Raw genomic sequence first — 130,975 nt, forward strand, 5'->3', positions numbered from 1 at the left:
TTTACTTATACCCGTGCATATGCACGAGTATATATTAATGGGCAAAACTTAGAGAAAGTACAATTAGATTCAACAATTGAAATCCAATTTTGCGTCATGTGTCCTAAATTATTTATTTTTAGAGAGAGTTTTATTTCTTAGTTTTGAAATCAAATGTGAAACCATATCATAAATATCCATCAAAGTGAGTTATTACACACAAAAACCAAAGAGTTTAGAATTAATGAACATAAAAAAATTGACAATTTACATTTTCTACCTAACAATATTCTTACAAGACTTTTTAAAAAGTTAAAAAATATATAAGAATAACTATTAATAATATTTAAATTATATATGTAAGAATTATATTATGCATCTTAATGTATATCTTTTAAATATATTCATGCATGTACATAGGTTACAAGCTAGTTTTATAAACATCCAAACCAAACCAAACCAAACCAAATACAATCAGGTTGAACATTTTTGGTTTTTTGTTAGGGGGGGCTTGATTGAGATGATTACCACATGTGCCTGTCCAGTCTGTTTTGCAGAGACGACAACTATGACACTAGGCAACGAAATAAAAACTCTGTGAGGACCACTTAATATTAAATGTCTAGATTCAGTTAACTAATCAATAATCATTAAAAAAAAAAAAAAAAATTAGTTTGTCTTGCATTGTTTAAGCTCGGACATCTTTTTTTAAAAATGGCTATTTCTTCAATTGGCTATGAAGAAAAGGAATATGATCACACAAGGGAAAACAATTCTTTAGAATTTAAGGTCGTTTAGCTGGCCATTGTGATCCAGATGATAGCACGAGTTGGTGATGCATGGCCTAAGAATCTCAAACTCGGTTTTGGGATGCACTCATTAAATTGCTACACGCCTGCTATTGATACAAAGGTTAACTCCCAGTACGTATTTGGATTAGGATTTTTTTTTTTCCTCCGTTAACTTATTAGATTATGTACAACTTTTTAAAACATGAGTTTTTTCAGTTGTATCAATGGCTATTACTATTGGCTTTCGGACATTTGGACTTTAAACATCTGACTCCAGTCTGCGATATATGATTTTTTTTTTTTCCAAGCACAGAAAAGGCTCTGCCTCCACCAATTACGTTTGTTTTAAATCGCTTTATGTTAAGATTAAAATGAACTATCTATCTTCAGTAAATAAGACAAATATTTTTTTTAGACTTCGATATGAAACTGATGATTTATGTTTACTTCCATTACTTTGAATTCCTCCTGCTTACAGGGTTTAATACGCATTATTCATCTAGCAGAGGTAAATGGTAAGATTCTCAAGCTCAAGCAAAGAACAATTCTGCTGATCATTGGTTAATTAGATGTACCAGAACAAGCATAGTAGGGAAAAAAATGCGAGCTACTCACCTGTTTCTTTCCACCATACTTCTTACACGTTGCAAAACACGAACAAACTCATAAAACAGTGAGAAGTCAAAACCTATGAGAGAGTCATCTTCTACAGCTATTTTAGAACTTGGGAAGTGAATGCATGGGTTCTGACAAATGACAAAGTCAAAACCGCCGAATTTTTTAATGAGATTCTCAATCTTGTTACTTGTTAGCTTCTGAATGTCTTCAATCTGCACCAACTCCCCAGTTTGTCCACTACTTTGCCACCACCTTCTGAGAATCATCCTCTTTGTTTCAGAGGTTTCTACAGACACAACACCTTTCAAAGGAATGCCAAGCTGGTTTAAAGTGATTTCTGCCCCACCAATTCCACTATATAATGACAACACTGTTAACCCTCCTGGGTACATTGACTTCAACACAGAGAGATGATAGCCCAACGTGTCTGTCTGGAGGCAGTATTTGAGTGATTGAAACCTATCTGTTAAACTATTCTCAGCAGCTTGAGTGTGATTCAATGGATAGCCTAGAATACGCTCTATATGTTCAGGTTCCATAGGAGCCAATTTATACTGGCCAACCCACACAAGATTTAATGTCCGGCAATGATGAAGGATATCTCTCTGCTGTTCAGATGAGAGCAGTCCTCGAGAATCAGTTAACATCCTTCCAAGCCTATCACAGAGCAGAGATGTTCCACTGGTTCCAGAACTGATGCAGTTTAACTGCTTCCTTGTATCCCATGATGGCCACCATTGCTTAGTATGTGGTATAGCGTCTTCGATGGTCATTGGAGGCTTTGGAAGGAGGTGCAGCCTATTTTCAGTAGGAAGATTGTGTACATAGCCTTCTTTTCTACTCAAGGCTGAGAAAAACTGGGTATTAACAAATTCAGGCTCAAGGGCATATAAGAACTGTGAAATTTTTGCCCAAGAGTCATGAGATATATTCACAACATTTGCATAACAGAAATATGGAGGTTTAGCTACCATTCTATCAAGACTCTTGGACGGATTTTCTCTGAATAGATTCGGCCTTCCGTATCTGGTGATTTTTGGGTCGACTTTTTCTTCAATCCACGTAGAGTCAACAAAAGAACTTGAGTCATCAATATTCTCCTGTTTCGGTCTTTTCCCCTTACTATTTCCCCCAATATTAATATTCCTAGACTGAGAAACAGAATCTGGACAGTCATCAAAAGACTCTTGTTTTGGCCTTTTTCCTTTAAAGGTTTGCTCAACATTGATATTTCTCGAATGAGATACAGCAGCACCGTTAATATTTCTCGAATGAGATACAGCACTACCGTTGATATTTCTCGAATGAGATACAGCACTGTTGATATTTCTCGCATGAGATACAGAACCATTCATATTTCTCGAATGAGAAACAGCATCGAAACTATAATCCTCTGTCTTCACTTTTACAGTTCCAAAAGCATATGAGGAATACTGCACCAAAAAGTTTTATAGTTAGTAAACGGTAAACCAACTAATAGATGAGAATACCATATATGACCATAATTTCATAGCATGCACAGAAAAAACCAAACGTATGATACACATCTCAACCTGTACAGAACTTTCAGGTATCACCAAAAATTTGAATGTGAGTAAGAATAACTGAACTGAGAGCTTAAAACACAGGAGACATGGTATGTGACCACTGAGAAGGAAACCCTAATCTGTGAGGTTATCCATGTCATAGACCTTATATTACCAGGAGTGCCATCTATGACATTAACATTAAGGTGGGCAACATGGTGTTCGAAATAGAGCTGCCAATTTGAATGAATAACCAAAATGTTTATAAACAATATTAAGCCACATAATAGGAACTATTGCTGGAGAACTACCAATATCAGGAAAAAGCTATAGGAAGCTAAATTCAGAAAACTTTTAAAAATTAATAACTTCATTGCGAGAATGAACTAAAACCTCAGATCCTCCAACACAGCTCTTAGAAATTTGATCTGCAAAAATGGAGTCAGCAAGTTCTGAAACTGGAATCTCTGAACCTGAAATACAGCACATAAGCAACAAGTCAGGGTTGGAAACAAGCTAAACATGTAGTGCCTAGCATTTTTTATTACTTAAAATAACTAAATCAGCACCAGTCAAAAGCTTGGATATTGTGCGGATTTGTGGAAAGTCTCATAGTTGTCAAAATGCGAATTGTATTGTGAATCGATACATTTCTTTTCTTTGTTTCTTTGTTTTTTATTTTTTTGGTATCGGGTAGTGTATCGTAAGATTCATAGACGCTTTATAAAAAAATTTAAAAGAATTATAGATAACATATATAAAATGTATATTCATTATAAATTGGGAACATGTTGAACTAATGACTAATTTAATCATCACTTATGTGATTATATTTAACAAAGCTATCTAAATAAACTACACTGAAATATATTTATAACAACATTCAAATTGGTCAAACTCAAAAGTAATAATACATGAGATATATGCCAAAATAATAATTTCTTTCTCATCATAATCATCATCTTGCCTAATCAACTTCATCCCCATAGTCCAAGTTAATGTTATCATTATTTTCATCGTATTGCAAAGTCATTTCTTTATTGACATCTTCGTCATCTCCAACATTTACCATCTCTTTTTATTCTCCTATCTCAATAACTTTTTCTTATTTTTCTGCATGCTTCTTCTTCGCATTCTAGTTTCTAGGAATTATAACAAAACTAACAAAAAACAATTATATTGTCATTTAATAGTTTATTCACAATAAAAAAGAAATTTGGAAAAGTGAAAGTGAAGTGTCAAGTGTGGTGATCCAAATTTTGTAAAAAAGAGAGAGGAGGTGAAAAAACTCATGGACATGTTATTAAATTTGGCTAAATCAAGTAGCCCAATAAATTTGTAAAAAAAAAAATTATAACTTGTTGGATTCAAGTTAAAGAACAAACTTTTAACCAAAAAAAAAAAAAAACAATTTAAACCTAAATGTCTATGTATCGTCTAACATGTGCTTTTTTTTTATATAGTTAAACGCTGAAGTGTACAATACATATGATACACATCTATGTACATATACATAAGTACAAAATTTCTGGAAGGGCAAAGAGTTTTATGAGTTATCAGACAAATCTCATCAGATACAGTAACTCATCCTGTACTTGCATGCAGTTCTATTCTAATTGGAAAGGCTGAGTGAGACACGTGTGATTTCAGTAAAGATATTTAAATGAGCACGAAGGTCCAAAGAGTACTTCCACAAAATTAAGACCTTGGCCCCCTACCGCCCAAAAAACAATAAGCTATCTTGTTCATCTTGGTTTATTATAGGGTTGAGCATTGTTTTGATAATATTCAAAATTATATAATTACTTACCGTACTTCTCAATTGCAGATGAAACTTCACTCTCAGAGAAACCCATTTCAAGCAAACGCAGTGTTTTCTCCATAGTCCCAAACAGGGTTTCATTATTAGCATGCTGAGAATCAAAAGGTTAGATTGTTAGGAATTGCTTGAATCATATATAACATGGACATTGGGTGATAAATCTCCAAAAATAACATGACAGGTAATTTCATATGCCAAAAAAGAAGAAAACAAATTGTGCCAAACTTGGCACAAAGATCTTCAAGAGATTCATTCATCTTACTCTCAAGGTAGTTTCAAACACTACACAAGTCTCTTGTTTATAATTGGTCACTTCATTTCTCAAAAAATGTCATAAAAGCTATGCTTATGTAACAGCCCTCTTAAAGGTGTGCCAAGCACAGAAGTAAATAAACTTATTTCATTTTTCTAGTTCGTGAAAATACTTCTTCATTAAGGCTGCGTTTGATTCGACTTCAAACGAATTCCGGAAATCAATTTCCGGAAAATGGAGCGTTTGGCTGTGACGGAAAACGTTATTTTCCGGAAATTGAATTCCGGTTGACCGAAATTTTCAGCCTTGACCACGGAAAATGAATTCTGTCTTTGTTTTCACTTCAAATGACTTCCGGAAAAAGAGAGAGAGAGAGAGAGAGAGAGAGAAAAGAGAGAGCCCAGTTCAGTGAGAGCCCAGATCAGAGAGAGAGAGGGACGATCGCGCCGACGAGCGGCGCGATCGACGATCGCGCCGCTCGTCCGACGATCGCACCGCGCCGACGAGCGGCGCGGTGCACGATCGCGATCGTCGATCGAGCGACGATCGCGATCGTCGATCGAGCGACGATCGCGATCGACGAGCACAGACGAGCGCGCTCGTCTCTCGTCGATCGACGATCGCGATCGACGAGCGCGCTCGTCCCTCGTCGATCGACGAGAGCGATCGACGAGCGCGTTCGTCGATCGCAATCGTCGATCGACGATCGCGATCGTTCGTCGATCGCGCTCGTCGATCGATCGCGATCGTTCGTCGATCGCGCTCGTCGATCGATCGCGATCGTCGATCGACGAGCGCCGCTCGTCGGACGCTCGTCGGACGAGCGTTTCGCCGGATTTGATGTATTTTCTGGGTTGTGGCTTGTGTGTTTTCTGGGTTTGTGTTTTCCTCCTTCTTTTCCAAACACTAGAAAATATTTTCCGGAAAATTTTTTGAAATACAACCAAACACACAAAAATATTTTCCTTTTCCGGAAATTAACATTTCCGGAAAATATGTATTTTCCAGAAAACGTTTTACGGCAACCAAACACAGCCTAAGCTGCATTTCAACCATAACAACATGGTATCATAGTAAGATGTGAGAGAAAAATGGTCTTTGTGACCCCCTATGAACATGTCAAAAAGAAAGGCAGTAAACTAGTGATAAATTCTAGGGAGTGTTACATATGCATGTTCCATGCTATTATTACTTTCCTATTGTATAACTTTTTAGAAGATCACATAAAGAAAATTTCAAGCAAACATTGACCACTCTAATATGGGTTGTACTTGCAGCATCCCAATCAAAACCAGAGAAGAAAAATTCGACGGATATCTAGTGAAATAACAGACCTGAGTTGAGGTCAACAAATTTCTTGTTCAACCCATCTTTGGAAATTGTCATCTAAGGGATAACTTCTTGCCAAAGAGCTTTAGCTCAAATGGTGCTTTCTCCCCTCACAAAAGTGGGTGGAGGATGAGGTTGTGGTTTCAAAACCCAATGGTTGTGTAACTTTTTTTTTTTTAATAGGTAGATAGTGGAGGAGAGAGAGGTGGGGTTCAAACCACAGACAAAGTGCACCACAAAGAATGTCATTACCATTGGGCTATCACTTGAATTTCTAACTTCATCCCCCTGAGTTGTATCATCTGCGTCCTTTTCAAGCTCTTCAGCTATTTGGGCAGCAGTTATGAAGTCCACTAATTCAGTTATTTGAGCATCTTCACCTGAGACATAAGATAATGAGATGAACAAACTGATTAATTCAGTTACCATTAGAGAATAAAGTTCTTCTATATTAGAAGAAGAGCAAAATTAAAGCCAAGATGGAGTCTCATAGCCCAAGTACTGCCAAGTGCCAATACTTCTTAAAGAAACTGTGTACCAACCAGATAAGTGTTGAAAACAAACACAAATCTGATATGACATGTCCCAAAGTTGAGTCAAATCTATTTATACTAGTAGTTTAACAGTTTTCTTCACAATTAAGCTGCAAAGAGACAAGCAGACACATGATTTCCATATCTCTACAGTGCTTCACCTTGACTCAAACATATCTCCTGGCTCCTGAAAGTGTCAGTATTTATAACCCAAAACCAGAGCCTGTTTAAATTCATTGGCTGATTTGGCTTAAAACACAAGCTGAGTAAAAATAACTTGTACCTAGAAAAAAGTGAGGCTTAAAAAGTAGTACCCAGCCAAATAAGGCAAGCCACACACACACTAAACCATATGTAATTTATCATACCTCCCACTTTTATAGCAAGATCTCTCTGCGGTTTCACACTAGTACATTGCAAAATAATTATAGGCCACAACAAGTAAATTTTTTAGGCTCATCTATGCAAAAAATAAGTCTCAATTGTAAACCAATCACACAGATGTATCTTAAAGTTTGAAACATTTATTAAAAAAATAATAATAATAAATATTAAAATTATAAAATAAAAAACCCAAAATGTATCCATCAACAGGTACAATACAATATGCTGACTCTAAATTTACTGTTTTGATATCAAAAGCAACTTCAAAATACAAGTCTCATTGTAACGCCAGTAACATGCACTCAAATGTGTATTTCTACCCCCCTACAGTAACAGTAACTTAAACAATCCCCCAACACCCCAACTGAGAGATTGAGAGTGAGATTTTAAAAATGAAGATTTCACACATTTATACCTTTTAAAAATGAAGATTTCACAAATTTATACCTACCAAGCTTATCGATTGCAAATGCAACTTCATTTATAGAGAAATTCATCATCAGTAAGGATGCTCTTTTGTCATCACCAAATCCATTATGTACATCAGGCTCCTGCCAGAGATTGAAGATTATGCCAAATAACATGCAGCAAAAAAGGAACAGAAAAAAGCATTGACCTCTTCCTCCCTCCCCACATCAAAAAGGAAAAATTATAATCCAAAGCCAACCACAGTATTCCCCAGGTTAGCAATCTAGGTTTCCAAGATAGTTCAATTGACTTTTTAAAATAAATCACATAAAAAAATTTGCAGTACCCCCTAATTTGAGTCCTTCAGGATTACATAACAAAGGAAAAAAAAAATGATCACACGAACCAGATGATAGCACTATGGCAGCAAGTAGGTTACCTCTTTTGGTTGAACAACTGTTGGAGTTGCAATTTCTGGGCTACAAGGTTCCTTGTCATCAAACAAGCTATCTAAAGAATCTGATGACTCAGAATTCGATTTTTGAAGATCCTGTTTCATTCCAAAAAAGGTCAACTATTGCCCATTAGAACTTCTGTAGCAAATATCAGAACAATTGCTCAACAGATGAGTGAAAAGTAAAGAGTAATTAAATTGGCTTCTAGACCTGTAAGATTTATCATAGTGAACTGAAATAATCAAATTGCTTGATTATTATTTGGTTGGGCCACTACGACACTAACACACACTTGGTCAATCACCAAATTACTGAAATCCACAAAGATTTTCTCCCCATCCTAGAAAAAAAGTTCAATATCTACTACTTTGTGAACTAGACATGTCAGCTTAACAAAATGGACTCATAAAAAAATTCATTATTTTATCCATAAAGGTGAAACAGGTTCTGTCGAAACACGAAACAGCAATAGAGCTGTTCATACCAATTTCAAAGCTCTCCTACCTATACACATAAAAACTAGAAAGTATAGTGTGCTTAAATATTAGAGAAAAATCAGCATTGGTAAAGAAATTATTTGTTTACTTACAGAATATGCAATGAGAGTTTCCAACAACAAATCAGCATTCTCTTCACCTAAATATTAGAGAAAAAAACTCGTGAATAAATATCTTGGTCAAGACATTGGTATATCATTACAATTTTGTAAACTCGAAACTTTTTTTTTTGATAGGTAATCAAAGATTTATTTCATAAAAAGGACATCATGTTCACGATGGTGAACACTTAGACCTTAAAACAAAACATATGATAAAAAACTATACATAGAAGGTGTCTTAAGGATGCTGGTGAAGCCATGGGGGCCCAAATTTTGATGTGCATTAGTGCAGCTTTACTCCTATCCTAGTATATTACATTGCCATTTTTCGCCCTACCAACACCTACCCACTTCCAAATAAGACAAAACATAACAAAGTTTACATTTACACATGACATACCCTTTTCCTCAATCACTTTGTCAACAAGAGAGGGTAAGAATCCCATTCCAATAAAGAATGACTTTATACTGCTTCCTGATGAACTTGCAACATTGTCCTGGAATAGTAAAAAAATAAGGAATGTTAAGGAGCAAATTACTCATGCGCTAAGTCTCTAAGTCCAACTCCCAAAGTTACTATATATTTGGGTTTTGAGAGGTTAAAAAAGCAAGGATGTGACAATTAATTCAGTTCAGAAGACTGAAAAAACTTGCTCAAGAAAAGGATAGTTGGAGTTATTAAAAAATAATTGGAGATACAACAAACACAAATCTCAAACAATTTTGCTACCATTAGATCAAATAAAAGGTGTAGAAATTCATCAACAATTTAAAAAGAAAAGGCCATACCCCAACATGCCTTGAGTACAAGGGTTCAGGTGGTAACTCAAAGTCCAAGATCTCTTCCTTTGGCACTATTGCTTTCTCAGCATTTGAATTCGAGGAATCCTATAGAATTCATGTGTGAATATACAAATGCATTCAACTATCCCTAAGGACAAAGATTATCACTAAAACTTAGACACATACCATGTCAAGATAAAACAAATGCAACAATTCTTATAAAGAATTGTTAGCAATCCACCAAAAATTGCACCAATTAAGCCTCTGACAAAATGTTTGCAAAATAATAAGCAACAAAATCAGCCTGCAAACAAAAGAAAACCAAAATCAATGTAAATATAAAATTTCAATTACTCTGAAAGCAGCAATTTCCATATCTTTTAGCCTATCATGTAATTTTCGCTTATGAATGTGAATTACTTCACTAATTTTGGTTATATAGGTTAAGGGCAAAACTTAAGTGCAATATATTAGGTTCCTCAGTTAAATTCAAACACATGGTTGCATTGACCAATAAAACACAAATTATGTTATCTTTTCCAATGACATTTGAATTCAATGCAGTTATGTGTTTGAAATTATTTGGGAAACTTAATTTACTACAGCTAAGGATTTGTACCTAAGTTTCACTCATAGGTTAATTGCACTATTATCCCCTTGATTATGGTGCAATTCTAATGTTCCCCTTAATCTTCAAAAGTGTTCAACATCCCCCCTTAACCATGGCTAATAAAAACTTTATCCCATGTTGTTATGATTTTCATCAAATTTAACAAGAAAAAAAAAAACAGAAAAAACTTCTGACAGACCAAACGGGCAGGCACAAAATGCTTATTACCTATAGTTAATGGGGAAATTCAGAGGACATTACAACTTCACCATTGTTAAGGGAGCAAAGTGCAATTTGACCTCCCTTTTTTTTTTCTATTTTTTAAGTAATGATATTTTACTCAAAAAAACTACTTCATGTCATAATAACCAGAAAAGAAGCACAAAGAATTGTAAAGAATAAATTATCAACAATTTACAAATAGCCTTGTATATCAACTGGCATCTCCTAGTGTTTTCAACAGAGAGGTTCGTGTTCAAATTCAAAAATAAAAAAAATAAAAAAAAAAATTGCCCTAAAATTAAGTTCTGTGCATAATTCATAGCTAAGAAACATTTCGATCATTTTTATGGGCAAGTACAAACTACTCTCAAGAAGAGAATTAACTACACTTAAATCTTCACCAAACGAAAGACTTGTTTCCTTCTATTTTTTCCCCTTTTCTTTCGTTTTCTCAGAAACCAAACAAAATTGAAAACGAAAGGAAGAAAATTTCGAATTCAATTGAAGGAAAATGGAAGCGAACGCGAACCCTATTTGGTTGATACCATGCATGCAGGAAATGAAAACCGAAACAAAATTGAAAGAGCGGGGTGAGAGTGCATGTGAGTGCGGTGGTCCGCGGCGTACCTGATCGGCGAGAGAGCGAAGCAACTGAAGAGGCAGAGAGGCAGCGCGTGGAGAACACACGCTGCCACAGTAGTCAGATAAGTGAAGGAGCTGAGTAATTCGGTTCAGTTCATTTCAGTTCTGACGCTTCCGAGTTCACTAACGCAAGAAGCAAAGTAAGAAGGAGAGAGTGTTGGGTACAGCGAGAGCGAGAGCTACGCGATCACTGGCGCGTAGGTCTGTTAAAGTGTTTACAGTGTCCAATGGAATCGATTCCTGACTGTGTTACTACTTAGTACGTACTACTTACTTAGAAATGACACTGCCCACGGGCCCCAGAGGTTTTCAACTTTGAATTTCCAGCACCAAATTCTAGCATGTATTATTGTGTTGGCCAATTTGTACGGGTAAGAATATATTGGAATGGGAGAAACGTGGATGCAATGTATTGGATGAGACGCGAAACGTCTAAACACGTGTTGTGTATGTGTCATCTCGTGTTTAGTGCTTTCATGCATTGGACTTGTAATTATTTTTATACATGCGTATGTGATGTGCCGTGTTTAGCATCATGGTTTTAAAAACTAGGTTTTTTTCTTTTTAAACCAATTTTGGCTAATTTTTTACTGTTTTAAGAGTTTTTACTAGACCAAATTAGTACCTAGTTCAACCGGCTAATTTGATCCAATTTGTAAAATTATGGTGTTTAGTGCTCTCTTGCATTCAACGTGACACAAACATGACACATATGTTTTGTTGTTTCACAGTAAATTTGGATCAATCAATTTAAACCTAAAAATTGTTTTTCCGTTAATCATAAAATCTTTTGTAAAATTTTGTAAAACATTTAACATTAAAAAACATGGTTTTTTTTTTTTTTTAATAGAAATACACAATGGCAATCATTCCATCTGGTGGTTGGGTCATTGGTCAGGTCGCCAAATAGTAGTTTTGACGACCAGACCACTAACACAAGCTGCCAGACTGCCAGCTCTAGTAGCTAAACAATCGATTTTGGTAGTTTGTGCTTCAAATATTTTACAAGTCATATTAAATACCTAAAAATATTTTACAACAAAACAAACAAAATATTAATTACAAATCTAACGTGTTTTTATTTTTAAACACAAAGTCACGTCTGTGAAGTCTAATGTACCGAAACACTAGACGCAACTCAAGTTATATTGAATAAATATATTATAAAAATATTGAAAAATAAAAAGTATTGTCCAGTTTTTCCTCTAGTGAACTTGAGAGATTTCTTTCAAGAATAATAGAATTAAAAAAATATATATTATATCTCTCACATTTATTTATTTATTCTTGAAATATAGATTGCTTTTGTGGAGACTATGGCCCAAAATAATGTATTGGGCCTTGGGCCTTGTCCGAGAACACTAACAAGTTCGAGGAGAGAAACATGACTTAGGTGATCTACTTTACAAGCCTCATCATTGGGAAACAAAGGGAAGAATGTCCGAGGAGGAACTTCTTATTGAAAACGGCAAACCCAGACCAAGTGTATATTCAAGCAGTTGAAGTATGCCCCCTGAACACGTGAAAGAGAAGAAAACTCAAAATATCTAAGGAAAGGCTGTCACTTCCACATTAAATACATTGCAACTGCTTTTCTAGCCGCATTAATGTGGAGAAGACCCTTGAACAGTGTTGCCTTGGCTGCCGCAACTCACAAAGGACTGAAAGGGGTGTCTGATGGGATGGGTGCTCAAGTGGAGGTCCAGATGATCAACAAGTGTAAGACCCAGATGATCAGAAAGAGCCTATATAATGTAAAGAAGCCCCCATGAAGTAGGGAGCGAGAAAGAAAATGGATAATACTGTAGCATGCAAAAGAACCCTAATGTGGTGATCTGTACTCGTAAATAAAATCCTAAGTCTCCTCGGACAGAGGTCTTTTGACCATAATAGTTTTTATTCTTGTCTATTTGTTCCTCAATTCCATGCAAGTCATTGCTCAACTCATCTAAACTTAGTTCTTTAACCTATACTCTACAAAATTAATTATATACATACATAAAAAAAAATGCATTGACTATTAAGTCATATAAATTTGTTACATTAATCAATAAATCACATTATTAAATTTAATTAAGAAACTATATTTAAAAAATTAATTAAAAACCCTAAATTACAATACCTAAACAACAGTATCTAAATTGGCATATCCATTTTTAAATTCTTCTTATTTTAAGAGGATAGTGAAGAAAAAAATGTAGTAAAAAATTTGTAACTCGACATTTTTTAATATTTTTAATATAAAAATCTAAAATTTATATTCTGTAAGGACTCAATTTGTAACGATCTCAAACCCGTATTGGATTCGAACGCTAAAGGCCCAAACAATAAATTTGTAGAGCGTGGATATAAAAGAACTAGATTAACTTCAAAAGAAAAACGATTAAACTTAACGTTTTTAGATGGATTAGCACAAATATTACGATTAATTTCTCCTTGAAACAAGCTAAGTTCTTTATTTCATAAGGTTTTCCTCTAAGCGTCACTTGTTTAGAAGTTCCGATCTTTCTCTCAATGCATTCTTCCATGTTATATACTGCCCTCTTGGTGTCATCTTCACCACACACGTGTAGGTTGGATTCGGGGGATCCCTTCCTGTCCCATCCAACACTTCCTGAAACCTTCAACCAGCAGCTATAAGGCTGCTTCATCACTGTTCAGGCATCACCTCCACATTAATGCGGCCAGAGAGTTGGTTGAGAGGCAATTAATGCGGAGGCAGCAGTTATTAAAGATATTTGTTTGATCTTTTCTTTCTTACCCTTGGTCCCATGTCCCACCTTTAGTGGTAATGTAGCTCTGAAATGTGTTTGTAATAATATGGTGTTCAAGTCATCCTCGGACACATATTGCCGAGAAGGATTTTGTCCTCGGACGAATACTGGACCCATCTCATGTGATATTTACTCCTCTTTTCATTTGGTTCCCCTAATAACCTTATATGGGCCTCCTCGGACGGTTTTACGTCCTCGGATGGGCCACAGGCCCAGTTAGCTCGGTTTTAATAATTATTGATTAATCGACCCCCACAATAGCCCCTCAAAATATTGCTTTTCGACTCCTCGGGAGAAAAGACTGATTTTGATGTCATAAGCCCATCTCCTTTTACGTTTTGGGTATGCTCTTGACGCTTCAACGACCCGAGCGAGGCAGCATTAAATTTTGGCGACGCCCCTGTCTCCCACATTCAACGGTAAGATGTAAACCGAACGGTAGGGGGTCTGTCTCGTTTTGCGAGTGGGAACTTTCCCACTTCTGCACGACTATAAAGGAATTCTTAAATCAATTCTCTTTCTTACCTTCAGTGATCACACAATTCTAGAGCTCATACACTGAACCTGTCTTTTCTTCCTTTTTGTCGTTTTACTGGGCATCTACAAATACTAAAATCTTGTCTGAGGACCCTCTTTAAACCTGTAAGTCTTCTCAAAACCTTTACAGCTTTCATCTTAAACTCGTTAATTTCTCTACTAAACCCTTTAGAAAAATGGGGAAAGAGGGTAAGTTTCGATGTCTAGTTGAGTCCGAGGAGGGTATGAGAAATTTCTGCGCTAAATACAGGATCCCCTCAATAGTGGGTGTGAGGTATGCAGCCCAGGGGGAATGGGCCGGTGCTAGAAGAACCGGGGAAGTGGTCATTCCCATAATTACCTTCATAGAAGGCGGGATGACCATCCCCATGGGTAAGATTACTAGGAACTATCTTAGGTTCTTTAGGTTATCCCCAACTCAGTGTGCCCCAAACATGTTTAGGGTCCTGGGAAGTATAAAAGTCTTGAATGAGAGAATGGACCTAAACCTGACCCATCACGACATGAATTGGGTGTACAACCTCCACCATTTAAAGGGGCAGGGATACTATCTCAAGTTGAGGTATCCCGCGGTGAGACTAATTCAATGCCTTCCCACTTCAAACAAGAACTTAAAGGAGAATTTCCTTATCTTTTATGGGGAATGGCATGATGGTCTGTCATGCCCCATGGAGGAAGGAGAACCAAGTGGGAATGCAGTCATAGATTCACAACGTTTGGTTTATATATACGTATTTTCCCCTTTCTTTTCTTTTTTTTTGTTTGTTTTGAGTCTTAGTATTCTTATCTCTAACGATGCTTCACTTCAATTCAATGATTCTGCAGATAAACGTTCCACCAAGCCCAGACTTAGCTTAGTCAACAAAGCAAGTTTGGACAGGGTATTGAAAGCCGAGACATACGTGAACGAAACTGACGGCCAACTCCGAGCAGCCCATTTAATCCTCGGATACACCCCCCTCTCGTTTGCTTTCCAAGCGCCGAAGTGCGTGATCAGAGCCCGTGATCCTTGGCTTCACCGTATTAGTGTTGCCTACAAGGGGTTCGTCGTTCCAGAAGGTATTCCACTTCCTAAGAACACCTCCCGCACTAAGCCTCTTTTTATGGCCGCCATCTCAACAGGAGCCTCTTCATCCCAGCCTGTCCTCAGGGAAGGGGAAGTAAAAGAGAAAGAGGAAGAAGAAGAAGAAGAAGTTGTAGAACTCTCAGATTCCTCGGACGACTTTGGAATTTTTGATCAACCTATACGCTCCAAGGAAGATCTTGATGAGATGGGAATACAAAGGAAGCCCCAAAGAAGTCTAATGGAGTTGATTGAGAATCAGCCTGGGAAGAATGCGCCGGGAAAACCAACGTAATCCCAGATTCTTTCTCTTCCCACCAGGTCTCCTCCTCCTACTCCTCATCAACCTCCCCAGCCGGTCAGAACTGATACTGCCGAGTTGAAAATGTGCAGGGAGCTGAAAGGGAAGAATGTAGTGGATGCTGGAAAGTCCCATCCGACCCGGGAGGAGGATGCCCAGCGAGCTACAAAGCAGCAGAAAACTAGCCACCCTGCTCAGCATGGCCAGGAGAGGTCTGACATTCAACCTCCTGAGCCACAAGCATGGTTGCCAGCACCTATGTACGGTAGGGAGCCACTACGAGATGATGCATCTATTAGGGACTTCAACGGTGGCGTTGGGTGTCACATAGCCTCGGCTATAGAGGAGGCTTTATTGCTCCTAAAGGACATGGCCGAAATAAAGAATGCAAGGAAGAATGACTCATCCTCAATAACAAAAGATATTTGGGAATGGTATAGTGCTAACTCTCTTCTTTTTCTTTTTGTGATCATTACTCATTGATGTACACTTTTTATTGACTATAGTGCTAATTTCTTCCTTTTAGGTTATCCAAAACACTTTTAAACTGAATGAGATGCTCAATAACTGCTACAGTCAGCTAGACGATGAAAGGAAGAAACAAGCGTCGGTTGTACAAGCTCTGACAATATTAGAGCAAGACTTGGCGACTGCGAAGAAGAAATTAGCCGCTGAGGAGCAAGCTCACAAAAGCGCTGACTCGGCCTTGGAAGGCTTCCAAAAGCAAGCCGAGGACCAGGGAAAGCGCTTGCGTGAAGCAAATGCAGAATTAAAGGCTGTCCGGAAGCAAGTTGCAGTCCTTAAGAAGCACTTGGAGGAAACCCAAAAATTGAGGGAGCAAGTTGAAAAGTCCAGGGAGGAAGCTGAGAGAGCAAAGGCCGAGACCGAACAGGCAACGAATGAGGCCGAACAGAAAGGCTACGAAATCGGGGTGGCTGAGACGGAGGAGACACTAAGGGTAGAGGTGTCGATGGTGTGCCGCATCTACTACGCCCAAACTTGGGATGAAGCCCTTAACCGAGCTGGGGTTGAGGCTTCATCCGAATTAAGGAAGGCAGAGAATGTGTTCTACTCAACAGCAATCCGCACCTCGGCTCCTCCATCCAATCAAGCTGAAGACACTCCCTTATCCACTAATCCTAATCAGGAGGTTTTGCCTCCAAGTCTTCCTCCTCCTGGCCAACCAGAACTAACTAAAGAGAATAATGCCCCTCCAGAAGCCTCCTTAGACAAGACTGCAGCAGCTTCTGAGGCAAAGGTGGCCTCTCAAAGCTTTCAACAGGATTTGGCTTCCACAGTCATGCCAACTGGGGGAGCTACTAAGGATAAAGAGGGAGTCACTACCTCGGAGGCAGATAAATCAGCCAACCAAGCTCCCAAGCTCCAAATTAAGTTGAAAAAATAGGACTTATTTTGTAATTTGATTAGGACTTTTGTAAGGATATTTATGTTTATTTGCTTATTGTTGTTGCTATTTTATCTTATTTTTGTACTTGTTCACTGTGTTATCTTAATTTGAATGGATTCATTTTGACTATCTTTCGTTTGCAAGAGAAAAAATAATTTATAAACATTAACAATTGGCAATTAAAAATGGGTGATAAACATTAATACTATGAGGTCTCAGGGAGACATTTTGGATACATATGTATTCCTTCTAATAAATTGAAACTTAAGGGAATGTTCAAAAGTTGGATAAAGTTGAGTCTAAAGTACTTCAGTTATACCTTGGATGATGTTCATAGGCTTAGTGGGGTTTATATCTTCAATGGGTAATTAAACATCCTATGATCTTAGGACGATATTTGAAAATTTGTTATCCTGGAATGTATAAGCCCAAGTGGCCCTAGCATTTTAACAACAAGAGGTTGTATTGGTTTCTAAGGAACCCACTTAGTGACCCAATAGATTTCAGAGGGTACTAATTCCTACCAAGTTTGTGGTCTGAGGACTTGACATATCTTAGTTTATATTTAATACTTCACAAGATGCCATTGGATATTAATTTCCACTAAGTTTGTGGTCCGATAACCTGACATAACTTAGTTTCTATTTAATACTTCAATAGATGTCATAGGGCATTAATTTCCACTAAGTTTGTGGTCTGAGGACCTGACATAACTTAGTTTCTGTTTAATACTTCAATAGATGTCATTAGACTTGGAAACACAAGATGCATGATCAGCATAAATTAAAGGAAAACACAAACTAGACTACTTTTATTAATAATAATACCTCTTGAGATTATTTACATTCCAAGGATGGAGTACAGCTTTTTCATCTAGGTCTTCCAGATAATAGGCTCCTATTCCGGCTACTGAAGTAATCCGATAAGGCCCTTCCCAATTAGACCCCAATTTTCCCTAAGCTGGATTCTTGGTGGTTCCCAGAACTTTCCTCAACACCAGATGTCCTACTGCTAACGGTCTCAGCTTTACATAAGTATCATAGCCTTACTTGAGTTTATACTGGTAGTAAGCCAATTGGACCATTGCATTCTCTCTTCGCTCTTCGATCAGGTCTAAACTTTTTTCCAACATCCCATCGTTATTGTCCGAGGAAAATGTACTAGTCCTTAACGTTGGGAATCTAGTTTCCAGAGAGATGATGGCCTCGGCTCCATAGGTCATGGAAAAAGGAGTCTCTCCTGTTGATCGTTGAGGCGTTGTTCAATAGGTCCAAAGAACATGTGGCAGTTCCTCCACCCATTTTCCTTTTGCGTCATCCAGCCTCTTCTTAAGTCCGCTGACTATTACCTTATTAACAACTTCAACTTGCCCATTCCCTTGAGGATAGGTCGGAGTGGAATATCTATTCTTTATACCTAAGTCTAAACAGTATTGCCTGAAGGCCTTACTATCAAATTGAAAGCCGTTATCCGAGACAAGAGTGAGCGGAGTTCCAAATCACGTGACAATATTCTTCCAGATAAATATCTTAACATCTACGTCTCTGATGTTAGCCAAAGGTTTAGCTTCAACCCATTTAGTGAAATAATCTGTGCCGACCAGTAGATACTTTTTGTTTCCTAAGGCTTTAGGAAAAGGGCCGACAATATCTAGCCCCCATTGAGCAAAAGGCTAAGGGCTGGACAGAGGGTTGAGAATTCCTCCAGGCTGGTGGATGTTTGGAGCGAACCTTTGACATTGGTCACATTTTCTAACATACTCTTGCGCTTCCTTCTGCATATTTGGCCACCAATATCCTTGAGTAATGACCCGGTGTGATAGGGACCTTCCCCCTATATGACTTTCACAAATGCCTTCATACAGCTCCTCTAGGAGTGACTCTGACATCTCGGGATGTACACAAAGTAGGTACGGCCCAGAAAAGGACCGTTTGTATAACTTTTTGTCTTCGGATAACCAAAACCGAGGAGCTTTCCTCCGTATTTTCTCAGCTTCTATTTTCGCTTCGGGCAAGATGTCCCTCTCGAGGAATTTCAATATGGGATCCATCCAGCTCAGCGCTAGACCGACTTGATGAACCTGAAAAACGTCCTTTTCTGGTAGGGTGGGGGTATACAAATCTTTTACGATTATCACTCGAGGAAAACTCCGTGTTGAAGAGGTGGCAAGGGTTGCCAGGGAATCGGCGTGGATATTCTCACCTTGGGGGATATGCGACAAGTCGAAAGACTCAAATTTCGTTTGCATACGCCTAACTTGACTCAAATACCCCTGCATTCTTGGATCTCGGGCTTTCAGTTCTCCTTTCCCTTGGCCGACTACCAATCTTGAATCCGAGAATAATTCTACTACCTTTCCACCCATTTTCTGGACCATACTTATTCCCATCAACAAAACTTCGTATTCTGCTTCGTTGTTAATAGCCAAGAATCCCAACCTCAAGGATTTCTCAATGATGATCTCTTCAGGGGATATCAAAACTAGCCCTACTCCTGCCCCCCGTTGGTTTACTGCTCCGTCCACATATACCCTCCAGGAGGAACCGCCTTGTGTGGATATCAGACCAACCGACTTTTCATCCATGTCACTTTGCTTCATGTTAGCTTCTTCTGGACACTCGGCGAACTCAGCTACCAGATCGACAAGGACTTGGCCTTTCATAGGGGTGCGAGGCATATACTTGATGTCGAAAGCACCTAGGATTGTGCCCCACTTAGCAATTCTCCCAGTGTAATCAGCACTTCTAAGTATGGACTTGAGAGGTAACTGGGTTAAGACAACCACAGTATGAGCCTGAAAGTAATGTGGAAGTTTGCGTGTTGCATGGACCACCGCCAAGATGGCCTTTTCCAATGATAAGTATCTCACCTTGGCTTCATGAAGAGACTTACTTACGTAATAAACTGGTCTTTGGACGCCGCTGTCCTCTTGTATTAAGACAAAACTAACTACATGAGGGGCAACTGCCAGATAAGCAAACAGCACCTCATCCACCTCAGGACTAGACATGATTGGCGGCCTGGATAGGTACTCTTTCAACTGCTGAAACGCCACAGCACACTCCTTGGTCCATTCAAATCCTTTCCACTTATACAGTAGAAGGAAAAAGGGACGACACCTCTTGACCGACCTGGAGATAAATCGGTTCAAAGTAACAGTCATTCCAGTCAGTTTCTGCACCTCTTTTGGATTCCGAGGTGCTTGTAAATCGTTGATGGCCTTAATCTGATCTGGGTTTACTTCAATTCCTCTATGAGTCACCATATACCCCAAGAACCTCCTGGAGCCTACACCAAAGGAACACTTTGAAGCATTCAGACGTAGCTTATGCTTTCTCAGTATTCCAAAAATGTTCGTAAGATCCTCTACATGCTCAAACACCACTTTACTCTTCACTACCATATCATCGATAAAGACTTCAATTTTTCTGCCCAGTTGCGGTTCGAACATTTTAGTCATCATCCGTTGATAGGTAGATCCTGCATTTTTCAAACCAAAGGGCATCACTTTATAATGATAATTTCCAGTAAGGGTGACAAATGCCATCTTCTCTTGATCATCCAACGCTAGCGGTATTTGGTGGTATCCTTAAAGGCATTCAAAAAACTCATCCGAGGATGACCAACGGTTGCATCCACCAACTGGTCTATCTTCGGCATGGGAAAAGGATCCTTGGGACAAGCTTTATCGAGGCCCGTGAAGTCTACACACACTCGCCACTTTCTTGTCTTCTTCTTTACCACCACCGTATTAACTAACCATTGAGGGTAAAAAACTTCTTTGATAGCCCCAGCCTGCTTAAGCTTGGCCACCTCACTTCTGACAGCTTCGGCGTGCTCTTTTGATGGTCGCCGAGGTGGCTGTCTTTTCGGAATAACAGAGGGATTCACGTTGAGTCGATGACAAATGAAGTTCGGATCTACACCCGGGGCTTCATATGGGCTCCATGCGAACACATTTACATTTTCTTTGAGGAATTCTAGCAATCGCTCCTTCTCTTGCAAAGGCAGCTTAGCCCCAACCTGGAAAAATCTTTCTGGATCATCAGCAACAATTACCCTCTCCAAATCTTCACACTTTACCTCGTCCGCTAATCCATCTAAGGGTAATGCTGGGGGTTTTAATTGCTATAATTCATTATCGGCTGTAGTTGAGGTCTCCGCCTCTGGCCGATGTTGTATAGCTGCTACTAGGCACTGTTGAGCTGCAACCTAGCTTCCTACTATCTCCAATACTTGGCCCCCAGATGGGTACTTCACTTTCTGATGTAGAGTAGATGAGACTGCTCCTAGGATATGAAGCCAAGTTCTGCCCATAATAGCCGTGTATGGAGAGAAAACATCTACAACAATAAAGTCCACCTCTACCACATCCATACCGGTTTGCACAGGTAGTCTGATCTGTCCTTTTGGAACGACCATCCTTCCATCAAAACTCACCAGAGGGGAACTGTAGGCTGCTAAGTCCTCAGGCTTCAATCCTAGCCCCTTATACAAATCTGGGTACATTATATTAACAACACTACCTTGATCAATCATTACCCTTTTTACATCGTACCCACCAATTCTCAGCGTGACCACCAGAGTATCATCATGGGGCTGTATGGTTCCAATCTTGTCCTCATCTGAAAAGCCCAAAATCAAGGGGATGTCCACCCTGGTTCTCTTTGACGCTTGGCAATGATCCTCAGCAAGAGGTCGGAATACCAACAGTACCCTGGAAAGACAAGATCCAGTCCTCCCTGGGGTAGCAAAAATAACGTTTATTGTGCCACGGGGGAATCTTGAAGAAGCGTCCCTACGCATCTCTGAGCCTACCTGGCCTACCTGGCCTACCCTACCACTGGAATGATGCAAGAGTTGCTTCAATTTCCCTTCTCGGACCAGCTGCTCCAAATGGTCCCATAAATTTCTGCAATCCTCCGTCGTGTGCCCATGATCCTGATGATAGTGGTAATAAAGGTTTGGATTGCGTCTCTTAGGCTCTTCTGCCATCTTGTTTGGCCATTTAAAAAATGGTTCATTCTTTATCTTCTCCAATACTTGCTGTACTGGCTCTTGAAACACTGTATTAACCACCTGGGTGTTAGCAGAACTTGATTGCCCAACGAAGTCTTTCCGAGGTCGGTTACTATTGTAACGGTCCGACCTGAAATCCCTCCTCTCCTGAGGGATTACCTTAGCCTTTCCTTTTCCCTGAAGTTGGTCTTCTTCTACTCTTCTGTACTTGTCAATCCTATCCATTAATTGGTGTACACTAGTAACAGGTTTACCAGTTAGAGATTTTCTTAAATCATGCTCGGTTGGAAGACCAGCCTTGAAAGTACTTATGGCCACATCATCGTGCTCTCCCTCTATTTCATTAAACATTTCCCAGTATCTATCTGAATAAGTTTTGAGAGTCTCGCCCTCTCGTATGGACATAGACAGTAAGAATCCCAAAGGCCAAGAAACCCTACTACAAGTGATAAATCGAGTGCCAAAAGCCCGAGTAAGCTTTTTGAAGGACTCAATAGAGTTGGCCCTTAAACCGTTAAACCATCTCATCGCCACCGGACCCAAACTTGATGGAAAGACCTTGCACATCAAGGCCTCATCCCTAGAGTAGATAGCCATCTTTTGGCTAAAATGGCTAACGTGTTCTACTGGGTCTGACCGGCCATCATATAGGGTGAATGTAAGCTGGTGGAATCGCCGAGGAAGAATCGCATCTTCTATATTCCTTGTGAAGGGTGATTTGGAGACTTGGCTTAACGCTTTGTTCATGGCGTTGTTCCTCAAACCCCTGCTAGGTGGGCTTTTATACCTATGTCGATGGTTGTGCTCCTCTTCATAGGAAAAAGTCTCACTAAGCGGAGTTCTGGATCTTCGCCTATAACTAGCTCCATCCGTCTCCTCGAATGATGGTTCGGAGCAAGGTGGGGAACGTTCCCGCCGGGCATGTTGCAACTCTCTTTTCAACTCGTCAATCTCACGTTGCAAATTCCTGTCATTTTTTGCATGGGAAACATGACTCTTCCCACGAGAGCGACTTTTGGTGGTATGAGTTGTGCGCACACTCCCCTCACGGCCTTCTCTCCATTCGGGACTCCGGTGCAAATTACCATGCTGGGAGCCTCTTGACTCTGTTTGGTGTAGGTTGGCATCTACCTGATGTGGTCCTGCTGCGTAGTGATGTGGACCTGCTTCCTCCATCATGAACGTTGAACCGAATTTCTTTTAATCCAAAACAAGCTCTTCCCACAAACGGCGCTAATTGTAAGGACTCAATTTGTAACGATCCCAAACCCGTATTGGGTTCGAATGCTAAAGGCCCAAACAATAAATTTGTAGAGCGTGGATATAAAAGAACTAGATTAACTTCAAAAGAAAAACAATTAAATTTAACGTTTTTAAATGGATTAGCACAAATATTACGATCAATTTCTCCTTGAAACAAGCTAAGTTCTTTATTTCATAAGGTTTTCCTCTAAGCGTCACTTGTTTAGAAGTTCCGATCTTTCTCTCAATGCATTCTTCCATGTTATATACTGCCATCTTGGTGTCATCTTCACCACACACGTGTAGGTTGGATTCGAGAGATCCCTTCCTGTCTCATCCAACACTTCCTGGAACGTTCAACCAGCAGCTGTAAGGCTGCTTCATCACTGTTCAGGCATCACCTCCACATTAATGCGGTCAGAGAGTTGGTTGAAAGGCAATTAATGCGGAGGCAGTAGTTGTTAAAGATATTTGTTTGATCTTTTCTTTCTTACCCTTGGTCCCATATCCCACCTTTAATGGTAATGTAGTTCTGAAGTGTGTTTTTAATAATATGGCGTTCAGGTCATCCTCGGACACATATTGCCGAGAAGGATTTTGTCCTCGGACGAATACTGGACCCATCTCATGTGATATTTACTCATCTTTTCATTTGGTTCCCCTTATAACCTTATATGGGCCTCCTCGGACGGTTTTACGTCCTCGGATGGGACACAGGCCTAGTTAGCTCGGTTTTAATAATTATTGATTAACCGGCCCCCACATATTCTTTTTCTTCAACTATTGATTTATAAAAATAGGAAAAGAACAAATTTAAGGGAAAATAGCTTTTTTTTTTTCTCTCTATCTACTATTTTTTAAAACATCTTTCAATCAAGAGAATTGTGACTCCTACATTCCACTTATCCTGCTAAAGAAAGGTAGAGTCAGACTCTAATGCATGAATTACATATGTCATGATTAGATGCTCCTTGCAAACAAGTTGTTCATGTTCATGAATGATTGGGGTGTATTTAGGATAATTTATTGTTTTATTTTAATTTAAAAATTGAACTGGATAAAAATATAATTACACATAAATTAGAATGAAGTTATATAAAATTGCTCCTAGTTAAATAAGCTAAATAAAATTTTAAAAATAAGTGAAACCAAACAAACACTCGAGTTATTGTACTCTTTTTTTGGCTGAATCAAGTTATTGACTTATATTGTACTTGTTTGACCCATATTTTTAGTACTATTCATGTTGTTGGGCGATGCTTTTTTTTCCCTTTTTTTCCGTTTAATTGTACCTTTTTTTTTTTTTTTTTTTTTTTGTGTGGCTAATTTCTGTTTAGTTGTACTTGCTTGGCTTATATGGGTGTGTACTACATTGGGGCAATAACAGTATAATAAAATTTATCTCCAAACTAGTTCGCAGAGAAACTCTTCAAATTTTTCATATATATATTTTTTTTAGGTGTGAATTTTGAAAATTCAACCATTGAATTTCATGTTTCTTATGTTCTTAACATGCATATCAAATTTCGTTCAAATCGAATATTATTTACTATTTGATCAATTAACTTATTTTTTATATACAATTTTAGATTAAAAAACTTGAAATTATAACATTTATTTGATTACATAGCAATTGATTTTTTATTTTCTTGAAATTTTGTAAATATTAAGAATGTAATAAGAACATGCTATTTAACTGTTAGATTTCCCTAAACTAGTTTAAAAAGAAACTTTATTCATAATAGAATATATAATACACCCCCTCTTAGGTTTTTTTTCCTTGTATTTTGGGACAACAAGACGGCTTCCCGTTTTAATATCATTGGGTTTCGGAGCCAATCCGCAATAATAATGTCATATTTTTGTTTTGTACTGACGTGATGTACAGAGCTCTTGGAAGTTGGAACAACTCATCTTTTCCCAAGTAGTTTCCAGTTTCCACAACTTTTATTTTTATTTTTGAGAATTTCTCAACTTCATAATACCAAAAGACTAGACTAACATTAGTTATTTGCACTCCGATTGTTTTGCTGTAACATTTTACGGTTTTTTTTTACCGATTTTACATTTTTTACCGTGTTTATTTCATTGTAAGATTTGGTTAAACTTAAAAATATTTTCTGTTAACCCGTAAAATCTTTTGTTCAATTTTGTAAAATATTATATAAAAGACACTTATTAAAATATTTTATAAAAACATACAGTAACTCTCCTTCCCCTCTAGTAGTTAGGCCACCACTCTAATGACCAGAGTCACCAGTCCAGTGGCCAAAGCTGTCGATATGGTGGTTGGGGCCGCCAATCCAATGGGCCAGGTTATTGCTCTAGTGGCTGGGACTACCAGTTCAATGAGTTGGTCCGCTGGTCCTGTGGCTAGAGCTGGCAATAGCGGCTGGGACTTGGGAGTTACCTGTTTTGATGGTTTATACTTTAAAAAAAATTTGTTACACCAAACACCTGAAAATGTTTTCAAATATGGAAACATATTGCTATAAAACAAATGGAGCATTCAATTCTTCCATTGTGGTATAATTTGATGAAATGTGAAGATATGATTGATGAACCATCATTTTCATATAAACTCACTATTTTTTCTCTATCATTCATAATCTTACGTGTCATAAGAGTTGTGCAGTTGTGTCCGTAAACTTTTTCAGGTACTTTACAAGAAGTTACCACCAAAAAAAATGAAACCAGGCAAGCAAACCAATTAAAATAGGAATAAGTCACTTTCACTTGGACTCATTACTAAAATTCACACTGTTTTAATTATTCATCAATCACAACATGTCAACAATTGTGATTAAAGTTACTAAACAATTGGTCCCTAGACTTATTGAATGATAAAGCTGGAGCACAGGGCCGATAGGGCTCAATTAAATGAACCATAGGCTAGTCTCTTTTCTGTCTCAAGGCTGAGCCAGCCCAAGATTCCCACCGACAGACCACATGGTGCAGGTCAAATGCTATTGAAAAATGGAAAACAATTCACTAGATGTACAGAACAAGCTAAAAGAGGTGCAGATGGTCTTAACGAGTATGACTTTCCAGCAGAAATGCGGTCACCGACCAACAAAGAAAATTCTTTTTAATCTTGAATATATTGATGAAATGCAAAAGAAAAGGTTACAGTGTGTTTCGACTTGATTGGAGCAGAGCAACAACCAGACCCCCACAAAAAACCAAAGATATCAGTATAAGTGTGGATCAAAACAACCGCAGCAAATGTTGAGAAGGGCTTGAAAAACAATCAAGATGATCAGAAACGAGCATTCAATTTACCAATGCATATAGCCACGACTGAGTACAATAACTCATGCCGACAATTAATCCTGCCTGCACTATAGTAGATCCTCCAACAAAAAATAACTCCCAAAATAATGATGCCATGAAAAACCTCTGCATCATTAACGTTGGGATCCAATGTTAACAGAAGCACCCCCCTTGTCAAGCTTAAGTGCTTTGGGATCAAGCGGAATAGTACCAACTGTTAGAATACCAGATTCGGCAAATCCATTAACTTTGATGGGAACTGAGCCTACTGTGACAATGTCATTATTAGCAATTGCAGAAGAGGGCAAGGGCTTAGGCTCAGCCTTTTTTGGGTTTATGGTGAGTGAACCAATCTTTAAAGTAGACGCTACGTCATCTTTTGCCCCAACTGTTATGTGCTTGGCATTTCCATCTAAAAATTTTGTGTTGGGGACATCAGAAATAGAAACCTGCTCAGGAGCAGCGACTCCAGTCTTTATTGAGTAATTCAGGCCATCGTTAGGCTTGATAGTTTTCTCATCTTCACTTGGAAGTAGCTCAACACGATTAAGCCTAAGAGGGGGATCCAATGAAGGTACAAAATATGGACTTTCTATGCTCTTGATAAGTAACCTGGATTTCTCTTCCTTCATGATTTTCTGACGATTTTCATAGTAAATGAAATCATCAAGTAATGAGGTCTTCAATGTGTGATTTTTGAAGATTTTCAACATCTCAAGGCCTTTCTTATACATGATCTGCAGGTGAACAATAATCATTTAACAAATAACTTGGCAAGGGTATGATAAATGTTAATTTGCAGGGAGAAAAAAGAGAAGCTAGAAATAATTGCAAAAATCCAATTTCAAACAACCAACTCCATGCTCCAAATTCAGGGTAATTCAAATCAGGAAAAGTTGTATATTGCAACTCAACCAAGCCATGTCCTAACTACCTGGGTTACTACACCAATCACATTGTCTCAGTTAGCTCTACCTAGGACTGTTTCCTCCATTATATCTGTATAAATAAAGAAGCTTGACAGAGAATAGAGGAATGTCCTCCATTATATCTAGGACTGTGTCCTCCGGTCTCTATCATAGCTCAGTGGTGATGCCAGGAAACCTTAGGTGTTGAAGCCTAGGATTATGCTATTCCTCTTTTTCTTATACTTGCAACCTCATAGCGGTGTTGCTGCATCAGATTCTCTATTGGAGCATAGCCAAAGGCCATTGCAGAAACCATAATAGAATATGGTTTGACATGATTTTAGTCAAATTGGCCATAATTAAAGAGGCTTGATAAAAATTGTGAAGAAGATTGGAAAAGGAGAGGGAGAGGGGGGGGTGAAAGAACGTTAGTGAAGACTCTTAAATCATAAATTTTACCTAACTTGTTACATGTATTGTTCCTGATACAGTAGAACGGTAGAAAAAGGAATGGCCTAATACAGTAAAACGGTAAAAAAGGAATACCCAACATCCAATAGAGTCGATGTTTAAATATTGTTCAGAAAGCAGAGAACACTTATATAATGAGAATTTTCTACAACATTCAATGCAATAATGACATGTTCATCTATCACTCAAATAATTTATAAAACATGTTAGTCTATGAAAGGTTCATCTTATCTTAATATCTTATACATAGTGCAAACCAACTAAAATTAAGCCAACAGTGCAAACAAGAACAAACTACTTGAACAAGTGAGGTCATGGAGTTCATGAAGTCCTACTCAAAAAGAAAAAAGAAAGTTCTAACGGCATTCAGAATATTTCATATAAAAAAAAAAAGTGCAACACAGCAAACCCAATAGATGGACATACCTCTTGTGTATCTCTGCTATTAGTCACTGGCTTGTTCTCATTATTTTCTAAGATAATGTGTCTAAAATTTGTGTTTGGGACATCTTTGATGATGTGCCACTTGACAGAGAAGCTTCCACTCCATTTATCTTGCTGCCAAAAATCCATATCCTTAGTGAAGTCAACCGAGCCAACCATCTCTGCAACACCACAGAATTGACCGCTTGCATTAACCTGTACAAAACAATCTAACATGAGTATGACCCAACAATACAAGAAAAAACAGCTAATAAATAGCCAACTTGGAGAATGATAAAACTCACAGAGAAGAAGAGGAAGATAGGGCAGCCTCTAGGCTTCCCTGCAGCCATTCTCTGTGCATCTTCATAAGCAGCGTCCAACTTCTTGTTTCCATGGGGTGTAGATGACCAAACATTATACTTAATGCTCTTATGTACATCATCCTCACTGTATGATTTTATTACAAAGAACTTTGCATCCACATAATCAACTGGAAATTCCTCCTTGTTATACTGATCAGTATAGATAACAATGTTTCCATGTGCATTACCATCTCCCGCCTTGCTTGTGTAGGCTTTGACAGCCAGTTGATTTTTTGATCTGTTGGTTCTAGGGCCCCGATTCTGCTCAACCAATGCATCTGGGCCACCAGTTACATCATTCAGTGCTCTACCAACGTGGATCTTGGGCCGAATCTTAGCCCCTGCACCCTGTCCGTAGGCACTTGATCCAAAGTCTGATAAACCATTACCAGCTGGAAGTGTCACTTTCAGTTGATTATGATGAGATAGAACCTTTCCATTGGAAATGTTATCTACAGCTGGAATTGAGCCAGAGGCACTTCTACCCTGTCAACACAAATAACAAATCAAAAAATATAATAAAAATTAATATTAAAATAAATATAAAAAAATCCTACAAAAAGCCCCAATAATAGGAGTGCCAACAGTTTCACAACTTCAATAGGTAATTTTAAGTTGACAATTAGACAAATTCTCAAGATACTTTCATCATATTTAATGTTTATTATTGATCTAACTCACCCCTAAGGATGGCAACTACCAAATAGTACATTCCAAATTTTGGGTGTATATCTTTATGGAATTGATCAACACCATGGGGCTGACAAGGACACCCCCAACCCCAACCCACACCCAGCCACCACAAAGGTTGCTTTTGTCGGGGGAAGGAGGGGTGTTGTAGGGTTGGAAATATTTATACCTGGACTAAAGGAAGAAAAATCATACCTGAAGAACATGTGATGAAGCTGGAGGGGCAAAATTACCAGCAGAAACACTCCCATGCATCACAGATTGCTTGCTTGGTCCAACAGTAGCTCTTGGTCCTTCTGAAACTCTGGACAGGGAATTTGTCTGATTTGAAACGGATTTCAGGGAGTTCCTTGGAAAGGCTCCAGTAGCTGAACTGAAATTATGTTTTAAACCTCTCCCGTCAAATCTATTCATCGATACACCAGTATCATATGAGGAGTCGACTGAACTACTAGGGACGGCATCTGGTTGAACGACAAGGGGAACATAAGCAGGTGGAGAAACAGGGTTCTGATAAGAGGGAATAAGGTAATATTGTGGTGACCCAATAATCTGACTTTCGTCTCCTATCATAGCACCAGGTATGTAAGGATTGTATGGGTTGTATGGAGACTGTGCATATCCATAGCCAGGCGTATAATATACATAAGGGGGGCTTTCATTATGCACACCCTGAAGCAGAGAAATTTGAAGTTCAGAATAGCCACAAATGACAAGTTACATAAAGGAACTACACATGGTTGGTGTGTGTGTGTGTGTGTGTGTGTGTGTGTGAGATAGAGGGAGAGAAAAGAGCTTTCACCCACCGCGTATTGGATATCTGGACCATCTACACCAAAAATCCTATGGTGGTCCTCCCATTCACCGGGTGATTCAAATCCTGAGTACATTTAAGGAACAAGATGCACAAGTAAGACACTACCAAACACAATACAAGTCCTTTGAAAAGTAGAGCATTTAAGTTTTACCTGTACAATAATACCCATAGTTGGTGGCAGTAGGATAATACATGCTCTGATCAACAACAAATTCAGGTGCCGCTTCGTTGTACATAGTTTCAATTTGTTCAAGAAGTGGACTTGTCAAATGTGGGCTTGCTTCGGTACCTTGAATCTAAAATTCAATAGATGGAGATGTTATTGACAACTCAGTAGAAGAAAAATAAATAAATAATTAAAATAAAAAAGATACAAAAACCAAGTTTCACGTGACCATTTGAACAATGGTTCAATTAAAATCAAGCAATGACTAAAAAAGTACCAGATAAGTCTCTGTGTTTCCATTTTCAGAAACATTATACATTTCCATTCCAGGACTGCCACCCTATACAAGTGGAATAAAACGATTGTAAGCACACACTACAGTTCGACATGGTACTGCTGTACAAAACACGCCTTAAGACAAAACTACACTGGCCAGATTCGCAACAATGAACCACAGACAACATTTTATTTGAAGCATTAATGGGGCCACTTTGAGTTCTACTTTAACAACGAATGACATACTGTCCAAGCAGCAAGTCACCAAAAGAAGCTCAACCCCAAATTAAGGGAAAAGCTAGAACGGGGCACCCTACCACCACATAGATCTGTGAAATATTTCTTTAGAAAAATAATTTAGATTTTTGATCCCTCAATAGCACATGAAAGAACTTACTCACACTTTAAAGATCAACTTATAAGCTTAAATACACCCATCATACAAAGAGTACTGTCCAGTACTACCACTACCACTATAGAAGCCATTCTCACAAAAACTATTTATGAATCCCCAAAACAATAATAAAACAACCAACCAACCCTAACTTTGGAGTTGGCTATAGATCCTCAACAAACAAATCAGGGTCAACCACATGTTTTTTCCGTCATTCTATCCTATCCAAATTCACACACTGTCACCTTCTTAATTATCATGCCCTTTGCTTTACTACTTCTACACATTATTTTAAGTCTCTCTACCTTGTTTCGTTCCGTCAACTTGAACCATCTCACTCTGGTGAATCCCGAAAACAATAATAACAAGCCTAACTTTGGGGTTATAGGGGTTGGCCAGAGATTATTTTTCGTCATTCTATCATAATCAACGCCACACTCTCTCTACCTTCTTAATTGACATATCATTTTTCACTACATCTATTAATGTTATTTTTGGTCTTAACCTTTTTTTGGTTCCCTCGGCTTGAATAAATCCCAAAACAGTAATACAAGCCTTAAATTAGCTCCCCTATCATCAAACTAGCAATACCAAAACACAAAAAGAAAAAGTAGTAAAATATACACAAACATACAAATATGTATAGAGAGAGAGAGAGAGAGAGAGATTAATTTTATAGAGGGTTTAAGCTAAACTAAACTAAACTACAAGAGTAGAATAGAAATTATAAAAACAACTCAGCCACGCAGAATTTGACTTTCAAATATTAAAATCAAAATTAGCTAAAGCAATATAACAAAAATTCACACAAACAACAAAAACCAGCCTCACGAATCTACAAAACAAGATCCCTATATTACTCGAAGTTAACAAAAACCAGACAATAATACTCAAAGAACAACAAAAAGGAGAGCGAGGAGTAACAGTATTACCAGAAAAGAAAGAGCCAAAAAATATATATAGAGAGAGACGAAGGAAACCGAAAAAGGAGCTGAATCAGGACATGGTTGACCTAGAGAGGTGTGAGAGAGAGGAATTTGATAAATTAGAGAAACAAGAAGGGTTTCTCTGCAACATGTTTATGATAAAGGAAGGGGCTAAGAAACCCTAACCATGGAGAGAGAGAGAGGAGAGAGAGAGAAGAGAGAGGGGAAAGACTTGAAAAGAAAGGCGGTTTTTGGTGAGAGAGAGTGTGTGTGTGTGTGTGTGTGTGTAAGAAAACGGAGAGAGAGAGAGAGAGAGAGAGAGAGAGAGAGATTCGCAAACCTGATACGAAGCGTTTTGGGGGGGAGTTTTGATTGTGTGACGGAAGTGCCCCTGAGACTGAGAGACGGTGGGTTCGGAAGTGATGTGTGGGTATGTGAGTATGTGTGTCTCGTAGAGAAATAGTGGGTGGGGGGAATAGGGAAACACGATAGACTATTAAGACTGGGCCTGGGTTTTGCGTGGGTGTGGTGTTTTCTTTATTCACATTCAAAGGATTTGAACAGAATATTAAAATGTTGAAGCCTTGAGGGCTAAGGAAATTATCCTTCTTTATAATTTTGATTTTTATCCCCCCTTAATATTTTAAATTTTCCATTTTTCCATAACGGTATCTAGCATGTACTTTTTATTTTTAGAATTACCTAATTTTGACTCAATTTAAGCCACCCAAACTTTTTTTCGTTAACTATGTATCATCCTCTTTCTTTCTTTTTTCTTCTGCTTTCTTCTCTCTCTCCACGAAGAAAAGAGAGGGGGCAAGCCAAATCATAAAGAGTTAGGTAGTGAAAAGCATCCATGAGGTTGCTTTTTGGAGTGATTGCACTAGTAGAAGTTTTCAATTTTATGGTGGCACTAGATAGCAAACTTGGAAGAGAGGCTCTAAGTGGTCGAAGCTAAAGCAAGTATAGATAATGGCAACCACTTCTTCCCAAATTGGGGGCCTTTATCTATTGAGTAATACTTAGGTAGTCTCGAAGCACGAAAAATGGTACCTCTCCTCTCACATTTATGATAGAGTTCACTCATTAAATTCATAGTGGAGTTCATTATGAATGTGAGAGGAGGGACCACCATTTATTTATACTCCAGAAGTAACTAAAAATTTTGTCTACCTACTAATGTTTCAAGGAATATCAATTTTCTTCATATGCCAAAATCAATGCTAGGATTGTGTGAGGGTTTTTTTTTTTTTTTTTTTTAAGGGAAGATTGGCATGGGTGAATCAATCGACCGCTTATAACTTCGTTGTATTTATTATTTTCCAATGTGTTAATGTTTTTTTGAATGGTTTTTCCAAGGTTATGGTTTGGAAAGGTTTTGTTGTTTGTGAGGTGAGGGGCTCAATTTTGTTGTTAGGTTAGGTAACTTAGGTTGTGGTGGTGGGCAGTGATATAGTAGGTGGGTCAATGCTTCTAACTTTTAGTGCACCATAGGCCTCATTCTTTACAATTGTGGGTTTTCAAATTAAGGTTTTGGGTAGCGGCAATTTTTGGGGTGGTTTTATTAGGTGATGCTCCGTTGCTTGGTTTCGATTGATTTGATTAAGAATGAGACAATGGCTTTAGGTCATTTTGGGACAATTGTTTGTTCAACAAGGCAATGATATTGACTTTGGTTTGTTGTTCTATCAAACCATTTTAAATTTATTTTATTTTCCAAGAATGTTTGGCTTCATCATAAGTGTTGATACACTTAGTGGCAAAAGATAAAAAATGGGTAGCGCTTAGAGAGGGAAGTAGAGAAGAAAGTAAAAGAAAATAAGAAACTATGGTCCCCAAGCCTCCTCCAGTTGTATTTGGGCCCCAATTAATTTATTTGTGGGTTTTATCACAATCCTACCAATTGAGCTCCAAACTTCACCTGGTTAGTCCAAACTCCGTCTTTCTCCCTTTATCCCCTCTGTTTCCCTAGTCTGGTTTCTCTCCTTCTCAATCTCTCTCCCTCTCTATTTTTTCCAACCCCCTCTATGTTAACCCTCTTCCCTTTTTTATAGTCTCTCATTAGTGGAGTTATCATCATTACCATTTTCTCACTTCGCACGTATTTCCACATCCACCAGAATCCCAAGGAATCTTCACAACTTTAGAGGATTCTCTTGGAACTTGTTCCAAATGTCAAAGAGTGTTCGACAGAGGATTTCCCAAAGGCATTAATAGTGCTCGATTACTGACTTTAATTCGATTGTCCCCTTGCCTGCTTCCCTTGAGCTTACTAGTTAGTAATGGGCCCAATTTGGCCCAAACGCAATACGATTTACCCTAAACAGTATCCTAAGACTCTCACTCGTTTTCTCAGTGAACTAATCCTGCCCCCACTATGTTGGGCCTTGGTCACATGGGCCATTCTCGATCTCACAGGCCCAAGCCCCTACATAAACAATAAATAAAGTATGAAAAAATAGCAAAAAATAATTTTAAAATGGATATTATATTAAAAAAAAAATGATGTTGCTTGAATAGGGTCCAAAAGAACTAGTTTTGAATTGAAATTTTGTTAAAATTTAAGTCTCAAAATATTAAAATAGATTAAATAACAAATTTAAAATAGCTTTAAAATTCTAAAACAAATGAAATTAACAATTTAAAAAAAAAATACATTTTTAAAACAATTAATAGTGTGAGTTGGGTCAAATTACTTAAGTTGAAAATCTGACCAACTTGAGCAAAATAGGAAGGCGAAAAAATAATTCAACCCATCAATCCAAGAAAAATCAACTCGAAACATCATGTTGTGTTGGATTAGATTGGGCTCATCGAAAAAGTAGATTAAAAGTTGACCCTTATAACTTATCTTTATAGGTAATCTCAACACCATTAGGTTTTTAAAGCATTCACCTCAAGCTAAATGCACTTTTAGTCAAATTTGGTCTAAAAATCTTCTTTTTACTACTTTAGCAAACTTACACTTACATCATGCCCAATATTTATTTCTCCACTTTATTTATTTATTTATTTTTATCTCCAATCTCCTTCATCCTTTTACCCTTTTTTGGCTAAAGTGCTCTTGGCTCCGCCACACAACAAACCATTGTTGATCACCATTATGGAAGAGAGACAGATAGATAGAGCTGCTAATGACTGGAGGGAGAGAGAAACCAAATCAACAAACCACCACTAGTGATTGTTGCAGCGGTGTGTGGATCCAACGACAGACTAACATATCAACCAAATTGACAAACCAAACGTTGACGACATGGAATGGCAATAGATTGACAAACCAGCATAGACAACATAACTAAATTGACTGTTCTCAAGAGCTAGAACTAATCTTTGTACACGCGTGCGCGCGCATACACACACACACACACACATATATATATATATATATGAGAGAGAGAGAGATTGGATTTTTTTTTTTTTTTTAAAAAAAATTTGATGTGTTGATGAACAGTGCTGAATAAGTGTATTGAGATTTGAGGCATTGTTCATGGTTAACTTTCGAGGACAAACTATTGAGCCAGATGCAAGGGTGATTTGGATGTGTCTAGTTATATTTTTACTGAAAAGTGGATTTCTATATTCTGACGCTAATGCTCTTAGTGCCATTGTTTTGGGAGATTGTCATTCAATGGTTGTCATTTAAAATTATGGTTGGTAGCTATCATTGTAGCAATGCTCATATTAATTTTCTTAATTTTTATTTTTTTAATACAAGATAAAATTTATACTCTAATATAATCTAAATATATATGTGTGAAGCTTCATTCTGGAGAATTGAACCCCAGTCATTGCCCCTCACACCCCACAAACATTTATACTTATAGAGTGTTCACCGCACCAAGAATGCGCGGTAGTAATTTTCTTAAATCTTGGAGCTAAGATTGGCTCCAAATCCAATTATTTTTAATGGCAATGTCAATAATTAGTGGGCTTTTCATTTTATTTTCTCTTTATTTTTATCTCAGAGAATCAATTTTCTCTCCATTGTCAAGATTAATCAATTCAATGAACAAGTTTCCACATACGAAAAATAGATGGACTGTTTTAACCTTGTGACTACTAACACTTTGGGAGAGAAGCTGTAAATAAATATAATGGATTGGGTTTTAATAAATATATATTCTCTTATTTGCGGATTTATACCAATGAATAAAATGATTAAGAATAATTAAAAAATTATATAGGCTAAGATTCTTGTAACTTAATTAGTACATTCAGATGATTTTAAGTTTTAACAAAATATCTAAAGTTCAAATTTTCTATTCACAACTATTTATCAATTTTTTTTTTAATATATATATCATGTGAATTTCCAAGTAAGCACCCAACAACAACTAATCAAATTCTTTGTGAATCTCCCAAATAACCAGTTGTTTTAGAAAGAATAATTGAAGAGCTTATTTGAGAAATTATGTCTCAAAAGTAAAAAATAACCATTCATCTCTCATCTTAAAAAGGCTGATGAGACTAGCAAGAAGAGGAGGCCTCAAGATTAATTATGATGTTGCAGTAGGCCCAAATGACTCAATCATTACTTTGGTTGTCAGAATTTGAAGAGAGAGTTTGGTACTCGTCTATTCCCTCAAGATGGTCATCACTCATCAACCTCCCTTTCCAAGCCAAACTCAAAGCTTTTAAGCAGGGTTGTTAGTTGTTACCACTATTTTTTGAATCACAACTTGGTGTTTGCATTTAAGGATATTGTAACTATATATATAGCCATACCAGTCACCTCACCCATTGTTGTTTTCCCTTTGGAGAAGAGCGAATCCTAATAGAGATGAACAACAAAGTAAGACTTTCACATTCGGTATCATTTAATTGGGGTCCCTAAAGGCGCCATTAAGGTTTTTTTTTTAATAAACATCTTTTATTGCAACGAAAGAAACAGAGAATCACACAAGAAGACCATTGCTGGGTCCAGAAACATCTTTTATTGGGCCCCCATGTACTAACTCGTTTGTCTCTCTCAAATCTCTCTTTTTTTTTTTTTCTTTTTTTTCTTTTTTTTTTTTGTTTTGTTAATTCGGCCTAACCTCTACTCTGATTCTTTTGGATGTAATTTTGGAGGAAACTCATTTTGTACCCTATTCTCTAGTACTCTTGTTAATAAAAGATTTATTGAAAAAAAAAAAAAAAAAAGAAGAAGAAGAAATGTGCATTTATTTTTTGAGAGCAAGAAATGTACATTGAGTGCACAGTAATAGACATGTATAGAATCTCTCCCTAGAAGACTGTTCCCTTCTTTTCTTTTCGTCGAGTTTTCTTCTATGCCCAACAAAGAATAATGTTAATCAACCCATCATTTTCTCTCATGATGGTGCAAGTGAGGGATAAAATAAAATAAAGAAAAATTGTCCGTCGGTAACAAAAGACAAATCACTAATACTTTCCCGGCTTCATTCCATACATTGAGTACATGACAGCTTTATTTCATAGATTAAAAAGTACGGATAACTCCCTTTTACACTGCAGCTTTAATAAGTGGCCGAGAAAAAAATGACTGGTTTATGTAAGATAGTTGTGAAAAAATAATATAATAAATGATGATTTTTTTTCTTTAAAAAAAAAATGGTGTGATTTTAGAATTATTTTTTATTGGTGCATTTGGATAGTAGGATTTGGACATATAGATTTATATTTACTATATAAGTGATTAAAACTCAAATATAAGGTTTGGATAGTTTTAAAAATATCTATAATTTGGATTTAATAGATATACCAATAATTTTTCTTAAATTTGAAATGATATTTAAAATTAATTAATTAAAAAAATATTTAAAATTCAAATCCAAATCCAAGTTATTCATATTTTCGAAAAGTTTTGAGATTTGCTTAAGGTTTATTTGGCATCTGTTTTAGTTTTTAGTATTTATTTCTTATGAACAGTTTTTTAAAATATTATGTTTTCTCACTTTTTTTTTTTTTTTCAAAATACAAATATACTTAAAGCATATTTTAAACAAAAATCTAAATAAAATTTTCCCGAACAGACACCTCAGTTTTACTACCTGAGTGATGGGACATCAAATTCAGCCTAACAGGGGTTGACTTGCCAGTGGCTCGCCACCCATGCATCAGCATGAAGGATTTAATAGCAGGTCTGGTTAGCATTAAGGCTATTTTAATTGTGAGTTATATAAGAAAAAGGAGAAAACAAAAAAAGAATAATTATGCTAAAAGGTAAAACTGTTTATGACATTGAGGGCAAAGTGTGGAATCAAGCGAATTAGAAAAAAGGCAGGTGATCCTCATTGAAAAAGAGGAAAAGAATTATGTTCCCATTGCTTTACTTGTATGCACACTTTGCACCAGAGTATCTTTTCCATACACTCCAATTATTGGTCTTTATTAAAAATAAAACTGATTTGTTGATTAATAAAGTCCCTGAAGCAGGGTTGAAGCCAAAAATATTTCCTACGGGGGCCGGCCTCTTGGACAAAAATGAAATGGTATAAAACTCAAATTACACACACAATCACGTAAGTATTTGCTATTTACTTGAAATGTGAGTAAATTTTTCATATTTTGTGAGAGATATTTTGGATAAGAATCTACTCTTTTTTTTAATTATTTTTTTTAATATATTCACTTTTCAAAACATCTCACATCAAATTATATATTTTACATTATATTTTATTAAAATGTCAATTTTTATTGATTATTTTAATTGTTTTTCTTTTTCTACCTACAACCAGTATCCACTCTCATTCTTCATCCTTAGTATACATAAAGAAATAATAAAGAACTAAATTTAAAACGAATAGTATCATTGTATAAATAAAACTAACTTTAAAATAAATAGTATCAAGATAAATTTATACAGTTGGTGTAGCAACTAATAACTATATATTTTTACAGAACTTTGCATTACCTGAATTTTGAATTTTTTATTTATTTAGAAAGACCTGAATTTTGAATTGGTTAGCTAAAATGTGGTCATTTTTCTATTACACAACTTATGCGAGTACTCTTACTTAAATCAAGTCAGCCACATTTCATATTATGGGAAAGATTTTGCTGCGTACTTGCATGCAGTAATTTCTACATAATAGGTTATGTGATAGCAAAAAGGATACAACATGTATACAAGGGTCTTATATAATACACATAATCAGGTGAACCCTAAGACACTTGTCACTTTGTTTATGCAGCCATTACTACGTACAACTCATCGTAACCATCGTCACTATCATTTCTTGATAGGGACTCTGGAGCATGATAGGGTAGGCCCACTTCAATTGCCTGGACTTGAGAGTTGAAAAAGGACTAGTTCTTCTTTGATCCTTAAAAGGAATTAAAATGCACGCAAAACCGAGGGCAGTCAAACCCTAAACTAGCCACAGGAAAAAATTAGGACAATAAAAGTATCAAATTGCAAAGGCAAATAGCTTATAGAAGCCAACACAAGTTCAAACCCCCTATAAATAAAAGAGAGAGAGAGAGAGAGAGAGAGAGAGAATAAAGTACAAATTGAAAAAATATATATTAATTCATGACATTGCCAAGTAAATGTGAGAACATTGGAAAGATATAGGGAAGGAACTATATCTATATTGTCCATCCAAATTCCACCTAGAAATACCTACTTTCTTTTTCTTTTTCTTTTTTTATCACAGTAAATACCCTTCCCAGCACTCAAATTGAACCACCACTAGATCAGAATAGCACAAAAATGAGTTCGAAGAGCTACCCTGAACTTGAATGTCCAGAAACCACCCTCAATTATCCTAAAACAATTATCCATCCTAAAACAATTATCCACCCATGACGTAGAAGCAGGCCGGCTGGTCACATCTAACACATTAGCTATTCCAACCCATATGACCCAACCTCAACTTGCTGTCAACAAAATCTCATTAGGAAGCCAGTCTTATATGTGAGAGGTCAAAAGAGCCACTTGATAAACACAAAACCAGAAATCACCCTCACTAACACAAAGAACGACTTAAGGTGCAGCAGCTGATTGATGGGACAAGACTACAGCATCCTCTGGAAGCCCTGCTTCGGTACTCTCAACCACTGGTAGCTGTGCAATGAGATTGGCTCCAGGGGATGCATTCCCTCGTGTGCCTGGGGACATAGGAGACATCCCTGATTCAGGCGCAGCCTCAAATGCAGGCATCGTAACATCTTTCTCATTGGAGTTTCTTTCATGTGGCCTCTCATATTTGTCATAGCTGCGGCTGTGGCTACGGCTGCGACTACGGCGAGGGCTGCGGCTGTAGCTACAACTACGGCTGCGGCGAGGGCTGCGGCTGTAGCTACGACCCCTGCTCCAGCTCCTACTCCTACTTCGGCTTCGACTACGGCTGCGGCTGCGGCTGCGGCTGCTGCTTCTGCTATAACCCCATGTTCTAACTTTTTCAGGGCTACGGCTATAACTTCTGCCTCTCTTCCTATCAACGTCTCTTCTGTTGTCAAATCTTCCCCGCCCACGTCCCCGTCCACGCCCATCCATATTGTTGTACCGATCATATGGGCCACGATCATTCCTACCCCAACCAACATTACTACCACTAGGACCACCAAACCCACGTCCCCTGTTGCTACGACCAGGAAAAAAATCACTTCTCCCACCATGCCCACTAACGGCACCATCTCTCATGCCACCTCGTCCACCAAAACCACCAGCCCTCATGCCTCCACGCCCACCAAAGTTGCCATCTCTGCCACCACGCCCACCAAAGCCACCATCCCTCATGCCACCACGCCCACCAGAATCATAACGACCATAACCACCACCACCACTACCAGAATCAAAATGGCTAATCCCACCCCGATCCTTGACAAAACCTGGTGCACCACGTAAAGCAATCTCTCGCACCTCTTGGGGCACAAGCTGGTTAGCCCCCTCCAAAACTTTGATCAGATCAGCTGCATATTTCCAGTCCTGCTCAGAGAAAAAGGTGTATGACATTCCAGTTGCACCAGCCCTCCCAGTTCTTCCAATTCGGTGGACATAGTCCTCAACCCCGGTAGGGAAATCATAGTTGATTACCACCCTGTAACACAAACTCAAAAGAATATTAGTACAATACAATGCTACATAGACTAAGTATTAAACTCATTTAGTAGCTGGCACATATAAGTTTATAATCCAGGTCCTAAAAAAGTGAGGACTGCCACTTTCTCACATATAAATTTGAACATAAATGAAAAGAAAAGAGCTAACCTTATATCTTTGATGTCAAGCCCACGGGCAGCAACATCCGTCGCAACTAATATTGGAGACTTTCCACTCCTGAACTGATTTAAAACATAGTCTCTCTCACCCTGAGACTTGTCTCCATGAATTGCAGCAGCCCCAAAACTACGTCCAATACTACGTGCAAGCTGATCACACAATCTCTTTGTGGAACAGAAAATAATGATCTTTGAACCTCGTTCTTGGGATCTAAGGATCTGCTCCAAGCGCCTCTGCTTCTCCATTTGTGGAACAACCTCAACATACTGCATATTCACGAGGAAAAAACATCATTTTTTAGGGCATGGATGTGATTAGATCAGAGAAAGGTTTATGATGTAATGGATTTAGCTTCTATGTGTGGTTATAAAACCCAATACATCATGAATAAGATGGCCAGACTACACCCTACCATCAAAACATCTGATGGTAAAGTGTCATCGGTTATAACTAACAGATAGCATATACAAATTTGAAGAGTCACATCATCTGCCACTCCCCTCAAGGAATTCAAGCTTAACTAACAGCAATCAGATCTTTGTACATAGTAAAAGTTATTATATTATTTAGAATCCGGTGAATATTAACAGTTTGAATCTATTTTCATAACTAAAAAACCTACTATCCTCTGTTTAGATGAGAATCCATAAATGTGAACTCTGCAATTGATCAGCATTTAACTATAGAGATTAACTCTTGACATATTAAATCTAACACGTCAAGGTAAAGAACTATGATTTTCCCTTTGCATTCAAAGGACAATAGCAAAAGGAGTGATGTCCAAAGATACCTGTGTGATAGCCTTGTTTGCAGCAAGCTCATCGACACTGCCAATGTTAACCTGGACAGGATTGACAAGAAGATCACCAGCTATTTTTCTTACTTCTTTGGGCCAAGTTGCTGTGTACATAAGAGTTTGTCTGCGTGGGGGTATCTCATTCACAATCTTACGAATTTGAGGTTCAAAACCCATGTCAAGCATTCGATCAGCCTCATCAAGCACAAGAAGTGAAACTTGTATAAAGTCAATCTTCTTACTCTCAAGGATGTCGTTTAGCCGACCAGGAGTTGCCACAACAATATCTGCCCCTCGATCTAATTCTTTTAGCTGTAGGCCCTTTGAAGCACCACCATATAAGCACTGAATCAAAGAATTGTGTCAAGTGATGAACCAAAAGTCTAAAGCAAACAAAAATAAAACTGACTTTAGTTGCATAATACGGATAAGAGATGAACACATAGAACCCACCGTGCAGGAGATTCCGGATGATCGGCCAAATTTCATGACTTCTTCTTGTATCTGTGTAGCAAGTTCCCGGGTTGGAGCCAAAACCAACACTGTTGGGCCGTTCTGAGGATCATTACGGCAATGCCTAAGAAGCATGAAGGCAGGGATCAAATAGCCCAATGTTTTCCCAGAACCTGTTTTTGCAATTGCCACTATGTCCCTACTTTGCAAGGCAATCGGCCATGTCTGCGCCTGAATTGGTGTGGGAGATGAGAATCCAGCCGAATATATCTGAAACAATGACATAAGTCAGGTAATCAGCTCCAAGAAAATTAAGCATATCTGACACATACAAACTTAAAAATTTAGGGTTCGACTTCAATAGTATATCACGAGAGTGAAATATAATTTAAAATAAGAAAAAGCCCATGGGTATACGGTTGCTTACAGAAGCAACTCGAAGCAACAAAAGAGGGCAATAAAGACATAAGAGGCGGAGCCAATAAGCATGAAATGCCAGTCACATTAGGTGTGATTTGGATGAAGGGCCAACCACCCTTCTAGAAGATGCCCAAGAATGGCTCCAACTGTCCATTTTGCAGCCTCCAAAAATCAGGATAGTTGTTGCATGTGTAAGTGTGCCAATAGCAGTGCAGCGTACGACATATGCTCCTCCTCCGGAGCAGATATCGCACCTGCGACAAGTGAGAATTTATGAGTTTAAAAGTAAGAAAGCATAATAACAAAAGGGGGAATGGAATGGATGCCGTAGTTTGTTTTATATACCCAAAAAACGAAACCCTATATCTCGCAACAGGTAAAGCTTACCTCTCTCAATATCTCTGGAGGGAATCCAGTCTCTTCAAATGTCATGAATGGTGCTGGAACATTGTCCCCCTGTCCATTTTAATACATATATCGAGATCAAATACAATTCATTTTTTTAGAAAAGAAAAAATAAGAAAAAGTTTGAAAGAAATATAAGCAACACTGCATCTAAACCACATCATTTGAAATTCTGATTTGTATTAGTATTTGGTATGATCACCCTTCAAAATTCTTATACAAATGCACATCAATGGGCATCAGACACCAGTCAATCACTCTCAGAAAGCATTTCTCTTCTCAGGAAATATTTATTTGGTTTACAAATGAAACCTTTGAATGGGTATTCTCATGTTCACATACACACTGACACTAAGCAAAGCAAGCTAAAATACAGACCGTTGCTGAAACTTCGTGCTGTTGCCGGTAAACTTCAACAGGTGAGAGACCAGTAACATCTGTAGATCCCACAAAAGGAGACCTCATCAAAGCATTACTTGAGAATGGAGGACCACCTGCTGCATGGCCGTGCATATGCATGGCATGTCCTGTGACAGCATTCACTGCATTGGCATGACCAGGCTTGGGACTTTGAAATGGAGCACCACTGATCCTCATCTCCTACAATAAAATAACAGACATCATCAGTGGTCCCAAACATTTTGATCAAAAGAAACTGGTATGTATTCCAGAAATATATAAATCGAATCAATCAATCCATATATATATATTAAATGTAGTCAATCGCTCAGTAGAAAGGAAGTAGAAAAAGAAGGAAAGGACAAAAGAATATGAAATCATGTTATAACTGAAATACTGCCCAAGTAGAAGTTCCTTTTTGTACATAATATTCCAGTCTTTGCTTCTATAGTGGGCTCGTTTCCTTGGCTAACTGGTAGTCGAATAATATTCCTCCTTAGTTTAGCTTGGTTGTTGGAACAGGTATATATCGAATACAGTTGAAGACATATTATAAAGACAAATCATGTTCGCCTAGTGCTCTTTAAATTTTATGACTTCAAGTGCTTTGTAACCTAAATCATATTTCCAAATCCTAAATATCTAAAAATTTAAACAGAAGATTTTTGCTTCACCATTCCATGAATTATATTCCAACCACCGTAAGTTAAGTCCAATTAATGTAAGTTAATGGAGAGCAAACGAATTTCAAGATCGATACAACATTAGCCAAACAAATACCTGAGGGTTTCTAGCCATAGGTATTACTGCAAGCTTGGGATCTTGGGGACCAGTTGGCCCTTCCTTGTTAGCATTAAAGTAGTATTCATTTCCAGTTCTACCATGTAAGTTATCCTCATGCCCCACCTTTGATCCAACAGGGGGCACATTAGACTGCTGACTATGCATCATTGCTGGGCCCAACTGATTTTGAAATCTAGGACCATGTTGCTGGTGAACCAAATCAGGCCTAGTTTGCTGCAATTGACCCATAGAGGGTTGCTGCATGCTCCCCAAAGAGCCACCATATTGTTGGGCTTGACCTGAATGAACACCCATCTGAGGCATCTGAACTGAATTGCTCCCAGCAGGCAGGTTATGAATAGATGAGGTCCCAGGTTGCTGGAACTGGGATGGAGAAAATCCAATTTGGTTTCTGTTTTGAAAATCAACTTCCTCCCTATTTGGGAATGCTGCCTTATACTCCTGTTGATTTGCAAATTGCTGCCCTTGTGCATCATGCTGGGCCTGCTGCTGTGAACTTTGCTGCCCTTGTGGAATCATGCTTTGCTGATATGCCATATATTGCAGCTGAGGATGTGTAAATTGATGCGCTTGCGGTTGTGCCATTTGTGAACCTTGATGCTGTGGTGTTTGTTGCCCCAGCTGCTGGGGCATTTGCTGAATGGCTTGTTGTGGCATTTGCTGCCCAGGCTGCTGCAGCACTTGCTGAGTTGACTGCTGAGGCATGTGCTGGATTGGCTGCTGCTGCGGGATATGCTGAGCTGGATACTGCATCATTTGCTGCATGAAGTGATGTGGTTGTGACACTGGGGGTTGCCCCTGCTGTTGCAAGTGTTGTCCCATTTGAGAACCGTGTTGCTGTGCCCCTTGCACCATTTGAGATCCCTGCGGGTGAGAAACCTGTGCCACCATTGAACTCTGCTGTTGTGCCATTAATTGACTGTGCTGTTGAGGTAACTGGCTCATGTGTTGCCCCTGCTGTTGTGGGGCTTGTGTTATCTGCTGCCCGTGCTGAGCTATCACACCATTTGCTGGCATTGACTGGGCCATTGGTATTGCAGCCAACTTAGGCGTAGAAGCAACAGTAGGCTGGCCAACCGGCATAGGTGGTGCCAAAGAGGCTGGCTTTTCATATTGGGTGACGTTCGTTTCAGGATTCCAGTAGTATAACACACCCGTGCTTCCATCAATCAAACCCTTCCAAGGTTTCGGAAGGGTGGGATCATCAGGCGCATACCGTGGACCAAGAGAAGCAGCAGCGGGCTCCGCAGTAGCCATTTCAAATATTTATCTACAACCAAATAAAATCCTTGCATCAAACATCAACATTGAAAACTCTAAAATAATTACAAGAACATCAAATTACAATAAAAGAAGATAAGAGGATCAATAAACTCTACAACTCAACATCAACCCAAACCCATTTGCGCAAAACCCAGGTGAACCTAAGAATAACAAAGTTGCTCGATATATATATATATATATATATATTTTTCCTTAATTTCTAAGAATACAAGTTTGAGCTGAAAATTTTTATACACAATAAATATTCTACAATTTTCTAAAGATAATCTAAATTCAGCTCAGCCAATCCAATTAATAATTAAGATCCTCATAAGCCAAAACAACATCACAACAATAAACCCTAAAAAACCGTACAAGTCCACACCAAGTAATTGAACCAAATCAGATTAAAATAAACAAACAGTTAAAAAAAAGCTACTTTCATATAATAATTAAACCCTAGAAAACACGAAGCACAAAAAAAAAGAAGATAAAATCGATAGCTCATCGCATAAACGCCAAAACCATTTCATTGCACAAAACCCAACCAAAAAAAAAAAAAGGCCAACAAAAAATTAAAGAGACTAATTGAAATTGCATACCTAGTAGCAAATAAGAATGAAAAAACAAGTACAAAAGCGTTCGATTCTCTTCTTACAGGTAACTACGAAGCCGAATGTGGAACCCTAAAATCGAAAACGTTATAGTACTAGTCCTGTGTGTGAGTCGGACTAGAATTTGAGAATGGGAAAAAAGGCACAAAATTTTGTGCGAAAGCTTGGAGGCATTTGGATTCGATGATTGTTGTTAGGGTTGGGTTAAGGAGGAGCAAAGCAAAGCTAGTATCGCCTGGAACGACAGTCTAGGCTTTCGCCATGAACTGTCCAATACTTCCATTATATATGGGAGGGGTGTTTATTTATTTATTTATTTATTTAAAGATAAAAATGTAAATTACACATTTTACTTTTAACTTTACTTTGAAACTTCTAAATTTTAAATTTATTTAATTTAGTTTTTTTTTCTAATTTCATTAAAAAAATTCATTAAGTATAAAATTAACTACTGAAAAAATATTTTCACTTAAAAAATCTATACAATATTTATATTAATTTTATAAAATTTTTTACCATGTGTGAAAAATATTTTTTTAATGGCAATTTGTTAACGGAGTTGGATGAAACGCATAAATCAAATAAATTTGAAACATTGAAAACTCAATTGAATAAAAATAAAGTTCAAGAATTGAAATAAATCTTAGTCAAATTACAGTTTGCATTTTAATTATCATTGTTTTTATATATTTTCTTTTTCTTTTCTCCAAAATACATTTTTTGTCCACAAATTTATTTATTGAGCATTTTTTTTTTCTTTGAAGTTTCAAGTGCACACTTTAATTTAATTTAAATGTATATGTGTGTAAAGTTCATTCCTGGGAACTTGAGTATTGTAATAATGAAAAGTGGTGTGGTGTTCGTAGGTCCCCCTTAGGGTTGCCTACGTTTTTTTGGATTGCTTCTTCAGGCAATATTTTATTAGTAGAGAATCTCCACAAGTGAGGTATGATTGTTTTAAATTGGTGTTTAATGTGTAAAAAGAGTGGAGAGTCGGCGATTTGTCTGTTTGGACTCCAATGAGTTATGCCACAGAGAGTTATTAATATATTTGCTGCTTAGATCGAAATATAATTTTTTTATGGCTGTGTCACATTGTATTATGTAGTGTCTTTGACGATAACAAAATGTTGAAGTTTTGAAGAATATGAACTATTTATCCTTAAAGTTAAATAATTTTTTATTGCATAATTTATTAAATTAAAGTGTTGCTTTTCATTTTGTTCCTTGTTTTTATTTTCTAAATATATTTGAGTATTGTAATTTGAGAGATTGAAAGCCCGTTTTGGATGTGATGCAAGCTTCAACTTGTTTGAATTTTTAACTTCTTGTATACTATTCATAAGTTCTATTGTACTTTTTGGTACTATTCATTTTTAGTTTTTTTTTTCTATAATATTTTCAGTAAAAAGTTTTAAATTTCAACTTATTTAGTTATTCTCAAACGGCTCTGATTGTATTCCATCAAGTACACCTTTAGTATACTTGAATTTGTTTTATTTAAATTTAATTTTTTTCCCTCCCCGAGAGTGTGTGTGTGTTTTTTTTTTTTGGGGGGGGGGGGGGGGGGGTCTAAAAAATTTTCCAACTTTTTCTATAAAAAAATAAAAAAAAAAAGATTAATAAATATAAGTGGTTCGTGTATATGGGAAAAAAGGCAACTATATTTGGGCTCAAATGAAGCACATGGAAGATAGGGAATCCCAGAATTGACTGATTGGGCTTGGGCAAAAGCCCTAGTTAAGAGTAAAATAGATAGGGATACAGCGTACAGGTCAGTAATCCGTTACACTCACTCGCTTTTTAATTTTTTAAAATTCAACGCTATTACGTACTCTCTCTCTCCAGTCTCCACCTGCTCTCCCGTCCCGTCTCCCCTGCAAATTCCAAACCGACTGGAACTTTCTCAAAAACTCTTTTTACATATAAAAGGAAACACGGAGTCAAAGTCTGAAAAAAACACACACATCCTCAAAATATCAGTATAGGTCATTGCAGACAAAGTAGAAAACCCAAACAGTGGCATAAAAGCCATAAAAAGTAGGATGGCCATGGAAGCCGAGGCTACAACTGCTCCTGCCTTGGCCCTTGCTGACACCGATATCAATTGGGACAGGTTTCTCTTTCTTTCTTTTTTTCCTCTCCTAAAATCCAAATTATGAAATTACAATTTTTTTTCCTTCCCATTTTGCCACTGTTCGGTCCAGTATGAAATTACACGTTGAATTGTCATTTTGGTCCATAATATATATATATATATATTTTTTTTTTTTTTATAATCATTTTAATCCTTAAACTTTAATGTTCATGTAAAGATCATTCCGTTCATTGTGGCCCAACTTGACAAAAATGATTTTTTTAAAAATAAGGAAGAAAACATGACAATTCATCTAAATTTAGAACGTGTAATTTGTATTAGAGGGTTTATATACACACACACAAGAACTTTTCTGTGAACGAGTCATTTCCTTTTGTTCTAAAAGGTTTCATTTGATCTTAGCTGGTTGTTGCATTATTTCATCTTCATTTGCATATTTGCACGGACCTAATAGATGTTTTTTTCTTTTTAATAATTCGTGGTTGGGGAGGGGGGGGGGGTGATTTTTGAACTCTGATGTCTCCATTGGAAACATTAGGAAGTGTCGGTTGAGCTACAAGGCTCTTGGCATACATGTGTTGTTCTGTTAGATATTAAGAAGCAAAATTTTTATGCTGATTGTTACTTTCCGTGAACCACGCTGAATGGTCTTATTTTTGCCTCTAATCAAGAGTAGTTGCTTATGCCTGTCACATTGAATTGTGACTTAATAAGAAACCTCAACGGTATCACAATCGACTGAGGACTAGACCTCATGAAGTGAAGTCCGCTAGTTTGAGTCTCCCATTACTCCTCCCATTGGAGCCAAAATTCACTTATTGATCTTTTTTTTTGGAGTAAGTGGTAATTTATCGGGAGGCACCTTGATCATGAAGTTTTGTGATGCGTGCAGCTTTGTGAAATTATTAATTTTATGGAGTAATTTTTAGGTCTATATATGGTTTGCCAATTTTAGTTAGTGAAACAATTCAAGAATGCAGTTGGGAAGGATGAATGCTTGATTTTGTGCTTTGTAACTAAATACTTTTCTCTTCACTTTGAATTCTATGATTGTTGCAATTTGCCATTGTACAACAAGTCTGTGACCCCCGAGGAAAAATCGAAAAAAAACTCAGCCACCAACAACTATTTCTTTTGCAGTTCAGTTAGAGTTTCTTTTTTAAACTGATTTTACATTGCATATCTTTTATATGTGGGAAGTCATTTGATGTGCTCAAATTTGGTCTAGAAATAATTCTTCTTTATAATCTTATTGGCCGCACTTTAGGTTGGACAAGACAAAGTTTCATATCATTGGAGCTATCCTCTTTACTGCTCAGTCAGCCTTGTTACATCCTACAGCAGTTGTAAAGACTAGAATGCAGGTAGCTGGTTCTGGTCTTTCTCGCATGCGCGGAATTTCAGTATTTAAACATATATTGAAAACTGATGGTATCCCTGGCCTCTATAGAGGTTTTGGCACTTCTGCTGTTGGATCATTGCCTGGTAGAGTCCTGGCTTTGACATCACTTGAAATATCAAAAGATATGATGTTAAAATATACTGAAGGTTTAGATATGGCTGAATCATCGCGTGTTGGGATTGCAAATGGAGTGGCAGGAATGATGTCAAGTTTGGTTTCTTGTGCCTACTATGTGCCTTTGGATGTGGTAGGTGAACTTATTCTTTCCATTATATACACTCCTTTTGTGTCATTTTCCTAATCTAGACATATGGGAAAGATGTTTGGAAGGGGGAAAAATGGCTAGGCATGCCCATAATGTATATTTTCTTATTACTTGATGGCTGTTACTATTCTAATGTCACAGCTCATAAACTTTCTGAGTTGTTTTGATCCCACTGCGCATACAAGTGAGTGAGCTAAATCAACTATTTGCTAATTTTTTGTGCCAATATGTTATGTGTTATACTATTTTATGCACTGTTGCTTAGATCCAAAGGTCCAAAACTTGTGGAAATTTTTCTTCTTCTTTTATTATTGGCCTCAAATGCATTAAAACTTATCCAGTTTAGATTGGATTATAAAAACAATGTGTCTCTTGTGAGCTTGGTAGTTAGAGGCCAGTGTTTGGAATGAAACAATTTGGGTAAATGTCTTGTTTTATGCATAGTTTTTATGTTTATACCATTTACCTATAAAAATAAAGCATTTTGGTTTTTTGAGAGTTAAGCACCAAAGGAACCCATGACAATGACTTATTATTTGTAAGTAATGCATTCTCAGATCTGCCAGAGACTAATGGTACAAGGGCTTCCTGGGACTACAGTCTGCAATCGACCATATGATGTGGTGTGTAAAGTGATTAAGGCTGAAGGGTTCCGTGGTATGTATAGAGGCTTTGGATTGACAGCCCTGATGCAGTCCCCAGCATCTGCACTTTGGTGGGCTGCCTATGGAGCTGCCCAACACATCATTTGGAGGTTCATCTTAATGTTCCAGTGATCTATCATATTCCTTCACAGTTAAAATGTAGACTAACGTGTTCTCCTCTTTAAAATTTCTTATCACTTCAGGAGCTTGGGCTACAGAGATGATATGGACAAAAAACCATCTCATATAGATATGGTGACGGTTCAGGCAACAGCAGGAATGGTTGCTGGTGCTTGTTCATCTGTTATCACTACTCCCATTGACACTGTAAAGACACGATTGCAGGTAAAGTAATGTGTGTGATCCTCTGTTTCCATTGCCAGTTCCAAAGGATAAAGAACTTACCCTTTTATGTATCATGTTTGGTGCAACCTGTTGGATATTTCATACATGGAATAACTCTAACATAAACTATTTCGAATTTGGCTCACTTACATTGAAGGTCATGGATAATTTTGGTGCTGGAAGACCATCAGTACTCAAGACGATGAGGACACTCCTTAAGGAAGATGGATGGCAGGGCTTCTATAGAGGGTTTGGACCTCGATTCTTAAATATGTCACTCTATGGAACAACAATGATTGTTACCTATGAACTTATAAGTATGTTGGCCTCCTAGTTGTCTCATTTTGAAAATGGTTATATCTGAAGTATATGCAGCTTTTAGCTTTGTTAGGACATCTGGTGCACATGCTTTGAATTGCATCAGCTATCTACACAATATGTCCCTCAATTCTAGCATTTTCCCCCCATGTTGTTTTGGAATTTTGGTATTGCCTAGAACAGAAATCGGTGTCCAATTTTAAAAAATAAAGAACATTGTGGATATTCTCATTACTTGAAAAAAAAAAAAAAAATTGCTGCGATTTTGTGTTCATTTTTTTTCCTTGAATAGAAATTAAAAAAAAAAAAATCTGTGATTGTTATTTTGCATGTGCGCATTGTATCTTATCTTGATTCTGGTTGGTTTTTGTACTAGCTATGACTAGAAATTCCATTTGATTACCAACTAATCTGTGTTTTCTTTCTCACTTGTTTTATCAGAGAGGTTATCTGTGAGGCAATAATGAGAATATGAGATATTGAGCTTGAGGAGCAAAGTTGGCTTGTGCAAAACTGAAGTTATTTGAACTGCAAGGAAATTGATTTTGACAAGCTTAAATTTCAGAGACTGAGAATGTGGAGACAGCCCTAAAGTTTTGCGTGACACAACGTAGGAATAGTTGGAATCTAGCCATTCTTAGAGAGAGGGTTTTCAATTCACTTCCTTCTCTATAGTTTTGATTAAAAGGTGGTATATTTTCCCGAAATTTGTCAATGTTTTACGCCATTGAATTTTCATTGCTTATTCTTCCCTGTCATGATGTCGTTGGACTGCAATTCATAGACACTGCATAACAACGACATCCAGTGATCCAGGTATTTGACAGGATTTTGGAAGACCGGTTGTACTGCGAAACATTAATAGTTCTTGTAATTTTAAATAATATATGAAATATTAATATTTTTTGATAATTCCAAATAATTATATGAATTTAACCTTTCATTCACAAAAACATATCCAAAATGGGAAGTTGTTTCTAATTTATTGGGCCATTTGGAGCCTCAAATGGAAAAATAGAATATAAAGTATTGTAGGGATAAGGGCTTAAAATTGTATATTGGGTCTTGGGTTTTGGTCAAGGAGGTTGATTGATCCGAGGACGAATAAACAATAATGAGGGTATTAAGTTCAGAGTCCCATAAGTAACATGCAAGTGGAAAGGTTAGAAAAGGTGGTATGAGGAAGAGTGTGTCCTCGGATAAACGAAGCAGCACAGATCAAACGTATATTCTATCACTCAAAGTGACTTTAGGAAATGCCACTGAGAGGGACGTGCATTATGAACGTACTTCCAGTGGAAACTAGGAAATATCTAAGGAAAAGTTGTTGCCACCGTATTGAATGCCCTGCAGTTAATTTTCAAGCCGTATTTATGTGAAGAAGACTCCTGAACAGTGCTGTCTTGGCTACCACAACTCACAGAAGGCCAGAGAGGGTGTCTGATGAGATAAGAACTCAAGTAATGGCTCAAATGATTAACAAGTATAGGATTAAGATCTTCCAAAATGAACTATATAATGTAAGAGATTCTCCATAGATAGGGAATCGGAAAATTGTAGAAGAAAACACTGTAGCAATTTAAATCGTATTTGTAGCTATTTCCAATTAATATATACGAGAACATACCTCATCGGATTGGGCCGAGGACCAATTTACTTCAAGAAATTCAGTCCATTTTTGTTTGATTATCCTTTAAACCCCTTTATAACTGTTGTCTCATTTATTAGAACCTAGTTTTCCAACTCACTCTCTATAAATTTATTGTATTAAGCTTGGATCCAATTATACCTTGGGCCTAAGATCCAAACGTGTCCCTACAAGTATAAATTCAAAATCTAAGAAAAAATGAAGTGAAAAAACTTTTTTTTTTTAATTTTAAATCTTTCATGTTTAGTACCTTGCTTTCTGGAGCGAAGCATACTTGCAAGTATCTGTATTTCAATGGAGGTTTGTAGCTTTCAGCTGCTATGTGTTGGTGTGTTGATGGTTGAGATCTAAGTTGTCAATATTGTACCAATGGTCATTCCAATTTGGTTAGGAAACGAAAATGTTTTATAAGCCAAAATATTAGACCATCTATATTTATCCAATTTAATAATTCTTTTTTTTTAAAGAGTTTTAATTTATGACATTCGCTTCTCTTATTTATTTAACTATTAAAAACTTTACCAATTGAGCTAGTTTTAGTATCTAGTATCAGTTTGATACATACCAACCATTATGGTATTAAATCTATTGATTACTTTGGTTGAGATTGACTTGTGTCGGATATATTTCCTCTTTTAATAATACCTTATTCATTAAAAAATGTATGACTTCATACTCTATTAAAAATTTTAAAACATTCCTCTATAATCATTCAGCCAGCGGCAGCGCAAATAAAAATAAGTTATACTCATAAAGAATTGAGTAGAAGTTTGTTTTTAAAACATTAAATTTTGTTAAGGAAAGTCATAATGTATATGAAATGGGATGCATTTATTTATTGCATTTTATACTAACCTAAAAGGGATAGTGCCACTTCACATGTAATACATATACATATATAGGGAAGTGTCATTTTACAAAACGTGGAACCTTTAGAATTATAAATGAACAAAACTGATTAAGAATAACTTGAGCTCAGATTGTGAGAAAAAACTATTTTATGTTTGTTTTTTTAGTAAACAAGCCAAACTTATCTTTCGGGTTGTCCACAAGTCAGTCCAGATCGATTTTTAACTCAACTTGGACCCAACCTGCTCATGTAGAGTGGTAGGAAAGACCTGCCATCGACCATCAATAATCACAAGTCCAGTTGAATCAGGCTCGAGCGCACAACAATTAGGTTCGATCAAAGCTGATGAAGGATTAACATTGATGGCAAATTGGGCGACAATCTGTATATCTTTGTTGGATCTAGTCTAAGATCTCTTAATCTTTGCTGGATCTAAGCAAGAATCTCGAGATTTTCATTGGATCTAAGCAAAAAACGCCATATCTTCACCAAATCTGAGCAATAAAATACCATATCATGACTAGATTTGAACAAATATGGGTAGAATCGTTCTTCTTTCAAGGGTTAGTCAATTGAATCAAGTGGCTTAGGTTTTGGAGGAGGAGAGCCACCACTTGACTCGCCATGATTGATTTTTGAAGGCAGTGACCTACTGTTAACCGCTGGAGTCATCGGATTGGATGAATTGGTTTCAATCAGTTACATCGAGTGGGTCGGGTAGGCTGGTGGCTTGGATAGCTCTACTCATCATAAGTTTAGTGTATTCGTAAACAAGTTATTCAATATAGCCTCTGAGCAAGCGCACACTCACGCATGTGCTCAGAGGTTCTTCTATTTTTTAGATAAAGGTTAATAATTTACATCTATTATAATTTAGAAATATATATTTTTATTTTTTAAACAAATAAAAAGGATAAACTTTAAAGATAAACAATAATTGTAATTTATTTTTTGAACATGAAGGGAAAAAAAATCCTAAATCTTAAGAGTTCTTTTTGACTGAAAAATGTATAATCATTTTATTAAAAGAAATAAAGTAATATAAGTATAGGAGGGTCCATGGGCTAATATAGGCTAAGCAGCTAGCTTGAGCACGTGGACAAGACATACACCAGTAAAATACAACTTAAAAAATCTAGCTAGTGGGTCCTTTGATCTACCAATGCCTGATATTCATCAAGTAAAGAAGTTGCCCCACGAAGAATAGCCACGGGGTGCACTTGAGTGACTTCGAAGTACCAGTTTTTCCTTGCATTCCATATAGCCCATGATGTAATGGCCTAGTGCTCCATCCCTTTCTTTGTCAGCTTTTCCAACAGGCTACGGACTAGCATAAAGAAGTCTAGAGCATGTGCCTTGTACTTCTGAACCTTTCCATGAACAAGTGCCTACACATTTTTCGCTAGAGGACATTCCCAGAGGATATGGCCGATAGTCTCTTTGTAATGCCGACATATCACACAGTGAGGTTCCTCCACCTTCACTTTTCGCTTTTGCAAATTAGCTCAAGTAGGGAGCATGTTTGCACATGCTCTCCAGAGAAAGTTACGAACCTTCGGTGGGGTGTTAAGGGCCTAGATTAATCTCCACAACCGTCCATCTGCTCACGCTAAGGAGTGGTCTCCTAACAATGGATACTAAAGCCTCAACACAACCTTGTACGCCGTTTTTACAGTGAACGACTTGCTCTTGTTCTCCTTCCATGTTAGAGCATCTTATCACGACCCCATTGTCTAGTTACTTCATCCACTAACTCCCCTACCATACGTGGTCTAGGTCCATCTCTCCGAAAACATGGAGGTCTAGGCAGCCACCGATGATTTTCAATCTCAACCGTGGCACCATTTGCTTCTCCATATGTAGGATGGGTTGCTCCTCAAGTTTGCCTCCAAGAAGGAGCAGGTAGGGAAGTAATGTGCTCTGTAAACCATGAACGGTAGGGAGTGATGATAATGGATTAAGCGCCATGCCTGTTTTGCAAGCATCACTAGGTTGAAGGCATTAATATCTCTGAACACCACTCCACCTTTTGCCTTCGGATCGCATAGTCAACTCCACCTCATCCAATGAATTTTATTCTCATTGCTTGATTGTCCCCACCAATATTTTGCTAGCATGGAGTTAATATCATCACAAAGCACCTTGGGTAATTTAAATAGGCTCATCGAGTAAGTAGGTATCACCTGTGCGACTGTTTTGATCAAGATTTCTTTACTGCTTTAGATATATACTTCTCTTTCCATCCTGTGACTCTTTTGGCAATCTGTTCACGAAGGTCTTTGAAGGTGTTAACCTTGTTTTACCCCCCACCATCGGCAGTCCTAGGTATTTCTCAAAGTCAGAGATGGTTTGGGTATTGAACAAGCGGCAGATTTCCTATCTTTAATCCGTGCTGGTATTGGGACTGAAGAATAGAGTAGTTTTTTGTCTATTGATGGCCTGGCCCAAGGCTTGCTCATACTGACCCAAGATGTGCAGTAGTCGGGTACACTCCAAAGGTATGGCTTGACTGAACAATAAATTGTTGTCGGCGAAGAGGAGGTGGGAGTTGTTGACACCTTTTCGACATGACAGCAACCCTTTAATTTATTGTGTGTCCATAGCCTTGCGGAGTAAAGCTGATTAACCTTCCACACAAAATAGTTAGAGGTAGGGTGACAAAGGATCACTTTGCTTTATTCTTCAGGAGGGTGAGATAAATCCACGTGGCTCCCCATTTAGTAACACTGAGTAACTTGCTGTTGAGACACATTACATAGACATTCGGTAGTATAGTTTTAACTATATTGGCCAAGACCTTAGAGACTAACCTACTTACCACGTTACTCAGGCTTATGGGCCGATAGTTTGACATGGATTTTCTTTTTTGGTATAAGTAAGATGTGAGTAAAGTTCATTTTTCTTAGAAAGTGTCCGGAGTTCAAAATAGATAAGACAACTTCAGTGACATCTCCCTCCCCATAATGTGCCAGTACTTTTGAAAAAAGAAAGGAGACATATCGTCTGGGCCAGGCGAATTTGAAGGGTGGATTTGGAAAAGGGCTTTAGAAACTTCCTCACCAACAAAAGGCAAAAGCAAGTTTCGATTCATGTCCTCTGTGATTACTGCATCCACTGAAACTAACACCTCATCTATAGTGTTCGAGTGGGAGGTAGAAAAGAGATTTGTAAAATACCTCTCCACCACTTCCAATGTATTCTCCACTCCAGTTCTCCACACACCGCCCTCATCCATTAGCCCATCCATCTAGTTTTTCCATCTTCTTTGGCTTGCCCTTATATGGAAGAATATTCTTGTCACCCGTTGGAAGCCATATTGCTCTTGAACGTTGATGCCAAAAATCTTCCTCCTAGTGTAGTAAGTCATTTTGCTTCTCTTCAAGTTTGTATTTTGTGTTGCCAAATGTCATTTGGCTCCAAGCTACCAATTTAAGTCGGCAATGTTTTATTTTCTCAAATAGTCTGAACATCAAACTACCATTCAGCAGCTTTAGGGTCCAAGCCTCTCTGATCACTTCTTCACATTCCTAGTGTGCTACCCACCTCTCTTCAAACTAGTGAAGTCACTTTTTTCGAGCCTTGCGTTGCTGGGTATCATGCTGCATATTCAAGAGTATCGGGTCATGGTCCTAGTAGGATACCTGCAAGTGAAAAACTCACGCTTCCAGAAACATCAGTTGCCAAGGTGTGGTGGCGTCTAGCCTTTCTTGCACAATTGCATACCCTTGGTGCCCATTCCGCCATGTGAAGGTATGTCCCTAAAAGCCTAGGTCTTCTAAGCCACAGTGAAGTAGAGTTTCTTTGAAAGCGAGCATCAGAGCCAACGGCTTTGGGAGGTGTCCTTGCTTCTCATTGAAGTATAGAATCTCATTGAAATCTCCCAGGTAGACCCATGGTAATAGCGCCCTAGCATGTAGATGTCTGAGGAAGTCCCAGGATTCATGCTTTCTACGCCCCTTTAGTCGGCCATAAAATCTGGTTATATGCCAAGCTTACTGGTCAGTTGGCAAGATATGTGCGTCAATGTGATTGTGGGAGAAAGTTTGGATGTGCAGGTTACAATCTACCTTCCAGAACATACCAAGTCCACCACTTCGAACATCACTAGGTACCGCCATAACCGATTGAAAGCCAAGATCAAAACATAACTTACACATCTGTAAATCTTAGGAGTTCTCTTTTTAAATTCAAAATGAAAATTGTTATTTGACATTTATGACTCTATTTCTAAATGAAGTTACCTTTTATTAATGAGGGTATTTTTCTTATATATAGTATAGATGGTTTTTTTTTTTTTTTTTTTTAAGGTAACAGTAATACTTATTAGAATACACAAACACAAAAGTAATATAGAGTTTTTTAAATAGGCTTATAATATATTATATAATCAGAGTATCACTACAAAAAGGCTTAACATTTGTAGTAGTAGTCTAGAGTTATAAGAATTGAAACTCCAACACACAATTGATGATTTAAGTGTGTCTATATTTGTATAAATAATTTTATGAGATATCAAATTATTATTCTTACTTATAAAAAAAAAAAATCAAATTATTATTCATAAAAAATTGCACTCTATTAATTTAAATAATATATTAATCATACATTAATTATTAGCATGGATTTAATGCGCAAAGTATAAGCATACTATACTATAGCATGGATTTGTGAAATTAACCATAAAATAATATATATAAAAAACTTGTGAATATGCTTAAATTTTTTTTCCGATAATATAGTTGATGATGCACGAAAATTAGTAGGCTGAAATACTTCGAGCTATGACAATGGCTGTAAGTCCTGAAAAGAAAGAAGGAAGCGTTAAAGGTGACCGGTATGACCTAGCCAATGACCCTCCGACGATTAAGTCAGTTTTCTCTCTAGGATACAAGGACAGAAAAATAGCAATTGGTTAGAACTTACCTTTGGTAGATAGGACTTGCTCCTTTTATAGAGAGTTTGACATCGATCTACTTGTTTGGGATCCATCACCATCGTGGGTGATGTTGGTGGTTAATGAAGAAAATGGGGTATGTGGAACGAAGTGTATGAAATTCCTTCCATGTACCAAGTAATGTGTCATGTTTTGCTTATGTAGAACCTTTGGAGAATTTATTGTAGAATTTACCAAGTACAATTTGATTGTCCATGGGTATTGTCGTCTACAACATGGTCGTCCATAGACGAGTTCTTTTTGGCAGATCCCATTATTCTTAATGAAGGGTCTTGTTCATGCATTCTGTCATTCTGTTGTGGTTTTCCTTAGATGTGATCAAGTTATGGACGACAACCAAGGAGGGGCTATACTTAGTTGATCCCCATCAATAGTAATATAAGCTTAATCTTTTTTAAACAAAAACATGAATTAAACATATCACATAGTTTAAATAATTTTTGCTCCCATAAAAAAAAAGGATTTTAGCTCGTTCTGTATTTAAAATAAAATTAAATAAACAATTTTGTTTAGTTTGCTTAACCAGTACAAGTAGTTGTAGATTCCAGTTAATTCAACTGGTAAAATCTTGAATAAAAGATCTGAGATTTAATATTCACCTACACTAAAATCCAATTGGTGTCTTAATATTCACCTACACTAAAATCCGATTGGTGTCTTAATCCGATTGGTGTCTTAATATTCACCTACACTAAAATCCGATTGGTGTCTTAATCCGATTGGTGTTTTTTTTAAACAAAAACATGAATTAAACATATCACATAGTTTAAATAATTTTTGCTCCCATAAAAAAAAAGGATTTTAGCTCGTTCTGTATTTAAAATAAAATTAAATAAACAATTTTGTTTAGTTTGCTTAACCTGTACAAGTAGTTGTAGATTCCAGTTAATTCAACTGGTAAAATCTTAAATAAAAGATCTGAAATTTAATATTCACCTACACTAAAATCCGATTGGTGTCTTAATCTGATGATAAAGAGCTATCAAAAGCGGATACCACCATATGGAACTATGGAAAAAAAGAAGAAAAGAAAAAAGAAAAAAAGAAAGTAGAAGTGGTCGATCTAATTTAGTAATTTACCCAACAAAATTTAAACGCGTCTCTCTTTAAAATTCAAAATTTAAAAGCATCCCTTTTTTCGCGAGGTCCTTCCTAGTTCCTATATATAGGAACAGAGAAACGGAAAGAAAGAGAAAATCCAAAAAAAGCATTTGATCCCTAATCTGAATCTGAATCTAATTTAGCTCTGAGCACCATTTCCATTCGAAGTAAGCTTCTCTTTTATCCACCTAAATATCTGTTCTACTTTAATTTTCGGTTCAGATCCGATCTGCTTTTTCGAGATCTATGTGATTTGATTTGTTTGCTTTGTTCTGCAAAAATCAACGTACTGAAATTGAAAAAATGATCAAAATAATTTCAATTTGTTCGTGTTACTAATCTATTACGTTTTTGTCTTTAGCTTGATCGCTTTGATTTCTATATAGATTATAGGAAATGAGTTTGTGTTGGGTTGGATCTAATGCAATTCTCATGTATTGGCTGTGAAATTTGAGTTTTGTGGGTTTGAATTTTGAATATCATGCACAGTAACATGGATGAGCCAATGAGGTTAGGTTTTGTTATGTGTTAGATTTTAAATTGTCTATTTGAGTAATTGATTTGATATCCAATAATAACAAGAACATAACCTTAGTCCTAAAACTTTGGGATCGGCTACAGATTAGAGTTGATTACATGTATTATTTTTGATATTTGATCGTATCCAAAATCATACTCTTTGTTACTTGATGATTTGATATCAACCTTTTGGAAATATTTTTCGGTAGATCTAAAGGAATCAAATGTCATGTTGTGTAGAGTTATACAAATGAGTTTTAGTTTATCTTTAATGATAATTTTACTTTTCGTCCTGATAGAAAACTTAGAAAATTACGGTACTATAGTCGCCTTTATGGTTTATAATATAGCTCTTAACCGAGCTAGAATTAGTACAAAGGTAAAAGTTGGGCCTGATTAGGCTTTGGATTAATATTCTAACGTGTGTTATATAACAGAAGAAAGTTCGCAAAAAATTAGTATGCGTATTGATTTTCTCAAAATGCTCTTCGGTGGATTGTGTGTGTTTGGAATTATTAGAAAATGCTTTTACCATGTGGATTATTAAGTTTGATTTATTTCATTAATTAAAATGCATGCCATTTACATACTTTCGTCTGTTATTGGGTGGAGGGAGTATGATTTTTCAAACTTAATTAGAAGGGAAACGGGATTTTTGTGGGTTTGTACTTAATTGGCTTGATAATGATTTATAGAGTACAATTGTATGAAGACTCTTAAGTGCTTGATATTTTGATGGTGTTTGATATATTTTTTACCAATGTTACTGGTTCGGAGATTACTTAGAATATGTGAAGAAGTTGCTATAGTGTTAGAATAATAGTTAGGTGATGAAATTCACTTTTTCCTATCAACTTAAGTTTCCTGGATAAGTCATTGAATGGGAGTTTGCACTGCACGTAACGCATAGAATGCTTATTGTGAATTTGTGATTAGCTACTGAATTATTGTTCTTATTGATTCCATCCCATGTTGCATCTTAGGAAGCTACCTTTATTTACTTTTTTGTTGATTTTTTTTCATTATTTTTGCTCAGCGAATAAAGGGAGCTTGTAAGCTTAGATATGTAATAATTTCTTAACATATGATGGATTTCTGACTCCACCTTTGGTCACTGGATATGTCAGATACGAAATGGGGCTGTCCTTCACCAAGCTTTTCAGCCGGCTTTTTGCCAAGAAAGAGATGCGTATTCTTATGGTTGGTCTCGACGCTGCTGGTAAAACCACAATATTGTATAAGCTCAAGTTAGGAGAAATAGTTACCACCATCCCTACCATTGGTATGTCTTCTTTTGTTTCATATCTATAATGAATAAAATGCCCTCTCCTTGTTTGTGATTTAGTTATTTAGCATAACAAGATGAAAGTGGAGGTTTGCTGTTAATTGGGTAGCTTAGTGATTTGGGTTGCTATAATTCTAAAACCTTTGAACAACAGTGCTGAATGTGCACCATTTATCCTAATACCATTAATTGGGTAGCTTAGTGATTTGGGTTGCTATAATTCTAATACCTTTGAACAACAGTGCTAAGTGTGCACCATTTATCCTAATATCATTATTTTCTGCAATAATATACTGTTTCTTTTTCCTTTCCTTTGACAGGATTTAATGTGGAAACTGTGGAATATAAAAATATTAGCTTCACTGTGTGGGATGTTGGTGGTCAGGACAAGGTGAGCAACGTCTTATTCTATGATATCCTGACTCAATAATGTTGTCTTTGACTTAATTTAGTCTACTTGTGCAATCCTGCTTATTCTATCTCTTTCTACTGCAATTTAGGTGGTCCAGATCATGTCTGATTCAGTCACCTTTATTTCAGATATTTTTATACGTAGACCCTAACCATAACTGATTGTAGTTGAATTATGCACCATACAGATCCTATATGGCCCCATTCTTTTTTGCTTATATATCATACTATATATATGGATGCTTAATTATTGATTTTAGGTACCTAATGCTCTCATAGGTTATATTCACGAGACCACACTGGTCCTTAATTTGCATTGTGGTTATAACCTGCCATGGAATTTTGTGTTAATTTAGATGCATGATGGTATGATGGTTAAACATTATCCTCAGTCTATGCTGATCTGCTTTGGTCCTATTTCAGTTGTCTTTACTCTTTGTATGTCACAGCTGATATGCATGCATCAAACACGGTATTATTTCCCTTTTTCTTTTGGGAAGGGGGTTGATATTTTGAATTTGGCATGGTTGGTCAATCTAGTGCTTATTAGGTATATCTGCATCGTCTTGACATTATCATGAAGTTGAACTCACTCCTTTAAATAGATCTTAATTTATACGAGTAAAGCTGATTGACTGTGTGGTTGACAAGTTTGTCCTGTTGAAGCTGGTTAATAATATTTGTCTCATAGTTTTATACCTTCATTTGAACATCTATGATGCTTCTTCAGTTCAATCTGAAAAGTTTTGAAATAACTTTGGTCTAATTCCATCAGGTGCTCACCCTTTACTTTTGAGAATTTCATTTTGATTTGGTGGCTTGTTTCAGATTCGACCTTTATGGAGGCACTACTTCCAAAACACACAAGGGCTTATATTTGTGGTTGATAGTAATGACCGAGACCGTGTTGTTGAGGCTAGAGATGAGCTGCACAGGATGTTGAATGAGGTACTACAAAAATTTGAGCTTTGATCAGCTATATCTTTCATATAAATAGTGGTAAAGTGGTTGTGTTTTGAAAGTGGTCCTGTTAACAGCAGTAAGATCTCTTTTTCTTTGGTAGGATGAATTAAGAGAGGCTGTGTTGCTTGTGTTCGCAAACAAGCAAGATCTTCCTAATGCAATGAATGCTGCTGAGATCACTGATAAGCTTGGCCTTCATTCTCTCCGGCAACGCCATTGGTAAAGTTGATAAACACCTCCTCTCCACTCCATTAAAGTGATTAAACCACACACAGAAATACTCTCAAAGAGACAAACATGTGATTGCTGTTGATACTTTGCAGGTACATCCAGAGCACATGTGCAACTTCTGGTGAAGGATTGTACGAGGGGCTGGATTGGCTCTCAAACAACATTGCTAACAAGGTAAGATTATAATTTTTTTCACATCTGCCTACAATTCACACAAAATTACATTAGCTTGCTGCACTTTTTATCTGCTTTTTATTTCATCTAAATCTTTCTAATTCAACTTTTCCTGATCTCAGGTCTAGAGGATTGCGGGCTGGTCTCTCTATACTTTTCTTAAGTGATTGTGGCAAGAAAAGAGGATTTTTCGTTTTTGTTTAATTCTTTTGTATCCAACTACCCCTTAATGTGTACTTTGGTTGCGATCAAAATTAAATTTTCTGTGAGCTATTGGCATTTGCTTAAATACACAGTAACTCATGAAATATTTAAGTTCTGTTTGTGGTGATATTTTATCAATATCAGAGGAAGGGGTGAATAAATAATTTATAGAATACAAATTTTATTCTGCCAAAAAATATAAAAATATGCCAAACAGCCAAAGCCCTAATAGTAATAAGTTTGATTACCGCATTTGGGAATTGCATTGTACACTTCTGCCAAGAGTTCAATTGCTATAAGACATCAGTATATGCCAATCTTTGTTTTTTTTTTTTTTTTTTTTAAGACAAGTGTGCAAGCCAAAAAAAATAAAAACGTTTATACGAAATTCATTAAGAATCAAATGCACATCAAAATAACGGGCACCATGACAAACGCAGGAGCAGTATCTTAAAGGTTAGCGTGATCCATGTAGTGTGGCTTTGCAGGCCATCATTGCTCGGTTAAAAACCTAAAACTAGGAGGAAACTACACATCAAATTCATCTTTAATACATTTCACAACTATGTCTTGAGAAATCATGTAACCCAACAACAAAAAGCCAAAAAGGGGGGATGGCACACCCAGTTTGTTCAACATTATAATTTATATGTTAATTTTAGAAATGAATAAATTTATGAGCTTCCTCTTGCCCCAACATACATCACTCAACAGCCAACCACAAAACTCTATTCAAAGCCTTTCTTTGTCCCTCTGCACAACTTCATATTGAATCAAATACTCTCTCACCTGGATTGCTGGAAGAATAAACTAAACTCAGGGTAGGCATTCACGAAACTTGAAATGAGCTGCAATGGTAATGCCTGCCCTTGTATTAGAACTTGGTGGTGTTTCTCAATCAATGAAAACACAACTCTCTTCTGATCGACCTCTTCCAAACTACCTGTAGTCCCAACATGAAAACAGCTGATCAGAATACAGCTAAAAAGCTTGGAAAAGTTCATGAGACATGCAATCATTTGACATACCCATCATACACAAAGTTATAAACCAACCATTAAATTCGAACCTTCCACATAACCATCCTCATATATGATTGGTTGTAGGCACACACACAAGTATCACATGAACTTCAACACGTGAGTGCAAGCACAAACACAAATAAAAAGCACAGAGTGACATATGGCAATCAAATTCTTATTGTGTTTGTTAGGAGAACCCTGTAACTGGATTGGTTATGGATAGGTTAAGCTGATTCTCTTGAGGTTGTAAGAAAATTACAGAAAAGAATCATCAAACAGGAAGATGCTAAAAAAGAGTTAAGAAAGAAAAAAAAAGAACGGGGGAGCCTGATGCTGGAACCCATGTTATATCCCGATTTAGCTGATAATAAAAGAAAAGATGATTTCGAAAATAAGGGTTCAAGCTCCGAGGAATTAGATGGCAGTATCCAAACTTGCGTTGAGTCGCTGGATGGAATTCTTTAAATTTTGACAAGTCACAAATCCTCAGACCATTTGTCAATTATTACATATTTTACTACTAGAGCAACTTCAAGCAAAATAGTTATGGTCTTGGTGAGATTGTGGGTTCAAGACCCATGGGGTGCATACGTAAGTACCAATAAAAAAGAAAAGAAAAAGAAAGAAAAGAAAAGAATAGGCTACTAAATTATTAGTAGGTGCTTTAAGTTTTAACAGATCAAGTATCGGCACACATACCTAACTCAGTCTCATGGTCTTCATCTTCCTCATCTCCTTCCTCAATAACTATTCCATTTTCCAAAGCAACGGCTGCTTTAGCATACCTATCCAAAAATTCTTCTTCGGTTTCTTCATGTTCCTCAGCTTCAGACTCCTAACAGTTAAAAAGCAATGAGTGCACAAGCAAATATGGCAGTCAATGTACAAATAGAGAAATCAAATCCCTGAATACCAACTTATCAATTTTATGTACTCAGCAAAAAAAAAAAAAAAAACCTTATCAATTTTATTTTCTGGTCATCAATTAGAGTGTAATGAATAGAGCAGTTGCAAAAAGTGGATAAGCTCAATTCACCTAGACCAATGGGCAATGACCTTATTGAACAGGTCCATCTCCCAGACCAATGTCCTTGAGCGTAACAACACTTCTGCCCAGCACAAGTATGAGGCGGTGGGCAAGGTCACGGATTCAAACCTCATTAGGTTAGTGAGTTAATTGCCAAGTGTGAGAACCATCTCCTAGAGGGGCATTTTGCCTTGATTAGGAGTGCAAGTGGTAGACAACGGTGCATAAATTATACCTTACCACCAGAATTCCTTAAAATTAAATATATACAAGATTTGGAAGTCAAACCTCGTCATCATCTTCGCTTTCTTCATCATCAACATCATCATCGTCGTCGTCACCATCTTCGGCCTGTCCATCATCTTCATCTTCTTCCTTTTCTTCCTGCACTTCTTTCAAACGTACAGATGCCTCCAACAGTGAAGTAAAGCAGTCATGCAACAAAACACCACTTGGCTTCCCCAGTCCCAACAGCCGTTCAACCACCTGGGCAAGTGCCATCACTGAGAGTCATTTAACAACCATTAGTAGTGCCCTATAGTGTTCAACCTGTAAAAATGTAGGAATTTCTGGAAAAAGTAGAAAAATATAGCAGAACAAATAAACTATGACAACTAAAGCAGACAAACAATGATCACCTGTGAGGTGACATGATAACCACCCCTCAAATTTTTCTACAATAAGTATGTAAGTATCAGATGAGAACATGAGGTCAGTGTGGGTTAAAATCCCAATCTTTAAAAAGTGCCTTCAAAGAGTGGAATCCAAAAGTGAAATGTACATCCTCAATGAATCTGGCTTGCAAACCATTGGCCATTTTATATCAAATAAAGAAAAACATTCAGGTACACAGAGTGTACAAAAGGTTACACCAACATGGGGACAAAAAGAAAAGATAGGGAAATAGGAGAGAATGAAAAACAAACAGAATCCAATAGAGCATCAACAAAATATAAGAAAGAACCAGTTGCTGGCTTATGTTCAATTAAAAATAGATGTCTATCATTTATTGGCGGCAAAATAAGGAAAAGAAACAAACAGGATATGAAGCAAATATGGAAGACAAGGACCAATAACTTAAAGCAATATGTGGGTAAAGTAAATTTTTATATTAAGAGTTTAGAAGTAAGCTACTAACCAACCAACTTTATCTCAGATGTTGCTGACAGACGAGGTTCAAAGGAGCTGGTGAGGAGAAAACCCAGGGCAGAAGCCCAAATTGCAAAACCACCATTTTCACCTTTCTCCAAAATCCCCTCCACCATGTCAGTATAGCATAAGTAGCATGATGATATAGCAAGCAACAAAGGCTTCCATAGTGAGCTAGGCTTGCTTTGAATTTCTCTGAAATGAGAAAATGCTGCCTGACTGAAAGCAATCGCCAATGACTGCTTCACACCATCAGTTTCAAATGAATAACTTGGTACATGCAGTAGTACGTGGACACATGAGCAAGCCCTGCATGTTGCAGACGGATACTGCAATATGGCCTCACTGACAAAAACACCAATGCCTTCAATGATAGAACGCTGAGGCACAGGTGGAGCTGGAGGGGATGGCATCTGTCTTACAAGAAAATTCTTCAAGCCATATTTGCTGTGTAGATTCACAACTTCCTTGATACAGTCAAAAACTGATAAATCCTCTGATTCTTCCCATGCATTCCAGTCTGCTATTAGGTCAGCCCAAACTAACAATAGCTCTGACACTTTAAACTCTAGAAGCATATTACTTCCAGTAACAGAGTGCATAATGGACAAGAGCAACTTTGATGAATCATCTATGCATGATGGAGGGGCAGAAGCCTCACCTTCCTTATCCTAGGCAAATTCCAGGGAAATAAAATAAATTTTATGATAAAATTCGAGAAGATATGATGGATTAAATGAAAAAATTAAACATTTGACTACAGAGAGGACACATGACCATCAAGGCCACAAGCAGAGCAAATGCAGAAAGTATGGAGGATAGGAAACCATTATTTAAAGGATAAACCAAACGAATAAAAACCCTTAATTCAAAGACCAAACTAAGAACATAAATTTACACTAAAATGATAGGACTTAAGAGTAATTGCAATCAGCTATCGATACTTGAAGTTAATACATAAATGAGGTGTCAACCCCTTTCAAAATATTTGCATACTCCACTTAAAGATGTGATACATGATCTTATAAGGCTGCACCTAGCACATCCACCATCAGATAAGTGACATTACACAGTGGGAAACAATACAATCCAGAACGTCAATGTAGTGATAGACCAGAAAAGTAGAGCATCTCAACCAACTAGCTTTATTTGTGTGTGTATAAAAAATAAGGCTCTACGTTTGTATATCCCTGTATAAATTATACACCTGATTGATATGAGTGAATAGTGATACTCCATATTCTGTTATGCCATGCATAAAAGTGCACCAAATTATTGACTGTAGAGGTTACATGCCTAAAAATTAAAAAATATTTTTTTGATAAATATATATATATATATATATTTTACAATGTAATAAGTGTAACTATGTTAAAAGCTCTAAAATTGAAAAACGAAATGCTTGAAGAAAAAAGTACAAGAAAAATAAATTGTGCAGCAAGACTAGAGCCACTCAAAAGAAAATCAAAAGGTACCCAATACTGAACTGCAATCAACTTATATGGAAACTTTAATCCCCCACAGACACATTCTTTGTTATCCTTCACTCATTGAACATACGGCTTAGGAATATCAAGGTAAGTTCCCTTACAAATATATTACAGAGAAAGAACTTAAGACAAACCAGTTGGTAAACAGTTGAGAGCCAAGCCCGTTGCAAGAGAGCAGAGAATGCTCCACCAATGGTAGCTCGGCCAGATGTCCACTTTTCACTTGATTCATTTTGCTCAAGTTCTTCGGGCACAATGTTTTCCCAACATTGAACCATCACAGCTAATGCTGCAAAGCCCCGCTCAACCACCTATCATGACTAAAGTGTCAGTTCATCAATAGTACCATATTTAACTCATCATCAATTATGTCATCTTCAAACCCCCTTTTTACAAACAGAATAAGCCTGGGATCAGGAATTTCAATCTGTCAAATCCCAGCAAAAGCCAATTACAAAATATTAGGTATGCAAGCACATTTACCAACAAATGAAAGCAAATGCATTTACCATGAAAACTATGGTGCGACATTAATAAATAGAAGCAGATGCACCACCAACGAACCAGTGGGTCAGATGCACATGCAGGTCGTGTGCACACATGCAAAAGTGTGTGCGCGCATGTGTGTATTACGGATAAGTCAAAACAACTGACTTTATTTAATAACGCATACCTAACATTTGATTGGACAAAATGGGCAAAGGATGGGGAAGATAATGGTTAAAAATTCTCAGAATTGAAACCTTTTTAGATTCTGATTTAATCAAAATAATTCTTTTCTTTTTTCCTCCCATATTGGTAAAACCTAATAAATAAGCCAATTTTATAATATATATATATATATATGTTGTATTCCCATGTCTTAATTCAAAAAATCAGTACAACATGCTACAACCAGATTTTGAAAATAATATAAACCAATGGACTAGCAAGGAAGATCCAGACATACTTGAGGCCATGGCTCCAGATTTGCAGGTATCCACTTTGAGATTGCACCCACCAATGAGGAAACAATATATGGTATATGAACTGCAACAGTTTCATCTCCAGCCTCCACCACTGAACTCAGAAGCTGGAATAAAATGGAGCTCTCTTCATCTTCATTACTAATCCTACCAATCACACCTTCAAGTAGAGGTAACCACTCAGGTGGCGCATAGTCATTCTGAAGAGAAGAAAAATAATAGCCAGATGAAAAACCAGAATGACCTTGCAATGGACACCATTACATAATCCAAAAGGGTTCATTCAAAGATCTACCTCAAGAAGCGCAGCAATTGCTCCAGCAGCAGAAACCCTGACAGGATAACAAGAAGTATCCCCTTTATCAGGCATGGCCAATGCCTTGAGCAATGAAGAATATACATCTGCACTCATCCCCTAGAAGCAAGACTAAAACTCAGTGGGGGACATGATAGTATCCATAAAAAATTAGTAATTCAGAACTCAAGAAATATAATTCAAAAGAAGAAAGTGAGGTAGTGTGATATAGCAAGTGATCAACACTTCTTTTGTGTCAAAGAAACACACACAAGAGATGGCATGAGTAAGAAAACAGTCATACTTCTGGTAGACAAGTTGCAAGCTCTCCAAGTATCCAATTTGCAGTGGCAACCAAGTACGGTAGGCTCACAGATAGCGTATACAATGGTACCACCCGAGTACGAATAATAGTAGTTACATAGCCAGATCCTTGCTCCCTTAGAAACTATAAATGCAGTAGTACAACTATAAACTTGTTATTGTACACTCTAATTTAACAATAACTCACCATTGAATAAACTAATGTGGTGAGATCTCCTTACATCTTGCAGACCACCATATGCCATCAGAACACCAAAATAACTGTCATGTTTAACATTGAGGAAAAAATTATATATTTACAATACATACATACATAAAAAATGCAATATAAAAACAAATATATGCAAACAAGGAGCCAGCCAGCATCTTTATCATCCAAATGAAAACTAACAGAATTAAGACAATGAAATAAGGTACAGAGGAAGAAACTGTTTGAAATAGAGGTGGCAATGACAATAAGTGGCAATTATTCTAATAAGGCATCACCTTAGGGGAGGTCATAGCCCAAATGAAGAGGCCTTGGTGGCAGACGATATGAGTTGGCATAATGGAGTCCTACACAGGGATGTTTTGTTTACTAGGGCCATCCATGATTGGGACATGGGGCTTTACAAACTTTTTCTGCCTTCTCTATTCCATCAAAATTAATAGGGATGGTGAAGATCGGGTGCATTGGCTCCCAGCTAGGAGTGGTAGTTTTGAAGTTAAGTCTTTTATCAGTCCTTAATACCTGACCGACCCTAGTCTTCCCATGGAAAAGTAAATGGAAGGTTAAAGTTCCTACTAAGGCTGCAAGAACAGTGGATAGTGACATGTGTCAAGTCAGACCTTTGCAACAGGAATATTAAACAACTTGGAAATGTAGATAGATAACCTAGTATTCAGCACCTAAGGTTGGTTGGAGTCGGCTACAGACCATGGAGACAATTTCAATAGAAATTTTATTCATCAAAATATCCCCCTAAAGAGTACAAGACTTTGCTTATATAGACAGCTAAACCCTAATTATAACTGACATAGGAATCCTTAATTGATTTATTACAAAAACAATCTTGTGTTTAGGAAATGAAATAGTAGTAACCTAATAAACTACCAGGACCTAAAATAAAATACAATTAACCAATAAATAAAATAAAAGTAAATCAAAAGAAATCTTTGCTCGCACTTCTGCATCATAGCAAATATAGTGCAAAACATGCCAGACCTTTGCAACAGGAAAATTAAACAATTGGGATATAAAAAAAGATAACTTAGGAGTCAATATTAAGATATCTATTAAACAAAATAAATTAAAATAAATCCTTGCTTGCACTCCCGTCATTGGAGAGACTATAGACCATTTACTGCTTCACTGTACTATGCACAAAATCTATGGCCTATAGTGTTTTATCTGTTTGGGCTTCAATGGGTTATGCCTAAGAGGGTAGTGGATTTGTTGGCTTGCTGGACAGGGGTTTTTGAAAGACATTGTTCTATTGATGCATGGAGGGTCATTCCCCTATGCATCATGTGGACCATCTAGAGAGAATGAAACCAGCACACAATTGAAGGGATTGAGCATTTGTCTTTGGAGCTGAAACTGTTTTTACTTCATTCTCTGTATGATTGGATGGCTGCTTTAAGAAGTCATTCATCTTCTTTTGGAGGAGTTCCCAGATTTATGTAACTTGTGATGATCTTTGTAGCTTCCCTAGTACACTGCTTGTGTACATGGGGAGTTTACCAAAAAAAAATTCCCATCCTCCCCTACCCCTCACCACAAATTGGTAGGAATAAGAACAAAACAAAGCGCACGCGCGCACACACAAAGCCGTAGAAATATTTGTAACCAAACCTTAAATATCTGTTTTGCAAGACATACAGATTCAAGTTGTAATTGATGGATAATATCAGAGAGACATTCAAGAACTCACTCATTAATAATTCTAGTTTGTGATGCATTTGCATCGGAAGGAATAGGAAACTTCGACAAAAATGGAAGAACAAACAACTCCCCCATATAACGGTGTTGATTATGTCTCTTGTCACCTTTTTTGCGCTTTGATGAAGCTGAAGGACCATTACTGGAAGTTCCCATTGGAGGGCCCTATAGGGACCAAAAGACAACATAAACAATATTACTTATCAAAAAAAATAGGCTCAAAGACATTTGTTAAGGAATACAACAAAGCAACCTTTGACATTGAAATAACACCAAGTAAGTTCATTGAGCTTTTTCTGGCTGTAAACAAATCCTCCCTCCATCCAGAAATTTCATCCTGCATAAGATTAAAAGCATTAACATGATAGCTAATCAAAATGGCATATAAATATTTTGTAAAGATCATGATCAACTTTATACAAGATCAGATGGAAGATTCTTCCGCATGTATTCATCTGCATCTTCTTCCCACTCCAAAATATCCTATTTCCAACAATAACCATTAAAACAGTCAGGATTTACATGACTAATCAGATTGTTAGCATTTAAAGCAATTTTCGAATAGTAGCATACAAATTTCTTTCAGAAACCATACCTTCTCATTCATTACTAGAGCTGGAAAGATTGCAGAGTCCAACAAGAAGGTAAAATGAGGTGAAACTAATCTCCATCCCTGTAGCATATGAAAATGAATACCTCAAAAAAAAAAAAATGATTTTGCAATCAAACTAGGACTCCAACTGTCACCTTCTACTTGTTATCTTTTCAAATAACTAATACCACTTAAGAGTAATATTGAGCAGAGAATTTAACAAATACCATAAAATAACTTACTGGGCCTGTCTCTAGGACACGTGATATCACATCAAAAGCTAGGGAAAAAATCCTCTCTGATAAAAAATCAAGCTCCTGCAAAGGAAAAATTACTTTCAACTTTCAAGGTTCTAGAATGACCACAAAGCAGCTAAATAGCCAGCTATGGCAATGTCAACTTATGAAAGCAAGCAAATTCAAGCTGAGATCCATATAAAATCACATAAAAGCACAAATCCATGGTGAAAAATAATTGTCAGCAGGATACAATATGAAGTTTTGGTGCTACACAGAACAAGTTGTGTGAAAACTAATGTAAGATGTTCAAGATATACATTTTTGCATAAATTTAAAAAAAAAAAAACATTTAAAAATTCTTACACTGATATTTTTGCTATATTTGACCACATTTAAAGCACAGTTTATAATGTATGGCATCAACCTGAAAATGAGAGGGAACGCATGTCAACACTAACCAAAAATACTTCTAATCCAATCAAATTGAATGACAGATATTATTACTTATCAGAAAACTTCCGGTGTCGGGTAACCAAAGCACAGAAAATAAGCAAACTTCTCTTCCCAGTCTTCAATCTCATCATGTATCCATCCTCCAAGGTAACAGCACAATCAAAACTCAGAGAACCCAGAATGCTGATCAGATCACGACAAAATGAAGGCAAAAGAGGAGCTAAAGTAGATGGCATATACGACCTCACCTATAAAACTAACAGTGGTTCAAAAGCAATCCCTCAGGTGAAAGAAAAATGACATGACTGTGCAGTAGAAAATCATAACTAGAATTCAAAAGGCAACAACAACCAAGTCTTAGTCCCAAAATTAATAGATTGGCTATGGATCCTCAACAGTTTAATTATAATCAATCACATGTATTCTTTTCCACAAGTAGAATTCAGCAGGGGGGAAGCCAAGACACAAATGTTATTTGCAGCGAGGTACCACCAGCTATTAAATAGCAAAAATAAAATGAGAAAAAAGAATGTAATGGATTACAGTCATACCAATCTATTACTTGTGCCTTCTCATGTAAATATTAACGCAGGTATCAAACAATTGAAAGAAGAAACTCATTACTTTAAAAGATAGATGAATCTGTAAGGACTAACAAACACTATGTTATACAATGTTGATAATTCCAATAGAATCTCTACCCCTTAAGTGCTGCAACAGTACATGCCCTAGTATGTGAAAAGTACAACCCATCCATGTTACAGACATAAACTAATGACCATGCATCACCTAGATAGATAGGTCAAGTTGTTCAAACAAGGATTTAACTGTTCTAACTTAGAGCACTAGAAGTCCAGGAGAGAACAAAAGAAAGTGAGAAGCGTCGTATATTGATTATCACATAGGCAAAGTGGTAACACACAACCATATTTAGACACCATAGTACAACAAAATTTCAACCAAAAATTGCATATACCACTAGCAAAGCACCAGAATCAAGAAGGATAAACTTGGATTTAATTCAGCTCTAAACTGATTCCACATATTCCAATAATTGAATGTCAAAGTGAATAAATACTACTGATGGATTACTAAATTTCTTTGACATCAGTATCAGAAACAGAAAATACTACTTACAGCAAAATATATGCATTTACAGATAGTGAGAAGGACTTTCTCCGTTTCCATTTCTGTTCTATCATGGGTAGCTAAAGCCTGTTTCACACACCAAAGAATCAGACACTAAGGGTCCGTTTAGATACAACTTATTTTTGTTGAAATTGAAAACTGAAAATTGAAAACACTGTTGTGAATAGTGCTGTGGGACCCATTTTTAATTTTTTTTTTCTGAATAAAGTGGTTGTGGGTCCCATGAACAGTGCGTGAACAGTGCTGCTACAGTGTATGAACAGTGATAATTGTCCCCTAAAGCAAAATGCTTGAAAAAAAAAAGAAAAGAAAAAAGAAGAAGCAGAAAACGCAAAACGCAAACGTAGGAATAATTCCTATTCAAACACTCACTAAGGAGCCTTATAAAAGAGTGCCAAGTGCGCACAGGGACAACAGAGCACAATGAAGGGTAAAGCTGACTACCTTTTCAACCAAATGATGGAATAATGCCAGCAGGGGTACAAGAATTTCTTTTGCAATTAGCTCTAGCTGTGGTGGCACTGGCTCCTTAGCAACTTTAGGATTCAAAAAATACTGCAAGAAATAGTTTGAAGTTTGAGTGACTAAGAAAACCATAAATAATATGATTCCAAACATACATTAATACATCAAGATTTACCAACTTTGGCTTCACATTCCCATTTCATATACCATCGAAAGTCTTAAAAACTTTTTTTAAAACATTGAACGATGATATATAGAAACACAGAGTAACTAAATAGTTTATGCCTTTGTTTCCTACATGGGAAGCAGATGCACGAAACAATATGAGAAATGGAAACATGAACAGATACCATAAAAGGTTCTATCTTTGTTGGGAGCAAATAGGAAAAATGTACAGGGAAGCAACCAACTAAATTGAAAATTGAATGCGAGAGAGGGAAAAAAGCATGAGAAAGTTAAAAGGTGATCGGATAAACTATATATCACTACAATATGGGCCATTGATTGACATTTCCCACATTCTTTTTTTTTCAAATTCACTTCACCATTATCTTTAATCCATTTATCACAATTTTAAGGAATCTCTCCGATTGTTTCCTACATCGTTCCATAGAAATAAAACAGTTTTCACACAAATCCCATCCTCATTTAAAAGAGAGAGAGAGAAGGAGCTGGGGGCCTCAATCTAGTAGCCATTGTACTTGCTTTCTCCATGGGATCTTAGCAAGTTAGTTTACAAGTCACCAGAGGTTAAGCACCTGGAAAGGTCGAAGAAGTGCATGAAGAACTGTAAGGACATTGATGGTGTTCCATCTCCAATCTGCACCATTGCTAATAAGGTTACTATTTTGAATAGCAGACAACAGATCAGGTACGAGTTCAGGCCATGAATTCTGCTTCACAAACTCAGTGACAACAATGATCCGGAACTGCGAGCATATCCAAAGCTTAGATATATAAGTAATGGACCTAATGCTGAAAAGAAGTTTGGATGTGCAGTAAAAGAACCAAGGTCTAGATATAGAAAAATATGCATACCGCTTCAACCAAAACTTTTAGAACCACAGGTTCAACTTGAAGCAAAGCTTGCAAAAGCTGCTCCTTGAACTCCTTACTGACTTTTGACAATGTACCATCATCATTGATGCTTCGTCTAGTGAAGTTCTTAAGGTAAGTGGCAGCAGCAACTTTTTGACCTTGATTTTCACCACCTATAGATAAAAGTATAAGGTACCTTAACATTATATCAAGTAATTTTCACCATTTTACAGGTATAAAATTAAATCAAGTACAATCAAGCAATGACGAGCAAGAATTAATGGGCTTTGACCTTACATTAATCAACGTGATATTTATGAATTGAGAAAATAATTAAACCTGGGGTCCATTTAGCTGCTCAGAAAATGTAAGATGAAATCCGTTACTGTCAAATTCCTTCCTATTTTTTGTTTCTTACTTTCATTTTTGCAATAGGTTTAACAATAACAGTGCAAAATAACAAATAGTGAACATTTTCAATTTGACTTTCCAGTCATGTTTGGCATCTAAGGAAATACAATTTGAAACACTAGAAACCAATACCCAATAGGGCTGTAAAAAAACACGGGCTCAACTCTGAAAAAAATTGTTTGTCCATTTATTTAGAAAACAAGCTAAGCTCTGAGACTTAGGTTCATCAACAACCCAAGCTCATACATTTTTTTTTTGGATAGGTAACAACCCAAGCTCATACATAATAATATATTTGTGAGTGAATTCATGAACATGGAGCTTGATATAATTATGCGTGTGTGTGTGACTGTGTGTATAAATAAAATATTTACATATGGTTGAGACTGGATTGTCAATGTTTGTAAATAAGGTCATAGATATAAAAATATTGCATTTTATTTATTGATAATATAAATAGTCCATTCACTGCCAACAATTATGTATCATTTTTTTTATAAGTAATAATTTTATTGAAAACCAAAAGAGTCACCCAAGTATACACGATTTATACAAATGGGACAATACAGTCAATCACGCAAATTACAATGATCTATCAAATCGCAAATCAAACATAAAGAATAACAACCCACAACTGACATCCAATCCAACAAAATTCTAAAGAAAAATAATTTAAGACCAGGCAAAGATCTTTCAGAATCCTCAAAGCTTCGGGCATTCCACTCTCTCCAAATACCCCACATTAGGCAATGCGGCATCGCCTTCCAAATAACATCATTTCGATGATGAGCAAACCTCCCTTGCCAAGAAGCTATTAGATCAACAATACACCACAATTTCATAGCAACAGGGCAATGAAATAAAAGACGATTCACAGATTCCCCATTACTTTTTTTTTTTTTTTTTTGATAGGTAGATTTTGGATTATATGTGCACATGCAACACCAATCCAAAACATACATATACTCTGCTTGCGCAAATTATCAGTCGTCAACATTTTCCCCAATTATATAGCATTTGTTACACATACAAGATAGGCTAAATCTATAAATGAAGATTAATCTATCAAATTAACTCAAACAATATAATTATAACCATAATTAACTAAGCATTATCAAAGATTTTACAAAGAACAGCAAAAATTTACTAATCATCATAGTAATTCCTTCATATAACTAAAGAACAAGTTTAACAAGCCACTCACGAAAATGCTTTAGTTTATTCAAAAATAAAGAAATCAACCAAACATTTCTAGCTTGGTGATAAGCTTGAGCTCGAGAATGCTCGACTCTATTACAGCCGAGCCTAACACTGTGTCTAGCTCAGCTATATATTTCTCAAAAACAAGAACGATTTCAAATGCTAGGCTTAGATGTATTTAATTTGAGCGAGTCTATATATATATATATATATATATATATAGATGGAGAGGGAGAGAGAGAGAAAAAAATTGTAAAATGAAGAGGATTTACCGGCGGCGATGGAGAGGAGAGAGAAAGGGAATTCAGGGCGGAGAGAGAGGCGATCGAGAGCTTCCGAAGCGGTACGGACGGCGTTGCTATCGGGGCTGAGCGTCTGGCTGAGTAGCGGGGCGATCTGAGCGACCTCCATAGGTGGTCAAGATTCGTAGAAACCCTAGCTTTTGGTTTGAGCTGCGGATAGATGAGAAGGAAAAGAAAGAGAGAAAAAAGAAAAAGAAAAAGAGTGTGAAAATTAATTGGGCGGGAAAAAAATGATTGTAGTAGTTATAAACTTGTCATCTCAACGGTGACAAGAGCTGCAAAGCTGTAAAAAAATAAAAATTGGGATCTGAATTCAAAATGACAAAAAAAAAATCCGAATTCCGAAACGGACTAAGAAAAAAGGGATGGAGATGCGGGGTATCGAACCCCGTGCCTCTCGCATGCAAAGCGAGCGCTCTACCGTTTGAGCTACATCCCCATCAGCTGTTGTTTCGTTTACTTTAAATTTATTTTATTTCTCTTTCTGTATCATGCAATTTATTAACATTAGCCGATGGCTCAACTCTCTCACTATGGGCCCTGAAAATAAAGACATACTCAAGAGATGGGGTTGTTTTCATCAAAAGAGTAAGAAGAGACTCGTCAAAGTACAAAGTTATTCTAAACACTACGTGACAATTTTTTAGAGTAGCATAATTTGGTTACAAATCAGGTAAGAAAATAACATGCATCTATTTCATATTCTAAAAAAGACATGCATCTATTTCATGTGCAATTTATGCATACATTTCATGTGCAATAGTTAATAAAACACCAGCCCCCTCTCCCTACTCGATATCTCACTCGGACTCTCGCCCCTCACCGTGTCGTCGTCGCGGACCTAGCCCTCACTGTCGACTTCGCCAATCTGCGAGCCACCAAGCCCTCCACCGCCGACATTGCCAGGTACCCATTCCCTTTCCCTTTCCCCTTCCCACGGGTTTTACCCATTCCCTTTCTACTTCCCCATTTCCACTCCACTGGCCACCACCGTACCCCTTCCGTTACCCCTTTCCCTTCGCCTCCAGGCCTCCACCTCTCACTCTTAATACCCACAAACTCAAAGCCAAAATCCCACCCTCGGCCTCTTAAGACCCAAAATATCAAATCCACTCTTATGGCCTATTTGGAAGTTTAGAGAAGGAGGAGAGTAGAGGGAAGGAGAGTAGTGGGGAGAAGAGTAGAGGGGAATGGTTCCCCTCTACCTTGTTTGGATGTTTTCAAAATTAGTAAGGGGGAAGGGAGTAATTAGCCCTTCCCCTTATTTAGAAGTTTTAAAAATTAGGATGGAGAGGAAATGAAATAATTAAAATAGACAAATTTACCCCTATTTGAAAATGGACTTGCAACATTGGTCTATTATTAATTTAGAAATGGTAAATTGAGATATTTATCTAGTCAATTATTTATCTACTCTACTCTCCCTCCAAATCTCTCCGATTTGGGGGAATTAAAAATGAGGGGTTAGAGGTGGTTGAAACCCCTCCAAACTCCTCCCCCTCATTTTTTAAAAAACTTCAAAATAAGGTAATTGAATTACTCTCCCTCCCTCTACTCTACTCCCTTTCCTTTTTTAAATTTCCAAACAAGCCAAGGTAACTCTCTCTCTCTCCCTAGTTGGTGGTTATTTTGGTTTTTTTTTTTTTTTTTTGGTTTAGCTTGAAGTTTGGTTTGTGTTGTCTTAGGCATATGTATATGGCTATGTCATTGTTAGTTCATTTTGAGGTCTGCAGTTTTGATTCTGGTTCAAGTTGTGTTTTTGTAGCTGTTGTTCCAATGGATGAAGAATATGGTGTGATGTGTGTTTTATTTATTTATTTTTGTTTTGAGAGGTGTTTTAAAAACACCGGCAAAAACCGTAGAAGAGAGGTCCAATATATTATTTAAAATTAAATAATTATTTGTTTATGAAAAAAATTGTCATAATGTTTGATGATAGTAAATGACTAAATGAAGTTTAAAGAATATTTTATAATATTGACATTTATAACTTCATTGTTTTATGTCTAAGTACGGTTTAAACTATTAGACTAGTGTATTGATAAATTTTGTTGTAAAATAAAAGTAGCTTTTGCAGGGAAGCATTCTCGCTTGGGGGAAGCTTGGATTTCTTGTAACAAGGCTGGTGATCCATAGAGCATAGTAAGTACTTTTGACCTAAATAATTTTTCAAGTCTACAATATTAATGAGATGTTAAATTTCTGCTTTGTGGTGGGTTGTTGAGTTGGTGTAAGCGGGAGGTTTGCGTGGTGATATAAGGTGGTTTCCATTGGATATCGGGAGTGTTTAATGCGTACCGTGTATTGTGCATATTTAGATTTATGTGTTTCACTGGATTATATATTGTGAGCCATTGATTTGCATCAAAATATTAATGTATTCAAATATAGGAAAAAAAATATTGATTTAACATCACTACTCTTTTATATATATATATATATATATAGAGGCATTCATGTTTATGTAATATATATTATATAGGTTAGGATATATCTTTCTTGTGCTGAGAATCTTGTTACTCCTGTTATATTATCTTCATCTCTCAAATAATTTTTTCTCCATATATATACTCTTAAAGCATATGTTTATTATTTAAATATTTACACAACTTTTAATATGTACGCAATGTATTTCATGCATTCTTATTCATACAGTTGGTATAAAGCTACCAAAAGAAAAAACAAGCTTAAATTCAAGCATATTCTACACAGAGTGCATTCCCATAAAAAAAAATGCTTCAAATTATGCAATCTCACAAACTTTTTATGGTGATGTATGATTATTTAATCAAAATGGAAGTCCTATTAGTTTGCAATTAGCTCAAACTTTTTCATATAATAAACCAATATGAAAATCAAATATGAAAGCCAACATTGCAATTTTGAAACGTAAAGGGACAAAATGATTACCACCCACAAACTATGAGGGCCAAAAGTGTACTTTAGTCTAACCATAAAATATGTGTATAATTAAATAAAATATATTGAAAGATTTTAATTAAGTGCATATTAAGCTCTGTCAATAACAACCAACATTGTCTACATATCATATGTCCACGTTTAAAGCTTTAAATGTTAGGAGATTAGGATCTAACCCTTAGTATGTGCACTAATGAAATGGTGTTGTAGGTAAAATTCATAAGATATTGTTTAGCAATGGATAAAAGTTGGATGGACAAAAAGAGGAATACTCGGGAATATTTTGAAGGTGTAAAAAAATTTGTGGAATTTGCGTCTCTTACTGCATGCAATGGGAGGATTCCGTGTCCTTGTAATCGATGTGTGCATGGAAAACTGTTTCTAACAAAAGTTGTACGAGATCACCTATACATTTATGGGATTCTTACCAATTACAGACCTTGGGTTTTTCATGGGGAATCATGGTTAGCCACGACACCTACTAAGGGTGGGAGTATGCTTCATTAGTAACGTTGTTAAATTATCTTACGATGTTGCCTTATTGTATTCAGGATGATGATGATGAGGATATGGATTGATGAGTATTCTCCTGCTCCTTACTACTGCATCATGGTTATTTACTTGTATTCAATGTATAAAGTAGGATACTTAACTTTTTATATGTAATGTCTACAAAATTTAAACTGTCTTCTTTATTTGGCATTTCAATCTATATATATTATAGCTTGTTATTGTATTAATTTGGTAGCTTGGAAAGTGCGAGCGCTTTAGTTAGTATTGAATTTTGTGGAGTTATAGACAAGGTGACAAAAATTGCCTAGGAGTTGTAAAGAAATTTCGTGGAATGCCCAGGAACAAAAAAAGATGTAAATGAACAATCTTATGGGCTATTAATACTCGGCTTGGTTGAACTCGTTTACAATCATATTTTTCCTTCCAAACACTTTAAAATCCTCATACATATAATGATATTATACTTGCAAGGTTCACTACAACAAATCTGACTTTTTTCAAGGGTCAAAACTCTTAAAAAAAAGTATTAAAAACCCTTGAAAAAAATTATTTTAAGAGTCCAGTTAATCCTTGATAACCTTCGAAACATATACCGTCGAAAAAGAAATTTTAACAGCCTTCGTGGCCCTTAAAACAAGTGCTCTAATCTTATTTTGAGGGTCAAGAGACCCTTAAATAACCTTTTACCAAGGTTTAAAAAATTTATATTTACAACCCTTGATAAATAAGGTTATTTAAGGGGTCTCTTGATCCTCAAAATAAGATTTTATTTTATTAAAAAAAAAAACCACAATCATGCACAAATATATATATATATATACACACACACACACATACACAAAAATTCACAATTGTTGAAATGATATGCTATGAACATACAATTATTTCATAGCATATTCCAAATTCGGTAGAAATCATTCTCATAAGAGCATAAAAGAAAGAAGAAGAAAAAAAATGCCCATCAATGTTCTAGCAAGGGAATGAGCAAGCTGGTTGCCCTCTCTTTTTACATGTTTGAAGCTATATTTATGAAAAATCTCTTACAACATCCAAATCTCTTCAATAACATGACCAAACCATGGTTTTTGATGGCACCTGGTTGTTGATAGCTGTGACAACTCTCTGACTATCTCCTTCGAACTCTACCTTAGAAATGCAAAGTTCTCTAGCAAAACTTATTGCCCTACTAACTGTCAAGGCTACTTCATTTTCACCCAATTAACATTAAAAAAGCAATTATGTATTTACACCAAAAGCTTCAATTCTACAAAAGCACGTTACCATGCTAGTCTTTATCAGAAATCTTTTGCTTCTTCCACTTATGTGCAGCTTCCAATATTCTAAGATTAGTCGTCTGAGTTTCCTCTGGGAACATGTAGTCAATGTATTCCTCATATCTGCCAATTTAAACTTGTTAGCAAAGGCAAACAAGGAAAGCTTACAAAATGTAATGGAACACAATTATATCTCAGACAGCATCTGCCTCCTCTTTTTCAGCTTTTTTGGCAGCTTAGCTTGGACTAAACTAATATCATCAAGCTCACCAAAACTGCTTTCTATGTTCATCCACTCTTCCAATGGCTTTGCTCTTTTCTCTTTCAACTCAAGTGCAGATGTTCTGTAGTAGTTGCTGGTTTTCTCAAAAACCCCTGATTCATAGAAAACAAAAGAAAAGTGTTAGAACTTGTTTCATTGGTGATGAAATTTAAAAATAATCAGAATATCCAGTGTTTTACTCTAGTTTGCAACCAAATTAAGCTGCAAACAAGACATAGGCACTTATGCTTGGCTGAATTGCTTTGAGCACAATGCAAGAAGAACCGCTTCCAAATTTACTTCACACATCCAAGTTATCCTAACCACCCTGCATGACAAAGTCATAGTCCTTGATGATTTAGAAGGAAATGTAATATAAGGCTACCATAAAAAGTAAAAACTCTAGATAGTGACTCATATAATCACTTTTGTTCAGCATAGGCTTCTGCTTGAGATTCACCTTCCAAAGCAATGGACAAAAAACACACTTCCAAACCAAGGCCCAAATTAGCAATTAGTGTCAAAGCCTAAAGTACTCGAAATTTGACAATACCAGCAAATATTCTTTGATTTCAATGCCTAAAGCATATCATTCACAATTGTTGAAATGATATGCTATGAATTTCACAAGTAGGGACATCTTCACGAATAACTCCCTTCACTTGGTTTCCATCTTGAGAGGCCACAAACTTGACACTCACTTTTGTTGGAATTTTCCTTCCAATACAACATACAATTATTTCTACAAGCATCTATCTTCACATAATCAAGACCCAAATCCCGAATCATCTTCTTTGCCTCATATAATGAATCTGGCAACTCTACAATAACTTTAGAAAGCGCATCATTCAACAATTGAATCAATAGAGTAAACGATTTGTTTGTCCAGCCACTAAGGCATTCATAATAGTATAAGTAAATATCAAATAATGGGAGATCAAGGGGATTCTAACAACAAACATCCAAAGTGCATTCATTTACTTATGTAGAAGTCCACAGTCATGTCCTAAACCAGGTATTTATGGATGTAGTGTAAGACATACACACATAGACAAAAACATTGTATATCACAAGAATAGGGATAACTCACCTGCCCAGAATGAAAGAAATAATTCTCCCCGGCAATTTTGTTGGTGTTGACTGATAGAAGTTGTAGCAGGTCCAAGTAAGCTGCAAAAGAAGAAATAATAGAATCTAGTCAACTGCCAAAAGAGTGAACAAAACTAAAAAACAATAAAAGAAAGAAGGGTAGGATACTAGGATGCCCCATGAAGATTTAAAAAAATCCATTTTGTTAGAGAAATTATTATAAGTGAGTTGCATTTCGGGCAGCAGTTAACAATATTTATACAATCTTTCCACATCACTTTAGAAGACAGCATCACTCTAATTGCAACATCAGCTCAGAGAACAGGGTTCTCACTAGGTATGCATTTAATTTAAAAAGAACTAAACCCACCATCAAATTTCCATTACAGTCAAATCACACTCAAAATTTTATAAAACCAAACCAATAAATCACTTTGAAAGACAAATAAACCCAATTCATGCTGTGGATGTACCCAACCAAGACAAATAAACCCCCCTAGGTTCATCCCCTTACCACTAACCTCCACTATCAGTAATCTCCCTCTCAATTTCCACAACCCAAAGCTGAGACCCATGAACCTAACATTCCCATAATCCCATGGCAACACCCAACCAACCTCATCCTCAGTCAACCGACTGCAACAATTACACACACCACACATTAAACACAAAAACTGCACACACATACACATGACAACTGAAAAATACAAGAAACTTACTAAATTTCTCTGATATACAGGCCTCTGATGTAACTAATATTGAATATAGCAATTTGGAGCAGATTCCTCGTCTGTTTCAAATTTCAATTAGCATAACACAACCATTAAATTTCTCAATCTTAAATCTCTAAGATCTAGCAAAAAATTAAATGAGAAATAATTTCCATTTGTTTTAACCAAATTTTACATGGAGTACTCGAAACAGAGTATGAAGTAACAAAAAATAATTCTATGGATTTTCTAAAAGAAAATTGAATCTGATCACATAAACAAGGAAAATATGCTCAGATGTAAATTTCTGCTAAAGAAATTTACAGAAAATTGGAATTCTGATGATGATTACCAGAAGAAGCGAATCCTGCTCAGTGATTTCAGCTTCCTTCTGTGCTACAACCTGAGGAAAACGATTACGTTACAGTGAGATTCTAAAGCGAATGATCAATTAGAAATAGAAATAGGGAAATCGATGATGAGCTCAATTTTCTGAGAAATGTGAAACGAAAATCATGGGGAAATCGATGAAAAAGTGTGGGTAAACCAAAAAAAAATCAAAGACGAAATTAGGGTTTGTGATTTGTACCTAACCGGAGCTGAGAAACACAATGCCAAGAGAGAGGAAGAGTCACAAAACCAAGATCGTACCTAATCGGAGCTGTGCAATTACGTACCTAATCGATGATCATCGAGCTCTATGAGATTTCCATGCGCTCTGTGAGATTTCTATGCTCTCTCAGTTTCAGGCTTCAGCGAAAGAGTGATAATGGCTCTGTGTTTGTTGGGCAAAATTTGCCAAAAAGTGAAAATTCTGAAAAATTTTAGCTGGACAGCACGCGTTCAAACTTATTTAGTTAGTTAGACTGTTTTTGAAAGTCGAGTTTGGCAAACTCGACTTTGGGCTGGAATAAATACACAATAGTGACGTTTTTTTTAGTGGCGTTTGTTAGAAACGCTGTTATAGCCACTAAAAAAACGCCACTATAGTGTCCGTTTTCCAGCCCAAAGTCGAGTTTGTCAAACTCGACTTTCAAAAACAGTCTAACTTGCTAAATAACTTTGAACATGTACCACGCGTCTAATTTTTTTCCAAGAATAGTCTGTTTGGCAATTTTTTCCGTGTTTGTTGGTTACGTTTAGGCTATATTTTTAAATTTTGTTGGGCTTTTTCCAGGGATGAAAATTTTGTTGTGGGCTTTTTTCAAGGGCTGAAAAAATTGAAATTTTTTATCAAGGGGTGTGGGCTGAAAAAACTGACATGTTTTTTTTTTTTCACATTTATTGCAAGAGTATTTTAACTTATTTTGAGGGATTAAATAACTTTTGAAATAAAGTGAAGTAATATAGCCTACTGCATTTGTATTTATAGATTATATCGACAGATTTTAGTAAACCCTCGATAAAAGAGGGTTGAAATAACTAAAGTTTGTTGTAGTGGTTTCCTATGGTTCTTACTTGGCATCAAATATAAATTCCCTTATTATAAATGTGACAAGAGGCATAATAGGGGGAATCACACTTGTAAAATCATGGGAATATTGAAAGTGACAGTGGAGCATACATAGTACTTCTCATGGTAGTTACTAGATATTTTTTTTTATCACACCCCTAGGTATTTTCTGATTGGAAAATATAGTAATCCTAAATTATAATTTATGCAAATTATTAAATTTAACCCAAATAATAGAAGGGCTTCTGAGCACGCACTCACGCTCAGAGGTTAGTATTTCTTTAAAAAAATATCACATCACCAAATACCACAAATAACTAAACATGAATTTATGAAATTAGTCAAAATTAAAGCTACTGAAAGTATCTAATAGGCTACCACTTTATTTGAAAACTCAAAGTAAAATACAAATTCTACAAACTCAATGGAAAAATACCATGTGAAATAAAAAGAGTCTCTATAAATTATTACGTGTGTGCAATGGTTTTTTTTTTTTTTTTTTGATTTAGTGTCATAAATTAATTCAAAAAAAATGACGTAAAATGAAAACTTATCTCGCATTTCACCTGAAATGTGACCAACATCACCCAATGCAATGGATTAAAGCATCATTTAGAATCAGTAAATCATACATCCCAGTAAGTTAATTTTTGCATATTGAAAAACATAAAAGTAAAATGTTGGATTAATTTCCAACTAAATATAGTGAGCAATGAGATATGTAAAGCCTTATCTTTCAAACACTTAGATAGTCAGATTTATTACAAAAATCAAGTGAAAATGTAATGACCAAATGGAACAATAGGAGGCAACAACCGAAGTTGGTTTTTTTGTTCATTAACGTTTAGACAATTTTTCATACCATTGTATAACGCAATCAACGAACAAAAGCAAAGATTAAACGCAAACTGATTTTACTTTTTAACTTTTCTAAGTTCTAATTAATCACAATATACAAATATAATCCCAAAGATATTGAGAGTGAGAATTTTATCTTGTACAAGAAGGAAAAAAAATTAAAGAAAGAGATGTAATACTGGATGCAAATTGCTTTCTTCAATCACAGTCTTTCCTCCAAACTTAATGAAATTACACCTTTATCACTGAAAACCACTGAAAGAGAATCAAATAGACACCGATTAACTTCGTATCAGAGGAGAAAGTCAATAATTAATTTTTTTATTATTATTAAAAATGAGAGATACCAACCTAGATTGGAAATATAAGCCTCAAAAGTTTATTTGTAGGCTGTTCCTTGTAGAGAAAGAAAAATAAATGTCCATTAAAAAAAAATAAAAAGAGAGAGAGAGAGAGAGAAATAGATGTCCATTAAAAAAAGAAAAGAAAAAAGAAAAGGAGAGAAATAGATCAATCCGTGGAGTTGGTGACTTTTTTATGGGATAAGTCTTCAATTTGTGGAAGATATCTATGAGTAGTTTTGGTTAATTTTAAATTTTGAATAAAGAATGGTGAGACATGTGATGATAAAGGGTGAAAAAGGAGGAAATCAGATAAAAGTGGATGGGTGGGAGGGAAGAGAGAAAAATGGAAGGTTTTTTTATTTTTATTTTTTATAAATTATGAAAGAAAAACGGAAGTTTTGTTTTTGTAAGTGGGGTGGGAAGTTTTTTGTTTGTTTGTTTGTTTGTTTTGTTATTAGAAACAAGCGTGCCTGTCAAAAAAAGAAACAGGCGTTGGAAGTTTTTTTTTTTTTTTTGGTGGAAAGTTAAAAGGAGATTTTTGTGGTAGTTTTTTGTGTTTTTGTATGAATATCAGTAGGAGGGGTTTTTTTTTTTTAAAAAAAAATAAAGTATTTAAAAAAAGTAAAAAATGGTTAGCGGGAGAGTGTTCTTATTTTGTAGGTAATATTTTAATGCAAATTAATTAGATATATATTTTTACCAAATTATCTTTTAGTTTTATCTCTACTTAAACCTAGAAAAATAAGAATATTTTAGAACAAAAAAATCCGATCTAAATAGAGGAAGTTTCTTAAATAATAGTATAAATTCAATGTAAATGTTCGATAAAAAAAATAAAAATAAAAGGGACACCCCTTCTCATCTATGTAGAAAAGGTGTTCAATATTTCAATACATCTGCACTCCTGGTTTCTTAAATCTCAAGTGATAAACACGAGTAACAATAAAGAGTTTCATCTTTCAAGGATGACACTAGCATTGGACCAACGTTACCAAACAACGCAGAAAATCAGCATCAGTTTCAATAGAATAGATATATATATAAAAAATAAAAAAATAAAAAAATCTACAACATTTTTACAACAAATTTTAAGTAACAAGTTGTTACTAGTTGTTTTTTCAAAAAAAATTGTTACTAGTTGTTATTGTTGGGACAAAAAAGTAATCTTAGAGTTAGTTTGAAATTTAAACTAATAATAACTAATCACCTGTGATTTATTGTAAAAATGGTGTAGATATAACATCTCTAAAAATTAAAAAAAAAAAGAAAAAAAGAAAAAAAAAAAAGAAAAAAGCGGAAGAGAGAGAGAGAGAGGGAGAGAGAGACAAAGAGGAATGGCAGTACATGTGGAAGGGGCTTAGTGCACTCCAGTAACATGCAGGCAACTGCCGAACTTTATAGCCACGATGCATGCCACGTTCTCTGCATGAACCAGACCTTCATCCTTTATAAACTCAACCTCTCTCCCACTTCCACTTCAAGCAAAGAAACACGAAAAACAAAAGAAGAGTCTCTGACATTGTTGTTTCCATTGCATTGAAAATGCCAGGCTTGACCCTCGGAGACACAATTCCCGACCTTGAAGCTGATAGCACCCATGGAAGAATCAAGCTTTATGACTACATCGGTGATAGCTGGGCCATCATCTTCTCTCACCCGGGTTGGTACTTCATATCAATCAATTAGTGTTTGTAAATCAAAAGGTCCTTAATTTGCATCATTGGTGTATTTATGTGTTTAATTAACATGCATGTTTTGGTTGGCTTGGAACTTTGTTTCGTTTGTGTAATGTGTAGGCGATTTCACGCCGGTTTGCACTACGGAACTTGGCAAGATGGCAGCCTATGCTAAGGAGTTCGAGAAGCGAGGGGTGAAGCTTGTGGGGCTGTCTTGTGATGATGTGCAGAGCCACAAAGAGTGGACCAAGGATATTGAAGCCTACACTGTATGTTTTTTTTAATCTTAATTCTTATGTTTTGGATTAATTCTCGTTAGGTTACTGTATTTTTGAAAATTGACACACCAATATGTAAAAATTATCTAGAGGAATTGCCACTATCCCAAGCATCACTCATAAAACAAATGTCTTGTTAATTTATTATGTCCTTTCAGCCAGGGTGCAAGGTGACATACCCGATCCTTGCAGATTCAAACCGAGAGATCATCAAGCAATTGAACATGGTGGACCCAGATGAGAAAGACTCCTCAGGAAACCAGCTCCCATCTCGAGCTTTGCATATAGTGGGCCCAGATAAGAAGGTTTAAACTATATATATATGGTTCCAATATTGTGTTAATTTGTCTAAATTAACAAAATTACTAGTAGTAATTATGGGTGCTAACATTTTATCTGGTGGGTTGTGTAGGTAAAGCTGAGCCTTCTATACCCGGCAAGTACTGGCCGAAACATGGACGAAGTGGTGAGGGTCTTAGAGTCGCTGCAGAAGGCAGCTAAGCACAAGGTTGTCACCCCAGCGAATTGGAAACCAGGAGATCCTGTGGTCATTTCTCCCAGTTTGTCCAATGAACAAGCCAAGGAGATGTTCCCTCAGGGTTTTGAGACTGCAGACCTTCCATCCAAGAAAGACTACCTGCGTTTTACCAAAGTGTGAATGAACCAAAGCACGAAGTTGTGTTGTAAATAATGTATGAAGTCAAGTTTTATGTAATGTGGTTATTTCAGTTCCATGAGCAGTACTAGTGTGCAACATGTATGCATGTCTTTCTTATGACATGTTCTAATGAATATGTGAACGCTGTAGGAGTTGTTTATATGCTTATGGAAGCAACATAATAGCAGTAATTAATTAATTTTGTTTGCTCGACTAATGTGTCTGCCTTTCTGGTTTTAGTTTCTCCTAGTTATCTTAAACCTTTTTCTTTCGTTCCTCTTTAGCGACATGAAGTTTAATTTCAATGCATAAACCAGAATAAAAGACAACTTACTGAGAGGCTAGTGGTTCCTGAGCAACCAAGGCCTCTTTGAGATGAATGAGACCCTGGATTGGAAATCTTAATCAGTATCTTAGATCATTCCTACGTATTCTTTGGATTGGAAATCTTTAATCAGGATCATTCCAACGTTTTCTTTCCTGGCTTTGAAATCTTTAGTCAATATTTTGGGGTTATTCTAGTGAATCATCTTGTAATTACTTATATGTATAACACATGATCGTACACATCCGCAAAAATGTAGTACCCACGTTGACTCATCTCGGCACATTTGATGGAACGGGATGGGTTTTGCTGTCCCGTTCCAAATGTATTTATAAATATTTAATACTATACTAGCTTTTGAGCATGCATTCACGTGCGTGTTTAAATACTTTTCTATTTTTTGGGTAAAATTTAATAGATTACATAAATTATAATTTGGAATTATTACATTTTCCAATCACAAAATGCCTAGGGGTGTGATAAGTATTATGCGTTTGCACATAAAATAATTTTTCATCATACCTTTAGGTATTTTTGTGATTGAAAAATATATTAATTTCAAAATAGAATGAATGCAAATTATTAACCTTTACAAAAAAGAAAAAAAAAGAAAAAAAAAAGAGCAATTTGAAAACCATCAGGAGAGTGGTCCTGTTTTGTAGGCAACGTTTTAGTGGGAGTTAAAAATGTATTTGCTTATAAAAAAAAAAAAAAGTGTATATATCTATATAGTTTAGTTTTTTTTTGGATATTTAGTTTTTTTTTTTTTTTTGGGATAAACATGGGGTGTTTTTTTCAAGGGAAAAAACAGCAACAACGTGAGTTGTTTAACTTTTTTTATTATTATTTTATTTCTTATTGTACGATACCAAGGTACCTAGATCCAGTTGGGCCTTGGGTTCAGGCCTAGTAGCATGGCCCACATTTCCAATCTCTTTCCACTCAACCCTCAGAAACTACAAGCCCAAGTTTCATCACCTGACCATTGCTCGGCAAAACGTTCCCGAATAATAAAGAAAGACTAACATTCGAACACACCATAACATGCTCGGCAGTTCCCAGGTAACATCACTACCGAGCATTCCTACTTGAGTTGGAACCAAGTTCCAAGGTCACATTCGCCACACTTCACTCCCACCTAACCACCCACTTATAACTGATGATATTGGACCCCTAATTGCACTAACTATGGTTATAATCATGGTCTCTCCACTAATCTAGAGCTATAAATATAAGAAGATGGAAAGGAAAAATGGTTGTTGAAAGGTTCACAAAAAATAGAGAGTAGAGAGAAACAGTGATTCAGAAAGAGAGAGGAGAAACTACGTTGAGCCTCTGTGCCGAGAACGACCTAAAGTAGGAAATCTCAAGCCCACCTTATAAGTAAGTCGTGAGCTCAAATGAGGTCAGACCCAACTATCTCACTTGCGGCGCGCACACTTATAAAAAAACTTATTTTTCTATTTTTTTTAAAAAAAAAACATATAGTTACTTTGAAGAAGTGGGTTAGTGGAAGAGTGTTCCTATTTTATAGACAATATTTTAGTGCAAGTTAGACATGTATTTTTACCAGACTATCCTTTAATTTTGTCTCTACTTAAATCTAGGGGTGTAGGGGCATTTGGGAACACAAAAAATCCGGTTCAAATAAGGGAAGTCTTTTAAATAGTAGTATAGAAGAAACTCAAGTCGAGTCACACACACCATTATAAGTGCGTGCTCAGAGGCTCTTTTATTTTTTATTTTATTTTTTTGTAAAAGTTAATAATTTGAATCCATTATAATTTGGAATTACTACATTTTTCAATCACAAAAAAAAAAAAAAAAAAAATCTATGGGTGTGATGAGTAAATTATTTCATCCAAAACACAGAACACTCATCACACCCTAGGTATTTCTGTGATTGAAAAATGTAGTAATTTTAAATTATAATGGATGCAAATTATTAATTTTTACAAAAATAAAAATAAAAATAAAAATTGAAGAGCAATTTGAAAATTATCAGAAGAGTGGTCTTATTTTGTAGGCAACGTTTTAATGGGAGTTAAAGATATATCTACTTATAAAAAAAAAATTAAAATGAATATATCTATTTAGTTTAGTTTAGGTTTTTTTTTTTTTTTTTTTTTTTTTTTGGATATTTAGTTTTGTTTTTGGACAAACATGGGGTGTTTTTTTAAGGAAAAAAATAGCAACAACGTGGGTTGTTTAACTTATTTTTCTATTTAAAAAAAAAAAAAAACTCGTATAGTTACTTTGGAGAAGTGGGCTAGAGGAAGGGTGTTTCTATTTTGTAGGCAATATTTTAGTGTAAGTTAGACATATATTTTTACTAGACTATCATTTAGTTTTGTCTCTACTTAAACCTAGGGATGTAGGGGTATTTTGGGGAAAAAAAAATCCGGTCCAAACAGGAAAACTCCTTAAATAATAGTATATATATATATATTGTAAGGGCGGAATTTGGGGCCCAGGCCCAGTGAGCAGGTGATTCTGGCCAAAAAGACCCTCAACAATGAATTTGTAGAGAGTGGGTCAAAGAACTAGGTCAAGACAGAATGCACGTAATGGTTAGTAAGCCATGCAACCATTTGAACGTGGGAACGCTTCATTAGGTTTCTTGGGATAACGGTTCATGGAACGACAACTTAGGCTTTTCTTACAGAACTTCTTCTTCTTCTCTTTCTTTTCCTTACTTTTTGCTCTCTGGTTTTCGATCCCCCGGTCATGGGGGCTTTCTTCTCTTATATAGCATCCTTCGGATGATAATGGCCCTACACTTGTTGATCATCTAGGCCTTTACTTGAGTGCCTGTCCCATAGGACATCATCCCCCTTTTCTGTGAGTTGCACTGGCCAAGATAATACTGTTCTTCTGTCCTCTCCACATTAATGTGGCTGGAAAAGTAGCTCCCTTGCATTTAATGCGGCAGTTGTGGCTGCCCCCTTGCGCATCCAGCATTTTCCTTCGATCTGGGACAATTTCCCACTAGGTGAAGGGTGTGCGTTGGGTTCCCATTTGATGTGTCCGAGGAGACATTCCTCCTCGGATGCCTCTTAAACAGGCCCGGTCCGGCCCAACAGGATTGGGCTGGAAGTCCTCTGGCCATGTCCTCATTTCTTGTTATGGTTGGGCCCCGCATGGGTGCCAAGGCCCACCGTTGACTGATGAACTTTTACCCCCACAATAGCCCCTCAAAATTTCGACTCTTTCTTCTCGATCCGAGGAGGAAAGGTGGGATTTTGATACCCACTGGATAGTTCGCTGGGGATCCCTGCTTTGCACGTGCGGAGGCGTGCCCTTACGTGCCTCATTAATGCTGTAGGCATTTATTGACCCTGGGGGAAGTAACTGCAGCTTTTGGAGTTTTACGCTCTCTCAATCCAATGGTTGGAGACTGGATCAACGGTGGACAACATTTCATTTGCTTTAGGTGGGAGTGTGTCTGTCAAACTCCCTTTGAGTATATAAGGCTTTGGAAGGCGTTCCTTCCTGGCTTTTGACGAACACTCCAGTATTCAAACACCTTAGAGCCTTCTCCTTCAGTGCGTTCTTACCTTCGCCGCCGTTCTCTTGAAGATTCCGTTGAGCGCCTTACCCGTAAGTGTACGCCTCTCTTTCGTTATTCTTCGTTAGACAGATTGCCTTCACGTTGTCTAGGATTAGAGGGGATGGGTAGGCTTGAAAAATTGGTAAACACTCCAGCCGGTATGGCGGGTTTCAGGGCGAAGTATCGTATTCCACCGGAGGTAGGTTTAGAGTATTGCTACCTGGAGGAAATTTTTTTCAAGAGGAAAACGGGGGAAGTCGCAATTCCAATAATAGCCTTCGTGGAAGGAGGAATGACGATTCCAATGGGAAGAATAACTAGGGATTACCTACGTTGTCATAGGTTGGCCCCACACCAGTGCACCGCGAACCTGTTCCGGATCCTGGGGTGCGCTGACGCCTTAAACGACCAGATGAACCTCGGCCTTTCCTGGCACGACGTGGTTCATCTCTATGAATGCCATAAGCTCGGCGACTCATATTACCTAAAGTCCAGGACTGACGAAGTGAGGTTGATATCCTATCTTCCCAAGTCCAGCAAAGGCTTGAAGGACGACCATCTGATCGTCTCCGGACCATGGCATGACGGCCTTCACTGTCCGACTAGGGCAGGAGAGCCAGGTGGGGTGTCATAGAATTAGATTCCGTGGGGAGGACCTTAGTTTCGAGCTCTCCCCCCTTTTTGTTTTTCTTTCTTTCTTTTCCTTTTTTAAACTTGTTGGTTTAGTTGCATGCCTCCTCGGACTAACAAACCCTTTTATGGCCTTTGCAGACAAGGAGCGAACATCCCCTCGACTAAGCCTTGTCAACGTCCCAGCACTAAATTTCCTCCTCCGATCTGAGATTTTCATGAGTGAGGACGGACAGTTACGGTCGGCTCCCCTGATTTTGGACTACGTTCCTCTCACTCGATCCTTGGTGGACCCCGGCCAAGCTATAAGGGCTGGCAGTCCTCTATTGGCACGCATTGACGTATCCATACCGGGGTTCCTTGCTTCAACAGACTTACCTCCTGTTCAGCTCCCTCCCCAACGAGCCTTTCCCCCAGTGGTTATCCCGGAAGAGGAAGCTGGTTCTTCGCATTCATCCTTGGAAGAACAAATAGACCAGTTCCATTTTCCCGAGGAAGGAGAGGTGTCGGCCAGGGTAGTAGAGCTCTCAGACTCCGACGCCGATCTAGACCGTGCTTCAGCGGCTCCTGATACTGGCCTAGTCATCTCGCAAGTTGACACCAGCGAAGAAGTTGAAGAAGAAGGGATGGACTTGAAGCCGAGGACAGGTCTCAGGGGTCTTCTAGCCAACAGGAGCAAGGGGCAGTCCTCTAAGGATGCCTCGAAGGAACAAGCCGCCACTAAGGCTCCTGCTCCTATTCTCCCTCCCCCCTTGTCGGATGTGGCGCTGCAAACTATGCCTAACTTAAGGCAAAAAAGGCAAGTAGAAGAGACGGAGGAGGGAAAGATCGGCCGTGAGAAGGCTAGGCCTCAGAAGAAAGGCAAGGAAACGAAAGAGTCCAGGGATAAGAGGACTAGGTCCATGGATACCTGAGACGAGGCAGCCACTCGTAGGGAGCAACGAATATGGTCGCCTCGGATTGAGTTGGACGGTGCCCCGATCCCCTGGGATGCTACCCTATGGGAGTCCCAACGAGAGCAGGCATCATACCTGGCCGATGCCCTGCAGCAACCTCTCCTCTTGCCCCGCGATATGGAGGGGCTCAGAAAGACTCGTCAGCCAGAACTCTTTATGTCATTGAAGAGGGACATGGCCATGGTAAGTAGAATTTTCTATCTCGTCCCATATTATGCACCCTATTATTGTCGTGTTCTAATAGGGTTTTATTTACTTCTGGGCGCAGGTCACTCAACAAATCTTTGTTGCGTAGGAATGGGCCAAGAAGGCTCGCGAGGACTTGCATAAGGAGGCTCAGTCTCGCTATGCCGCCGAGAAGGCTGCTGCTGACCTTAAACTGGATTTTGAGCGCCAGGATAAGGAAATAAAGGAGGTGAAGAAGGCTCAGGCGAGCGCGGAGGCCGGCGTTAAGACTGCCAAAAAATAAGCTGAGGAGCTGCGCGTAAAGCTCCGCCAATCTGAGGAGAAACTTACGGCGGAGCAGCAGGCGGTCTCTACGCTCAAGGCTGAGCTTGCAAGGACCAAGGAGGAGGCCTGCTTGGCCAGGGAGGCTGCTGAGAAGGCTGTGGCGGCCTCATATGAGCGTGCAGTGCATGACACTGAGACTAGGCTGGCCGAGGAGATAGCCATTGTCTGCAGGGAATACATCACCACGTCCTGGGGTGTAGCCCTGGATCGGGCAGATGTCCCAGCGGATTCTGACCTCAGGAAGGCTGAGAACATCTTCTTCCCAGAGGAGGTACGCGAAATCCCTGATGAGGATGCCACCAAGGAGCCTCTCCCAACTGACCCCTCTATTCCCGAGGCTGGGGGCAATGAGCAGGTCGTGTAGGACAAGCCACCTGAGGACAGCCTTTCCATCAACGAGATCGTCGCCCAGGCCAAAGAGGTTGCCCCGGGGATCCAAGCAGCTGATGGTCAGCCCACTCCTGCTCAGGGCTCTTAAGAGACTAGCTTAGGATTTTTGTCTCATTTTTTGTATTTTGTTTTGTTTTGCCTCGCCAGTGTTTGTAAACAGAACTGCTTTTAGATTTCAATAGTAAAGGTTATTTTCTTTTAGATATTGTTGTTTACCTCTCTCTTTTTTTTTTTTTTTTCATTATGAATGGATGTCTATTCCATCGCTAACTGTTGACAACCGAGCGTAAGTGAATAAATACGTGAATGGAACGATAGTTAATAATTAGATGTATTGGCTGCGAACCTTATTTTCTCCAAGCCCCTGGTCCGAAGAGCCAGTCAGGATTTGGGCCCTATTTAACACTTAAGGAGAACAATGTCGCGGTTATTTCCTTCAAGTCTGCGGCCGAGAAGCCGTGCAAGACCTGGGTTGTGTCTAACACTAGGCAAAGAATAGCTTAGTTGTTAATTTCTCCCAAGTCTTTGGTCCAAGGATCCATGCAGGACTTGGGTTCTGTTTAACTCTTGGTGAGAATTACATCGTGGTTAATTTTCCCCAAGCCTGTGGTCCGAGGAGCCAGGCAGGACTTAGGTTCTGTTTAACTCTTGGTGAGAACCATTTTGTAGTTAATTTCCCCCAAGTCTGTGGCCGAGAAGCCAGGCAGGATTTGGGTTCTGTTTAACTCTTGGTGAGAATTACATCGCGGTTAATTTCCCCCAAGCCTGTGGTCCGAGGAGCCAGGCAGGACTTGGGTTCTGTTTAACTCTTGGTGAGAAACATTTTGTAGTTAATTTCCCCCAAGCCTGTGGTCCGAGGAGCCAGGCAGGACTTGGGTTCTGTTTAACTCTTGGCGAGAATTATTTTGTAGTTAATTTCCCCCAAGTCTGTGGCCGAGAAGCCAGGCAAGACTTGGGTTCTGTTTAACTCTTGGTGAGAATTACATCGCGGTTAATTTCCCCCAAACCTGTGGACCGAGGAGCCAGGCAGGACTTGGGTTCTGTTTAACTCTTGGTGAGAACCATTTTGTAGTTAATTTCCCCCAAGTCTGTGGCCGAGAAGCCAGGCAGGATTTGGGTTCTGTTTAACTCTTGGCGAGAATTATTTTGTAGTTAATTTCCCCCAAGTCTGTGGTCGAGAAGCCAGGCAGGACTTGGGTTCTGTTTAACTCTTGGTGAGAACCAATTTGTAATTAATTTCCCCCAAGTCTGTGGCCGAGAAGCCAGGCAGGATTTGGGTTCTGTTTAACTCTTGGCGAGAATTATTTTGTAGTTAATTTCCCCCAAGTCTGTGGCCGAGAAGCCAGGCAGGACTTGGGTTCTGTTTAACTCTTGGTGAGAATTACATCGCGGTTAATTTCCCCCAAGCCTGTGGTCTGAGGAGCCAGGCAGGACTTGGGTTCTGTTTAACTCTTGGTGAGAACCATTTTGTAGTTAATTTCCCCCAAGTCTGTGGCCGAGAAGCCAGGCAGGACTTGGGTTCTGTTTAACTCTTGGTGAGAACCATTTTGTAGTTAATTTCCCCCAAGTCTGTGGCCGAGAAGCCAGGCAGGATTTGGGTTCTGTTTAACTCTTGGCGAGAATTATTTTGTAGTTAATTTCCCCCAAGTCTGTGGCCGAGAAGCCAGGCAGGATTTGGGTTCTGTTTAACTCTTCGATCCAGTAACTGCACAGCAATACGGCATCAAATATTACATCTTTCATTAATAACAGTACCTTTTCAGGTTGTTTACATTCCAAGGGCGCGGGACTACACGGTCATCCAAGTCTTCTAAATAGTAGGCTCCTACGCCAGCTACGGAAGTGATGCGGTACGGTCCCTCCCAGTTTGGTCCGAGCTTCCCCCATGCGGGGTTCCTCGCATTGCCCAAGACTTTCCTCAGTACTAGATCTCCAGGAACCAATGGTCTGGGCTTCACCTTGGCGTCGTAGCCTTGCTTGAGCTTCTGCTGATAGTTAGCTAGGTGGACCATCGCGCCTTCCCTTCTTTCGTCGATGAGGTCCAAGCTCTTTTCTAGAAGTTTGTCATTGGTAGCGGGACAAAAGGTGGTGGTCCTCTGGGTTGGGAAGTTCACCTCAAGTGGAATGACAGCCTCGGCTCCATAGGTCATTGAAAAAGGGGTTTCCCCAGTGGACCTACGAGGCGTGGTGCGGTATGTCTATAAGACATGGGCTAACTCTTCTACCCATCTTCCTTTTGAGTCATCTAGTCTCTTTTTCAGTCCGTTCAATATGGTCTTGTTGACGGCTTCTGCCTGGCCATTACTCTGGGGGTAAGCTGGCGTGGAATACCGGTTAACAATTCCTAGCTCGCTGCAGTACCTTCTGAAGGCTTTGCTATCAAACTGGAGCCCATTGTCCGACACCAGGGTGTGCGGGGTGCCGAACCTGGTGACTATATTCTTCCAGAGAAACTTCTTGACATCGACGTCCCTAATGTTTGCCAGCGCCTCGGCCTCTACCCATTTGGTGAAGTAGTCGGTGCCGACGAGAAGAAATCTTCTATTCCCTGTTGCCTTGGGGAATGGACCGAGTATATCTAGGCCCCATTGTGCAAACGGCCAGGGACCGGACATCAGGTTTAGCTCTCCACCAGGCTGGTGTATGCTGGGAGCGAATCTCTGGCATTGGTCACACTTCTTCACGTAATCCATGGCTTCCTTTTTCATGCTCGGCCACCAATAACCCTGTGTTAATGCTCTGTGAGACAAAGACCTATCCCTCGTGTGACTTCCGCAAATTCCTTCATGTAACTCCTCCAGGATGAGTTCTGCAGCCTCTGGGTGCACGCATAGCAAGTACGGCCCTGAAAACGAGCGTCTGTAAAGCTTGGAGTCCTCCGATAACCAGAAGCGGGTAGCCTTTCTCCTGATTTTACTAGCCTCAACCTTATCGTCTGGCAAGGTGTCATGCTTTAAGTATAGAACGATAGGGTCCATCCAGCTCGGTCCTGCCCTGATGTTATGTATTCCACTCCCATTGGCCCTTTCTGCTGATGGACGGAGGACTTCTTCTACCAAAATGACTCGAGGTAGGGGTTGAGCCGAGGAGGTGGCCAACGTCGCAAGAGAATCAGCATGAGTGTTCCCACTTCTAGGTACGTGCGTCAAGCAGAAGTGATGAAATTGGGTCTGCAGGTGCTTGACTCGAACTAGATACTCTTGCATTCTTTCGTCCTTTGCCTCCATGTCTCCATTTACCTGCCCCACAATAAGTCTTGAGTCCGAGAACATGTCTACGGATTCCCCCCCCATTTTCCGGACCATTCACATCCCTTCCAATAGCGCCTCATATTCGGCTTCGTTATTTGTGGCTGAAAAACCGAGTCTCAATGACTTCTCTATGGTTATCCCTTCAGGTGAGAGCAGGACAAGCCCTAACCCTGAGCCCCTTTGGTTTGATGCGCCATCAATGTATGCTTTCCACCAAGCGAGCCCATGCAGGGAAACTGTGTTGCTCACCCGCTCACCAGCCCCCAGTAAGACCGACACTTCCTTTCCTTCTGATGCAGGCTCTGCAAACTCTGCCACCAGGTCGGCGAGGACCTGGCCCTTTATAGCGGTGCGAGGCATGTATCTAATGTCAAAGGCGCCTAAAATAGTTCCCCATTTTGCAATTCTACTTGTGTAATCTACGCTGCGTAGGATGGATTTTAAGGGGAGTTGAGTTAACACCACAATCGTGTGTGCTTGAAAGTAGTGGGGCAGCTTTCTTGTGGCCTGTACGATGGCCAGGATAGCCTTTTCGAGAGGAAGGTAACGGGTTTCTACCTCCTGCAACGATTTGCTAACGTAATAGACGGGGCGCTGCGTGCCGTTGTCTTTTCGGATCAGCACCAGGCTTACTGCATGTGGAGCCACTGCTATGTAGGCAAACAAAACCTCGTCGGCCTCGGGATTGGACATAATCGGTGGCTGGGCGAGGTATTCCTTTAGCTGTTGGAAAGCTGTAGCGCATTCCTCATTCCACTCAAATCCTTTCCACTTGTGCAGTAGGAGAAAAAATGGCCTGCATCTATCTGCTGAGCGCGAGATGAAACGGTTTAGCGCTGCTATCATACCAGTAAGCTTCTGTACTTCCTTAGGGTTCCGAGGAGGCTGCAAGTTATGGATGGCTCTTATTTGGTCAGGGTTTGCCTCAATGCCTCTGTGAGTCACCATATAGCCCAAGAACTTCCCAGATCCCACTCCAAAAGAACATTTGGTCGCGTTCAGCCATAGTTTATACTTTCTTAGTACTTGAAAAACGTCCCCGAGATCATCAATATGGTTGGGGGCCAGCTTACTTTTAACCACCGTGTCGTCTATGTACACTTCAATGTTTTTACCCATCTGATGTTCAAACATCTTGGTCATCATCCCCTGATAGGTTGACCCGGCATTTTTTAGGCCGAAGGGCATCACTTTATAATGATAATTCCTAACGGGGGTGACAAAAGCAGTCTTATCCTAGTCTTCGGCGGCCAAGGGTATCTGGTGGTAGCCCTGAAAAGCGTCTAGAAAACTCATTCTAGGATGTCCGACAGTCGAATCTACCAACCGGTCTATCCGGGGCATAGGGAAGGGATCCTTTGGGCATGCCTTGTTTAGGTCGGTGAAGTCTACGCAGACCCGCCATTTCTCGCTCTTCTTCCTTACCACCACCGTGTTGGCTAACTACTCGGGATAGAAGACCTCTTTGATAGCCCCTGCTTTCTTCAATCTCGTAACCTCTTCTATCACGACGTCAGTATGTTCTTTCGATAGCCGTCGAGGAGCTTGCCTCTTAGGTGTTATGGCCGGGTTCACATTAAGGCGGTGGCAGATGAAATCTGGGTCGACCCCGGGGGCCTCATAGGGGTCCCAAGCAAACACGTCTAAATTCTGTCGGAGGAAGGCAGTCAGCGCTGACTTCTCTTGGGGCGGCAATTCTGAGCCAATTTGAAAAAATCTCTCCAGGTCGGATCCGACAAGTACTTTCTCCAATTCCTCACAGTTCGCATCCATGGCTAGTCCTCCACTGCCCGCGGTTGGGACCGTAGTCATTAATTGCTATAAGCCGCTCCCGGCCGACGTGGAGGTTACGCGATCCTGCGGCCGCAAGATTGCCGACACCATGCATTGCCTAGCAACTCCCTGGTTCCCTATTATCTCTTTGACCTGGCCTCCTGACGAATATTTCACCTTTTGGTGCAAGGTTGATGACACAGCCCCTAGGGTATGAAGCCATGGCTGGGCCACGATGGCTGTGTAAGGGAAGTATGCATCTACGACAATGAAGTTCACCTCTACCACCTCCGAATCTGTCTGCACAGGTAACCTAATCATGCCTTTCGGGATGACGACCTTTCCTTCAAAGCTAAGCAGGGGGGAATCGTACGGTAACAGGTCTTCCTGCTTCAAGTTCAATCCCTTGTACAAATCAGGGTACATTATCTCCACCGCGCTGCCTTGGTCCACTAACACCCTTTTGACATCATAACCTCCTATCCTGAGCGTCACAACTAAGGCATCATCATGGGGCTGGATAGTCCCTTGTTTGTCTTCTTCCGTGAACCCAATCAGTGGCGTGGCGCTCACTCTAGCCCTCTTGGGTTCCTGGTCATCTGGCTTAGTCGGGAGATTGCTCACTGACATTAACCTGAAGGGGACAGTGCCTGTCCTTCTAGGCGCGGCGAGAATGACATTAATAGTGCCAATGGGTGGCCTCAACGCACTTTGTCTGGTTTCATTGTTTGATGGTTCTTGCCATCCTTCAGAGTGATGTAGCAGATGTCTCAGCTTCCCTTCTCGGACGAGCCTGTCTAAATAGTTCTTCAGGTTCCTGCAATCATCGGTAGTGTGACCGGGTTCCTAATGGTATGCGCAATATAGGTTCTGGTTACGCTTCAAAGGATCGCCAGCCATCTTGTTCGGCCACTGAAAGAAAGGCTCATACTTCACCTTCTCTAGGATTCTGTGGAGAGGTTCCCGGAACACAGCATGGACTGTCTGAGCCCCAGTAGATCCAGATTGCTCTATATAATCCCTTCTCGGCCTGTTACTGTTGTTAAACCGTTCTGACCTGAAGTCCCTCCTTTCCTGAGGGACGACCTTCGCTTTGCCCTTCCCCGTCTGCTGGTCCTCTTCGACCCTTTTGTACTTGTCAATTCGGTCCATGAGCTGGCGTACGCTGGTGACTGGCTTTCCAGTGAAGGACTTTCTCAAGCCATGTTCTGTCGGCAGGCCCCTTTTGAACGCGCTGATGGCGACATCCTCATTTTTCCCTTCGACCTCGTTATACGTTTCCCAGTATCTATCCGAGTAGGCCTTCAGCGTCTCTCCTTCCTGCATGGACAGGGATAGGAGGGAATCGAGGGGCCGAGGGACTCTGGTGCTGGTGATGAAACGGGAACCAAAGGCCTGCGTCAGCTGTTTAAAGGAATCTATGGAATTCGGCTGGAGGGAGTCAAACCATCTCATCGCCATGGGTCCCAAACTAGATGGGAATATCCTACACATTAACGCCTCATCCCTGGTGTGGACGGGCATCCTTTGATTGAATTGGCTCACATGCTCCACTGGGTCGGACCGACCATTGTATATGGCAAACGTTGGTTGATGGAACCGCCGAGGAAGCACTGCCCTCTCTATTCTACGTGTGAACGGCGACTAGGAGATGCGATCTAGGGCCTTACTCATGGCATCGTTGGCCAGGCCTTGGTAAGATGGGCTTTTGCGGCTGCGTTTACGAGGTTTTTCTTCCTCATAGGAAAAGGTCTCGCTTGGAGGGGTTCTTGATCTTCGCCGGTATTCATTATCCTCGTCACTGCTAGAGCCCGAGGAGGGTAAAGGACGTTTCCGCTGTGCACGGCGCAACTTTTTCTTCAAGTCATCAATCTCTTTTCGTAAAGCCTTTCGATCGTCTTTCTCACGGGATGCATGATCCTTCCCCTTTGCACGACTTTTACTCGTGTAAGAGGTGTTCACGCTTCCCTCCCGTAAGTTATACTGGTCGTTCCCTCGTTCGACATTTAAAAAATTGTCCTGCCGTTGAGAATCTGCATGTCCGGTTTGGCGTGGGCCTGATCCTTCCATTTCTTGCTGTTCACTTGTCGAGACACAAATTCTCCCCACAGACGGTGCCAATTGTAAGGGCGGAATTTGGGGCCCAGGCCCAGTGAGCAGGCGATTCTAGCCCAAAAGACCCTCAACAATGAATTTGTAGAGAGTGGGTCGAAGAACTAGGTCAAGACAGAATGCACGTAATGGTTAGTAAGCCATGCAACCATTTGAACGTGGGAACGCTTCATTAGGTTTCCTGGGATAACGGTTCATGGAACGACAACTTAGGCTTTTCTTACAGAACTTCTTCTTCTTCTCTCTCTTTTGCTTACTTTTTGCTCTTTGGTTTCCGATCCCCCGGTCATGGGGGCTTTCTTCTCTTATATAGCATCCTTCGGATGATAATGACCCTACACTTGTTGATCATCTAGGCCTCTACTTGAGTGTCTGTCTCATAGGACATCATCCCCCTTTTCTGTGAGTTGCACTGGCCAAGATAATACTGTTCTCCTGTCCTCTCCACATTAATGAGGCTGGAAAAGTAGCTCCCTTGCATTTAATGCGGCAGTTGTGGCTGCCCCCTTGCGCATCCAGCATTTTCCTTCGATCTGGGACAATTTCCCACTAGGTGAAGGGTGTGCGTTGGGTTCCCATTTGATGTGTCCGAGGAGACATTCCTCCTCGGATGCCTCTTAAACAGGCCCGGCCCGGCTCAACAGGATTGGGCTGGAAGTCCTCTAGCCATGTCCTCATTTCTTGTCATGGTTGGGCCTCGCATGGGTGCCAAGGCCCACCGTTGACTGATGAACTTTTACCCCCACATATATATATATATATAAATTTTGTGTATATATAACTTAATATTCTTTATATATTTTTAATTATAATTTAATTATTTTTATACATATTATTATCATCTTCAAAACACTTGTCTCTATACTCGTAGGGTTAATTATCATCTCTCTTCATATTTCATCTTTTTATTTCATTATGATTAATAAAACCATAAAATTTAAAGTTATATATATTCTAGATACAAGAACACAAATAATCCATATATTTATGACGGTTTAGGTGCGTACCTCTGGAAGCTATAAGCAAACCTTAAATAAATTACATGAAATTTCAAGCATACACCTGGCATAGCTCTAAAAGCTACGAGCAAACCTTAAGCCATTGTTCAAAGGAGAAAATGAAATGGAATGAAAAGTCACTTCCCTTATTTGAGAGATTTGATGGAGGGAATGAAATTGTTAGAATATTCATTCATCTCTATTCCTTTAAAACTTCAAATTTTTATTCCTCCAAAAATTGGGAGGAATTGGAGGAAATGAAATGAAATTTAATAAATTTTTCACTAAAACTCTCTTTATACCCCTATATATTCAAATATTTATTTTAAAATAAGGGTCTAATAGTAATTGTAGGGACTCGATTTTAGTTAACCCGGTCCTGAATGGTCAGACCTTGACCCAAAAGGTCCCTCACAATGAATTTTGTAGAGTATGGGCTGAAGAACTTGGTTCTAGTTGGCTTAAACGGTTCGTTGCATGTGCTTAGTAGATATAGAAACAAGAATGAAGAAAGTGAATGTGAATGGGGAAATTTTATTCATGGGCATGCCTTCGTACAATGAACCTTTGCTCCTCTGTCTCCTCTCTCCTCTTTTTTCCGTCCCTTTCTCTTGGGGGACTCTTACATATTATATAGGCCCTCTTTTATCATCTGGGTCTTACACTTGTTGATTATCCAAACCTCTACTTGAGCACCTGTCCCATCAGACACCCATATCAGTTCTTTGTGAGTTGCAGTGACCGAGGTAGCACTGTTCAGGGGTCTTCTCTTCATTAATGCGGCCATGAGAGTAGCTGTGGTGCATTTAATGTGGTGGTGACAGCCTTTGCTGGGATATTTTGGGACTCCTTTCTTTTTATGTGCTTAGAGGGAGGACTACAGTAGCTGGGATGCACCTTTGACCTGGATTTTGGAATGTCCAAGGAGGAATTACTCCTCGGACGTGTTCTCTTTGCTCCAGTGGGCCTGAGCAAGAATTCTAGGCCGTAACGTCTCCTAGGACAGAATGGTCCTCGGACGGGCCTAAGGCCCAGCCAACCTGTTATTCTGGGCTGGTCCCCACAATAGTCCCTCAAAACTCTGGTTTTGATCTCCTTCCGAGGAGAAAAGCGGGGTTTTGACACTGACAAAGGATGGAACTAATGAGGTATTGGTCCACGCGTGCGGGCGGTTACTTTTGACGCGACATAATTTACGAGGCGCGACCATTTACTCCAGGCAGCTTTATGTTTCCTTTATCCAACGGCGAGGCGTAGATCTGACGGCCAGCATTTTTTCCTTGAATTTTTGAGCGGGAGTGATTTTCTCTCTCTCTCCTGCTATATAAAGCACCAGAGAGGCTTATTTTTTCTTTTTTATCTGCACATCAGAAGTCCAGAGAACTCCAGACAGCTCCAGCGCCCAGAAACCTACGAGCACTTCCGTTCTTCGAATTTCCATAATTGTTTCCGCGAAGCGTCCTTCCTAGAAGAGATTTTCAAGCATCTCACCAATCATTTGTGAAGACACCCGTAAGTTCCGTTCGTTTTGTCGCTTCGAATTTCTCCTCGGATTTTACTTTTCTCCTCGGTTTTTATTTCTGTCCCTCCAGTTCGACCTAGATGGGTAGATTCAAAGACCTATTAGACACTCCGGCTGCCATGGAGGCCTTTAGGGCAAAATACCATATCCCGCCGGGAGTGGTTCTGCGATACTGTCCCCCAAAAGGAGTACTGTTAGATAGAGACGTGGGTGAAGTGGTCATTCCTATGATTGCCTTTATACAAGGGGGAATGACACTTCCCATGCGTAAGATTACCCGGGACTACTTGTTCCACCATAGGTTGACACCACACCAGTGCGCTCCAAACATGTTTAGGGTATTAGGCTGCATAGATGTCTTGAACGAGCGAATGGGTCTGGGCCTGACCTGGCATGATGTGGTACACATGTACGAGTGCCACTACGTCGAGAAGAGAGGATATTACCTTAAATCTCGATCCGAGGTGGTTAGGCTAATTTCCTGTCTCCCCATATCCAATAAGACTATGAAGGATGACTTCCTCATTGCCTCAGGAGAATGGAGCGATGGTTTTCATTGTCCAACTCGGGTAGGAATTCCAGGTGCGGCGCCTTTAGGGCCAATCCTTTAGGGAAGGGGCTTAGCTCCTCGGATTTACTCTTTTTTTTGCTTGAGTCATAAATTTTGTAGTTTAATTCTAATTTCCTTCTCGGCTGTATTGCAGATAGAGCTTTGGTTGCTCCCAGGCTGAGCTACGTGAACGTTCCGGTCTTGAACTACCTTCTAAGGTCAGAAATCTACGTTGCCGAGGACAGGCAGCTACGCGCGTGTCATTTGGTTTTGGGCTATCAACCACTAACCCGTGTTTTCCAAGCCATTGGCCACGCCATCAGAGCTGGTAGTCCCAGGTTGGCTAGGATTGACGTATCCAAGCTTAAGTTTCTGGCCCGACAAGATCTTAAGCCAGTCGTGCTACCTGGTGTTCAGGATCCTCCAATGGCTGCACAACTGCCTCCACCAGACAACCTTGAAGTTGCTGCGCCAGCTGAAGGCAAGGCCGAATCATCTCGTCTTTCCCTTGAGGAGGAAATAGACGAGTTCTATTTTGAAGAGGAGGTTGATAAAGCCCCCTTAATTGAGCTCTCGGACCCTGAAAGAGAGCAAGATCGAAACTCCGTGGTCGGCGCTCCGATTATTATAGCCTGCTCGGACGACTCTTCGGACGAGGAAATAGACAACATGGCTGGCAAGGGAAAATCCTTACGAGAATTGATGTCCAACCGAGGAAAGGGCCAATCCTCGAAAGTGCCTGTTCAGTCGCAAGCCCAGGACCTTTCTCCAGCTGCCCCTCAGGTTCCTTCCGACCTTAGCCTCAAGGTTAACCCAGACTTAAAAAAGAAAAAGCCGGTTGATGTTCCTGAGGAAGGTGAAGTGGCCCCCCGCCCGGCCAAGCAACAAAAAACCACTCGGGGGCAGAGGAGTAAAAGGGCTAATTCCGTGGAAAGCCGAGATGAGGAGAATCGGGCTGAAGTGCGCGTTAATCCCCGCGTATGGAGTCTGAAGCTGGAGTTAGACGGGGTCGCTATCCCCTATACTGCCTCAGTTCGAGAATACAACAGGGGCAGAGCAGGTTACATCGTTGAGGCCCTGGAGCAGCCAGTGCTCCTTCCTCAGGACATGGAGGCCTACAGGCGATTCTCCCAACTCGAGCTTTTTTTGTCCCTTAAGAGGGACCTTGCGATGGTAAGTCATTCTTGTACCCTTTCATTAAGTCATCAAACATTGTTGCATTCTAACATAATTTTGGTTTTGTTTTGTTGGCAGATTACTCAGCAGGTGTTTGTGGCTGAGGAGTTCTGTCGCAGCAACCGCAGTTTGGCTGAAGCTGAGGTCCAGTCTCGGACAAAGGTAGAGAAGACCATGGGGTCCCTCAAGCAAGAGAACCTTGAACTTGCGGAGAAGTTCAAAGAGTCGGAGAGGCAGCGCCGGAGCGCGGAGTCTGGCTTGAAGAGTGCTGAAACCCAAGCGGAGGATCAGCGCCAAAAGTTATTCGTAACCGAGACCAGTCTTACTACTGAGAAGCAGGCGGTACTGGATCTTAAGGCCGCTCTGCAGAAAGCTGAGGACGAGATACGACGGGTTAAAGAAGAGGCTCAGCTGATCCGGGAGGCTGCAGAGGCTGAAAAGAAGGCTGCTCATCAGCTCGGGATTCAAGAAACGGAGGCCAGACTTTCCGAGGAAATTCCCAAGGTGTGCAGGGACTACTGCAGCATCTCATGGGCTCATGCCCTTGATGTTGCAGGAATTCCTGCAGATTCGGCGCTGAGATTGCCTGAGAAGGTCTTCTACCCTCAGGAGATCCGAGAGAATCCTGATGGCGCTCAAGCAGCTTCTAAGCAGGGCTTGGCTGTGCCTGATGCCATCCCTCTGCTTGATAAAGCCAAGGATCCTGCCAAGGACTCCATCCCCGAGGTTCCTCCTCCTTAGCCAGAGCAGAAAAAGGATCCTCTTGCTAGGGCTTAGCTTTTAGGTTTTTAATTTTTGTACTTTTTTTTTTTTTTTTTTTTATGAATGAGAGTTGTCTTATTTTTGTTCTTTTGTAAAGACCTCTTTTTGTATTGACTTCGGAATATTAATATAGAATGTTCTCTTCGTTTTCTACGGATGTTTACTAACAATATCCCTTTATTTAACGTTCGTAATGATATAAATAAATATGAACGAACAAGAAAGAAGAATGCCGCGCAGCGAATTTGAATAATGGTTGTAATAATGCTAGATTACGCACGTACCTTGAATTTGCACAAGAGTTTTAAGTAATAATTTCCCCTAAGTCTGTGGTCCGAGGAGCCATGCAAGGTTTAGGTTCTGTTTAAAACTTGGATAAATTGCATAAGTAATAATTTCCCATAAGTCTGTGGTCCGAGGAGCCATGCAGGACTTAGGTTCTGTTTAAAACTTGGATAAATTGCATAAGTAATAATTTCCCCTAAGTCTGTGGTCCGAGGAGCCATGCAGGATTTAGGTTCTATTTAAAACTTTGAATAGTTGCATAAGTAATAATTTTCCCTAAGTCTGTGGTCCGAGGAGCCATGCAGGATTTAGGTTCTATTTAAAACTTTGAATAGTTGCATAAGTAATAATTTTCCCTAAGTCTGTGGTCCGAGGAGCCATGCAGGACTTAGGTTATATTTAAAACTTTGAATAGTTGCCATAAGTAATAATTTCCCCTAAGTCTGTGGTCCAAGGAGCCATGCAGTACTTAAGTTCTGTTTAAAACTTGGATAAATTGCATAAGTAATAATTTCCCCTAAGTCTGTGGTCCGAGGAGCCATGCAGGACTTATGTTCTATTTAAAACTTTGAATAGTTGTCATAAGTAATAATTTCTCCTAAGTCTGTGGTCCGAGAAGTCATGCAGTACTTAGATTTTGTTTAAAACTTGGATAAATTGCATAAGTAATAATTTCCCCTAAGTCTGTGGTTCGAGGAGCCATGCAGGACTTAGGTTCTGTTTAAAACTTTGAATAGTTGCCATAAGTAATAATTTTCCCTAAGTCTGTGGTCCGAGGAGCCATGCAGTACTTAGGTTCTGTTTAAAACTTGGATAAATTGCATAAGTAATAATTTCCCCTAAGTTTGTGGTCCGAGGAGCCATGCAGGACTTAGGTTCTGTTTAAAACTTTGAATAAATTGCATAAGTAATAATTTCCCCTAAGTCTGTGGTCCGAGGAGCCATACAGGACTTAGGTTCTGTTTAAAACTTTGAATAGTTGCCATAAGTAATAATTTCCCCTAAGTCTGTGGTTCGAGGAGCCATGCAGTACTTAGGTTCTGTTTAAAACTTGGATAAATTGCATAAGTAATAATTTCCCCTAAGTCTGTGGTTCGAGGAGCCATGCAGGATTTAGGTTCTGTTTAAAACTTTGAATAGTTGGAAATGGACCGGTGGGTACATGGTGATCATGGAACAAAACACGGGCAAAGCCGTTTTCATTAATAATAATATCTTCTTAGGTTATTTACATTCCACGGGCGAGGTACAGTTTTTTCATCCAAATCTTCTAGATAATAAGCACCTATTCCGGCCACAGATGTGATGCGATACGATCCTTCCCAATTGGGCCCCAGCTTGCCCCAAGAGGGGTTTTTCGCGCTGCCGAGAATCTTTCTCATCACAAGATCACCCGGACCTAAAGGTCGTAGTTTAACATTAGCATCATATCCTTGTCTCAGCTTCTGATGATAATAGGCCATATGGATCATTGTCTTTTCCCTTATTTCCTCGGCTAAGTCTAGACTTCTCCCCAATAACTCATCGTTATTGTTTGGGGTAAAGGAGCTAGACCTCAGTGTGGGAAAGCTGTTCTCGATTGGGAGCACGGCCTCAGCCCCATAGGTCATCGAAAAGGGGGTTTCACCGGTTGACCGTCGCAGCGTAGTCTGATAGGTCCATAAGACGTGTGGGAGCTCTTCCACCCATCTCCCCTTTGCCTCATCCAGCCTCTTTTTCAGTCCATTCACTATGACCTTGTTCACGGTCTCAGCTTGTCCATTTCCTTGGGGGTAGGCGGGAGTGGAGTACCGGTTAGTGATTCCAAACTCGCAGCAATACTCCCTGAAGTTCTTGCTATCAAATTGGAGTCCGTTGTCCGAGATGAGTATGTGTGGAGTTCCGAAGCGGGTAATAATGTTCTTCCAGATGAATTTCTGGGCATCCACGTCCCTAATGTTGGCCAAAGGTTCAACCTCCACCCATTTGGTGAAGTAATCGGTTCCGACTATTATGTATCGTTTATTCCCTGCAGCTTTGGCGAATGGACCGACAATATCAAGACCCCACTGAGCAAACGGCCAGGGGCTAGAGAGGGGGTTGAGGACCCCTCCGGGTTGGTGGATATTTGGGGCGAATCTCTGGCACTGATCACACTTCTTTGTGTATTCTTGGGCCTCTCTTTGTATGTTCGGCCACCAGTATCCTTGGGTGAGCGCTTGGTGCACTAGCGACCTCCCTCCGGTGTGACTTCCACAAATCCCCTCATGTAACTCTTCAAGTAAGGACTCGGATTCTTCTGGATGTATACAAAGTAGGTACGGCCCAGAGTAGGAGCGCCGATATAGTTTGTGCTCTTCCGATAACCAGAACCAAGGAGCATTCCTCCGTATCTTCTCGGCCTCCAGTTTTCCCTCTGGTAGGGTGTCATCTTTGAGGAAGTTCTTTATAGGATCCATCCAGCTGGGATTCTTTCTAATCTGATGGACCTGAGCCGGGTCTCTTCTAATGGGACTCGCCTGGACTAGATCTTTGACAAGGATCATTCGCGGCAGATCATGCGCTGAGGACGTGGCGAGAGTGGCCAGCGAGTCTGCATGGGTGTTCACACTCCTGGAAACGTGCGTCAGATTGAAGGATTCAAAATTCAACTGTAGGCGTTTGACTCGTCCGAGATATTCTTGCATTCTAGCATCTCTAGCTTCCAACTCACCCATCACTTGGCCAACGACCAATTTGGAGTCCGAGAACGCTTCCATTACCCTTCCGCCCAATTTTTGAACCACCGTCATCCCTTGAAGTAAGGCTTCGTATTCAGCCTTGTTGTTTGTAGCTGAGAACCCGAGTCTCAATGATTTCTCGATGGCAATACCGTCGGGCGATATTAAAACTAGCCCAATTCCGGATCCTCTTTGGTTGGCCACGCCATCCACGTAGACCCTCCAACGCAAGGTTTCCCCTGCTGAAATTGTGCCAACCGATTTTCCATCCATGTCTTTCTTCTCGGCTATTGTTTCTACAGAGGGTTCAGCGAATTCTGCGACTAAGTCCGCGAGGACTTGACCTTTGACAGAGGATTTGGGCATATATTTAATATCAAAAGCTCCCAAAAGTGCACTCCACATGGCGATCCTTCCGATGTAGTCGGCACTTCGAAGCACCGCTCGAAGGGGGAGCTGGGTTAGAACGATGACCATGTGTGCTTGAAAGTAATGAGGGAGCTTCTTTGTGGCATGCATTACTGCAAGAATCGCTTTCTTCAATGGTAAGTATCGCACTTCGGTCTCATGTAGTGATTTACTCACGTAGTACACTAGTCGTTGTACCTCGTCGTCATCCCGTATCAGTACCAGGCTTACAGCATGAGGGGCTACGGCTATGTATGCAAATAGTACCTCGTCTGCCTCAGGGCTAGACATGATGGGTGGTCGCGACAAGTATTCCTTAAGTTGCTGGAAGGCCCGGACACAATCCTCCGACCATTCAAACCCCTTCCACTTATTTATCAAGAGGTAGAAAGGTTGACATCGATCTGTAGATCGTGATATGAACCGGTTTAATGCTGCGATCATGCCAGTGAGCTTCTGTACTTCTTTTGGATTCCGAGGAACCTGTAGGCTGTTAATCGCTTTGATTTGGTCGGGACTCACTTCTATTCCCCTGTGGGTTACCATATAGCCTAAGAATTTCCCAGATCCGACCCTGAATGAACACTTGGAAGCATTGAGTCGCAACTTGTGCTCCCTTAAGATAGCAAATATGATTTCAAGGTCTTTCACGTGATCGGACACCATTTTACTTTTTACAACCATATCGTCTATGTAAACCTCAATAACTTTGCCTAGTTGTGGCTCGAACATCCTGGTCATCATCCTTTGGTAGGTTGACCCTGCGTTCTTTAGTCCGAATGGCATCACCTTATAGTGATAGTTTCCAACGGGTGTCATGAACGCCGTCTTCTCCTGATCTTCTAATGCAAAGGGTATCTGATGATAGCCCTGGAAGGCGTCCAGGAAACTCATTCGAGGGTGGCCTACAGTTGCATCCACCAATCGGTCGATTTGCAGTAAGGGGAATGGATCCTTCGGGCATGCCTTATTCAGGTCTATGAAGTCTACGTAGACTCGCCACTTCCCCGTTTTCTTTCTTACCACCACCGTGTTTGCCAGCCATTCGGGGTAAAAGACCTCTTTAATAGCCCCTGCTCTTTTCAGTTTTGCCACTTCGTCTCTAACGGCACTAGCATGTTCCTTTGAGGGGCGTTGGGGTGGTTGCTTCTTTGGAATGGAAGATGGGTTAACGTTCAGGTGGTGACAAATAAGGCTAGGATCAACCCCCGGGGCGTCATAAGCGTCCCATGCAAACACGTCGACATTTCTTCTCAGAAATCCGACCAGTTCCTCTTTTTCTTGAGAAGGCAACTCGGAGCCGACCTGAAAAAATCTCTTCGGATCGTTGTCAACAATGAACTTTTCTAAACTTTCACACCTTATCTCCTCGGCTGGTTCATTGTCTTGCCTTGCCGAGGTGGCTGGTTGCTATAAGTTCCCAGAGGCCGAGGACTCGGCATGGGACCGATGTGAGATGGCGGCCACCATACACTGCCTGGCCATGGCCTGATCTCCACGAATCTCTTCTACTTGGCCTCTAGATAGGTATTTTACTTTTTGGTGAAGTATGGAGGATACAGCTTCTAGGGCATGGATCCACGGCCTGGCTACTATCGCTGTGTAGGGTGAGTAGGCATCGACCACGATAAAGTTCACCTCCACCACCTCTGATCCAATCTGTATGGATAGTCTGATCTGCCCTTTTGGCGTAACAGTCTTCCCCTCGAAGCTGATAAGGGGAGAGTCATAAGCCGTCAAATCCTCCAGCCTCAAGTTCATCCCCTTGTATAAATCAGGGTACATTACCTCCACTGCGCTTCTTGGGTCTACCAACACCCTTCTCACATCAAAGCCTCTGATTCTCAGTGTAACCACTAAGGCATCGTCGTGAGGTTGGATAGTTCCCCTCTTATCCTCGTCCGAGAATCCTAGTATCAAAGAGCTTCCCTTTTTAGACCTTTTAGGTTCCCTCTGCCTATCCTCGGAGGGGAGCCAACCAACAGACAGTACCCTGGAAGAAGGTGACCCAGTTCTTCCTGGTGCTGCGAGGATGACGTGTATCGTCTCGGTGGGTGGTCTTAATGACACATCCTTTCGAGGCTCTTGTATTGCCTGACCCGGATGGCCGCTCGATGGGTGCAAAAGGTGACGTAACTTCCCTTCTCGGACCAACTGATCTAGGTGATTCCATAAATTCCTACAATCCTTAGTGGTATGCCCATGGTCCTGATGGTAGTGGCAGTACAGGTTCTGGTTACGTTTTGAAGGGTCTCTAGCCATCTTTCCCGGACACCTGAAGAAGGGTTTGTTTCTTACTTTCTCCAGCACTTATTGTACCGGTTCCCTGAACACGGCATTCACCGTTTGCATGTTACTCTGTCTAGCCTGTCTCGAAAAATCTCTCCTTGGCTGGTTATGGTTATATCGTTCCAACCTGAAATCATTCGCTTTGGGAGGAATGATCTTCTCCTTTTCCTTTCCTTGTAGCTGATCTTCTTCCACCCTTTTGTACTTATCGATCTTATCCATCAACTGATGAACGTTGGCAACTGGTTTACCAGTGAGAGATTTCCTTAGGCCATGCTCGGTGGGGAGGCCGCTTTTGAATGTGCTGATAGCAACATCATCATGGTTCTCATCTAACTCGTTATACATCTCCCAATATCTATCCGAATATGCTTTCAGGGTCTCCCCCTCGTGCATGGACAAGGACAATAGCGAACTGAGAGGTCGAGGGACTCTGCTATTTGTAATAAAGCGGGAGTAGAAAGCCTGAGTGAGCTGCTTGTATGAGCCTATGGAATTTGTCTTCAGGCTGTTGAACCACCTCATCGCCATTGATCCCAAGCTGGATGGGAAGACTTTGCACATCAAGGCTTCATTTTGCTAGTAGATAGCCATTTTCTGGTTAAACTGACTCACGTGCTCCACTGGGTCTGCTCGGCTGTTATAGATGGCGAACGCTGGTTGATTAAAGCGTCGAGACAACTTAGCCCCTTCAATTCTGTACATGAAGAGTGATCTTGAAATCTGGTCTAGCGCCCTATTCATAGCATCGTTTCCCGAACCCTTGCTGGATGGGCTCTCATATTTTCGTACAGGGCGTGGTTCCCTCTCGTAAGAAAATGTTTCACTTGGGGGGGTTCTCGACCTCCGTCGATAACTGGCGTCTTCCCCATTAGAGGATTCATCTGAGCTAGAGGGAGATCGCTTTCGCTGTACACGTCGTAACTTCCTTTTCAGGTCATCTATCTCTCGATGTATGGCCTGATGACTATTTCGTCTCTGGGATACGTGACTACCTATCTAGGTGTGACTCTGGCTCGTCTGGGTGGTATGCATGCTTCCCCCACGATTCCCTCTGCCGCCTGGGTTGGCAGGGTTATTTTGCCGCTGGGACTCAATGGGCTCTGTCTGTTGAGGGTTAGCCTGGTGAGGATTCTCCTGGTGTGGACCTAGTTCTGCCATGCTCGACCATTGTGCTTACTGATATTTTAGTTCTTCCCACAGACGGCGCCAATTGTAGGGACTCGATTTTAGTTAACTCGGTCTTGGATGGTCAGGCCTTGACCCAAAAGGTCCCTCACAATGAATTTTGTAGAGTATGGGCTGAAGAACTTGGTTCCAGTTGGCTTAAACGGTTCGTTGCATGTGCTTAGTAGATATAGAAACAAGAATGAAGAAAGTGAATGTGAAGGGGGAAATTTTATTCATGGGCATGCCTTTGTACAATGAACCTTTGCTCCTCTGTCTCCTTTATCTTCTTTTTTCCATCCCTTTCTCTTGGGGAACTCTTACATATTATATAGGCCCTCTTTTATCATCTGGGCCTTACACTTGTTGATCATCCAAACCCCTACTTGAGCACCTGTCCCATCAGACACCCATATCAGTTCTTTGTGAGTTGCAATGACCAAGGTAGCACTGTTCAGGGGTCTTCTCTTCATTAATGCGGCCAGGAGAGTAGCTGTGGTGCATTTAATGTGGTGGTGACAGCCTTTGCTGGGATATTTTGGGACTCCTTTCTTTTTACGTGCTTGGAGGGAGGACTACAGTAGCCGGGATGCACCTTTGACCTGGATTTTGGAATGTCCGAGGAGGAATTACTCCTCGGACGTGTTCTCTTTGCTCCAGTGGGCCTGAGCAAGGATTCTGGGCCGCGACGTCTCCTCGGACAGAATGGTCCTCGGACGAGCCTAAGGCCTAGCCAACCTATTATTCTGGGCCGGTCCCCACAGTAATATTGTTAGAAAATGATTCCATTTTTGTCCTTCTATGTTACTCCTAAATAAAGTTACTTACATTTTATTCATTTTCATTCATTTATTTTAAAACATCTAAACAAGTTTACTTAATTCCATTCCATTTCTTTATTTTCCATTCATTTTCTTTCCATTCCCTTATGATTCTTTCATTCCATACCCTTATGACACTACAACAAAATGTATTTTCAGTGACGAAAATTTTCATCACTAAATGTCCAGTTTTTTATCGCCTAGGACTTTTAGCGACGAAATCTGCTTTGAATTTCGTCGCTAATACCCCTTTGCTAAAGGTATAAATGACAAAAAATTATATGCATAAGTGAAATTTCAAGCATATACTTATCACAGGGCCCATATATATTTTTATTTGCATGCTCCTCTATTCAACAATAGCTCTTAATTAAATTACACGCATAAGTGAAATTTCAAGCTGAACACTTGGCAGAGGGCCCGTTTATATCTTCCTTTGCATAATCCTCCTCTTTTCAATGATAGCTTTTAATGAGGCATGTCATCCTAACCTTTAGAACAAATGAGATCTAGTGATTTGTCCAATGTTAAGAGTAGAGATGAGACATAACCTTATATATTGAGACTCACCAATCATGCATGGACCATGTGCTTTAAAATCTACACTCTACCTCAACATCGGACTAAGCCTAATAAAAACAAGAGATGAGACATAACCTTATATATTGGGACCCACCAACCATGCATGGACCATGTGCTTCAAAATCTACACTCTACCTCAACATCAGACTAAGCCTAATAAAAAACAAGGTGTACCAATGCCTAATATTGAATATGATCACAACAAATTAACAGGCTCTTAGGTAGATTAACTGAGTTATATCTAACCCGTTTATAAAGCCAAAAGTCCAATTGATGGAAGCTCAATTCTAATATTCTTCCACTTGGGCAACATTATTGCATATTTTGTAATTTTAAAAATAATTTTGCAAACGACCCCCAACATGATCTAGTCCAACAAAGCCACAAACATGGAATAGGTATGACATTATGGTAAAATTATTTAATACTTTGGGAGTACCATAAATGCGTATTCCTCCCTCTCACATGAATTGTGGGTCACACCATAAATTTAATTAATGAAACTCACAGTTATGTGAGAATGAGGAGTATGTATTTATGATACTCTGGAAGTATTCAATAGTTACTCGGCATTATGCAATTATTCTCATAAATGATAAATTCATCCATGATCATAGTGTTAGTAATTTCATTAATATGGTCATTATCCGGTGTGATGCGTTCAGTATGGACTTAAGAGCACTCCTTTATATGGTCAATTGTACTAACTCTATACTTCATCAAAAAATTGTACTAACTCTATATTGGTCATCTGAATTGGTTTCTCATTAAACGCTCATACCTTTTTTTTTTTCTTTTTTTAGAGAAAAATCGCTCTCATACTATGAATTTGAAACATGTAAACTTTTCCTTAACAAAGATAAACAATATGTCTTCCCACTGTAGTATGAACAATAACATAATATCGCTAGAAGAATAACAAGTATGCTTCTCAATGGTCGTGAAGCCATCATATATTTTATTTAATAATATAAGGTAACATCTGTCACTCAATGGTAATACAATTATCAATACATCTCGAGAACTTTATTGGCATTAATCCATATAATAAGTGCTTTTATCAACCATGCTTATTATATGGATTTGCATTATTAAAGTTATTGAGATGCATTGGTGGTTTTGTTGCCATTAAGTAACAGATATTACAATATATCACCTGATTAAACATATAATGACTTTGTGATCAATGGGGATACACTACAAAACACACAGGGCTTAGGCCACATTTTTCTGACCTATAGCCGCGTTTTAAAAACGTGGCTACAGAACCTTTTTTTTATAGTGCACAGTAGTATTTACACATTTAAAAATTATTTTACTACGATATTTTTAGTTTTCAGCAAAATAAACGGTATCCAAACGTATACTAAATAATAAATATATAAGGTTAGGTGCCCACTCCATTCCTGACATTAGACAAAGCCTTAGATCTCATTCTTTCTAGAGAATATGGTGACTTATCCCATCGAGAGCCATCTTGAAAGGAAGAATATGGAGATGAAGATTTGCTTGGGGTGTGCCTAGTGTGTGCATGCGATTTCACCAAGTTACTTATTAAGATTTGCTCACAGTGTTTAGAGTTACGTTCCTAAACCTCATACACGTATTACTTATATGTGTTCTAGACTTATAGTATTTAACATGTATATGCCCTTTAGTTAAATCTTGCATGAGTAAACAAATAATTCATAAGTCACATGTTTTTTTTTTTTTGGGATAAAAGTCACCTTTTTTTAAATCTAGTGGAAATCCACTTGGATATGACTTTTTAAATTATTTAGTCTTGTTAAAATGGTAAAGTACTGTGTTAATTCTCTCATACATGGATTTGTTGATACTAAAATCTTTTTTTTTTTTTTGGATATTTAACATAAAAATTTTATTAAAAAGAACACAACCCAATACATAGGAAATTTACTAAAGAGGCAAAAATATCAAGAAACCAAATTACAATGATAAAAAAAAAACAGGGAGGGAAAGACAAGAAAAAGAAGGTAAAACTAAACACCATTCGAGAAGAGTAAAAAAGAAAAAAGACTGAAACTCAAGAATGGACCGTTCGTATCCCTCAAAATTTCTAGTATTCTGTTCTCGCTAGATACACCACATCAAACATTGCGGCACAATCCTCCATATAGCTATATTGCGATGTTGCCTGAAATTGCATGACCAACAATCCAACAAATCTACTACCCTTTACGGCATCATCCAACAAATACCAAACAAGCAAAAGACCATACTCCGCATCTCATATGCTATAGGACAATGAAGGAGGAGATGATCTACAGATTCCTCACACCTTTTACACATATAACACCACTCAAGAACAACAAAATGCTTCTTCTGAAGATTATCTGTAGTTAGAATATTGCCTAAAGCAGCAATCCAAGAGAGAAAAGCTACCCAAGGAGGAACCTTTGATTGTCACACCATTTTCCATGGGAAATAAATGATAGTAGAAGGGGATAGAGAATGATAATACCCACTCACCTCGAAACCTTGACTGTTGGCTGGATTCCAACAAAGTTTGTCAAAACCAACACCTTGCACCTTTATGGGATAAATCAAAACCATAAACGAATCTAAAGATTGTGACTCTTGATCATTCACTAAACGACAAAACTCTAAGTACCAAAATATTCTCCTATTGGCGTAGCGCATTGTTGACACCCTATTTTGCAACCCGTATTTAACCTCACATGGAGGATAAAAAGGTAATTTCACATTGGAAATATACATCTTGATTCTGGTCATTAGATCCTTAATCTCATTTCACCAAAATGATCTTAATGTTGTAACAATCAAATCGACTGATCATGAGCCCTAATCGGACCATTAGATTGAAAGTTATCATCAAATCAAGTTTCAATGGCTGAGATGCATTATCACAAATTGAGTCCGACTATATGTGATTATGAACAATTGATTTCAATTGGTTATAAGTGTAATAAATTTGAGATCGATGATGTGTCATAATTTGATTGGTTAGGACTACATTTTATGGTAGGGTTGCACACACCTAATTAACTAGATAGTTAAACATTAATTATTTAATGAATAATTTGTGCAATTATCTTTTAATTAGAGTAAATTTGGAACCAATTAAGTCTGAAATGGGAGTGATTAGAGCCATTTAATATTAATTGGGAGCTAATTTGGGACATATTAATGTTAATTGTGCTGAAACCATTTTCTAACAAATGACATCTGCTCACCATTTCATCGATATCTCTCAGTATATTCTGAATCTGTGAATGAGGTTAATTTTCCTAAAAACTAGACATCCGGGGTTTCAATTTGAGCACAAGAATGAGACAATTCTGATAAGAATTGAGGCAAATATTATTTTTCAAAGTTGGCTCTACAAGCTGTGACAACAGCTACGGGAAAACCGAACTTTGCTTACTCTTCACTCTCATCAATCTCCAAATTTAATGCACCAGATTTCCCCAAAAGCTAAAATGAGGTATAGGTTCATGATTCCTTGTCAACCCTCATTAAATGGCCTTCCATTCATATTTCCTCCACCACTACTATATAAACTCCTCCCCTCCTTCATTCCTAGACACACAAAAAATCCCCCTCTCTTCTCTTCTCTTGAGTTCTAGTGAAGTTAAGTAGTCTTGTCATATCTTAGTCTTCCTGAGACTCAAGGTATTGAGTGAGACTCACTCTCCCTCTCCTAGCTCTTCTTTTCCTCCATACTTAGGACCTCCATCAAGAATCCCCTCCTCCATTATATGGATCTTGCATGAAAGTATAATCCCCTTTCCTAACTGTTTGTTTATGTTACCATGATGAGAATTTAAGATTAAAGCATGATAATTCCCTTGAATATGTTTGAATGTTCTTATGTGTTCTTCACATGTTCTTAGTTGTTCATCACATGTTCATGCATATCACTAGATTTAATCTTAAATCCACATCAAAAATATGAAAAACATGTTTGTTTAGTAATTCTTTCAAATCCTTGAATCTAGGTTATCACTATCCACACACATTCACTGGAGTTTATTTTTCAATCCAAATGCTATGCTTAATAAACTGAATTAGGGTTTATCACATGCACACACATTAAATTCAATATGCAAATTAATTGATAATATATTGGATGATATGATATGAATGTTGGCCACCATAGTCTAGAAGATCGGTTTCACCGGGCAAGGTGAGTGCCTAACACCTTCCCACCTTGTAACATAGCCTCCGAGCTTAGATCAAGGGTTAGTAGATCAAATGCTTATCCATGTAATTTTCGATTTTTAGATTGTAACTAGGAAATAAGCCATGTACTTTATCTTAGATTGTATCTAGGACCAAAGCCATGTAATTTTCCTATGATCAATGTAAATTCAATTTCATATTAATAAATTTTCAATTATGGTTTTCTTATTTATCCAATAATTGAATAAGTGGCGACTCCATTGTAAAACCCTTAATCTAAAGGGAAAAACATAATCAGTCGAATTTCCATTTTGAGAGGCAATAACACGACTCCACCCATTCACGTGGGTTTGGTCCAACATTCCAACAAAAACGGGTCGGGGGCGCGGTCTCTCATACGCATAACCTCAGAGACCGAAGCATCCTTTGTCTACTAATATAATATAAATCTAGAAACACCTCCTTAAAAGGACAATCCCTACACCAGACATCATCCCAAAACTTCACTCGAGTACCATCACCCACATCATACCGAAGGAACTTGGAAAAATTCAACCAGCCACTTCTAATGAACTTCCACATACAAACACCATATGCCCCAGACATAGATTTTGTACACTAACCACCCCACTCATTTCCATACTTCACCCCAATGACCCTTCTTTAAAGGGCATCATTCTTCACACCATAACGCCACAACCATTTGCCTAATAAGGCAGAATTAAACCTTCTTAAACACCGAATGCCTAACCCTCCATTCTTCACTGGCCTACATACCTTAGTCCAATTTACTAAATGAAGTTTACATTCGTCACCAATACTAGTCCAAAGAAAATCTCTCTGTAATTTCTCCATTCGCTTAGCCACCTTTGTTGGAATAGGGAGAAGAGAAAGAAAATAAGTAGGCAAGCTAGAAAGAGTACTCATAATAAGGGTAACCTTACCCCCCCTTAGATAAATACAACATCTTCCATTCGGCTAGCCTTCACTCTATTTTCTCCAAAATAGGATTCCAAATCGTCTTATCTTTAAAGGTAGCACCCAACGGAAGACCTAAATATTTCAGCGGAAGAGCAGACTCCCTACAACCCAAAATCTCCACTAACTCATGTAGATTAGGCACATCCCCAATTGGAACCAATTCAGACTTTTCTAGATTAATTTTTAACCCTGGCACCTCCTCAAATCTGGAGAGAATCCCACATAGAGCTGTTATATGATTGATGTCAGCATCATAGAAAATAAGGGTATCATCCATAAGCAACAAATGAGACACTGTCATCAAGGAACCAGTCGCATTCCCAACTGTGAAGCCCGAAAACTGTCTTGCTATAGTAGCTGCAACCAACATATGGCTTAAGGCCTCCATGACAATATCAAAGAGAAAAGGGGGTAAAGGTCACCCTGTCGAAGTCCTCTAGAACTCCCAAAAAAATCAGATGGGGAACCATTGATCAAAATGGAGAATTTAACAGCTGATATACAACACCTAATCCACCTTCTCCACTTTTTAGAAAATCCACACAACTGTAACAAAAACATGAGAAACTCTCAATTTACATGGCCGTACGCTTTCTCAATGTCCAGTTTGCACAACACCCTCGAAACCCCTGCCTTCAATCTACTGTCTAAACACTAAAAAGCAATAAGGACAGAATCTAAAATCTTTTGACTTTTCACAAAGGCATTTTGAGAATCTGAAATAAGACTATGTGCCACCCTTCGAATTCGATTGGCTAACACCTTAGCAATAATCTTGTACAACCCTCCCACCAAACTAATAGGCCGAAAGTCCTTAACATCCACAACATCATTTTTCCTAGGAATGAGTGAAAGAAAAGTAGCACTAAGGCTCTTTTCAAACATAGCATGAGCATGAAAATTATGAAACACATTCATAATATCTGTTTTCACCATGCTCCAACAAGACTGAAAAAATGCCATTATAAAACCATCTGGACCTGGCGCTTTATCACCATTGAAATCATGGACCACTCTAATTACTTCATCCTCATCAAAAGGCCTATCCAACCAAGTAACATCTTCCTCAGAAATTCTAGAAAAAACAACATCATCCAAAAGAGGTTTGTGGACCTCATTCTCCAAGTATAATTGCCAATAGAAATGAGTAATGCACCCTTCAATGATCCCCTGATTCATAGATAACTCCCCATCCACTATAAGCCTATCAATAGTATTACATCTTCTATGGGAATTTGCATTACGATGAAAAAATTTTGTGTTTCTGTCTCCTTCTTTAAGAAAGAAAGCCCTAGATTTCTGCCTCTAATAGATTTCTTCTAACAAAGTTGTTTTTTCTAACTCTCCACGAATACGTTCCTTTTCCATACTTTCCTCCATTGTAAGAACATTATCATCCTTGATAACTTCCAACACATTAAAATCCTTCTACAAATTCTACACCCTAAGTCCTACATTATCGAACTCCTCCACATTCCATCTCTTCAAATCCAATTTCAACATCTTTAGCTTGTTTGCCAAAGTATAACTAAGAGTTCCATGGAAATGATAGGACTCCCACCATGAACACACCCTTTCCACAATGCCCTCATCCTTTAACCACATGTTCTCAAACCTAAAAGGTTTTTGCCTCCTTGTAAATTCCCACCCTCAAGTATGATTGGAAAATGATCCGATAGCAACCTAGATAATCGGCATTCACAAACAGATGGAAATTTCTCCTCCCAATTCGCTGACAAAAGAAACTTGTCCAATCTAGATCTTGAAGCAACCTCTCTAGAATTAAACCAAGTGAAATTCCCCCCAACCAGAGGCAGATCAATAAGGCTTTGCTCTAAAATAAAAGCTGAAAACTGATGCATAGCTGTAGTGAAATTTGCAGAACCAGAACGTTCAGAAGGAAACCGCACCACATTAAAATCACCTCCCACACAACAAGGCATATCCCACCAACTACATAAGCCAGATAACTCCTCCCATAAGAACCTTTTGTCTCTATCACAATTGGCTCCATAAACACTAGTGAATGCCTAAACAAAATGATCCACCACAATTTTGAATTTACAAGAGACTAAGAAACGACCCACCGTTTCCTCCACCTTATCCACAACCCTATTGTCCCACATCAATAACACCCCACTTGAAGCACCCACAGAGCCTAAGTAGAGCCAATCCACATGTTGACCTCCCTACAAACTACAATTGACACCTCTATTAATTAACTCCAACTTAGTTTCTTGCAGACAAACAATATCTGCTTTCCAATTTCAAATCAAATTTCTAACCTGTAGCCGCTTATCCTACTCATTCAACCCTCTCACATTCCATGAAACAATTCTCAAATTCATTAATGCACTACAACAGCCCGATCCCTACTAGCACTCTTGCTCCTTTCTAACACATTCTCATTGTCCCAAGAACTCATTAAATTCTTTAATTCACGATGCCCTTTGTGCCTAGCCTTAACCATCTTTCTCTGAGAAGCTACATCAAGCATCCACTTTTTTCTTTGAGCTTATAAAGCTAAAAGCAACCCTGTAACTTGTTCTTCGAAACCCTTCAAAGAGGTCTCAACAGATTTCTGGAAAGTTTTAATTCTATTAGTTACCCATTGTGACAACTTGGTGTTATCTACATCCACCGTAGACCCTATATCCTCAATTAGAGGAATCTCCATAACCACTGAATTATCCATCGCCAAAGGTGCCACTACTAACGGTTCATCTAAATGTTCCTAATTCAACAACCCCTCATCAGAGTCTCAAGCCTCACCCTCTGACCCTATCTCAAAGGCAACAAAGCCCACAACACCATTACTTTCAGAAGCCCAACTAATAATTTGTCCTTTGTTAATAAGAGAAGTCATACTTGGATTAACTACACTCTTCGATGCAGGCTGATCTGACACAGACTCAGGAGAACGATATGTGGAAAGCGTAATAAGTATTTTCCTTCCATCCCAAAGTTCAAGCATCCAATCTTTGGAATTACCCCATGTTTTGCTAAAATCTCCAACATAATCACTAATTCTAGGACCAAAGTCGTGTGTTGCTTTGGTGAAAATCGATTATGTTTTCTTTGATCCCTCTGCATGCTAAGATGACACTACCAAATTAGTCTCAATATTCCCTTATTCCGACACCATTCCTACCGCGTCACTTGTTGGATTGCTAATACCCACCTTTTGTGTGTAGAGTGGAGGCTAATTTGGCAGCTTGCTTGAGAACACCGGAGAAAGCCCAATAGTTGTGTCACATGCAATGAAAGGAGGAGACGCCAAAGACCCAAACCCAAGAACCACCTGATTAGGCACGGAAAGAGAAGTGCCAGCTATTGTAGTGTTATCACAAGCGAGAAGCGAAGACCCGATCCCAAAATCATGACTGTTGGAACAATACATGTTTGTATCGCATACAAAACATGCGTAGCGGAAAATTAACGGATCTACTTCATTCGTAATTAATAATATGTATTATGTAAGTTTCATAATTTAAGAACAAGAAAGCGTATCTTGGTGCGGTGAAATTCAAAACAAAAGATTAAAAGGACTTGGGAACACTTTTAATCTTCACTCCAATTCCACTTGATGCCCAAGAAGTGTGGTCTCTTAATCAGTTTCTAAGGGAGAATAAGAGAGTGACTTACACTTACATACACACCATTTCATTCCTTATATGATTTTAATGAAAACCTTTATGAAATTTTGCATGTTTCTCTCCTTATATATAACTGATTATCTAATTGGGTTAGCCTTTTGGGCCATTCCGATTGGGCTTTAGTATGTGACTTGGAGTGGGACCAAAAGGGAACAAATAAGACTCTAGCTCCAATGGGCTTTGGGCTTTTCTATCAACTCTTGACAAGTCCAAAGTTACTATTAATTATATTCGATACCACTATATGAATATAATTGCACTCTAGACCTTATTAATAAATTATATCCCAAGACTTTATTATACATGCAACCTCTTCATTAAAATATTCGTAATAATACAAAGTCATGAATGTTGACTACCACTTTGAAGATTATTACATCTTAATTCTTGAGTACCAGGTTTAATTCTTTAAGTTATTCATCATATATTTATGAAATCCAATTTCATAAATATATACTTTAGTAACTCCTTACTAAAGTGGTTATGTCCAATACTTTGAATAACCAAACCCATTAAACTTATCTCAAAGGAATATTTTATGTCTTCGTTAAGAGATTATGAATTCTATCTTGAGAATATATATTTCATCAACATTAAATGTGGCTGCCCAACATACTGAGGTTTTGATAGTGACTTTAAATCTTACTCCTGATATATCAAAGCAACCTACACCTCATGATCAGGTTCATTATTCTCTCAGGATTTAGAGTTGATGTAAATAGAAGTTGTGAAATTTATTATTCATTTGACAGTCATTAGAAGAATAATAAATTTTACAGCAGTCCAGTTCAATATATCTTAACTCTTAAAACATATCAACTAGAAGTCTCAATTTCCATGATTAAGACAAATCATCTTAGTTGATATGTTATAGTCTTCGCAGATGAAATACCCAATTTCATCACCAACTATGAACTAAAATTATGAGTTTACAAAGAATTTGTGATTTATATTTTCTGTGACTAAATCACATACTATGCATCTCATGAACTAAGATAATGTCCTATTAGTTCATTTATAAATAGTCTCATATAATTAAACAATTCAATTATTTATGAGATGCCAATAAATTAGATTTTAGGGCATAAACCCCAACAATGACAACCAGAGACACTCTTTTGAGATGAAGCTACACTCGACGACAATACAACAGTGTTGCAGGCGATGGAGGAAAGCACTTTCAAATATGCAACCCTGGGTAACCATATCACTGTATTGTTAGAGACCGAGACCATAGGCTAGGTTTCAACCGATTTATGCTCTGTTTGTTTCGCTGGAAAACATTTTATAAAGATAGTTTTCCACATTTTCCAGTGTTTTGTAGTACAAAAAAAACCTGGTCAATGGAAAACTATCTTTGGTCAACATAAAACTCTAATAAAAATAAGGCTTATTTTCTATAGGTTATTTTCCAAAAAAAAAATTTGGAAAACAATCTTCCTCTCATGCGTTGCATCTCTTATAAATATTATCTTCGTCTATAGCCATGGGAAACATAATTTTTTGGCCCCTTCTCTCTCTCTCATGGTAACTTTTCTCACTTTTTCTCTCTTTCCTTTGCTTTTTCTCTCCTCACACCCTCACTATCACTAACTCTGGTCTCTCTTCTTCCCATAGATCTCTCTCTCTATCTCTCTTCTCTCTTTTCTCCATGTTTCTCTTCCCCTCTGTAACGCAATTCTCTGATTAGATTTTTTTTTTTCCTTCACTAATCGGTCAATAGCTCCGACTTGCAAAGGAGAACAAATTTGCAATGGTAATTATTTCATTCCTCTCTACCAAAATCCCAATTCTTTACTTTGAATTTCAAGCTTGATTTTCTTTTTTCTCTAAGAAATTTTCGGTTTGATGGATTTCAGGAAAAAGTTACTTCATTTTTGTACATAAAGTGCAAAAAAATAAAAAATAAAATAAAAAGAAGAAGAAGAAGAAAGAAAGAATGAAGTAAAAGATGAAAATTTTAAACATAATAGCTATATTGTTCTAAATTGCTTTTACATGTGACAATCTTTACTGTGGACTAATAATATTGTTATATAATGAATGATAATTGTTTAGGAGAATTGCATTTGTTGGCAAATACTTTTTTTGTTGGCAGATATTATGCAGTGATGACATATTATACAGTACATTATGTAAATACATAATTTAGAATAATATTGGAGACTTATGGTAGTAGACAATTAGTATATCAACAAAAAGAGTAGACAATTAAAAGTTATTGTTATTTATACTTATTGAAAATTTATTTCCCTGTCAAATTTATATATATATATAGACAAATGGTTGATATGTGTGTGTGTATGTACGTGTACGTACGTTACTGTCTATATATATGAGCAAGATGAGTGGTAGAGATCATGAAAATTTGACAACTAATTAATTTTGATTGTATCTATTGTCAAAATTTTAGTATGAAAACCAAATTCATTATTAGTTTTTTATTTATAATAATTACATTAGTTAGTTTATATAATATACATGTTTTAAATTATAAAAGAAATATTTTTAAAAAAATTGCATACCAAACACTAGAAAACATTCTCAAACTCATTTTCAAGGTCGTTACCAAATACTGGAAAATGAGACAGTTTTCTAGAAAATTTTCTTTGGAAAATGAGTAATTTTCTAGAAAATATTAATACTGAAACAAACAGAGCATTAGTGAGAGTGGATTTTGTACTGATATGTTGTAAATTGGACTTTTGAAACATAAATTTTTTGAGGCCTAGCTTGGGTTTTGGGCTTCCACGCAACATTAGGCCTTGGCCCTCTCCATTAGTCAACACGGTTTAAAGTTGTGTGTCTTATTCTCTCTGGGCCCACCTCATTAATCTTAGAAAATAGCACATTCCACACGCAAGGAAATATCCAAGGTTAGTGTTGCATTAAAACTTTCATTCACAGCACCATTGATGATCAACATGATATCGGCCCCAACATGATCCTTGTCGATCCCAGAGTTATCTCCACATGAAATATTCGGTTTCAAATTTTGAAAACCCGAAATTGTCTCCTTTCCTTTACTTCCAAAACCTCCATAGTTTTGCCGGAATTTCTCCATCACCACCACTGTTTTCTGGGGGCACTCGCATGCTTAACACCGATATTCTGTTTAATCGGATGATTGTCTTTCTCAAATGTATTCCAAAACCTCTCCAGCCACTCCCCAATTTCCTTTCCGGTATGACAATGGATCCCCTTCAGCGGCTTTTATCTAATTTCAAGAACAACAAAAAAGTGCCATGGGCATTGGACCCCAATTGAAGAATAAGAATTCCATCTCCCTCCCTAACCATTCTCACAAACTGACCTGAATTTTGCTTAGATATCAACTCCTCAACATGAAACAAAATTCTCTTAGCACTCTCCTTACCCATATAGACAGAACATAAAGAATTCCAACCTCTTTCATAAATACGTAATAAGAAAAAGTACCCCCTTCCTCAATTGCAAACTCAAAAGTTTTTGATTCAATGAAAACAAATGTAGAACCTCCCATAACGGAATCAAAAAAGACCACGAAACACAACTATCACAAAAACAAACCGGGGAAAGAACATAATCTATGGCTTATTCGAGGTAGCCAGGCCTCATTTGTGACTAATTTGAGGTAGCCAGGCCTCTTGCCCTATGGATTTACTTATAGCAATGGTAATATTGCTATAATCCAAAATTCAAATGTTGTTGTCAATGAAAATGTGATTATTCATTATTATTATATTTATGAACGTATGAGATTTGCCTACCCTTGTTTCATTCCATTATGTGTGGCAAGGGATTAGAACCTCACAGCCATAATCATATCTTTGAATTATCATTTTTGGTGCTTGTAAGATCTGTTATCATTCTCCAACATTGATCTTACATTCTTACTATGGCAGTAACAATCTTGTTTAAATCATTTTGGATGGCATTACTTGAATATTGTTGAGGCTTCGCTGGAATTTCACGATACTAAAATCTTTATAATTCCACTTCTGGATTGAAAATGTGTTTTCAATTTCATGGATCATTTCGTGAAATGCAATGATATGTTTCTGTTTTTTATTTATTTATTTTAAGGGGGGATTTATTCGATTTGAATGAGTTAAATTGGGTCCCACAAAACTTCTTAATTGATCAAAAATGTTTCACCCAATCCTTATTATTTGAAACCTTTGGTTTTTTTTTTTTTTTCAATCATAATTACTTAAAAATCGTAATTTTGATAGTAATTGTATTTTCTCTAATAGCCATTGAAATGAAACGCCAAAAACTACGATTTAACTTATCTGTTAAGTCTTTTTCTATGGTCGGCTTTAATGAGTTGCAGGCTAGCAGCCTGTTCTGGTCATCATGGAGGAATATCTTTAAAATCAGGCCCATAGCTTAAATCTCTATGCTACCAAAGATTGAGGGATTTCAGCATACATGGGTGATTTAGACGGATTTCAACTCAAAACGTTTCAGAAATTTGAAATTTGAAATTTATTACACTTTACACCCCGTTCATTTTATCCTATCGAGTCTTTCTCCTTAGAAGGGCTGGAGCATGGTTTTGGTGTCTCTTTAAAGCCTGATCAAAGGGGAAAAAAAGACCCGTAATTTATGTTCTGCCTGTTTTGCGGTAATTAGAAAAGTTTATACTTTGTTCAACCCTCCCCCAAGAAAAAAGATATTCTAAAATAATAATATAGTTCTAACCCTAGCATCCCTATGTAAGATTTAAAAGCATATCTATAGATACTAGAACACATATAATCAATATATCTATGAGAGTTTAGCTACATACCTCATTGAAAACCAGGCGGTTCTTCCTCTCTATACTTCTCCTTCATGACAGCTTTCAATGGAGCTACCCTAGTCCATAGAAAGAATGAGATTTGGGGTTTTGTCTAACAATAAGAGTGGAGAAGGAACCTAGGTACAAGCCTTGATGGATCAAACATTAGACTAGGTACAAGCCTAATAAAACAAGTTGTTTAAAGGCCCAATACTGAATATGATCACAACAAATTAATGGGCTCTTAGATTTATGAAACCAAAAATTCAATTAATTAATAGAAGCCCAATTCTAATAAAACATCTCCAAAATGTCCCCGCTTCACATGAGTTTCTCACTCCTATATAGGACGAGGCACCCATGATCCAACTCCTTCCCATCTGGTTCCATTGCTATCCCTAAATTGTCAGTAATCCGTAGCAAGAGCCTTCTAGTTTCGGCAAAGCTTATAAAAAATTTAGGGTGCTGGAGCCTAGACAACTAGACCACCCCCGTATCTTTTGTAATCTTTGTTATCACAATCTTTCTTTTAACTTCGCTGGCTCCCACTGGCCACTAGTCTCTAGTGACACACTACAATTTCATTTCACATCATATTTTAGATTCATGTCATTCATTTCCTATGCGAATTACATTGATTACACGAGAGGGTAGATCATTTTTTGTGGGGTTTATTAGTCATGTAGGGATCATTATGTGTAGGGTTTATTATTTATGTGAAATAAGGGATCATTACCATGAGAGAAATGTTTTTATTTTTTTAGTATCGAATATTTTCTGTGAGTTCGGCTGCTAAGTTTATGCCGAATTGAATAATC

General features: G+C 38.4%; 10 protein-coding genes, 2 long non-coding RNA genes and 1 other non-coding gene across 25 annotated transcripts; 4 read left to right on the forward strand and 9 right to left on the reverse strand.

Moving 5' to 3' along the window:
• Nucleotides 1-1,222: 1,222 nt before the first annotated feature.
• On the reverse strand, nt 1,223-11,290 carry LOC115994898 (probable inactive DNA (cytosine-5)-methyltransferase DRM3). Of its 2 annotated transcripts, XM_031119237.1 has the most exons (11): nt 10,939-11,290; nt 9,666-9,783; nt 9,486-9,584; nt 9,097-9,193; nt 8,688-8,734; nt 8,083-8,193; nt 7,687-7,786; nt 6,571-6,698; nt 4,725-4,827; nt 3,308-3,387; nt 1,223-2,821 (listed from the first exon to the last, which is right to left on the reverse strand). In XM_031119237.1, exons 2-11 carry the CDS (start codon nt 9,666-9,668, stop codon nt 1,382-1,384), a joined length of 2,208 nt encoding a protein of 735 aa, XP_030975097.1. In that variant the 5' UTR covers nt 9,669-9,783; nt 10,939-11,290; the 3' UTR covers nt 1,223-1,381. The 2 variants fall into 2 exon arrangements, with proteins under 2 accessions (XP_030975097.1, XP_030975098.1); XM_031119238.1 differs by lacking the exons at nt 9,486-9,584; nt 9,666-9,783 and having other exon boundaries at nt 10,939-11,250.
• Nucleotides 11,291-17,974: 6,684 nt separating this feature from the next.
• LOC115949864 lies at nt 17,975-20,439 on the reverse strand. Its single transcript, XM_031067132.1, has 2 exons — nt 18,891-20,439; nt 17,975-18,060 (listed from the first exon to the last, which is right to left on the reverse strand). The coding sequence occupies exons 1-2, from the start codon at nt 20,437-20,439 to the stop codon at nt 17,975-17,977; spliced, it is 1,635 nt and encodes a 544-aa protein (XP_030922992.1).
• A 5,566-nt stretch (nt 20,440-26,005) lies between these two features.
• On the reverse strand, nt 26,006-32,517 carry LOC115994439 (YTH domain-containing protein ECT2). Of its 4 annotated transcripts, none has more exons than XM_031118594.1 (8): nt 32,347-32,517; nt 30,688-30,750; nt 30,396-30,540; nt 30,234-30,307; nt 29,623-30,099; nt 28,678-29,223; nt 28,376-28,588; nt 26,006-27,307 (listed from the first exon to the last, which is right to left on the reverse strand). In XM_031118594.1, exons 2-8 carry the CDS (start codon nt 30,733-30,735, stop codon nt 26,705-26,707), a joined length of 2,106 nt encoding a protein of 701 aa, XP_030974454.1. In that variant the 5' UTR covers nt 30,736-30,750; nt 32,347-32,517; the 3' UTR covers nt 26,006-26,704. The 4 variants fall into 4 exon arrangements, with proteins under 4 accessions (XP_030974454.1, XP_030974453.1, XP_030974456.1 ...); XM_031118593.1 differs by lacking the exon at nt 32,347-32,517 and adding an exon at nt 32,013-32,293; XM_031118596.1 differs by lacking the exon at nt 30,688-30,750.
• Nucleotides 32,518-39,468: 6,951 nt separating this feature from the next.
• On the reverse strand, nt 39,469-46,612 carry LOC115950986 (DEAD-box ATP-dependent RNA helicase 46). 2 transcript variants are annotated; one of them, XM_031068278.1, is made up of 8 exons: nt 46,392-46,612; nt 44,447-45,740; nt 43,646-43,867; nt 43,250-43,318; nt 42,443-42,712; nt 41,984-42,334; nt 41,182-41,459; nt 39,469-41,011 (listed from the first exon to the last, which is right to left on the reverse strand). In XM_031068278.1, the coding sequence occupies exons 2-8, from the start codon at nt 45,725-45,727 to the stop codon at nt 39,955-39,957; spliced, it is 3,528 nt and encodes a 1,175-aa protein (XP_030924138.1). In that variant the 5' UTR covers nt 45,728-45,740; nt 46,392-46,612; the 3' UTR covers nt 39,469-39,954. The 2 variants fall into 2 exon arrangements, with proteins under 2 accessions (XP_030924138.1, XP_030924137.1); XM_031068277.1 differs by having other exon boundaries at nt 46,336-46,612.
• A 1,491-nt stretch (nt 46,613-48,103) lies between these two features.
• LOC115994017 (solute carrier family 25 member 44-like) lies at nt 48,104-52,361 on the forward strand. 2 transcript variants are annotated; one of them, XM_031118029.1, is made up of 6 exons: nt 48,104-48,463; nt 49,713-50,094; nt 50,670-50,866; nt 50,960-51,101; nt 51,259-51,350; nt 51,861-52,331. In XM_031118029.1, the coding sequence occupies exons 1-6, from the start codon at nt 48,393-48,395 to the stop codon at nt 51,892-51,894; spliced, it is 918 nt and encodes a 305-aa protein (XP_030973889.1). In that variant the 5' UTR covers nt 48,104-48,392; the 3' UTR covers nt 51,895-52,331. The 2 variants fall into 2 exon arrangements, with proteins under 2 accessions (XP_030973889.1, XP_030973888.1); XM_031118028.1 differs by having other exon boundaries at nt 48,106-48,463; nt 51,259-51,418; nt 51,861-52,361.
• Nucleotides 52,362-59,991: 7,630 nt separating this feature from the next.
• On the forward strand, nt 59,992-63,902 carry LOC115950952 (ADP-ribosylation factor 2-like). Of its 2 annotated transcripts, XM_031068241.1 has the most exons (7): nt 59,992-60,139; nt 61,619-61,773; nt 62,097-62,167; nt 63,016-63,135; nt 63,251-63,369; nt 63,474-63,555; nt 63,678-63,902. In XM_031068241.1, the coding sequence occupies exons 2-7, from the start codon at nt 61,626-61,628 to the stop codon at nt 63,681-63,683; spliced, it is 546 nt and encodes a 181-aa protein (XP_030924101.1). In that variant the 5' UTR covers nt 59,992-60,139; nt 61,619-61,625; the 3' UTR covers nt 63,684-63,902. The 2 variants fall into 2 exon arrangements, with proteins under 2 accessions (XP_030924101.1, XP_030924100.1); XM_031068240.1 differs by lacking the exon at nt 63,678-63,902 and having other exon boundaries at nt 59,998-60,139; nt 63,474-63,567.
• A 386-nt stretch (nt 63,903-64,288) lies between these two features.
• LOC115950951 (importin beta-like SAD2 homolog) lies at nt 64,289-78,105 on the reverse strand. 2 transcript variants are annotated; one of them, XM_031068238.1, is made up of 21 exons: nt 77,772-78,105; nt 75,889-76,061; nt 75,609-75,779; nt 74,830-74,940; nt 74,374-74,451; nt 73,288-73,484; nt 73,147-73,207; nt 72,787-72,861; nt 72,548-72,625; nt 72,373-72,435; nt 72,206-72,289; nt 71,945-72,117; nt 70,253-70,292; nt 70,012-70,155; nt 69,708-69,827; nt 69,397-69,612; nt 68,582-68,758; nt 66,947-67,628; nt 66,097-66,311; nt 65,481-65,616; nt 64,289-64,702 (listed from the first exon to the last, which is right to left on the reverse strand). In XM_031068238.1, the coding sequence occupies exons 1-21, from the start codon at nt 77,908-77,910 to the stop codon at nt 64,545-64,547; spliced, it is 3,291 nt and encodes a 1,096-aa protein (XP_030924098.1). In that variant the 5' UTR covers nt 77,911-78,105; the 3' UTR covers nt 64,289-64,544. The 2 variants fall into 2 exon arrangements, with proteins under 2 accessions (XP_030924098.1, XP_030924099.1); XM_031068239.1 differs by lacking the exon at nt 74,374-74,451.
• Nucleotides 78,106-78,167: 62 nt separating this feature from the next.
• On the reverse strand, nt 78,168-78,240 carry TRNAA-UGC. Its single transcript has one exon. It is a non-coding gene; the product is annotated as a tRNA-Ala (tRNA).
• A 380-nt stretch (nt 78,241-78,620) lies between these two features.
• LOC115994146 lies at nt 78,621-81,320 on the forward strand. The gene is made up of 3 exons (XR_004093130.1): nt 78,621-78,707; nt 79,879-79,943; nt 80,931-81,320. It is a non-coding gene; the product is annotated as an uncharacterized LOC115994146 (long non-coding RNA).
• Nucleotides 81,321-82,141: 821 nt separating this feature from the next.
• Nucleotides 82,142-85,404, reverse strand: LOC115994962. 5 transcript variants are annotated; one of them, XR_004093289.1, is made up of 6 exons: nt 85,158-85,404; nt 84,921-84,971; nt 84,578-84,648; nt 83,860-83,939; nt 82,983-83,097; nt 82,142-82,882 (listed from the first exon to the last, which is right to left on the reverse strand). It is a non-coding gene; the product is annotated as an uncharacterized LOC115994962 (long non-coding RNA). The 5 variants fall into 5 exon arrangements; XR_004093286.1 differs by having other exon boundaries at nt 82,142-82,630; nt 82,778-83,097; XR_004093287.1 differs by having other exon boundaries at nt 82,970-83,097; nt 85,158-85,403.
• A 3,302-nt stretch (nt 85,405-88,706) lies between these two features.
• Nucleotides 88,707-90,041, forward strand: LOC115951004 (1-Cys peroxiredoxin). The gene is made up of 4 exons (XM_031068308.1): nt 88,707-88,883; nt 89,020-89,168; nt 89,336-89,482; nt 89,590-90,041. Exons 1-4 carry the CDS (start codon nt 88,766-88,768, stop codon nt 89,833-89,835), a joined length of 660 nt encoding a protein of 219 aa, XP_030924168.1. The 5' UTR covers nt 88,707-88,765; the 3' UTR covers nt 89,836-90,041.
• Nucleotides 90,042-101,265: 11,224 nt separating this feature from the next.
• Nucleotides 101,266-102,681, reverse strand: LOC115949865. The gene is made up of 2 exons (XM_031067133.1): nt 102,157-102,681; nt 101,266-102,066 (listed from the first exon to the last, which is right to left on the reverse strand). The coding sequence occupies exons 1-2, from the start codon at nt 102,679-102,681 to the stop codon at nt 101,266-101,268; spliced, it is 1,326 nt and encodes a 441-aa protein (XP_030922993.1).
• A 7,685-nt stretch (nt 102,682-110,366) lies between these two features.
• Nucleotides 110,367-112,023, reverse strand: LOC115949866. Its single transcript, XM_031067134.1, has 2 exons — nt 110,916-112,023; nt 110,367-110,461 (listed from the first exon to the last, which is right to left on the reverse strand). The coding sequence occupies exons 1-2, from the start codon at nt 112,021-112,023 to the stop codon at nt 110,367-110,369; spliced, it is 1,203 nt and encodes a 400-aa protein (XP_030922994.1).
• Nucleotides 112,024-130,975: the final 18,952 nt, after the last annotated feature.

This window comes from Quercus lobata, chromosome 6 (genome assembly GCF_001633185.2).
Source record: "Quercus lobata isolate SW786 chromosome 6, ValleyOak3.0 Primary Assembly, whole genome shotgun sequence".
Taxonomy (NCBI): domain Eukaryota; kingdom Viridiplantae; phylum Streptophyta; class Magnoliopsida; order Fagales; family Fagaceae; genus Quercus; species Quercus lobata.

What these genes read in the sequence shown, in the direction of transcription:
- LOC115994898 (XM_031119237.1), bottom strand. An exon ending in ATTTGCAATCGATAAGCTTG is followed by an intron (nt 6,699 to 7,686) that starts GTAGGTATAAAT and finishes CTTATGTCTCAG; the next exon opens with GTGAAGATGCTCAAATAACT. An exon ending in GCTGTGTTGGAGGATCTGAG is followed by an intron (nt 2,822 to 3,307) that starts GTTTTAGTTCAT and finishes TTTTTGGTGCAG; the next exon opens with TATTCCTCATATGCTTTTGG.
- LOC115949864 (XM_031067132.1), bottom strand. Translation starts at nt 20,439, where the DNA reads ATGGTAGTGAAGAGTAAAGTGGTGTTTGAGCATGTAGAGGATCTTACG. An exon ending in CCTAGAGGAGCTGTATGAAG is followed by an intron (nt 18,061 to 18,890) that starts GCATTTGTGAAA and finishes ACTTATGTAAAG; the next exon opens with CTGAGACCGTTAGCAGTAGG.
- LOC115994439 (XM_031118594.1), bottom strand. Translation starts at nt 30,735, where the DNA reads ATGGAAATGTATAATGTTTCTGAAAATGGAAACACAGAGACTTATCTG. An exon ending in GAAACACAGAGACTTATCTG is followed by an intron (nt 30,541 to 30,687) that starts GTACTTTTTTAG and finishes ATTGAATTTTAG; the next exon opens with ATTCAAGGTACCGAAGCAAG. An exon ending in CTATCTTCCTCTTCTTCTCT is followed by an intron (nt 28,589 to 28,677) that starts GTGAGTTTTATC and finishes TGTTTTGTACAG; the next exon opens with GTTAATGCAAGCGGTCAATT.
- LOC115950986 (XM_031068278.1), bottom strand. Translation starts at nt 45,727, where the DNA reads ATGGCTACTGCGGAGCCCGCTGCTGCTTCTCTTGGTCCACGGTATGCG. An exon ending in CTCCAGAGATATTGAGAGAG is followed by an intron (nt 42,713 to 43,249) that starts GTAAGCTTTACC and finishes TCATTGTTTCAG; the next exon opens with ATATATTCGGCTGGATTCTC. An exon ending in CTTGACATCAAAGATATAAG is followed by an intron (nt 41,012 to 41,181) that starts GTTAGCTCTTTT and finishes TTTGTGTTACAG; the next exon opens with GGTGGTAATCAACTATGATT.
- LOC115994017 (XM_031118028.1), top strand. Translation starts at nt 48,393, where the DNA reads ATGGCCATGGAAGCCGAGGCTACAACTGCTCCTGCCTTGGCCCTTGCT. An exon ending in ACCGATATCAATTGGGACAG is followed by an intron (nt 48,464 to 49,712) that starts GTTTCTCTTTCT and finishes GCCGCACTTTAG; the next exon opens with GTTGGACAAGACAAAGTTTC. An exon ending in TGTTACCTATGAACTTATAA is followed by an intron (nt 51,419 to 51,860) that starts GTATGTTGGCCT and finishes TTGTTTTATCAG; the next exon opens with AGAGGTTATCTGTGAGGCAA.
- LOC115950952 (XM_031068240.1), top strand. Translation starts at nt 61,626, where the DNA reads ATGGGGCTGTCCTTCACCAAGCTTTTCAGCCGGCTTTTTGCCAAGAAA. An exon ending in TGCACAGGATGTTGAATGAG is followed by an intron (nt 63,136 to 63,250) that starts GTACTACAAAAA and finishes TTTCTTTGGTAG; the next exon opens with GATGAATTAAGAGAGGCTGT. An exon ending in TCTCTCCGGCAACGCCATTG is followed by an intron (nt 63,370 to 63,473) that starts GTAAAGTTGATA and finishes GATACTTTGCAG; the next exon opens with GTACATCCAGAGCACATGTG.
- LOC115950951 (XM_031068238.1), bottom strand. Translation starts at nt 77,910, where the DNA reads ATGGAGGTCGCTCAGATCGCCCCGCTACTCAGCCAGACGCTCAGCCCC. An exon ending in TAAAAGTTTTGGTTGAAGCG is followed by an intron (nt 75,780 to 75,888) that starts GTATGCATATTT and finishes ATATGCTCGCAG; the next exon opens with TTCCGGATCATTGTTGTCAC. An exon ending in CAATTGCTGCGCTTCTTGAG is followed by an intron (nt 69,613 to 69,707) that starts GTAGATCTTTGA and finishes TCTTCTCTTCAG; the next exon opens with AATGACTATGCGCCACCTGA.
- LOC115951004 (XM_031068308.1), top strand. Translation starts at nt 88,766, where the DNA reads ATGCCAGGCTTGACCCTCGGAGACACAATTCCCGACCTTGAAGCTGAT. An exon ending in CATCATCTTCTCTCACCCGG is followed by an intron (nt 88,884 to 89,019) that starts GTTGGTACTTCA and finishes TGTAATGTGTAG; the next exon opens with GCGATTTCACGCCGGTTTGC. An exon ending in TAGTGGGCCCAGATAAGAAG is followed by an intron (nt 89,483 to 89,589) that starts GTTTAAACTATA and finishes TGGGTTGTGTAG; the next exon opens with GTAAAGCTGAGCCTTCTATA.
- LOC115949865 (XM_031067133.1), bottom strand. Translation starts at nt 102,681, where the DNA reads ATGGCGATGAGATGGTTTGACTCCCTCCAGCCGAATTCCATAGATTCC. An exon ending in TCCACAGAATCCTAGAGAAG is followed by an intron (nt 102,067 to 102,156) that starts GTGAAGTATGAG and finishes GCATACCATTAG; the next exon opens with GAACCCGGTCACACTACCGA.
- LOC115949866 (XM_031067134.1), bottom strand. Translation starts at nt 112,023, where the DNA reads ATGTCTAGCCCTGAGGCAGACGAGGTACTATTTGCATACATAGCCGTA. An exon ending in CTCTGGGCCGTACCTACTTT is followed by an intron (nt 110,462 to 110,915) that starts GTATACATCCAG and finishes CCAATTTGATAG; the next exon opens with CAAGAACTTCAGGGAGTATT.